Source organism: Manacus vitellinus, unplaced genomic scaffold, assembly GCF_001715985.3.
Source record: "Manacus vitellinus isolate BGI_N305 unplaced genomic scaffold, ASM171598v3 scaffold_10_pilon, whole genome shotgun sequence".
In the NCBI taxonomy this organism is placed as follows: Eukaryota; Metazoa; Chordata; class Aves; order Passeriformes; family Pipridae; genus Manacus; species Manacus vitellinus.
In genome coordinates, this window is record NW_021938838.1 from 3,770,329 (window position 1) to 3,914,507 (window position 144,179).

At 42.9% G+C, this 144,179-nt stretch overlaps 1 protein-coding gene across 1 annotated transcript; it reads right to left on the reverse strand.

Moving 5' to 3' along the window:
- Positions 1–27,715: 27,715 nt before the first annotated feature.
- Positions 27,716–90,049, reverse strand: MAF (MAF bZIP transcription factor). Its single transcript, XM_018083647.3, is given in 6 exon segments — positions 27,716–28,503; positions 77,521–77,592; positions 88,155–88,451; positions 88,453–88,574; positions 88,577–88,822; positions 88,824–90,049. Coding segments are annotated over 5 exon segments (1,107 nt in total). The 5' UTR covers positions 89,232–90,049; the 3' UTR covers positions 27,716–28,503; positions 77,521–77,558.
- Positions 90,050–144,179: the final 54,130 nt, after the last annotated feature.

Genomic DNA, 144,179 nt, shown 5'->3' on the forward strand with positions numbered 1-144,179 from the left:
AGGGCGAGCAATACATCCCTGCCGCAGCCCCGGCATCCGGCAGCTCCCTCGCAGAAGGAAATTCGGATTATTATATAATGAGTCAACGCAAATATCATTATCGCGGCTGCGATACCTGCTGGCAGAGGCAGGGCTGTGATACGGCTGCTGGCCCCGGCACAAGCGCCCGGGTATTTGATGGAGCGCCGCGCTCTCCGGGGCTGCCGCGCTCGGCTCTGCCGCCCCGCGGGGGTCCCGCACCGCCAGGCCCCTCGCAGGAGGCGTCCCCTCTGAAGAGAGACTCCCTTCCTGACGCAACGAGATTAAACAATTTGCTTTTAATTAGTACCGCAGTCGTTTCCAGGCTAAGCGGCGGAAAGAATAAGGGAGCAGACTGTCTCTTTAAAGTTTAAGTGGATTCGGTGCACACAGCGAATTTAGAGCCTGCTGTTGGAAAAGTTCAGCTTTCTGTCACCGGTACTGTGCTCTCTGCTAATTTTTACAAGAGTTCAAGTTGTACGCACCAGTTAGCAGAGACATTGCAGGGGGTACAATGAGAATGGAAAGCGTGACCCCTTGCTGACTCTGTTTATGGTGCCTAAATTATACCCAGACAATGCTCCGGGTTCCCTCCCCGGCTCTGCCAGAGCCCCCTGTGCAAAGCCCATGTGCTGTTCCCCTCTACTGCTGCCCAGGAAAAGGGGCCCTTGGCTTTTGTGAGTACCTGCCCCAGATCCCCTTCAAAGAGCCATGGAGAGTGGAGGGAAAGAAAGGTTTGGGGGAACTGGTGGGGAAGTGCAAATGCAGTGGGAGAATGTGGAGAGCGATAACACTGAAGGGAATTAGGAATCTCAAAATTGGACATCTCATTTTTAATGTCCTGTTCATCCAAGACCATCCCATGGATGGAAGAGCAGCTGGGGCACTCCTGGCTCCTGACCTCACATTGCAGACTCCTGGTGTGCACTGGGAGGAGGAAAGGAGGGAGGGAAGGAGATGCAGCTTCATCTGCAAAACAGCTAACACATATGAATAATTGAATACAAAATAAAAACCCCTTCCTAGCCAGGAGATGTACTTTTGACCACTGTTTTCCACTCCAAAGAACCTCCCTCATGATGAACAGCTATCCTTCAGTCTCTAAAGAGATGGCATGATTACCTCCTCCCTTGCCCCTGGCTGATCTCACTTGTGAGCTCTCTGCAACATTAGCATCGCTTCCTTCCAAACATGCCCGAGCAAGAACAGGCCAAACAGAGTGGAAGGAACCACTCCAAAAATAACAGTCCATTCAAGCTCCCTCTCCATCTGTCCCACCTCCAGCCTCTGTCCTTCCCCTGGGCAGCAAAGCATTTGTACATGCAGGAGCCACGGGGCTCTTCATGGGACTCACATCAACCTGTCAAAGCCATGGCTTGTGTGGCCCAAGCATCATGCAAAGCAAATGGGATTTTACTGCACATTTCTCAACGATGACGAGGACTGGTGCTGTCTGGATGATTAGTATCTGGCATTCCTCTACCTTCAGCCACAGCTGGTTTAGATTTGAGCTACTGGTTCATTTAGATTTATGCTGTTGGTTCAATAAACAAACACAGTACATAGTCCATCACGTTAACTGTATAATAAAGCTGCTTACCTACTTCCAAACAAGTAGCTTTTATTCATCTGTTCCTCTTTCACTCTCCTCTTTCCCTCTTTTCTCCCTCATATCCAACCCAAGAAGAGTATTTGCTTTCTTTCCAAAACCAGACCCTACCAAAGATCAGATAATGCCTGAAGTCTCTCCAACAGCTCTTCAAACTGCACTTTACAGCAGAACATTTCCAGAAGTTGTCTGAGGAAATTACTGCAAATACTTCATCTTCCCAAAGGAAGCCAGGTTATAGTCCTACCCCAGGGCTCCCTGTGAAAAAGCCCCAGATTCCTCCCTCAGCTGCCCAGCCTTTGTGAGGGGCCGTCCAAGCTGGAGTTCATGGGGGCTTTCAGGATCACTGGGGCACAACAAGAGGTCTGTTTCTTCCCACTTCCACTTGTTGGAAGGAACAACCACGAGTCTGAGAAACAGTTAACCTGAACACAAACCTTGACTTTGAGATGTGCCCGTTGTCTGCCAGCACCATCCACAAAGTCTCCGCTTTCATCCAGAACGAAAAACACCCTGGGATTTTTGCAAAATCCTTTTAAGTTGTTCTAATGGTAGCAGCTCTGGCTCTGGTGAACTGCTTTGTTATCAATGCCATGCAAAGTGTTCATCTATTTCTCTCCTACACTGCTTGCCTCCACTCACTCGCCTCTCTAATAAATTCGTTTGACCGCAAAGGGTGCTTTATGACTCTTGTTTAAAACAGCTTCCTAATGATGCTTGACAACATCTCCTGCCTTTGAAAGAGCCTGGCTATGCAAGGCTCTAATCCCACAAAAGGAGGGATTCTTGTTAACCTGTGCCTCAGTCCTTTCTGTTGAGTCACCATCTTTAATGAAGCACTGAAGGGGAACCAAAACGCAGCTGGGAAATTATGGCTTTACATGATCGTCTCTTGCTACAAGAGAATTATTGCCCAAGCCTTAATCCCGTGACTCAGCCCTCTCCTTGGACCCTCTTTAATTGTCAGAACCTGAGGAAATCCGGGCCGAGGTAAATAACACAGCAGCAGCAACAGAATAGATTCACTTTAGGCAATGAATTTTTAATGAGCTGAGACTGCAGAGGGAACAGGGCCGAGATCTGTGCTGCTTATCTGATGGGGAAGGTCAGGGTCTGAACGGAGGGAGGGCATGGATGAGAGAACAGATCTGACAGGGCTCTTCAGCTGAGATTTCAGCTTGTCACAGCCTGGCATACCTTAACATATTAGGACCTTCTCTTCAAAGGAGCAACTTACACATGCCCACGCTAACAGTATTTTCCCCTGCTAAAGGCAACCCAAGGGTTGCACTCTTGCTTCCTAAAAAAAAATGAAAAGCATACAGAGTAAAAATAAAAAGAAACCAAACCAAGAAAGATCCATGCAGGTGGGTCATGCTCTTCACGGAAAATCAGGTAACTCTACAGATAACCTGCAAACAGAAACATGTGTAAGACTCTGAGCAGTCCATTAGCATAGTATCATGTATTAATTAGGCCAGCAAGCCCTACTGAAGTCCTCACCAACATAACCATCAACACCAACTGGCTCAATAAATCTCAGCCATGGGGAATTTTATTTACTAAGTATTTGGACTTTATGCAACCCCCATCCAGCACAGGTCTACCTCAACCCACCAACAGGTCTCCTGTGACATTGTTCAAGAGCAACACCTACACCTGCTGTTGGGACTGACCGATCCCAGACACTTTTTCTGTCTCAGGAAACTTGAAAGAAGGACTAAAATTCATCTAACTCCAGGAGTGGGTTTAACACTGCTGTAACTCAGCCTGGTTTGGCAGAGGTGGTGGGTGGCCCACCCAGGCTCAGCCCACCCAGCATGGTCTCACTCCTGTCCCCTGCAATCCTCACACCCCTGGAAAGCACCACTGGGTGGTCACAGAGCCAAATACTTTACCTCTGCCAATGAGCTCCTGCCCAGCAGGGCATGGAGCAGGTAGGCACAGTAAAGTCAAGGTCCCAGGAGTTAATCTGCACCTCCAAGAAAACTCTCAGCTTAGGCATGGATGGTAACAACAAACCTTTGAACCAGAGATGTTACTCCTAAGCAATCTTGGGTCAGACCAGCACTTCTGAGATTTCTTCAAAGTAACAAATGTTGACAGAGAGTTGCTTCCTTGCACACCTAAAAATTTTCTAAGAGTTTGTCAGAAACAGAAAACCACCAGGATATTTCTACCCTCAGATCAAGTTATTTTCCTTTGCTAGGATTTTTGTTTCTTATGGAAAAAGAAAGTGGGAAAACTCTTTCCTGGGGAAAGACTTTTTTTGGGGGGAAGGGCGAGGGGGGTGGAGGGGAGGGGTGTAAAAAATAAACAAATAAAACTATTGAGCAGAAAGTACCAGAGCAGTCCAAGCCTGTATGGGAAATTACCAGAGGAAAACTGTGTGGGAGACTGATCCCACTGTCACACACAGGTGGAAGGCAAAACTGATTGGCAGTCATTCCGAAACATCCCCCCAGCTTGTCATCTCCCTGATGTTTTGATCTCTATAACGTGGGAAGGGGGCTGCTCTCACTCCAGGGCTGCATGCCCTCAGGTGTGTCCACCACATCATGGCCCTGTGACATGTGAACCGGGACAGTTAAAGGACGTACCAGCAGGAGACAGGATAATTTATGGGGAGCCAGGTCAATGCAAATTTATTGTGAGTAATGGACAATGGAAGGGGGGGAAAAAAAGCTCCCATAGGAACAAAGGCGAAAGGGTGCCGGCTCTCTGCTCCTCACAGACATCCAGCATGCTAATAAAAACCTTGGTGGACAATGAAAAGCAAATACCAGTTCTGGGGAGATTTACCGCAGTGGTGGAACAGGTCAGTGCAGAGGGAAGTGGTTTGATCAGAAAGTCGATGAAATTCAGATGATAATTATGCTCAGTAAGAGGCAAAATAATCTTTTCATTTGCTGGGAGGTTTCAGTCGTGCACTTTGACCTCCATCCTGGTGTTTCATTAATAGTTTATATTAACAATTAATGGTTACTTTCACTGGTGTTGTGTGCAACTCGCATTAGGGTTAATTTTCAAGTTGGATATAATAATACATAAGTCTCATGGGCTACTCCTATCATGTGACAGCACATTTATTTCAACCAGGAGCCAGGAGATGAAAATCAGGCCAAACACCAGTCTCGGGTGTTTATTACTTGTGTCCAGTCATCCCACAGAGAAGTGAGATGTTGCAGCAGCTTTCACAGTAAGGCCCTGATGGAAAGCTGCCCAGAACAACTGAAGTCCCTTGATCGTAAAGATAATTTGCCTTTGGGACGACTTTTGATGCAGGGTTGGTCTGGTTTACTGAAGAATCATAAAAGAGCCTCTCAGCTTCACTGTGGCAGTTACTTGCAGAGCCCCCAGAGCTATGCTAATTTTGGCTTTGACAACACTTGCTGGAATAGTCTGAAAGAAAGGTCCTACCTAAGAGTCACAGTGCAGGTTTAAGGTCACAGTCACAGTTCAGTCTGCTATGCCATGAAGCAATGCTACATCCAGGGAGCACTGGGGACCTCAGTGTAGGGCTCTTGCTGAGGCAGTCACATAGAGATGTATAGAGGGTTGTTTTTAACCTGACCTGACTTGCTGTGTGTAGCTTGGTTTGGTCTAGGAGGGGGGTGCTGGCTCTGAAGGAGATGTTTTGCTTGAGAAACCTGGTCTAGTGGAAGGTGTCCCTGCCCAAGGCAGGGGGTTAGAATGAAATGGTCTTTAAAGTCCCTTCCAACCCAAACCAGTCTATGATTCTGTCTAAGGTTGCTGCCTCCTGCAGCACTGCCCAACACACTGATCAACTGCTCTGCAAGAGGAACTGGAGGACAGACTGGGGTGAGGGCTACACTCAGCCCTGTAACAGCACTGGCTTCAAAGCAGGCTTTGAAGTTGGGGCTAATACTTCCAGATATCCCCTTGATATATTTACTTTTAAGTGGGGTACACATCCTGGTTTTGTTTTAAGGATAGATCTGATGTTGTTCTTCTCATTCCCCCATAAATTTATGCTATTGAAACATTGGGATTGTAATATTTTGAAACTTGACACAAAGAGAGAATTTGGTCTGTAATATTTGGCCCAAAAACTCAGCTAGCTTTTTGCTTTAGAAGTAGTGGTGGAAATGTAGTTGGAGGAAATGCATGGTATTTTGTCTAAAAATACAGTTTTTAAAACAAAACATTGGATCAAAACTCAATTATAATTTATTATACTTCATGCCACAGTTTGATCATACTATCATTACTGTGGCAGGACAATGTCAGGCAATTCAATGTGACAAAGTTCGTGAAGACACTATGTATCTATTCTTATTTAAGGAACTTTAGATTTGGTGGTAGTTAAACTGTGAGGAAATAGGTGTTTAGCTCCCTTGAGTCTTCCCCTCCCAAAAGCTCAATTAAGGGACTAATTGAAGTGTAGAGGTGTCCCCTGCAGGGTTGAAAAATACCTATCTGGCATGGTAGTGTCATCCCTGGGAGTTCCCTTCAGCAGGGACATAATTTTTGGAGAAGACCAGGACAAAAGCAGCAGTGCCCTGTGCCCTGGGGAAGGCAGCTGGCTCTGCAGCAGCATCCCTGGGCATTTCTGCTCCATGGCCAGGCTGCTCTCCCAGTCCTGCTGCTGGCCATGCTGAGCTGAGCTGAGCTGATCCACCTGGCAGTGCCCGTGAGAGGTAATTTTACAGAATAGTGATGAATCAAGTCATCAATCACTGTCACGTCCAGTAGTGGGAGCGTGTGCTCGGAGCCCGGAAAAGCCTGTGCATGCTCAGGATTAGGTTGCAAGTAAACTCAGCAGTGCTAAAATGCTTCCCTAAGTAACTACTGGCAAAGTCCCTGCTGAAACGTGTCAGAGTTTGTGCACAGACTCGGGCAGAGCTTAAATCAGGCCCTATGACTTGAAGCCTGCTGACACTTTAGTGCACAGTTACTGCGAGCAGAAATACTCCTGGCAGTGAAGTTATCCATGTGCATAAGTATTTGCCGGATCAGGGCATAGCTGCATCATCCTTTGTTCCTTTCATCACGCTTGCGATGCTGAATTAAGCCTTCAGCTTTGTCTTTGTCTTGTACACAAGCCCTGTTGTATAGTTACATCACTGTAATGAATGATGAAAGAGAGGACCTGTATAGCAGAGGGAATATGATGGAAATAATTATAAAGAAATAAATGTTAATAAAATGTTAATTAGTGCCTTTTCTTGAACAATCTTCTCTCTTATTGCAACATAATTCTGCTGAAGAACTGAAAAAAAAGTTTAAAAAAAAAAAGCAACGAGAAGAACAGTTTGTTAAATCTTAAGGCTGTATGGACTTGGGAGTTTTTCTTTTTGTGAAACAGCCTGAAAACCTGGCAACAAAGCTAAAAATTCTCTGTCAAAAATGTAAATAGCATGAAGAAGTTTTTGACCAGCCCTAATCACCACGAAGCAGGGGAAAGAGCATTAGGAGGAACAAAGGTGTGGTTTCGTTCTCACACTTGCAGCTCGTTCCTCCCTCCCTTCGTGCCAACTTTTTCTTTTAAATATATATTAAAAAACCTCACTTTGCTGCCCAAGCACCCCTGTAGATCCCACTGCTGAGCCCGCTGCTCAATGCTGGATGAAATGTTATGGTGAGGGAGAGGACCCCCTGCTCACTGCTATCCATGCTCGTGGTGTGCCCCTCTCCCTCAGCCTCCCTGCAGCCCTTGCCCAGCTTCAGGGATGCCAGGTGTGTGCAGGGTCAGGAGAGGACAGATGTCCCCGTGTCCTCCTCCTGTTTTAGCACTTCCCTTCTCCTCAATTCCTCAGCCTAAAGATTTAGAGGCTACAATAGAGACTAGAACCTGTACTGCTTAAAACATATATGTGTGTGTGCGCGCGCGTGTAACTATATATTTTTTTACACAACAGCTGAACAATCCTGCTTGAGAAAGACATTTCTGCAAATTCAGATTTCCCTGAGCATGTGAGCCCTTTGAATAACCCTTTGCCATGCCCCCATGCAGCTTTAGAAGCTCGTCTCTGCAGAGGGAGAGAAAACCCTGCTCCGACATTGGAGTCATGGCACACAGAGGATTTGAAACTGTGCATCTTCCTGTACCATTTGCATTTCATCACTTAGTGCTGGAACAAATAAAACCAAATGAGTAATGATCTGATTCTGTGGCCTCACTGTTGCTGCTTTGCCAGGAATTATCCTGGCTCAGTGGACACAGTCCTGGGTAGACGAGCAGAGTCTGGTTTTGTCTCTGCCACCTTACCTGCTGGATTGCCTTAGGCAAGTCATTTAACTCTCACTGCTTCCCTTCCTATGCTCAATCCACCACCACTGACTTTCTTTGTAAGGGTTTTGAGTTGTGTTAACTGCAAATGGGATTTTAGTGCTATTCTGAGAACAGAATGGCCAAGCTACTGTCCTACAGCATTTTAAGTCCCTCTAAGAAAATTATTACACCTTTCTCCTGGATCCACAGCAACCTATATGGTGACTCTCTGCTTTGGGGTGGCTTCCATTTGCAAAGGAAAAAAGGGTAAAATCACCAAGCTACTCAGAAGCAAACGGGAGCAATGAGTGCACATGAGAATTCTGCCATTTGCTCGTGAGCAAACAGCAGAAGAAAGAAATAAAAGTCAATATAAGAGGCACTGGTGCCTATTCACTGAGCCCTCGTAGGCATACAGAGCAACTCGGCTCAGGAAATGAATGTAGCACTTGGAAACAGCGATCTCTGTCAGGCAGGGAGGGGTGAGGGCTCCTCTGATGGAGCCTGATGACTGAGGAAGTCATAAAAGCTATCGGAGGGAGGAAAGAGGCAGGTGACATGGGTAAGAAGGCAAATATTAAGGGAATGAAAGGGATTATAAAGCAAAGCTGAAAAGATGTAAAAAGCTGATTAGGAAACCCAATATGACAGAGAGAGAAGAATTGCCCACGGGGTGAATAAAAACAATAAAAGATTTCTTTTAAACCGGTAAAGGAGACAAGATTAACAGGGAGGCCTCCAGACCACTGAGAGGTGGTCAAGAGAGCTTAATAACACAGGGGAAGGGACTGAAATGAGGGAAATTAAATTACTTCCCCTGACTCGTGCTGGTGAGGGAACCTGGAGGTAAGATGACATACATAGAAGCAAAGTTTCCTGTGACAGCCAAGCAGGGAAGAGCTGAGATTATGAATAATCAGCAAAGCAAACTCATACTATGGAGAGGGAGGCAGGGCTGAGTACTTTTACTTTACTGAGTGCACTTTTAGCCCATGCTGCTTAATGGAACAGCAGGAGACATTAAGTGCCCAATAACAGGGGGTTTGAGTAATTTCTTGGGGCTAAAAAGTGGTAAAGAGAAACTGATATAAAGCAAAGATTTTCGAGCATTTATGAGAAGAGATAGGTAGAAACTAAGACACATTTGCAATAGATATCAGCCAATACAGATGCTCATGAAATCTGATGCACACACACACAAACCCACTCCCACCATCTGAAAGTCTGACCCCAAACCTGCAGAATGTGTTGGTTTTTTTTTTTTTAATCAGAGGGAGGATTTTAGGGATGTTAACAGGGATGAGATCACCCAACATCTGGAGAAATATGAACTGATAAAAATGTATCTGCCCAGCTCCATAAAGGGTAAATCTTGTCTGACAAATCTGGCAGAATTTGTTTTAGGAGCTAACGTGGAAAACAGGCAGGATCGAAGCAGTGGAGCTAATCCACATAGATTTCAGAAAAGTCATTTAAACGCAGCCCAGGATGGTAGACTAATACCTAAGGTTAGCAAGTATGGCATAAAAACCATTGTCCTTGAAAGACTAAGGAAATGGTTTGGTGATTAAGGGCAGGTTGTAATGGTAAAACTTTATGGGTCAGAGAGGAGGACGGTGATGTGGTGAAGACAGCTATATTTGAGGTTATTACGATGACAGTTCAAGGCATCAGATGGAGACATACTTTTTACTCCGCAGAAAAACTATTCTGAGGAAAGTGCTACTCTGGGCAGCTCTAATCCAAAAATCACACTGAAACCAAGACCAGTTCATCTTCTGGGGGTGGCGCTTTCCTTTGTGGAACATCAAATCTTCCTGGGTCAGCAAAGCATACAGTGCACAGGAATGAAATCAGGCCCAATGAGCCCAATAAATGAGAAAAAAGCACCCCACCCTAGGCCAGGGTAAGGTCAGGTTGTCCTGAAGGATATATATTATGGAAGTAGGGTTTGCTGAACTAAAAGATCACAGAACAGGAAAAGGACTTAAGGCAGACCTTGAAGGAGACTGTCAGCACTCAGCATCCCCGGGTACTCCAGCATTACGTTCCTACCTTATCTCAACAGATGTGCAGTTTGGTCCAGATTCTCCAGGGTAATGGTTGGCAAGGTGCAAGACAGGAGGACTCCCAGTAGCAAGGGGAAAGTAGAGAAAAACAGGAAGGATAGAATGGAGATGATCCCGAATATGTTACCGAACAAGGGCCAGTGGTTAGAGAGGACTCAGACAGGCTTCAGCTCTGTTACCCAGAACCTCCATCACGCCACATTTACTAAAAAGCAGAGCATGAGCTACCACAGTGTTGGGAGAAACCCTGTGTGAGGTAGAGACTGCAGTAAAGTCCCTCAGCATGTCCTCTACAAACTCTGGACCTCTGAAAATGCTCATCATGCCCTGGAGGCTCCTGTACCTGCACTAGTTTAAACCCCTGCCCCTGGCAAGAGCAAAGCCCACAGTCCTGCCATGCTGCTCTGCCACTGGGAAATGCAAAGTCTTGTACCTGGCAATTTAACACAGTGACATGTCTTCCTGCTTTGCCTGTAATATCTGTGATCATATCCCTCCTTCTGCTCCCAGATAAGTGCTCCAGGCAATAGGAACACTCAGGGGTGCTCGATCCCTCATGCAATATGATCTAGCTCACCACTCTCCATGAAATCCAGCACCAGATCCAGAGCTTCAAAAAGTCATTGAGTCCCTGAGCACAGAGATGGGATTTTGTCTGCTTCCCACTCAGCAAAAGTCTGGCCTTTCTAAGCATTTCAAGAACTGAGGTCTATCTGAACTTCACATGACTTACCTGCATCCCTCAAACGAGCAAAACTGAACAGTGAATGTCACCAAAAGCCTGCCATAAAGTGTTCAACCACTCTTGGCAGCTGTTGCTGGCATAGAAAAATGAGGAATTGTCTGGAGCTTCAACTGCTGAGGGGGCCAGCACACCCCTGGCCCCCCAGTCCATTTCCACATCAGGGACCGAGGGGGCCCCCAGGGGCCACCACACCCCTCACCTAAGGGCGTCCTCCTGCCCCGCAGCCCCATGGCAAGGCACTGCCATCCCAACTCTGCAGGGGACAAGGACAGCAATGTGCTCATCCAAAGGGTTCACCTGTGCTGTTGTGCTCTCTGGACACTTTGGACTTCAAGTCACCAGTGGCACCAGATTTTGGTGGCTGCAGACCTTGACCTGGGGTCAGGAAGTGCCCCTGCAATGGGGAGCAGGGAGTCTTTGGGGGATGTCTGCTCCCAGTATCCCCTTGTAGCACAACCAGCTGTTTGCACTACAGATAGGAATCACAGATTGATTAATTGATTAATCACACCTGCTAATTACATCGAACAAATAGGCAAAATTAATATTTGATGTAGGTCTCTAAAGAGACTGTATGGATCAATTTTCCACAGATAAGACAGGAAAGTTCCTGCAGATAATACACAAAACCTCGGCAGGAGCTTCCTGACTACAGATGACTCTGTCACACTGAAGCCGATGGAGTGACGCCATCCCACGAAGAACTGATCCTTATTTCCACCCCATTATTCAGAGCCCTGACACTAGAACATCATACATGAGTCGTGTTTGCTAAGGCATGCACACACGCACATGTTCAAAGCTGGTTTCGGTGCCACTTGGCTGCTGTTCTTCTGAAAACTGAACATCAAAAACACATCAAGATAATAAAAATAACACATCGGCTGCATTTAATACATAAATCATTATTATAAGCACTGTTCTGCAACTTGAGCTGACTTCAAGTCAAGCTTCCATTAACATTTAGCAAGAATACTGGTGTTTTTCAAAGGACTGTGAAAATCCCCTCGCAAAACTATTCTGATTGTGCTCCCAGAGCCAGAGCAGCCTCACGCAGCAGGACAACCCCGGGCTGAAGCAGCACTTTCATCCTGTTTATGACCTTAAAAGGGGAAACTGTTATTTTTCTGTTGTTCAGCCCTTTGCAAAAAGAGGCAAAGTTCAGCCCTCATTCACGTGCGTGCTGACCACAGGCACAGCAGTCCAGCTGGAAGCTCAACTCACATTTCCTGTGATGTGGGGTCTCTTAGACGAAGGCAAGTTTATTTAAGTGACCTTGCCAGGGCTGCTCCCTGTGCCACTCACTGTGCCACTGACTCCCCCCACCCAGAGTCACCTCCCACACCGGTACTTTTGGAGGTTCTGGATTCCGTGGGGTGAAAATTACTACATAAATATACATTATTGTTATATACCTGTCATTGGGTTTCTGCAGTGATTTGATTGCTTTGAAAATGGATTTTAAAATGGATTTATTATTGTGACATTGAATTTCTTTTGTCTTGGTTTAATGTCTATTATCTAGTATAAATAACAGACTTTCTGCAAATCTAATTCCAGGTTTTTGTTTCATATACCTTTACTAATCTAGAAAATCTGGTTGTATTAAGAAACAGCATCAGAAAGGAGTTAAACCAGCATATCCTCATAAAGCTTGGAATAGACATGAAATGTAATGAGAAATCCTACAGCAAACAGACAGAGTTTTCAGTCTTGAGTCTTTATTTATTAAACCTACTTTAGGAAATTCAGGCAATCTACAAACATTTTGGAGCCTGATGGGTTTTAGGCTTATAAAGTAATCTTTGGAGAGTAAAGAACACCTTGTGTTTTTGCAGCAAATATTTCCTGATCTTAAGAGAAGGGGGTTTTGATGCATTAAAAAACATGAACTGCCATTATTTTCAGGAGGGATAACAGCACTGGGAAGGAGCCTGGCACCAGACCAGCCAGCAGATGCTTGAAGGAAGAGTGAAATCAGGTGGTGGTGAACCAGCTTTTGGCTTAGGTAGGGATTTCCCAGAACCCTTTGTAAACTGGACCTTACCTTCTGGAAGATGAAATCAGTGTATCTAAGGCTTTCACAGAGCCCTGTGACTGAAGTGCCTGATTTCACGCATGTTTGACTCCTCAGATGCCTCTGAGGCAGGCAGGTGCCACCAATGCTGGGTGCTAATGCAGCACTGAGGCAGTGGAAGTGCCCACTGTGGGAACAGGGTGGAATAAAGGTGCCCGAGTTCAAAATTGAAATCTGGAAAACTTCTGTTCAGCTGCCAGCAGCTCTGAATCATCTACTGTCCGCAGACACATTTCCCATTTCCTCTGAGTGTCCTGGGTGCCTCAGTCCAGCTGCATTACAGATCAGCAGCTCTGTGCCAGGGGCAAAGGGAACAACAAGGAGTGGGGCTGCTGACTCAGTCCTGTCTCCAAACTGGGACCAGTTTTACCTGACCAGACCCTGTTAAGAAGACGTAACTCCACTTTTATAGAACGTTTGTTTTGGTGCAGGGTTCTTGGATTGTACTGTGTTCTCTGACCTGCCCCTGGTGGGACAGGAGCCCCCAGATCTGCCCAGACCTCTGCTCAGTGGCCCTCCTTCTAACAAACATACAGGTCAGAGCCTGCAACACTAAAATATCTCAAGCTGCTTTTTTCCAGGGGAAGTTTACAGGTGGTCTCTCTTCTAATGAATCCATTCATAAACGGTGGTTATCACCTGAATTGCTGAACTACTACTGTGCCTGAGGACCAAATAACTTGGTCCCTTCTCAGACTAGATGTGGACAAACCTGCTGAAAGAAACCTTCACTGCTGGTTCTGCCCAGCGGGCACAAAGCCCACCTGCCTCCAGGCAGCTCAGCTCAAAGAGGAACGAGCCCGAAGAAAGGACATGTCTTAGGAAACAAGGTCATGCATAAATTCCCAGGTATCATGCCGAAAATCACCTTCAGATGGATGTGGCCTGACTCTCAGCCATGCTCAGCACTTGCAGATCAGGGTCAAACTAAGAAACTGTGCACCCACCCCTCTGGCTGCCCAGGCAGAGCAGAAAGGAGCAGGGCTGGTTTCTGCTGCAGCAGCAGGGCAGTTTGTGTGCAAGGGTACAAGCGCTTCGTCCCAGGAATGCAAGCTTCTTATGGATAGGAAATTCCTGGAATTCACGCTCTTACAATGCGAGGAGGAATGTGCCTTTAAAAATTCTCACAGTCACTTTATTTTCATAGCCTGGCGAGGAGTTTCATACACTAATCAGAAAGGAAAGCACAGCACACCTTTAAATGAATATGGATAATATTTTTCTATTACCCTGATGATTATCACCTAAATTGCCTTGTAAAATGTTTAACACTTTATCCTGGCAGTGTTTTGACACTGGAGAACTTTTTCCATCAGGGCCAAGTGAGGGATGACCTGTCAGCAAGGCAGTTGGTACTAGAGCACAGCAGAGCTGGTGGATCACACCAATCCCAGACCTCATCCGAATGCTTGTGTGCAAGCTGAAGAATTTGACAGCAGGCCATGAGCTTTAGCAGAAGCTGGCTCACAGCTGGTGCTTCTTCCTGGCCCTGTTGTATGACGTGTCCCCTCGTGGGACCCCATCAGCTGCCCGTAACAAAGGGTCCAAAGGCAGATGCCACATCTTCATACCAAGGCAAGTGAAAAGGACACCGCAGCTGCTCAGCTGCACAGAGTGATGGCACATGGGATAGGGGTATTTTATTTATCATCAGGGCATCCTTTGCCAGTCAGCTCCTATAAACCTTACAGTGACACAAGATTCTTACTGGCAGACAAAATAGTTAGGTGTATACGCAGTTCTCAGGGGAATAACACAATTTCTTGTTCTTTTTACCAGCATTGTTTAACTAGGTCTGACAAACGTGTTTCTGAGTGAATGGAGTTCATCTGGGTCTAGCAGAAGTGCTTGCCTGAGCATGCACCTGAATCATGCATTGGCTGGGTGTATGTCCCTGTCTGCAGATGCTGCTGCCTTCCAGGATTTCCTCTGAGATGTCTAAAAATCACCAATCAGGGTTAGGGTTAAATGACATTTGCTCATCTGAGATTTCTTTCTGTAACTGACAGAGAGAGCAAGAAAGAGAGAGAAAACCTGAATAATTGAAATGGGAGAATGGAGAAAGATTTTTTTTTTTTTTAAAGAAAAAAATCAGTTCTCAGTTGGCAAGTGGAGATAATACCGAGCTGCTATTACACAACTGCATCCCTCTGAGGAAAAAGTTATCTCTCAATGGATCTGCAAGGATGTTTTAAGTGAATCAGTAAATGAACTAGTCTGGGGACGTGAACAAAATATGTGTGTTTTCCAGTCTCTGAATATAAACAAACAAAGCATAAATATTCAGAAATTACTCCAGTTAGCTCCCTCAAAAAACTCTCTGAGCAATAAAATAAATAATATGGGTGTTTGCAGTTCAGACCAGATGATCTCCATGGGGGAAAAGGCAGGAGAGGAAGGAGCTGTACTCCTCCTGTCCCAATCTTTGGTGATTTACTCACCCATCACAGCAGCCCGGCTCAGAGCGGTGTCCACACCACATAAAGCTCAGTGCTAACATACGACACACATAATGGACCTGCTTGGAAGTCTTCACTTGAGGATTTATGAAGAACAATCTAATTATTCAACTCAGTGCCGCTCACTACCATTATTGCTCCTATTTAAAGCCTCCGTGGAACAGGCCGTTTGTCTCAGGGGACAGACCTTGTCATAGCGGCTTTCATTGATAGAAATACACTCCTTGGTTTTGATAGCAGCCCAGCTAATCTTGGAGGGACTTGGTAAACATATCTCACACTTGATAGGCCCAAGGAATTAGGCCTTGACAGCCTAGATTTTCCAGGAACAGAAAAATGGGGTTGCTTTACCAATAAACTCTAATTAAAGAGGAGCAGAGACCAACCCAAAGCCCCTGTTTGTTGCAACAATTCAGGCACTCGCTGGCTTTCTCCTGCCTGTAATTGCTTCAGCATCCTAAAGGAGGGAGGGGGCTCTCAGCATCCCCCCCTATCAAACAGAGGTTGCTCTGTTATTTATAACCCCGTGATATGTAACAGGCAAGAGGAGTCACCTTGGCTAAGCAAGTCACTCCTGTATCCTGATCTTGGGTGAGCAGCAGCAACAAGAAGAGTACGTGCTGCTGTGCCAGCATGGCAGGATGCAAAGGGAGGCACAGCCAGATTTCCATTCACATGCACTACATGGCAAGACCTCAGCAGATTCCCTCACCTTCACCAGAAACAAGATTTTTTTTTTTAATTTGCCTGAATATTTATTGGTTTTATTTGTATGCAAAAGAATGAGGTCAACATCCTTTGTTCCTCCTCTCCTACCGAGAGTTACTGAAGGTTTGCATTTTCCCTGTAAAGTATTTAAAGGTAGAGGGCATTATGAACATTACCTAAAATGCATTTGGGGACAGTCACCAAATTCCTCTCACTGGCTTCTGGTACACAGTCAAACACTACCTGTAACCAAAGAGAAGCTCCTGGGCAGCTTTACACTCAGCAACCTTAAAGGAAAAATTTTTCAGCCCTTCACATTACAAACCAAAGGCTGTCCTGAGTGCAACCCCCTGCCTTCCACAGCAATGTCAGGGCATCCTCCAGGATTTAAGGTTGTGATATTCATGGGGGGCCCCAGGGAACCACTCATCAGGTTTTTAAAGGTATTTAGATACCGAACTTGCATTGATTTTGAGACTGGCTACATGTGTGGAAATCTTGCTGTTGCTTTGCTGCTTTATCTTTCTTTGCTCAAGGCAGTGCTAAGAATGATAGATGAGCCATAATTAAAAATATACATGGAAAGTGCAACCCACATGTATCTACTCTTCTTTATTTCTCCTCCACCTAGGAAGTCCAGATCTCTTGCCCTAGTGTAGAAACTGGAGCATTTCTTTCCCTGGGAGAAATTAGCCATTTTGCTCCAACATTCACACCATTTTTTGAGATTCCTGATCTGAATCTATCCTCTAAGCTTTGGTCTTTTGAGAATTTCTCAAGGAGACTTGAAGACCACTCTACTGGGGCTTTCTCCACAGCTTCATTTTTGGTTTCATCTCTCCCAGTTTTTGAAGGCAAAATGAGTAAAACCTGCCCACAGCCCGAAACAAACCTCAGCAGGCAGCTCAGAGGTGCTTTGCTTTACACATAATGCAAATCCCAGTGTTTTTGGCTATTCATGACTAGAATTCAAGGCTAAATGTTGCTGTAATACTCCCACACACACGCTGTGGACTGAAACAGAGGAGGTAAATTGTGGTATAAAAGAAATACTCTGGATTCTAATTTGTTAACTGGGACACACCTGAATATTTTTACTGCAGAAGGTCTCCTCTCATGCTGAATATGGTAAAGGGGAAAGGATCTTTCTTCCTCTAAAGAAAGACTTAGTTTGAATAGAAAATTGTAGTTAAGGCTTGCTCAGCATCCCTGAGGGATGCTTTACAAGGGATGGAATGGGCCTGATTCTGCTCTGCTATGAGAGTGGCTCCAGCACATACCAGTAATTTTTTATTTGCATCATTCTTACAGGAGGCTTGGGCCTGTGTTTCTCTGCTTCTCTGGTTTTAATTACTTGTGGAAAATTGTGATGAGTTCCAGAACCAGCCACCTGTTGGACTGAGCCCATTTCCATGCCCCAGCTGATACCCAACAGCACTCACTGCCTGAGGCACAGTCAGGTGGGAGTCACTTTGCAGCAAAGGGTGCAGAAAAACTGTGACAGTTATAACACAGCACACTTGTGATAACGTTTTTTAACGATCTAAAGATTAAGGACCAATTCCAACTTCACTTGCATTCAAAAAAGGAGAGCAAGCTATCTTGAAAGCTCAGCCAAACAAGGAGGGATTCTGGATGACTGGCATGCAGGAGATGGCTGATTGCTGGACAGCTAAAGCTGAGGGAACAGGTCTCAAGCAGGGTGCCCAAGCTATGTTAGAAGCCACCCTGATCCTACTCATGCATAAATTATTGAAAGCTCATGCAGTTGTTGAAATAACGTGACTTGACTGTAAATATTGTAGGTAGAAATCAGTTATTTCTTTTTAAACACATGGCGTGGAAACAAGATGAATGCAAGCCAAAAACCCATGTGGCTCTGCTATAGATCATACTGTATCTCCACTAGCAAGAAGAGGCTCATTCCTGGCTTCAGCATGGATGCTTGCTGCTGAAGGTAGTAAAAGTCCAACTAAAGTTATTTTACTAGCTCGTAAGTAACAGCCCTCCCAGATCATAAATTACTTTCCTATAGGAATTTACTGTTCAGGGTAAGATGAACAACTCTAAAAAGTAGTCTGATGGTGCAGTCTAAATGAATTTCATTGCAGGATGAGGACTGTGGGACTTTGTTCTGTATTCCCTCCTTCCTTCCTGTTAAATCCCCAAAGTAGCCAACTGGCCAAGGCCTGCTCTGGCATGCTCTGGTGAGCACTATGGTGTGGTGAACAACAGTGGGAATGCTAGATCACAAACAGTCAAAATTTAAACATGGCAAAAGCTTGGGCTGCTCTCTGGGATGTCATTTTCTCAGGGTTTATTGTGCCTTTTGATTGTGAAACAGTTTATCTGGAATGGGCAAAGACATGAGCCAGCGGAGTTTAAACCTGGCTGCTGGGAGATGGGGTGACCAGCCCTGGCTGCTGCAAACACCTGCATTAAATCCCTTTTTTTTATGAGGAGGGCACAGCAAACCCTTAACAGCCAGGACTGCCCATTTTAACAATGTCTCACAGTGCTTCCCTGTGCTGGAGCAGGTGGTTTTTAGGGAAGGGAGGGAGAGAGGGAGGGAGGAAACAATGATCACTCATCAAGGTGGACCGACTCACAGCAGTTCTACTTATGAAAGCCAGCCTTGGAGAGCATGATACATCAGGGATTAAGTGTAAAAAGGTTGATCTACTACAAAAATCATTAATTTTGCAGCAGGTTACTTTCGTCAGTCTTTTCCAAGGAACAAATACCCCTTTTTCCTCTGCCTTCCCATGCACGTGCTTGCAACACACACAGAGGTATTGACACTCTTCTACCCACCAACCATCCCCATCCCAAACATGGGTGGGCACCCTGGGCAAGCTGCCCTCTCACCTGCAGTAGCAGGTGTCTGGTGAAGTTTACAACAGAGGAACAAACAAAACCTGATGCACACAATATATTTCAGTGGGAGAAACTCTGCACCATAGGGTATTTCAACAGTGAGACACAAATATGTGAAGCCTTCCCTCGCTCTCGCAACAAAAAACCAAAAGCAGACTCTTGCAGAGCAAACTGCCATTTCCCAAAAATTAGCTTCATTGTGTCCTGCAGCCTGCCTGCATCTTTTGGCACATTTCTGAATATTGCTGTTCTAATGAGGTAAGGAGCAACCGACATCCAAATAAATTCCAGAAAGGAGTCCCAGTTTATTTTAAAGTCATTGACTCTCTTATGAGGAGGTCAAGGCAAAGTTATTTGGTTGTGGTTTTTTTTTTTTCCCCTTCCTGTTTTAAGTTACCAAGTTCTTGTACTGTCAAAAAACTGCTGACTTCTACCCCTCAGGTGCCTGTGCTAAAGTGGAAAATGAGCTGTGCTTTCTTTTCCCCTTCCTCCTTTCTCTCTCTCTGTCTTCTTCCCTCTGTGCGTTACTTTGGGGTTGTCTGAGGGACAGGTACACAGCAAACAGTCCCCAGAGAGTCCTTAAGGGAAAGAACACCTAGATTTTACAGATTTTAAAACACAGCTGGGCAAGAAATTGGCCCTTTTAAGGCTCCCCTAAATACAGTGAGCATATAAGCACCCTGTGTAGGACAGAGCCAGCTATGCTACAGACGGGAGACCACAGAGGGACACTGGAGCCTGCAGACCTCAGTGAGGCTGGGATTTCTCACTGTCCAAGTTTTGATAGTGTTAAGATCTGACAAATTAGCTTGACCTATTGAGACTATGGCCATGGCTGTGACTCTGGTGAAATTTGGGTTCACTCTTTCACAAGTTTGAAAACATGGATTATTTTTTACCTTGAGTCGTGAGTGTTTAAAGGGCTATATAAGACCCCAAGGCCTCATGGAAAAGTCAGTGCAGAATAACTCCCCTGAATAAGCTGAAGCCTCTCCTGACCTCACTTCTAAAGTATCTGAGGCATAAGAGGGGGGGAAAAAGGGTTCTGTGGACATGCTACAGCATCTCTATCTTCACAGCCTGAAGAGGGTGGAGCACAATTAGCTCATCTGTGAGAAATTTAGGCAGGCAAGGAGCTTCAAGAAGTGATAATTTCAGCTCCAGACCAGGATCCTGTTGTCCTCTGGATGGCAGCTTAGAAAGCAGCAGATGAACTGGGGAACTCATTGCTGCAAGAGGCTGTGGTGGCCAGAGCAACAAGTGGGATCCTGAGGGGACTAGAGGACTCATGAAAGATAGACATCTTGTTGGAGAGCAGACTCAAATCCCCAGATGAAACCTCAACATTGATGACTTCCAGAACAAGGAGCACGTAGCAAATGGAAGTGTCATGCCTGCAATGCCCTGTTCTTCAAAATTTCTCCTATATTGAACATCAGAGGGAAAATATACAGAGCTACACAAAGCCAGATCTGTGCAACTCTGCGTCTCTAAGAGGTGACACTCTAGCTGCACAGCTCCCTTGCCCTCTGCTAGGGTGGGGCAAAGCTTTCAGCCTTGGTGCAGGTGCATGGCAAGCCCCACGATGTATTCTCACCCAAAATACCCATTTTGGGTTCTGAGCAATGGAAGCAGAAAGAGATATTCCCAGGCAGCTGAATGGGAGAGTATTTCAATATCCGCTCATCCAAGCTTTAATCTCTAAATTGCAAAAACATTAACATTATTGATTGATCAGACATCAATCCAACAGGAAATTTAATTAAATTAAAATGTGTCACTGAGCAGTCCTCACACTGTCACGTATAAATCTTTGGAAATAAGTGGACAAAGACAGCAGCTATTGATACCATGTTCCCAGTTCAATTTATCCCCCACCATTTCATTCTCCCACTGATAACAAGTGTGCTCACAGACTCACAGGAGGACAGACCCATCTGCAGGGTGTCCATCTGATACACACCAGCACCAAAGCCCCCCCCATGTCCACTGAACACGGGTTATTTACAGCTGAACAGGCTCAAACCACATGTCTCTGGGGCAACAATCTTCATTCAAGGCATTATTATGGGGCTGCCCCCAGCTCAGCCATGGCTGAGTAGATTTCTCCTCCTCATGGCAGATTTGTCCCTAAAGGAAGCAGAGCCCTAGAGAAAGGCTGAGAGGTCCCTTGCATTAAATCAGTTTATTCCCAGGGCGAGCACATACGGCCCCAAGTGAGACAGCAGCAGCTGATGGTGGCACTGCTGGATGCAGAGCCTCCACCAAAGCACAGACACATGTGGGTAATATAACAAGATGCACAGACAGATGATTAAGAAACAACTCTGCACCACAACTTCTTCAGAGTGCAATAAATCATTACAGCTGGCTGAATAATACAAAAAGAGATTAAGAAATATTTTCTCCAATTCATTTCTGAACAGCAGTGGGTTTGGTTTGCTGTCACTTATGACAGCATGATATTTACTGTAATTTATTATTACTGTTGCTGCTTGCTGCTATTCCAGTGGCCACTGGATATTCATGACAAAGTTTGAGAAGCCGGGAAGTTCATGTGGGTTTTTTTTTTCCTAAACTGGTTTTTTTTTTTTACCAGATGGGGTCTTGTTTGTTCCCCAACATCTGTTATTCTCGTTCCCAAGTGCCAGTGGCCCGAGGGGAAACCAAGGGGCTGCACGTGACCGCGCTCACACACTGCAGGGATGGGGAAGAGCTGAAGGGAAGGAGTCAGCAAATGATGCTGGGTGAGAAGTCTCTGCTTTCAATGGAGCGTGGGGAGGGAGGGAAGGAAGGAAAATCCAAATCAGTATTTATAGACATCAAAATCCAGCACTAAGCATTTTGCAGAGAGAAGGAAAACAAATATTAGGTTACCCAAATGAGTGTTGTTCACCACGCTCACCAAGGAGTGTGCAAACTCCTGTGGACCCTCTGCCTCTCTGCCTGTCCAGCACTAAGCTACATGTGAGTGCTGCCGACTTCAGAAACAAGTGGCATTATTTTAGGGCTTGCTTTCTCTAATCTCACTGAATCCAAACTCCAACTCCATTTCTTGAGAGCCATCCTCAAAACAAATACTGAGGCGATACCAATCAGCTTGTGACTAGATGTGAAAATAGAGCTGTCTCAGCACGGAGTCCCACAGACAGGGCACAGATTTTTGCTGTCTCCACCTCCCACTTGCAGCACAAGTACAGTTTTCATGCCTCTGTCAGAAGTGCCAACCTGGGGAGGTTGCAATGAGCAAGCAAGGAGAGGAGTGATGAATTTACTTGACAACACGCATTGCTGATGATAAATCTCTAAAGAATGTGATCCATAAAGGTTTAGTTCTCTGTGGTCCACGTTAGGGTGGCTGTTCTTGGGGTCTCCAGCAGCACGTGGTGTGTGTTTCGGCTCAGTTGCATTTATGCTTTGCAAAGGAAAATCCCCACTGCACAGAACAGACAAAATGAGCTCAGCTGCGTGTGGAAATGGATCTGGAACTGCATTCAGAGGCAGTGATTTATATATAAATTATAAAGTGTGTCAATTCCAGACACCCATTTATATGGAGTTTGTCAATCCAGCTCTGGAACGTGTATTGCCTGCAGAAACCATCCGGAAAACCTAAGAGGCTGCTTTAAACCCCAACGTGTGAAAGGCCCCAAACCAGGACTTAATGGATTAGTAAGGCTGAAAAGGACCATCACAGTCATCTGGTTTTGTTTCCTATATAACACAGCTGAAGAACTTCACCCACTCATTTCAGCATCAAAGCCATAACTTCTGCTGAAGCTCTTGCATAGTTTTAGAAAGACACTCACTCTTGATTTAGAGACTGAAAGTAATGCTCAATCCACCACATTCCTAAGCCAAATGTTCCAGCCATTAACTACTCTTGCTATTAAAAAGGCACACTTCCAGGGCAATTTTATCTAGCACCAGCTTCATAGTCAGATCCTGCTACATCCTTCCTTGCTGTCCTAAAGAGTAGGCTACAGTCAGGTTTAAGTTGTGTGGACTATCCTACGAATCACTTCATGCTTTCTTGGATAGTCTTGGAAATATGTCACCTGAGAAGATTTATGAATGGACAAGTTCATTAAAAATACCATTTGCAAGAAATTAAGCAGAATAACCCTCTCTCTTCTGATGAACTTCTCTGCATTTTTGTGTGTGTGTATCTGTGTTTTAATTTCCTTTTGATGACTCTGAGATGATATGGACAATGAGATACACGTAAATATGTATCACACAGAACTCTCCCCCAGCACATTAGTGGAGGCATAATTCTGTGCATCAAAGCAGTAGTCTGTGTCACATCCAGCACAGACACTGAACAATGTCCCTTTAGAAAGGGCAGAGGGTGAGAGTAGCTTTATGACACTATTGATTTATTCTGTGCCTGCAGTTAAAAACTATACCCAGACAGACAATAAAAATAACTACTCTAACCATATAACAGCTTCCTGCTACTAAAATGGATTTTACACTTAAAGTCATGGAGGGCTTTTCTTTTTTTCTCCAAGTCTCAATTATGACTTTTTTCTGAATAAATGAAAATGAGAAATTGTCAGAACTAATTTAGTCCTGACGTTGTATTTTTTTCTTCTCTCCTCAGTGTTTAAAAAGGCCAGGATTATTTTCCTGTTGCAAAGTTTTGTTGTAAGTGCACTAGTAAGCACAATAACCTGGTATTAATCAGACCAGATAATTTGGTGCACCACTTTCACATGAAGAAATAAGCAGTGGGGGTGGTAATCTGGAATGGATGTACCATACAAAACTAAACTGATTATGGTCTTTGTGGTCAACTAGATGAGATGGGGTTGAGGTCTTGACTTTAGATTTGAATGTTAAAATAATATCTAGAGCAACAGAGTCTTCTCCTGGAAAACCTTTTTTCGCTCAAAGGACCCCATAAATTTATAGGCTGAGATTTAGACAAACTGTAAGTGTTTTGCTGCACTGAAACTGGTGTCTCAAGCAAGTTTCTAGCAGGCTTCTGTGGTAATTAGCAAGTATTCCAGATAATAGGGAAGGAATCTTAAAAATGGAAGACCTGGACCGTGTGGGCATGAACGGATCAATGAAATGTTTTAAGACCATATAACTCTTCCTTGAGGTCTTTACCAAAACACCTGAAGCTGATGAAAAAAAATTGAAATGGTAAGAAGGCAATGGGCTCATGAGTTGGCACCAGTGGCAGCTGGAGAGGTCCTGTCCTTCTGTAGCTATAATAGCAGAGAATTTTGGACAGAAATGCAGTGATTTGGAGCAGGGAAATTATTGATCTGAAACTTGGGCTTGTCTTCAGATTTGTCAGCAGGGCCAGTTCTCTGCTCCAGTTCATCAGTTCACATAGCAGCACCTATAGGCACAAAACATGGATAAGAGCTGATACAAATGAAAGCTCAGAACAGAAGGGAAAATCCCAAACTATATGTGAGGCAGTGTGAGACAGGATGAGGCAGTGAGGTAGAGCAAAGAGAGATGTACTTCACAGCCTGTTGCTCTGCAGAATGGAGATGAGCAGCCTGCCTGCATGGGGTCAGACAGCATAAGGAAGAGTACATTGGGCTGGAAAAATAATGTTCAGAAAAAGGAAAGGGAGGAGGAATCTGCTATTCAAGTGTCATTCCATTTCCATAGGTTTTATGATTTGGGATATACTGCCTGAATGACACATAATGTGAGATATTGTAATGTGATCTCCTGTCCCTGGAGATGCTCTCAGAAATTAGATGATTCCATCAGCATGGCTTTTACAAAAGTGAGCAAACATTGTAATAAATGAACTCAAAGAGTGAGAAAATCAAGATTAGATGCTTCACATCTGGTTGGGGGATTTTTCCCACTTATTTATGCTCTGTGATAAAGCTTAGATACATTAATTAACTTGCCTTAAAATTGACTTAGCGAATATGTTTGCAAGATACCTTTATGTTTTAATCTGTAAAACATACAAATAGGAATGTTGACACAAAAAAAGACCCTGTGGAAATCATATACGTCCACCCCAGGGAAAGAAGACAGAAGACCTCTTTGTTTTGTTTTCATGTGTCCTTTTGGTGGTTCTGGCAAAGGGAAACCCTAGCTTCAGTTCTTGCAGTGAGTGTTATTGTCTGCTGAAATGCTCAGTTGGACATGACACTGGAAACAGGGATCTTCTCTGGTTTCTCTGAATTTCATGTCATGGTCAGCAGACAATATGTAAGACTGAAATTAAAATTTTCCTTTCAATTACAGGGCTAATTGTTGATCCTCAGTGTACCTCAACTCCTCTGGACAAACCAGGATCTGGCCCTCACACAGGATTTGCTACACGATTTCAAGAGCATGATTTCCCAATGAATCATTCCTCTCTGTTCCTTACACTTCACTTCCACATTTAGTACTTTTAGGGAGAATGATTATTTTACATCCTTTCAATCATCATTCTCATCCGAGGGCTCCAAATATCAAACCAATTTCAAACCAACATGGTTATACTGTTCAGCTCACAGATCACTGGGCTGTGGGACCCCTAAGCAAAGACATCGTGGATAGCTCCCAACTCCTGCTTTCCACCTCCCTCCTTGCCTGCGTGGCCCAAGAGCATCTCAGACAGAACCCAGCTCTAAATGGGGGTTCATGGCCTATTGCAGCAGGTTGCACCAGAGCTTTGCCAGCTTGGGGTGAAATCTTGACCTCTCTGGCTGGGAAGCTTAGCTGGGAGAAGAATTTCTCTCTGAAAGTCCTAACAGCTCTGCAATGTTGGAAAAAAATCCCTATGGGGGAGTGATCCCTTCTGGTGCTTTTCAGAGGCTGCTCTTCAGAGTAGCAGATATATTTATATTGGAGGTGGATTGCTAAGTACTGTAACTACTACACAGGAGCTAGGCACAACAAGCCAGCTCCCCAGGTTGATGCTGTGCTTGAGCACAGCTACATGGGTGTAGATGGCTGCACAGCTCCATAACTGTGACAAAACATAAATCCTGAGTAGAGAATTATTTAAGGTAGCTGTGGCACCCGGGGGTTTGTCCTGTGAAGATGCTCTGCAGGAGCTGGTCTTTCCCAGAAGTAATCGAGAGACCGAAGAGTTTTACCAGGAAAGGCAACATTCTTGAAGTCTGCTGGTACAGGTCAGAACACAGGGTATGTCTTTGGTGACACAGCAGATAATGGGACATGGAATGGCCTGACTCAAAGGGGAAAAGGCCTTGTCTTACCTGGTGTGGCCCCAAATTGTAGATTGACTACACTTATGCAATGTGAGCATTCCAGAAACTTGTGTCAGCATCAAATCCTTGACTTTGCATTGTTCTGGGACTTGATGCTACATCCAGGAGGTTGTTTCAGCATGGCTTCCTGGAGGATTAAGCAAATGTATTCTGCCTCATCCATTCCCCCTACAACATCAGTGAAAGAGGAGCAGAGGATCCGATGTGCTGCATCTTTCTGTACTTCTAGCTAAAAGTTTCATTTGGGAAAGAAACAGGCCAAACAGAACAAACAGGAGGTAAACCTGAGAGATCTGAGTGGCTGTGACTGTTTGCAACCTAGTGAGCTGGTCTTTGAGAAGTACTCTGTTCACTAGCTGGATGCCAATTGCCAAGTGATGCTATCAGTTGATTAAAACACAGCCTGCCAGCTTCCTGCTTGATAAAACTAAGTACAATCTGATTGGGAATTCTCAAATCCATTACAGAATGGCTGGTCCATCACTTAAATCACCATACACCGCTTGCCCATGAATCATCAGCATACTTTGGTGATATATTTGCAGCAGCTAAACCCTGACAAAAGACCTGACAGCTCGTCAAAAACGGTCCCTGAGTGCCGGATTCTGGGGGGTGGGAAATGGCAAGAGCTTTGGACCATGAGGGTTTCCTGTTGTTCCCTGCTCAGCTGGGTGAAGGTCATTTCCTCTCTTCTCTCACGCAGAAGAAGCTGAACCCTCAACCCTTGAGGGTATGTCCGTGAGCTCCTAGAAACAACAACCAGCCCCTACAAGGAGCCCTGTCCTGCATGGCCCCACTGACAAGGCAGGATCACTCCCCAAAGAGGAGTGCTGGTCACCACACTTGCCTCCCTTCAGGTAAATAAGGCAGTCCCAGGCTACAGAGGAAAAAAATACCATGAACTATTACAAATCAGTCTTACAATTTATTTCTTCTGCAAGCTGTAACACATACACACAAAAAAAAAAAAAACCAACAAAAAAACCCAAACCCAGGGCTGCAGAGCCAGGCCAGCATTCCTGCAGAGGAAGGAAGGGGGCATGCTGCCAACCCATTAAGAATAATACACTAGCGGGTTGGGTGTTTAAAAAAAGCCCTCTTTTGTTGGCTCTGTGGAGGGTTTTTTATCTGCTGACTTGGAGGTGGATGCCCAACTCAGTGTTTGCACATCAGCTGCAATGTATCCTTGATCATCCCAATGCGATAGATGGAAGTGTTATGTGAGGAATTGCTGAGGGACACTTGCTAGCTAAATAACAACACTGAAATACCAGAAGAATAAGTCAACCCCAGCAAAAGCACAAAGTCTTTGTGACTTAGCAGAAATAAGAACTTAGGAGGGGAACAAAATGATGTAAAATCTAAAGAAAGTGAGCAAATGCAATAAAATTTGGAGGTCATTTATTACTTATCAGCTAAGCAGCAGATTATAATGAAATAGTGAAGCGAGAAAGATAAGTCCTAATCATAGGAATGCTCAGATAATGCCTCGATAGCCAATGTTATCCTCCAACTCCCCCACTTCCCATCCATGTCCTTTCACCTCCTCTCTCTATGTCCCTTCTTTGATTCTCCTTCTCCTTCTTTTTTTTTTTTTTTTATAACTAAACATTGCAAGACCTACTCAAGAAACATATGGATAATACAACACATGTCAAATCTCAATACAAATCCTTATCTGGTGTAAAGTCAGTGTAACTCCATCTCTGGTCTCAACACATTTTATTTACAAGAAAATGCACAAGCAGGAGACAAATATCTATTGTTTGCACAGTTTCAAAAACATAAACCTTAACATAAGGGGTTGTTTGTGCTCCCCCTTAAACTGCTGAGAGTTGTGGAAGTCTCTCCAGAAGTGAGACTGACTTGGAATAGGTGTAGTAAAGCAGAGATTCACAGACACAGTTTCTTCATTTAAACTGACACAAAGTGAGAGGACAAAGAGGCTCCCAAAATTCTGTCCTTGCGGTTCAAATTTGAATACATGTTTTTAAAGCTGGCCAAGCAAATGAAATTAAACCTCGTGTAATTAAGTTCCAGTAATTTGAGCAGAAAGTAGTCCTGGGAAAGTTAGCAGGCTGAAAACGTTATGGCGAAGCAGATACATTGAATTTTTTTGTGCCATTCCTATCACATCAGAAGTCCACAAAGAGGACATTTAGGGTAAGTCAAGAGTTTCCAGTCTCTGGCATGCAGACCCCAGAGGTCCATGGACTAAACCACACAAGCAGTCAGCAGGATGGTGTGTTCCCACCTGAAGATCTCTTCAAGTTTTCTGTGCAGGACCGTGACACTGCTCCAAAGTCTCCATCCTCAGGGGTGCTGCTGCCTTCTTCTCGGATGCATGTGGCATTGCTCTCTGTTCCTTACACCCACCAGCAGTCCTGGCTTACCTCCTGCTGCTGCAGAAACTTTTGGCCTCCTCATGGTGCAGATTTATAAGCAGTGTAATCTCCTCTGCATCCAGGCATCACCACTCCGGGTCTTCTGGGAGACTAAGGTTGGAAATTGGAAAAGGGATCACAAAAAGTGATAAAAGTAGAAGAAAAAAGATCAGCAGCAAGGTGGAACAGCTAGAGAAGACCGTGCAGTTAATAAACAGAAAGGATAACGAACGAGGAGAAGCCTTGGTGGAAGAAAGAGGAGTAGAGGTCACAAGAGCTGCCAGTCACCAGCAAAAAGTGTGTCAATAAAGCAGTTGACCCTCTCTATAGCGTGAGCTCCACTCCAGGCTGGCATGGGAGCTCTGGGCAGTTTGACATCCTTCCTTTTCCAAAGCAGGGTTACATACACCCCGAAGGACTTTGTGGTGGTGTGGCTGCCCCTCAGATCAGGGCTGAGTGTCCCACCAAGCCCTGCCTGCTTTCGGAGAGAGGTCCCCACTGGCTCTCCTCTGGAAGAGGAGAATCTGTGTGCACTGAAGCTGTTCTGCAGCTGGACCAGTGCCCAACAAATGGAGGGGGAATACTGCAAACCCACCCCAAACGGAGACACAAGTGCAGACAGAGCTGAAGCATAACCCAAGAGAAACAAGGCTACTGTGAGTTGCCTTAAGTTCACTCAATATACCTGGGGGAAAACTGTAGGGTATTTAGAACATAAAAATATTGAAAACCATCAGAATTTGTTATAACACACTGCTGTTTTACTAGGTCATATTGTACCTTCAACATTTCCACACACTTCAGCTAATATCACTTGGATCTGCACATAATGAACAGTGAAACACAGAGTTTGCCCAATGATGACTGAATTACTCAGGAGGAACTACAATTGATAAGACAAGGATTTATGGACCTATTGTTTTCTAGGTTCTTGTAAATAATCCTAATTGGTGTTAATCATCCACCCTCTGCTTAGTGTTATCACCAGGCAAAGTACACTTCCTAAAGAAGCTATTTAGGGGCATAATCCTTCTGAAAGGCAAGACAGCTATTGACTTCCACAGGACCTGGATTTGAGGTGCTCAACCAGAGGAAAGAGACTCTGGAACACGAGCAAAACACATCACAGTGTCTTTCCTTGTTCACCTTGAAAAGTTCCTTTTCAATAAACTCACAGTAAATTCAGTGTGTTACAGTAATCCCTTCCACATGGGCTTCATGCAAGGACTCTCCAGCCGTTCTACCAGCTCGGAAAGGCACCACAGAGGATGTAAATTTGCTGATGATATTTACTGCCAGATTGCAGCTCTTGCCTGTGCCCCCTTGTGATGGGCTGGCTGTGTCATGTCTGAGAAAGGATGCTTCGGAAGAGCAGACACCTGCACCAGGAGTTGGTGTCTTTCTGTCTCTGATTTTATTGTTATCCCCTGAAAAAGTACTTTGATCTCTTGGTGCTTCACCGTTTGTCACACCGCGCGCTTGTCATGAGGGGACTGTGGAGCTCGAGACCTCCTTGCTTGCAGGCTTTAGGTGTAAGTTTTAGTGGGTTCAGTTTTAGCATACAGATGAGCTTGCTTTGACCTTAACAGGTCTGCACTTTAAATAACACTTAAATAGCATTCTAGAGGGTACAGTCACACGCTGCTTGCTTACGGAAACTACAAGGAAACCAGACAGCTTTTCAATTTGTGTATCAAAGGGAAGGAGATTTACACATAAAAGAATGAATTATTTTGATTTGTAGTTTTCGAGCCACTATACATTCTCTGACATAAATGCTCCCTTGTCTCTGGTTTCTGATAGTTCATATCAGGTTCGGTGGCCTAGATTTTCAAAAGTGGTAACTTCGGAGGACAATATTTCTCAGTGCCAACTCAAGGTGCCTTAAAGAGACCAGATATTGTTAAGATACTGCCTGTCTTTGGAAAATTTGGGCCATTTTAGCACCTCTCAAACTTGACACCCCAAAGTGACAGCACATAAAATCATCAGGGGTGGGTTTGCCAGAGGAATAAAGCCCTTTCCCCCACCACACTATCCCCTCCACTGCATTGTTCACACAGTTCAGACTTCCATCGCTGTTTAAGGTTCCTGCAGAGTCAACATCACCAGTCCTTTTTGACATTCTCAACCACCAAACATCCTCCATAACCTATAAAAAGAGCTCACTTCCTCAGCTATTTCATCTTTTAAGTAGCTATCAGAGGAATGTCTCCTCAGGCCTGGGTCTGGATAGCCAAAATCTAGCTATATGGTATTTGAGGGAGAGGAGGGGAGAAACCCTATCCCATTATCTGCATTATCCTGTTACCCTTGGATGTCTTCCATGTACTTGGAAGAACAATGCCCCATTCTTGAGGCTTCACATTGCAGCCACTGCCTTTTTGGCAGAAGAAGGGTGGAAGTGGCTCCCTTCAAAGTGAATCAATGTGACATCTTTAATCAATCTAGAAGGTCACCACTGCACTTCCATCTGAAAGGGCTGGGTACAATTCTCGCTGAGTCCTAATTGTTTGTGGGGGACTCAGGTTGCAGTGGGTGTTAGAAAAAGTCTTTTCTGGTCCTGACCTCAGCACATCTTCTATTCCTAGGCTCTTTGTAGGAATTTACAATCAAATAAGAATTATACCCAGGACTAAGATACAATGATGCAGAAGTATGTATAATGAAACACCAAAATACACAAAACTGACTCAGTTTTGTGTGAACACAATCCAGTTTTGCTGAAAGGTTCAGAAAGCTCAGGGAGCTTTTGTGTAAAGGCAGGTCACAGTTTGAGCAAGCTTACAATGATTTTGAGTTTCACATCACAATCATCTCTGAAATGTCATTGTTCATCTGGGATGTCTGTGAGTGGTCACAAAACAGAAATCTATTGCATTTCAAGGAACTGTGAATAGGAGGGAGGATGAGAGACAGGCATGGGTCAAAACCACTTAAACCTGAAGTCAGGACCCTTTACATAAACAAACCCATCAATACAAAAACACTGAATCTGTTAAGCCAGAAAATTATTCCCCCAAGTTGGAGTCATTTCATTACCACTCTGGCACAACTGGAGCGGGATCCAAAGCCCAGTAAAGTCAAGGGTAGAATTTCCATTGATTTCCAAGGAGTCTGGATCGGATCCTAGATCACATTGTCACACTGCAGCAAAACCCAGCCGTGTTGCAGTGTACCCACCTGCTCTCTAAGGTCTCAGCTCTTGCCGTTCAAATCCACTGCAGGTGCAATGTAGGTTATTCCAGCATTTACTTGGTGCATTTGCTAAATAAATACTGTTTTATCAAAATCAGCAATACTGGTTCTTGTTAGTAAATTAGGCCAACTAATGAACACTTTTTCTTAAGAGGATTTGTCTGCTTAAATCAAAACCAAATGTCAAAAATCCTTATTCTAGCAATCAGATCAGTGCCCTCCTGCACTGGCTGTAGACTAGGGCTGGCTAAAGACACACAGAAAAAGCGAATGAAGACCTTACAATATCTTTTAATGAGGTACTTAGGCTTCTTTTACAACAATTCAGCAAAATCTGGCTAGGTAAGGGATCAGCAGCTTTTGTGTACACAAGTAAGAACAGAAGAAAGAAAGCAAAAAGAAAGGCAGGCAAGAAGGGAGCAAAGAAGAAAGCAGGGAGGGAAGACCCCGTGTTTCATTTGCTAATACTTCATGTTGACAAGTCACAAAAACGCAAAAACCTTTTTAACCTCTTGCCTCCTTTTGACAAAATCATCCACCTACAAATTAAAACCACCTCCAGACATTGCTGAAATTATTTTCTTAGGCAGTACTCTAATGTAAAATGCTGTGCACACTAAGGAAATTATTTTAAAAATAAGACGTAGAGATTTATTTTTTTCTTTCTCTGCAAATCAAAACAGAAGTCTATATCTGAGAGGAATTTCTGGGAAGAACAAATAATCCACCGGAGCCTGTACTAGAGTAGGTGCCCTAAACAAACCTACAGAAGGAGCATAATGAGGCAATGATTTATTGCGTGCTATGCAACTCTCACTGCTGTGCAGTGCGTTGTAAGAACCAGCAAAAAGGAGAGGCAATAATCATACAGCCTCCTCCTCCTCCTCCTCCTCACGTGTTTCTGGATATTACCTGCTCTGGATATGAGTGTGACACTGAGACAGGGCTGCAGCCTCCCTGAGCTGCAGGACTGGCAAATGATCTTTGTGCTGCACCACTTTTCGTCTCGTATTTAAAGCACCATCTCCCACTACCTACAAGAAAATTAAAAATCTGTCTTTGGACATTCTGAAATGTTGCACAGTTATAAAATGTCATTTGTGTGGAATGTATTCTTGCTCTGTGTGTATAAAAAAAGGATTTTCAAGAATGTTTCCATCAGCAGGTGGAATCCTGGATCTTCCAGAATCAATGGTGGAACTTGCCTTGGCTGCAAAAGGGGCAGCATTTCATTTATGCACGAGGGACTAAATACAGAGAACAAATTCTGCCCTAAGAAGTATTTGTAAGAAAATCTTGGTCCTAAAGAATTGCAGTCAATCAAAGGAGGAGCAGAAACATGCAAAGTAACCAGCATTGCACCAATCAATACAAATCAACATGAGCCTGACCCTATCTGGGTGGTATTTGCAACTAGCTGAGCTTTTTTTTTTCCATTTAAAATTCATTTGGGTTCTTGTAATGACTGGTGGGTTTCTTGCACTGCTGCCCATATTCCTCCCAATTTCTCCCATTTAAGAATACAAAAAATTCTCCCCAACTAAGAATTAGTCTTCAAACGTGTTTGGTGAGATATTTGTAATAAATAAATATGGAAAAAATTACCTGCAGACTACTTGTGCTCAACTTCCCCCCTCCCCACCCCCGCCCCAAAAGGCTAAATCAGTGAAATAAATTAATTGCTATGAATTATTCAGCTCTACCTGTGGCAATGAAAAATAGCAAGAGCATTAGGATTCTTCTTTGTGTACTAAGCCTCTAATTTATAGAGAATGCATATTAATAAAACACAGGATATTCATCAATATTCAAGTCACTGGCTGCCTCACTATTTAATCTAAAATTACCAGCCAGCTCAAAACTCTTACTAGTTAATCATGCAATCTAAGCCATTCTGATATTGATGGTTAACATTAATTGCCCAACTGCCATTTATAAAAACCTCTCCTACATCTTCCCTTTGCCCAGAAGAGAACCCTTTGACATGTTTAACTTTCCAGGCAAGCTGGAGTGGGTCAGCTCATCCAAGCTGTTCTTCAGCCCAAAATGTTGCTTTGCTTGTTTCCTGTGAAAGGGATGTTGCCTCCTGTTGTGGTCTTGCATTTTGAACATGATCAGTAAAAACTCTTCTTCATTATAAAAACCTCTGGAACATTTCTCTCCTTCTGCTGATGTTCTGCAGGTGGCGAGAGGAACCAGCTGGTTTTTATTCCTCACTTGCCAGCCATGTACTCCATGAAATGCCACCATCAGCCACCAACCTCCCCAAAACCTGACTTCACACTCCCAAGGGAATGGCTGGCAAAGAGCACTGATACCTTCAGACATTGCCAATTTATGCTGCATGACCTGCTCTGCACATATCAAGGTGCAACAGAAAAATTTGGGGAATATTTTCATATAATAAAACTTAGCCAAAATTTAGGCTCAAGCTCCCAAAGTTTCTCATACCAGTAAGAGGTGCTGATGAAGGGGATGGCAGTGACAGCTTCCTAAAGCAATGCACCTGAGCTAGTCTTGATACTTTTCATCTATAATCTTTCTTCAGTCTTTTTATTAATTTAATCAGATTAAAGTTGAAAAAAAGACAGAAAAAACCCCCACAAACGAATGAAAACCTTTCAGTTATTTTAGTAAAACATTAGGATCTTGGAAGTTATCTGTAAATCAGCAAATCTGCAAAGAACTCACTGTCCTCACTGGGGCAGAAACTTCAAACTACAAACATATAGAGAGTCATGGAAATGCTACTGCATAATTTTAAAAAGAATTTTCACAAAAAACATTCTTAGCCACTTTCAAATTATTCTACCCTTGTGCCATTTAAGCTGAAATTTAAGTATCAAAGAAAAATTTTGCAAAAAATGGGGGAGTATTTTGAGTGAAGAATACCCTTTTCTCCGTGTACAGTAGCTCTGCAGACCGAGAGAAATTTTTTGAATTTTATAATTTCGCCCCTCTGAAATCCACGAACTACCAACAAATCAGTAATTGTATCTTCCCATTATCTGAGGGCTGCTAGAGAGTGATGACTGGCCAGACAGGGCACGTGGTGGTGTTCCTACTCCCCAACTGCTCCGGCACAAAATCACCCTCCTGGCCTTGAGGCTTATGTAAGGGACCCCATCCATCACAGCCATGTCAATAAGAACTTGAACCTGAGTGTTTGCAGAAAGCAAACACTCCTAGTGCAACAGCAGTCTATCCCAATTCATTTCAAAGTTCCAGTAAATATTTGGGAACGATGTTTTGTAGCGTTCGCGCGGGTCCCACCAGCGATTAAACACGCGCGGAGGCTCCCGGTGAATCCTGAGCTGCTGAGAGGCAACAACACACTGACAACAAGGAGAAAACAGTGACTGCAGAGTGAAACACAGCCTCAGAACAGGCAAAGACTAAATAAACTCTCAGCATACCCCGGTAATTCCTTGTGGCAGAAAAAGTGGCTCGGGCCTTGTCTGAACCGGGCTTTTACCTAAGTTGGAAAACCATGTTTAAATTAAATTTAAAAGACCATTCTTCTTAAAAGCACTTCTACAATGCTTTGGCTGGACAGTGTGTTTTTCTAACCAATGTTTACATAGTTTGACCCATTTTCACTTCTTTGCTTTAACTGAAACTATTAATTAAGCTATTTAAAAATTAAATTGAGTATATGCCTGCTTTGGACTGGATCTCAGGCTTCACTTAATTGTTGGTTCTTGTGCTGAGTTTGGCTGTGAGGGTGTGTGAATCTGTCTCCATTTGGAAATGAACTCAAAATTACAAATATATTTCATAGAGGCTATGAGATTGAGTAAAATGCTAAAGACATGCCCTGCTTTAATAGTTTTAATTGTTTGGAATATATCCCCACAATATTAAAAATTACAACTGCAACAAACATGGTGACATGAGTCTGGTGTAGCTCACTGTAGAAAACGGTGTGCAACTTTAGGTGGCTGAGCTGGTGTTAGAGGCATAAACCAAAGTTTGATTTTGTGAGCACAAAACCAGTCACACATTGCATTTCTTGTGATTTATATGCCGTAATCACGCTGGATTTTCAAGTGGAAAAGGTGCTTAGGAATTACTGAAAAAGGGTCATCTCTATTTTTCTATTTGCATCTATATAATTCAGGGCTTTCTCTTGTAGGGGGGCCCAATGTGCATACTGAAGTCTGATTTCAATTTTCCCATTGAATGGCTTTTCTGTACAGAAATCTCATGAAGGCACACTGATCCTTTAAACTTCAGTGTTGATGCTGAAATTATGCTGTGTGTCAGAATTACATCAAACAACTGCACTTATTTCCACCAGAAAATTTTGATTATTTCACTCTAATTTACATTACATTTTTTCCCCACTGTAATGCTGACTTGGAAATTCCCTTAGGTCTGGACACCTCCGAGTAGAATTTTTCAGTAGAAAGAAAGCTTTCATTATATTTCATAATTTTTTTCCCCTTGATTTGAATGTTATAATTGGATTGGAGAGATATTTGTTGCGAACTTCATGTTTTGCCAGGCTCCACGAGCAGCATCTTTTAATTTCTCTCTTTTCAGTGAACCTTTTGACTTGATAAAAGTGGCTCTAAGGTATTTTTACAAAAGAGGCCAACAGAGCCAGCTCATTTTAAACCCCTCTCTTTAAAGTATCTCATTTCCTTATTATTTCCTAATAGAGGCACTATCCTGCAATGTCATAAAGAATGCCGCAGTTGACTTCAGTGGGATCAGGATCACTCCCTACTGTAATTAGTTCTATATTTCAAAATATTAGAGGTCATTTTATTCTTTTTTTTTTTTTTTATCTGAGAAAAGAAAACATTTGGAAAAAAAAAGGCTTTCAAGTGTGACTGTGAGTAGAATACTAAAAATAAGTTGCAGGCATTCCAGTTGCTACAATTTATGTTTCTAATGAAATTTTCCCCTTCTCATTTACTGCAAATTTTTAATGTAAGCTTTTACAGCCATTGACTCAGTATCTTTAATCTTCCACCAATATTAGATAGAAATGGAACTAACTAGGGAACATCTATCTGGTTATAAAGCACAGTGTCTATAAAGTTGTTCAGTTCATCCAAAACTGCCTTCTTTTTTTTTTTTCCCAGAGGGTTGGATAGGATAAAATTATATTTTGAAATACTGTTAATACTATTCAGAGATTAATACACTTGTAATTAATAGTAAGTTTAAAATATTATGACGCCTCTGGAGAAATCAAAGGATCCAGTGCCAATCACCCTGACTACCAGCACTGGGCAAGATCCCACAGTGCCAGGTTCTGATGCTTTTAATTGAGTTCAGTAGCAAAACCTACTCCCTGAGACCAGTAGGCAAAATTCAGCCCCAGCCCAAACCAGGGAGGGAGCACATAATTTCCAGCTACTCATTTAGACGAGATCTGTCGGGGTTTGCATGAGCAAAGGCCTGGGAGCCAGTCTCACAGGGAGAACACAGCCGAGCACCCACACCCCGGGTCACAGCCTCTCCGTCCTTCCCTTTGCCGCGGGCTCGCCGCAGGCTCCGCCGGCACCGCAGTCGCTGTTTTGCAAAGAGGGCTGTGCTGGTTCACCAGGAGCTGTTGGGCTCCATCCCCTGCCCCAGGCTCCTCTCCCCAGCCCCAAAACCACCCCGGAGCAGACACCCTTTGTCCACACGGTCTATTTATAAAACCCCACTTCCAAAAACATGTTTCGGCTGGCGTAGGTCAACTCCACAGCACCAATTATGGCAGCCAAGCTGCACGGCAGGAAGGTGCAGCACCCCAAAGAAATGGTCCAGGGCCAGTAACAACTTGACCTCGAGCAGCTCTAGCAGAGCAGCACGTCTGACCGTGCCTTTTGAGCAGGGGAAAAACGTGCTTTTCCCTCATGACGATCGTGTCAATGCTAAAAATATAAAGCACTTCAACCCTGCGAAGAACTCAACTGTACCCCATGGACAGCCCCTTTAAAATCCATGGATCTATAAGTAAGAATGAAATCCCGCACCCGCTGAAGTGAATGGAAAAACTGCCCTGCCCTGCAGGGTGCCAGGAGTTGCTTCCCAGGGCAGGAAAGTTAAGGACATGTGCAAGACTCTGGCAGGACAAGAGACCTATTTTTGGACGCTGCCTATTCTAAGCATTTCTCCCAATCCCGTTAACACCATCCCAGAACACATGGGAATCATTCATGCATTTACTAATCATGAAATGAGAAATGAAGGTTGCCCAAACTCCCTGGTGAAGAACAGGAGCAAAGTGGGGTCTGTCTGTTTGGGGGCTGCTCCCGCACACAGAGCCTGGCTGAGACATGGGTACACCACCCAGCCCGGAGCAGCAGGGCATGGGGATGCAGACCCTGAGACACCTCCTCTGCCTGTTCCATGCCCATTTATTTACCCTTCCCACATGCTCTGCACAGCCAGTAACAGATGAGCCCCCAGCAAACAGTCGCCTGAGTCTCTGCAGCTGCCGTGCACGGACAGGCATTCCCACATCCTCGTGGGAAAGCAGTGTGCATCCCTGCAGCCCATTGCTGCTGAGACCTGACTTCTGTGCTTCCCACCCCGCTCACTTCTCATCATGCACAATTTCATGGCTGGGATGCAGAAGGTCCTGCCAGGAAAAGATTGATTAGTTCACACACTCACAGGGGTTTATCCAGCAGCATATGCCAGCCTCCGGACAAAAAGCTCTCTGCTGTTTCCTACAATGGATTAAAGTGTTCCCTCTGCACTGGCCAGTGTGGTCTAGAGCAGTGGGGAGGTGAGCAGCCTGCGTGCCCATGGACATGACTTGGCACACACAAAGCACCCCAGACATGCACAGCCATCCTCTTCACCTGGTCTGGGCACAGGGGCAATTTAGGAGCTATGTGCACGTGTATCTTTTCTCCTCCATCTCATCTCTATCTGGCACAGGGAAGGAGTGTGATCTCCTGACAGTGTGAGAAAAAGTCTCTATTTATTCTGTCTGGAAGGGCGTTGTGTGCACTGAAAGCGTCTCAGCTCACGTGTGTACTCAGAGGAGACATCACTTGGGGTGCTGACAGACGAGCCCTGGTGTGCCCCCCAACCACAGGGGGGTTACCCACAGAGCACAGCCAGCAGAAGGAGGCATGTCTTCAAATCCACTGTGCCCATGTCCAGCACCCTAATACTGCCCCTGAGCAGCTGGTGCCAAATTTTGGCGGGCTGGAAGTGTGGGCACAAGCTCCCTTCTGCTGACTCGGCTGAGCCCGTGGCCCCTCAGGGCCGGCAGCAGCGGGGGCACTTCTGTCAGCACTCTGAGGAAACAAGTTAATTGACATATGCTAACACACTGTTAAACATAACACAGTCGTGTTTAAAAATATACTAGCTAGTTGGATCAAATGCATTTTTAAACATGCATGCTTTTTCTTTTTTTTTTCTTTTTTTTTTTTTTCCCCAAAAAGGAAGAGGTTTTGGTTAACATGTGCTAGTAAAAACGTTTTTGAACATGGCTGAGATGCAGGAGATGTGAGAGCTAGAGCAAGTATCCTTTGGCCGAGTGTAGTCTGCAGGGAAAGTTGACTTAAAAAACAGGTTTTCCCTGATAATGTTAATTTGTTTACATCGTCCAGTTCACAGGATTTCAACAGGAACATGCAGCAAAATGTTTATGCACAGCATAATACCCATGTAATCCATCCGCAGCGTTTGCAAATTCGGCCCTGAGGCACCACCGCAATAAACACCATCATCGTGTAATACGATAATAACAACTCCCCAAAAGCATTACAACTCTTCCTGTCAATACAGGTATCTCTTTAATGACATGTTAAAACTGAAAGCAGAATTAAAACCAAGATGTAGTTTTGTGTCTTCAGCTATTGCTATAACATACATCCAGGCAGAGGACTACTCCCTTCCACTGAAAGGAGGACAGTTTCTGACTCTGTCCACTTTGGTTTTCTTTCTATAAATTTCTACTGCTGGAAAACATGCAAACCTCTCCTCTTTGCATGCTCTTCAGTTGCTGGCTGGTCCTCCAGCACTCTTCAGCCCAAGGATTCTACTAAGTAAAAGCTGCAATAGCTTTTAACTTGTAGTTTGAAACCAGGATCCTCAGCCATATGATCATTTCCGGTGAAGCTCTTCACACCATCACAGGCCAGCAAGTGTGATTTTGGCTGGTGGATGAAATAGCAAGTGCAAGAGAACACTAAAAAGACAAAAAGCTTTCTTTCCATGCAAATGTACTGTGGGACAGCAAATGGAAAATGGAATAGCAAAATCTAGGTCAGTGAAAAGCTTATGGTATGAAGAGACAATAAGCAGAATTGCCTCTAAATATAACAAATACTTACTCAGGTTTTTACCGAAAGCACTGAGGGTTCTTTAAACAATATTGCTGGGGCCTGATTTTTAAATCTGAATACTCAAATACCATGGTGCAAAATGAAGTCAAGATTCAAAAATTAAACCATACATCAAGCTCCTGGCAATGAAGGTACACGAGGGTACCCTGTGATCGTCCATCATCTGTGCCCGAGTCAGTGCAACTGCAGAGCTGCACAAGAGGGTTTCAGTCAGGCCTTGGGGATGAGGTACAGAGCTGAGACCCATCTCTGGGCTGGAATCACAAGGATTAAAGAGAATTTGCACCAGTACTGCTGAGGTTTCTATTAGAGTAAGTGACAGTGTTTTAGGGTTTACATTGCATTCTCTGTGCAGGGTTTAAAGCACAGGAGAAATTAGGACAAAGATAACTATGGAGATGAAAAGAACCTGAGGGGCACTTAAAAGCAAACCTGTGACTACAGAGATGCCTGGGCCAGGGGTACCCCAGCTCCAAGCACTGCCAGATGCAATGGCAACCTCTGAGCTCAGAAATGTCTGTCCTGGGGCTTGACTCCAGGTTGATGGGCATATCATCACAGAGCTGGGGCCAAGATGACCCTGGTCATCTGAGCTAGTTGGACTCAATGATCTTAGAGGACTTTTCCAACCTAAATGATTCAGTTATTCTGTGTGCTGCAACCCAGTGCCATGCCCTCGTACGCCCATGAGATGAGGAAGGCAAAAGAAGGCTGAGGCTGGAGCTTAGAGCAGGTCGAACATGTTCTCTCAGCAATAACTGTTATCAGAAAGAGAAAGGAGGAAAAAGAAAAGAAAGAGCCCAGGCTGAACACTTATTCCACGTTCCTGCCCTTCCACGCTGTGCATAAGAGGAGATCAGAGGGCTGCCCCAACCACCTCTGCCCTGGGGCAAATGCTCCTGGTGAGAGGATCTGGTGAAAATCTGTGAGGTCCTCCGGCCCTGCTATTCCCCAGAGGAGATGATATTATCAGATTTTTAAAAAGAGCAAGCAAGAGAAAAGCCTGCTAGCTTATGAACTTCCTTAATCTGAAGCTCCACAAATTCTTTCCATCGTTTTGGTACAGCACCTTATGTGCAGGGTGGAAGGGGAAGCCATTGAGTGTTGAATTACAGAGGGGAAAAACATCTCAAATTCCTTACTATTTATACTCACAACTTTCCCAAATCATTATACGCAAATCCCCTAGCCTCAGCTGAACTGCTCATGGGTTACAGGGCCAAGAAAGAGGTGGAGCCTTTATAGCTGACACTAAGCCTTTGAGAGACTTGAAGTTCCTAAAAAATGAAAGCAATGAAAATCACCGTGCCAGGCAGAGAAGATTCAACCTCTACAGCGTCCCACAAGAACAGAATTAACATACAAGACAGTAGGAGGTTGCTTTCATAACAGGGAGCATAGGTTGCTTATCTGTGAGAAGTTTTCTGGGACTACCTTCATTGTTAAGCTGAGGCTGACACTGGGTGCAGAGAGACAAAAATTTGACAAAAGCATTGAGCGATTGGGGGTATTTGAGAAAAAAATCTATTCTGGTAGTCCAGACACTAGGCTGGGACTTGTTAAGTTGTGAACTTGTTAAATTCCTGCTCCACCAACGGCTTCCTGCATAACAAGAAACCAGAGCCTATTTCTGCTGGTACAAATTCTCCTTGACTTTCAGAGACACGGCGGCCTTCGTGTGTCAGCTCCTCACACCTAAAGCTGTTTGATGACTGCTTCCCCTCCTGCACATGAGCTCCACCGAGCACCCTTGGGATTCATCAACACCTCTGGACAGAGAGGGGCTCTAAGCTCAGGGGACAGGTCTGGGTGCAAACCCTGAGAGATGCATCTTTGCACGGTGCTTCTGCACCTCCTCACACAAGCCTGCATTTGGGATGGCTTAAAACCTTACATAACTCTTTTTTTAAAGTCCTTTTACCTCTGTTACAAGTAGTGATGTGGATGGTTTTCAAATTTTGGTTTCCTTGTGATTATTTATGGTGTTTCCTTGTTTTGCCTATGTTTCATTCATTGTTTTTAGCCAAAACAGCAAGTTAAATTAGGAACACCCATTTTTACTTCTGTTTCTGGACTTTTTTCACTTCATGGCTTTCAAGTTTTAGCAAATTGCTCTTATTTTTGGATTTTCAACACTGAACAGGGCAATAGAGACATTAAAGTAAGAAATATGCTAATTGGACTATATAATAAATGTAAAAGTTATGAGAACTCTCTAATCACATGAGATTCAGAGGCTCCCATCTCTACCCTAATTAAAAATCTCAGTCCTATATGATTCAGCATGAGGCTCACCAATACTGCTCACAAGTACTACGTGCAAGAATGAAGCACCCCATGGGCTCCTCCAGAGAGACAAATGGCATCTTACATGAGCAAATTTAAGGTTTTTTAAGCAGCAGTCAGGAAACTCCACCAGAAGAAACAATTGTGTGGACCTCAGGACTGTATCTGGGTCCCAAGGAGGACACACAAGATCCTTGAGAGGATTGAATGGAAACACCCCATGGGGTGATCCAGAGGGGTGGTTTCTGTCCTCATATCTTTCTGGAGGAATTGCTGGATGGTGACGCCCAAACTCTTCACGGACTATCCACTACACCAAAAAGTCTCCAAACTAAAGGAGCATTGATGGCCAGAGAGATGGCTGCTCTCCCACTTTCTCCCTGCAGGATGAATGGATCCAAGCTCACAGCTTCACTGCCATGCACAAGGTGCTGGTGGAGCCAGTGGGGTTCAATGAAATGTGCAGCCACTCTACTCTGGTATGTTTATCCACACCCAAATGCTTTTTAAATACGGACTGTTGAGTTACCCAAAAAGCACCTTAGCCAACACACTCTCAGATTTCCAACCAACAGCCCTTAAAAATAGAGTTTCACCCCAGTTAAACCAGTAAATATAACATTACTAGAGGTTTGGAGCCTTTTGTGCTGCGCTTCGACCTACAGCAGTATTTCCCTGCTAGAAAAAAGCAGGCTGGAGTTGGTGACATAACACCAAATATACAGATGGGACCACACTATAATTAGCAAGGGAATGTCATTCCTGCCATCTTTGCTTCATTTGTAACTGTGCCTGTAAGCTCTGGGGAATGGTGTGCATTTCACACAGTCTGCACAAGAACGAGGATTGCCAACTGTCCCAGTTCTGGTGGGATACCCTTGGTCCTCTGACCCGAGGCTTGTGGAGGTGCCAACAGTGCTGCAGGAGAGCGACGCCCCTCGTGACACCCCTGCCAGGACCCCTGGCCCCAGGGCAGAGGGGAGGGATTTCTCTGCATGGCAACAACACCACAGCTCCCTCTAAAACACCACGTGCTCCCACCCAGAGGGCCACTGCCCATTACTTCTTGACAGGCTCCTTCACAGAGACCCAGAACCATCCTTTTGCCCATCACCAAGCCAAATGCACAATCTGGACCTGACAACAGAGGCTGGTAACTCTGTTCCCCTCCACACTCAGCCTGCTCCCAGGAGGGAGAGGATTTATCCAGTGCAAATATGGGGGTTTTCACTGGAGCTGTGCTTTTCAGCATCTAACCACTATTTTTAAACCTCTCTATGGCTTCAGATAGAACCCCAAATCAATGTTTAAGGTTTTACTGCTTATTTTAAACATTCTCAAAAACGTAAGTCTAGTTGTGTTTTAAACACTTTCTCATCCTTTGCAGGTACTTAGATGAAAAACTGACTGTTGGTTCTGCTCTGTCTATGGAGTCAAGTGGATTTTTTGGGGTTTTCACCAGGCTGCACAAACTGGTGAAACCAGCCAAGGGAGCAAACAAACCCATAATGTAATATATTCCTTGTCCTACGCACACAATTCAAACCAACTTCCTCGAGGAGGCGAATTCATCCTACTGAGTCCAAAGGGACCTTGCCTCTGAAAGTCTCAAAGCACATTAGGAACATTAAGTTGTACAGATTTTTAACCTTAGGGATTTTAAACAGAACAGACCCCTGTGATCATCTCATCAGTGCCTTCTTCATGACACATAAATAATTTCCCTGTGTATTTCTTGCACAAACCCTGAATTATGAGATAAAATAGAGCATATTTTTCCGGTAAAGACTTCAGACTTGATGAAAAACTTCAAACGATGCTGAAAGCACCACATAAGATTCTCTGATTTTTCATTTTATTTTGCCACTGAAAATCCACCACCTCCAGCCCCATATTAGCTATTGAGATGAGTAAACTGAGGCATGGAGGAGTGAGGATTTCCCCAAGCTTGCAGTGCATCTTCCCACTGCTATTTTCAGCTCAGCTAGGCTCAGGGTGCAGCTGAAAGGGCTGCTTGGTGTACACGGCCTGTTCCTGCTATCACCTTCCCACCTCCCCCAGCCCACGTCCCTGTTCCCCTGAGCAGCCCCACGAGAAGGGGAGACCCCCCCACTGCTCCCAGCACCCACCTGCACCCCCAGGGCTCTGCTCCCCAGCACCAACGAGCTCAGAGCCCCTGACACCTGACTGGGCTGCAGCAGTTCACTGCTGTGAGCCTGAGCCAGCGTCCAGGAGCCTGGAGACCTGGGCTCTGCTCGCAGCTTCGCCACTGAATTTTTGCAGATCTGCAGGGAAATCACTTATTTCCCCGGGATTTCCCCATAAATTTGACAGAGTGCCTTGAAATTCCCCAAGGAAAGGCACTGTTCAAGTACAAAGCTTAATTATGATTGTTATAATATAGTCATGCCACTAATTCCCACTAAGAACTGCAAATCGCTCCCATTCCACTCCTCCATCCCCCATGCTTGTCAGTGCTGGTGGACAATTAATTCCCCAGAAAGAATATATTAAACACATGTGAAATATTTTCTATTCGCAGGACAGCTCTGAGCAGATTGCAGTTCCTCTCAAACATATTTGTGATTTGAATGCGTCAAGTGATGTATTTCCATACTTTTTTTTTTTTAACAGCTTGACAGAATTTATTCAAAATTCAAATTGTGATTGGCCAAATAAATCTTGCAATATCCTTCCTATGCCTGTGATCAACCAAATTCTTCTGCCATGTACAAATTTAAAATCCATTCTCTATTAAGCTTGCATAGTTGTCTTTAGAAAACATATTGAATGAGCTACTGTTTGGTTTTTTTCCCAGTTAAATTTAGTCTTTTTGAAATCCACAGGAAGCAATCTCAGGAGGAGTGTAGAAGGCTGAGGTGAGTTCATTGAAAACCTCAAATGAATTAAAATACATTGAAAATACCTTGCATTTTTTGCCCTGCAATGAACACCAGGGCTGTCACAAGAAATGCATCAGCCTCTCTCAGCCAAGCTGAGCCGCAACAACTGTGACTTTCCATAAGCCAAGGGGTTAATGAAACCCCTGCCCTAAGGGTTAAAGGATAAATTCAGCTCTATGGCCACTGCTCAGGGAACATTTGAAGGTCAGTTCAATATCCCACCTACAAAAATCAACCCCTCTGCTGTCAGCCCTGCAACCAGAACAAGGAGCTCCGAGATCTATTTGTGTTATATTAGGCCTGAAAAAAACTACGAGTTGTGATGAAATTAAAGACGTCCAAATTTTTAGCCATTCTCTGCTGATAAAGGCTCTATTATTACCATTTACAAAGGGGAAACACAGCCAATTATAAGCTACTTCTGGCACATGCCAGGCCTCAAGTAGAAGATAAGCCAACACAGCAGAGCTTGCAGCTGGAAGCCCAGAAACCTGAAAATGAGCTGACTCATGGAAATATCCTCATATAAAATATTGGATGGTTATTTTTCTCTGCCTCCTTTCTGTGTGTCTTAGGAATGATATATGAATTGCCTTATTTACTTTGTCCCATAAAACTTACATTTTTTTATTAATGCGCTGCCAGCTCCAAGAGCAGTCGGTGTGGGAGTGGATGGAGGTAGGGAGGCAGGGGGGGAGAACTGATCTTTTGGGGGCACAGCAGGGGAAAAGTCCCCTGCAACACTGCAGGTCCAAAAGCACAGCAGCCAACTTTCAGCTGAGCTTTGTCCTGCTCCCAGAAAGCAATCCAGCTCCTCACTCTGCCCTGATTTCACCAAAACCAGGAGGCTGCCTGCACTGACAGTACACTGGGGAGAATTAGTGCAAAATGAGGCTCCCAGAATTAATGCTTCTACCAGGAAACAATTTGTGAGCAGAAGTGATTTCCTCTGGTTTTGCCCTGTGCTGCCCATCCCAAAGCTCAGCCCCAGCAGCAAACTCGATGCCCAGCTCCTTTGGTCCCCCTGAACTTACCTGCGTGGCACAGACACCAACAGGGAGCTTTTTCTTGCACTTGCCTCAATTTTCATGAGGAATTGTAAAGTTGGAGATGTCTTTCCCCTTTCAAGCCCACTTGCAAGGCATTCACACGTTGTTGGGAGAGGACTGGGTCCGGGTGGGTGGGTGGTGGGATGCTATATGCCTCATTTCCTTAGGAAATGAGGTTAAAAAACCCTGCTCTCCCCCTGTTATACTGCACTATTGAATTAAGGATGGTGGATGCTCATTATGAATATAATTAAAAGTAACAGCCTCATCTAACAATCTATTTTTATCCGTTCCTCACCTAGACAAGCAGCAGAAGGAATTAAAATCTGAAGGAAAGAGCCACAGTCAGTGGAGTTTTGCTCTCCACTGGATGGAACTATGTTGAAAAAAGATTTTAGTAAGACAACCTTCCTTAAAAACTGCTTTCCCCAAAGAGACATGTTTTGGATGCCTTTTTTTTTTTTCCTGGGAAACCCATGTCTAACAACTAGAAGGGCACAGACTGGGAGGATATTTCCATTTTATGAGGGAAGAAGGCATGAGCTTTGCAGTGTTTCTTGCACCAGCTGCCGGCCTCCATGGCGGCAAGGGTAGGTAATTAAAAAGGACATCGTGTAACAGATAAATGCAGGATAGTAAGTAGTCATTACTTGATATATAGTATATCATCTATTATTAGAGGCTAATAATTCTCTAACCTATTCATGTTAGTCTTTTGTCCGAGGAGCTATCTGCTTGGCACGCTCTAAATTTCTCAACATAAAATTTACTCGATGTTACAACTCATATCTAATCCCGAATTTCTGTGCATTTCACTGCAGTATATCATGTAGCGAGGTAAAAGCTCAGCACTAAATCCTTTGCAAAAGGGAGAACGAGCCAACAAAACTCCACGTTTTCACTTTCTTGCCAGAAAAAAAATGGTATAGTGAATATTTTTCTTAGCTGGAATTTTAACTTTTATTTCCACCTTCAGAATGTTGCAGTTCTAGAGATGCTCAGCTGTACTTCACACAGCATTCAATAATGCACTTTTTGCCTACTATCTTTATTCTTGTGGGAATAACCTGCATTTTAAATACATTTATACATACATTTAAATACTTTTTTTTAAAATGCACTCTAAAGGCAACCAAAGGAAGTGCTATTGTGTTTAAACACAAGGAGCAAAATCCTCAAGTCATGTAAATCATCATTTCACAATCTGCTCTGCAGTATCCTATTTTGGAAAGTGTATCACAGCAAACCAAGCTGAATTTATAAAGGATTCTTTACACATTCAAAACATTCATGTAACTCAAGAGCGTCAATCTCCATCAGACGTCCTAGATCACTCCAAGAAATAAAAGTAGAATTTTTTTTATTAGGAATTTCATTTCTTTTCCTCTAACTACTGATGCTTCCTTTTTTTTAATTTAATTTAATTCAATTTAATTTAATTTAATTTTATTTTATTTTATTTTACTTTAGTTTCTTATAGTTTCTTTTACTTTACTTTATTTTACTTTACTTTCCTTTATTTTACTTTATTTTACTTTATTTTACTTTTATTTTATTTCCAAAGCCAAGTCTAAAAACTAAACCTGTGCTATAAAAAAAGCCAAGCCATCCAAAGTACCCAATTACAGCGTCTCCAGAAGGTTTAGGAGCCAGAACAGCACTGATAAAAAAAGCCACATGGGACGAAGCAATAACGCCGCGTCCTCCCGCAGGATCTCTGCTGATGAGCAGCTCTGCAAGGACTCCACTGATAAGGGTTCACAGCTAGAAACTGTAGTAGCTGCACCAAAAATGAAACCAGATCTCTGCTCCTGTCTTCTGCAAATTGTTTTCCAGCGAGGCACTCTTCTGGGAGGCGGGAAACACTTGCCGCAGGTTATGGAAACCCCACACTCTCAGTTGACCCGGCTGTGCCGCCAGCCAAGAGCGGCTCGGAGATGCAGCAGGAGGACAAAGTCTGCAAACCGCCGGGAGAGGCTGGAGCAGACCTTGGGAAAGGAGCAAAGGGACCCTCCCAGCAGCTTCACATACAAATCATCCCAAAGAGCTGTGGATTTACAGCCGGACCCAACTCCGGATTGAAAGGAGAGTTGAGCAGTGGAGTTAGGAACTGAAACAGAAAAACAGGGGAAATCCTCTCCTAGGCATTACGAAGCATTTGGTACTCAAAACATGTGATATATTTTTTATGTTGTTTGTCTTGACTACGTAGCCTTCATATAAAAGCAATATTTTGTCCACCAAAGGCTACTAAAGCCTAAGTTCATTTTTGCAGTACCATGCTGTCTGTTTTTGTCCATCAGCAACTTTGCATCTGTGCTCATTTGAATCCCACTCCCCATAGTTTTCCCTGGAATTGGCACCAGCCGCCCTCTCCTATAGAGGCATTCTGTACACTGAGCTATAGCTGCTATACTCCACCCCAGAGATTGCTGCAGTTCGGTTCTGCAAGGTTTGCTTTCAGGTTTCCTATAAGATGAGGTCCTTTCCGTGTTTTAGAGAAGGAATAAACACCCTTTGTTATGACTTAGAGCAGAAATACAAAGGTTCCCATAACAAGAGGTCCTGAGGCTCTGGCTCTTGGAAAGATGCAGGTTGAGCACAGGAGAGTGACCAGCCTGACCAGACCAGTACTAGTGTGATTACAAAAGGCTGATTTCTGAAAAGGAAAAGTTTGTGCTGATATTACAGCAATAACAAAGGAGGAAAAAGCCCTCTCAAGTGTCTTAAAAACACTTGACCCATTTCAATGTAAACCGACAACCCCTCTCTTTTTCCCTGAGCTCAGCAGCCTCCACCCCACGTCATTTGTGGTCTCCGAGGACCTCTAGAAACTTTCTCCCTGTCATTATTTAGGAGATGGGAAATATTTTCCTACGGCTCAAATCTCTCTTAAACCAACCGAATTTAAAAAAAAAAAAAAAAAATTAAAAAAAAAAATTACTTCTAACAGATGCACAAGTGCACCTTGGGATGAATGTGTTACGGAGTCCAAGCTATTGCCACCTGCCTCCCAATTACATTTGCTGCATTGTCCCTTGTGGTGTGCACCTGTGACATGTTGGCACGGAGCGGGGACGACTGGAGTGTGCAGGCGTGGGCCGAGCCGCACGGTATTTTGCTTTGCAAAAGCCTCCCAGCAATTAGTGCTGTGCTTTCTTAAAGCATAAGGGACATTCTGCAGCAGCTGACTTTTTTCCCCTCCTTTCGATACGGTGAATTAACACGGGGAACTCGCGATCTTGTAAAAAGTGGCAAAGCCGTGAAACCGTAATTTAAAAAACTCTTCACCTTAGGATACCAAACGTCCAGCTGGCCGGGGACCAATCTAACAAGGGAAAAGGTCATTTATGGGCTCCCTGCTACCTCTCCTCACATATACACCTAGGCAGCCAATTAACTACCTCTAGAAATAATTCCCATCAAATTTCAATATGATTTTTACAGCTGAAATAATAGAGGAGTCCACAAAGCTGTGACTGTTTGCAGCAAGAATGATGTACAAAGGAAGACTTCCAAGGTTTTAGGCTCATTATATTCGTGCCAGTATAACATACTGGGGTTTTTTTTTTCTTCTTTCCCCTGGTAGTGTTACAGCTCTTTAAGTGGCTGAACAGCATCTGCACCAAGAGGACCACATGATGAGAAGCAGAAGCAAGGAGACATGGTATTATGCATATTGTAAGGGTACGCTGAGCAATGCACTTGCAGTGACGTATATACTGACAGGATTAATTTGACACTGGCAAGTGAAAACTTATTTTGTCATTAAACTATCATAATTATACCATACCCAGAGCCACCGGATGCCCTAGCTGAGAACCCTACATATGCTGTCTTTGCAGCAAGAGGCTGATACGGAATTTTAACATCCATCTATTTTTGATGGGATCGGTACAGGAGAACAGATTGGGACACTGATGGTTCCTAAGTGCCCCACGACTACCTACGGGTAGTCAAGGTGACAGCGGCACTGGAAAATGGCTGAGGGGCATTTGCAGTCTGTTAATGGGGGTCCTGCTTCCCACAGTCTAAAAAGGCACAAAGACTTAAACAGACTCTAAATCCTTTCGTATTGCAGCCTGGCTAAACATTGCTTCTGATTCATATGTTTTTAGCAAAGAGGATATTTCCTCATAAAACAAGGACAGAAGCTACATACACAAAAGAACCCCCTATCTTTAGAAGACAGATAAACCATGAAGGTCCTTTGCATGTGACTAATATTCAGAAAAATCAGTCTTTTGTCTCTGCCCCTGTCATTTATTTGGATGATTAGATATGCCTAAGAATGGAAAACCAGAAAGATTCCAGGACAGAAGAGCTGCAGCACGGTTAAGTATGTAGTATTACAATATTTATTGTTGCTGAGATAGGAAAAAACAATGGAGTATCCAAAAAAAAAAATCTTAATGTTTGCAGGATTTAAGTACAGCAGTTTTAGGTTACCTTAAGGTGACAATTTACAAACAGAATCAAAATTGTGTAATAAGTTAAGCAAAAAAATCAGTTTCATTCTCAGTTCATGAACTCCTCTGCCAATGACAAAACATGCTATTAGTGGCCTCAGTATGATTGTGAAAATATCCCTCAGTTACAACTGAACGTGCTGGGTGTTGGGGTTTTTTCCTTCATTGTTGTGTGTTGTTGAGCTAAAAATGACAAAGCCCTGGATTTCATCGTTCTCGCAATCTATTCTTTTCCCCTGACTTCCTGTTTTCATGAAATTTTAATCAGGCATTTAAAATAAATAGCTATGCAGAGTCTCTATGCCTCTTTGAATGCTTGGGATGGATGTTTTGGGTAAAGTGATAGTCCAGAGACCTTGAGAGCATTTAATCCCATTCTAACTTGGCAAGACAACAGAAAATTAAACCACTGATCTCTTCATTTCCAGCAACTCTTGAGAGATTTTGGGGGAGAGATGAAGGCAAGCCCAGTGTGTGGGACAGGACTATAAAATAACAGGTCCATCTCTGTTCCCCTTGCTGTGAATACTGACAGCAATCAGATGAATTTAGAAAGGTCAGCTCTCTAAAAAAGAAGAAAAGATCACTTCTTTAAAAAAAAAAAGACAAAGACAACAAGAAAAACAAACCAAAAGAGAGAGGGGTGATGCTGCCTTTGTGCCTTTTAAAGTTCCTTGTGCACCCCACACCCAGGGTGGGCAGGAGCCTGTGTGGTGTTCACCCTGGCCCGGCCTCACCCCATGGTGGTTGTACAGCACCCATGACACAACACAGTTTGGGGGACCAATATGGAAAAAACCAAGAACCAGATTAGAGCAGAAAACCTGAGAAGCAGGGAGGAGGACAGCACCAGCCAGCAGGAATCTCACTGCCTCTTAAGAGTTTGTAGTTGACAGGACAAAAACTCCAGATTTTGGAAATCATAGGAAAGCTACTTGAGTTTCAGAGTCAGTGGTTCAGTTATTAATGAAGGTGACATGATTTGATATGAGAGTCAATGACCTCAGATCACAGCTAAGCCTGATCCTTGAGCCCTACTCTAATTCAAACTTCTGTGGGATTTTTATTATCAGACATATTAAGAGATAAGTGCTCCATGGTACAGACAATAAAACAACAATGTACAAGTCGGCCAAAAAATTATTACTGAGTTAAACCTCTCATCAGGGACTAGTCATATTCTCCTGGTCATGGTTTCCTGGAGAACTGTGTTTAAATTGGAGAGATTTAAACACAGTCACTTCTACAGTTGCCTGTGTGTTTTGGAAACATTTCACTTCTGCTGGCATGGGGGTCAAGGTTTTCACTTGAACCAGGAGGAAGATCGAAGTGTTTACTCTGTAGTTGTACACACTGCCCAGTTCTAATGAGGAAGAAAGAGCTCACGATCAGCTGCCACCTCCGGAAAAAAGAAGTGAGAGCAGCTAAATCATGGAGCAAACTTACAAGAGCAGCTTATAAAAATGAGGGAGATGCAGCCGCTTTTGAGATGTGAATGAAAGTAAGAGGATTACGGAGTCCTCTTGAGGGGAGACACACTTGGCAGGGCTCACGAGATGGCACAAATAATATCTTCTGTTGAGAACAATACGAAAGAATAGCGACGAGAAGTTCCGGGATTTCACACCTAATGAGCACTTTCCAATTTTGGGGGTCCCTTTTCCTTGAGTTCTGCTTGATTCTTGTTTCACCCCTACCTGCTCCACTCACGGCCCCAGCAGCAGCAGTTTTTTTCCACCTCTTGCCGTGCAAACCTTTCGAACCTGCTGGTGGGTGCAGGGAGCATCGTTTGCTCTGCGCACTACCGCGAACCAGCGCGGAAACCTCCGCGATGGCCAGCTCGCCTTGGCACGGCCCCCGACTTTCACGTAGCAAAAAATAGCAAGATGGAAATGAAATATGAAATATTTTCATAGCAAAAAAAAAAATATTCCAAGCAAAGCAAAAAAAACCAGAGCGACTCTTGGCTCCTTGTCCTTTAACATACATATTCAATGTGCAGGAAGCTGGGAAGAGCTATTCATGGGGTTTGGCTTGTTTTTGTTGGTTTAGGTTTGGGGGGAGGGGGAGCATTTTCAATGCACACTGCATCCTCCACAAATTTTAATAAGTGCTTTAAACCACAGTGAATCCTTTCCTTTTTTTTTTTTTTTTTTTTTTTAAACAACGTTTTATTTCTGTAAGGACATTTCACTTTAAAAGGAAGAAAGGGCTGCACCATAAGGGCTGTGCAGTGCAAAGCTTTTTCTAGTCATTTCCAACAATATATTTTGGAACTGTTCCCAGCAAACGGGCCAGATTAGCTGCCTTTGGTTCACATTTTACATTGTTCGTGAGATAGGGGAGCTCTGAAAAGCAGACTCTGTCCATACTGTTTGGTTGCAATAAAGCTAATTCTATTCAGTCCTATAGCAGTATGATAGCACTTGTGTAGGATTTCCCTTCGCTTGCATATTTATAGGGTCTTGTAGAGCTCTGCTGTAGCTCAGTGCCAGCATGAAGAAATCAAGCTGTCAGTAGTTTCTATTTTTGTCCCTACCTATAGTTTCAGTAATGACAAGTGAGTGAGGCAACATATGCATTTCCCATCTACAGGAAAAAATTACTGTCTTCCTTCAGTGTCTTACATCTGTGCTACAACCTATTTTCCTAGGGCTTCAGATTATGTTAGCTGATAGTTAACATGTATAAGCACTGGTCAGGTGCAGTTGATTCCAGGCACTGCATTAGTTGAACCACAGGAGGAAAACTTCCAACGATTCAAAGTTCTTGGTGCTTTTCCCTTCTGCCCTTAAAACTAGGAGGAAAAAAAACCTCCCTGGGAAATAGCTGTTCTTGTATGGCATCCCAGCTCCTATCATGCTTTGATCAGCACACACGTTCAAGCAAATGAGGATTCTCCTCCTAAGATTAAGGGAGCTGCTGATTATATTTAATGTCCTCTTCTTGACCCCAGATGGTTAACTCATTGTTGCAGCTTCTGGGGGAGTTGTTTCAATGGGAGCAGATAATATCAGAGCCGAGCTATGGTCAGCAGTGCAATGCCATACTGCTTTGTCAGAGCAAAGGGAAGGGATCTGGGGACCAGGCTTCGATCCTAACAGAGAGACAATGTCTCCCAAAAGCTGCTTAATTATTGAGGCAATGCCTGCATCATTCACAACCTTCTCTCTTCATCTCATAAATACTAATTCTGCATTTACTAACTCTTCAACCCCACCAGGGAATGGTCACCCCATGAATGTCACCAAAACCAGGCCAAAATTTGGGAAATGCTGCTCATGAGCCCCAGCATCTGGAAGACCGACTGAAGGAGTGCCAGGGGTGGCAGACACCCACCCTTGCTCACAACTGCTTTGGCTTGACAGCATCAAGGTATTTACAGCCTCCAACACGACTGCATCAGATCTTCAATGACAGCTAATAAAACGGAACTACACCCCACTGCTTTGAAAAGCTGCAGCTCAAAACTCCTTCAGAGATTATACTTATTTAAATAAGAGGAAGACACTGGGCTTTAACAAAAGCTCATAAGGAAAATAGCTTGACAAGTTTGATAACAAGTAACGCACTCTTTTTCTTATTCTTTCCTCTCCTTCCCAGCTCCATCCTCTCCTTGCCTTCCCCACAGCCTAGAAAAGCAGATATTTATCCTGCACTTAGTGCTTGAAGGGGGATGTGCTCACCACAAAGTTCTACCTTTATCCTTGCTGCTCCTCCACCTGAAGTGACATTTTTTTGTAGCCTTCTGGGGCTCCAACACAGCACAAGGAACGGGCAGAATTAAGATAGGAGGGGAGGGAGACAGGGGACAAAGTAAGAACTGTTGGGCTAGGTTGTAAATAAAAAGCAGACAAAATATGTTAAAAAATACAAGGCAATGCTATAAATCCCTCTCTCAGGTGTGAGCAAGCTACTGTGTTACAGAGCTGGAGGGGCTGTGAGACTTCCCGTTACTTTATAGTCCATGACGATCACCCTCTTACAGTGCCACAGTATAACAAGCAAATGTCCCGACTCCCAGGAAGCCGCTCGTAAAAAGAGGCACTACAGCCTCTGACAGTCTTTCGAATAAGAGAAGCAAAAAGAATTCTTTTCCGTTTCTCCCCCCATGCACTTGTACTTATTTTGCTAATTTTATTTTAATTGTGTGCTGGAGCACAGGGTGTTGTAAGCTGGGGAGGAGAGGGAGGGGAGGAGAAGGAGGGAGCCTGAAGCCAGGGAGCCTCCTTGCTTGTTAATACACAGGCAAAATGATATGCACATATACAGCTCCGAAAGCCACCACGGGGAGGGAAGGAACACAAAGGAGCCATTTATTGCCTGAAAACTGTCTCTGAACAAACCCATTGTGTTAAAGTAATACAAATTCACAACACCTTCCTGCCTCTTTTTCCATCTGGATCTGGGCTAGTTTGGGTAAAGGACCCCGTCACCCGGCACAAGCCCTGGAGCCTCGGACCCCGGAGGAGCTGGGATTGCTCAGCGTCCTTGGAAGGTCCCCTCCCAGGGCCAAATGCCATGCTGATAATACAGAGGTGAGAGAGAGGGAGGAAGAGAAGGAGAGAGGGAATAATTTGGCCAGGAGACTCTTAAAAATCCATCAACTCATTTCTGGTCAGGCTGCAGGTTTATCGAGAGAGGCAATTTAAATCCAAGAACCAGAAGGAGGTATCTTTTGATGTAACATTTTGTTCTTTTTCTGAATACAAAGTTATTCCAGGCAATGCAGTTGGCCTGAAATAGTTATCAGTTACAAAACCAGGACTGCTCCTATCTCCCCTCCTTGTGCAATGCAAAGAAGATCCTCCCGCTGAGCTCCAAAGTAGGGGAAAAGCTATTAATTAAAAATAATTCTCCACGTTAAGTCTTGCTGCCTAAAGCTCAGCTAATATTAAGGAAATTCCAGCCGTTCACTCCCTGCTGCTGGAGGCTTTTCTTTCTCTATTTTGTTTTGCTAAGCTCTTTGAGAAGAAGGGAATATGGATATCGCCTCAACGTCTCCAGCTCCTTCCCTCTCCTCCCTGAAATTCAGGCTCGGCTCTTTCCCTCTTTGGGAAGGACCCAACCCATCAGACTGGATCATCCCAGAGAGGTTTATTTGCTTTCCAACTTCTTTTTGACCTGAGGTGAGGAGAGGGATGTCCCCTGACCTTCGTTCCACCCAAGTGATCAGCACCAGCCAGAAGAGTGAGCTTTCCTGGCTCAGAGCAGGGCTGCCCCCCACCCCCCTCCAGCCCCACACTCCTGTCGAGCATCACAGCTCTGCTTCTTGAAATACCTGCCCTAAATTCTCAAGCCTCATGCACACCCTCCTCAGCCAGTGTCTCTTCCCAAGGAACTACTCATGTTGTGCAAATCCACACCTGCTTCTCTGGCTGCTTCCAGAGTCCCACGGGTCCTCTGCCCCGACCTCTGGGACACAGGACCTGTGTGATAACAGCTAACATGGGAAAAGTATTTCTCAGTTCTGCTTTTTGATGACAATGTATTTCCTCCCAGAGATGTTAAACATCACGGAAAACTTCCAAAACCACCTAAAAAAACCCTTTCACATTTTATCAGGTATTGCCATAATGTTTGGGAATTGCAGAAAGAGTACAAAAATGGAAACCTGAAGAAAACAAGAAACTAATCAAAACTTCTCTTTTCTGAGCCAGAGAATGGCTGAAATTCCATGTTTCCCTATGCCTAAATACCACAGAACTGCAGCAAATAGGTTGATTTCAACAGTGACAATACTACTGCAAAATTCCTGCCATGATGGTATCTCAAAGAACATTTTGCACTCCTATTTTTTTACCAGTTCCATACAGTTAAAAACATTCACTCCATTTTCATGATCTTTTTCTGAATTCATGTTTCATGCAGGAATCTTTTAAAGAATGGACCCCCAAAAGCTTGTTTTATCAAATTCTAACTTTTACCATTTCAAACCCCATCATGCTGAAACTTCATATTCAAGCTGTCAGAACAAAAGCCTCATTTCTTCCGTGTACATATTTTGAAGCCATTACTTTCATTTTTCAAGCACAACAGCAAAAAAAGAAAAAAAAAAAAGGAATATCTTCAGTATTTTTTATGATTCAAAATTTCTTTTGAAGTTCTTTAAGCCTAAAAAAGGTTTAGTTAAAACAATTTCTGTGTTTTCAAGCAGTAAGATTTTAGTGCACATTTTTAAGTGTGCTTTTCTAAGTATTCTTTTCTACTGAGATAAAGGTTAAGACAAGAGAGTGACAAAGACAGTATGTGATGGGGAAAAGTATTTCGTACACCACTGCAAATTTACATATAGCTGTCAAATGTGTTATGCCAAAAAGGATTCCACCAGGACAGACAAATAACCTCTTCATTCTTGAGCTTAAGTCTTACAAAGATGTGAATTTAGATCTTGATTCATTAAAGTGATAAGTCTATACTTACATAAAGCTGAGTCTTACTCAAATCATAGAAGCTGGGGACCAAATTAATTTTTTAATTACATGGCAATTTTGGTCCAAAAAACCAGCAAAGCTAGCACTAGAAAGGACAAATAATCCATCATATCCATACTTTCTTTCAAAATCATGACTGCACCACAGTGCCAACACAGATCCAGTAAGCCCAGATTAATGTATTCCCATGGGAATTTAAGTAGGACTCCAAGCAAAGATTACCTGGAGTTGGTTATGAATCTCTATTCACCCCTGATGTAGGATTCATACCAAACAGGCACCTCAGAGAAGGAAAGTGGTGCTCTAAACTATGTCCTAACCAAAACCTGACTTGTTTCCACTGATATTCAGCAGTGGAGATGATGTAGCCTGAGGTGCTGATCCCTCATGCTGCCACTGCTACTGCCCCTTTCACACAGAAAATTAACCTCTGTATTATTGCTACTCTGTTAATGCATTATATATACTGCTTAAAATCATCAATAGCATTTGAACATATCTTTCAGCCAGTCATGTAAATTTTACTCTTGATTTTCTAAGTTCTCATCCTTCCCTTAAAACTGACTGTTTACCCAGCCTGAATTCACACACATTCACATTGAGTGTCTCAGTGAGTAATTCAGGTTGTTCCACGGGCTACATGAATTCATCAGCAGAACATTAACGTGAGCTATTTAGGGCCAAAAACCACAGGATGTTCTACTTGAACTGCACAAGCAGCATCTTTCCCAAAATCCCAGCTGAAAGATGCAGTGCTCTCTGTGAGCACAGGAGTAACTAGTCATACAGCTTCTTTCTCACTTGTCTTCCACAGGAATTTCATCCCAAATGCCCACAAGAGAAATTACTGAATACAATACTACTGCCTACATCACTTTATTTATACTGCAATAAATACAAATCAAACACCACTTTTGACGTAAAAGCTACCAATTGAGAATTTCACTTCCATGTGAGGCTGCTTCCATTTCCTACAGTGATATTAATTTCTAATTTTTCCTCCTGTCTCTGCAATTACTTTTTAAGCTTCTCTATTTCACATCATCAATCCCACTCATAAGACTGCAAGTCACCTAGATGCCATCTGCTGAAAAACAGAGTGATGGAAAGTCTGAATAATACACTGAGTCAGGGTTATAGATGCTACATTTTGACACACTCAGAGGCATAAAGTTGGGGGGAACAGATTAATAATTACTGTACCTGAAACTAAATCAGTTGTTCATTATAGACCTGACCACAGGCTGAAGCTGGTTCTAAAAATACCTTGGCTTGGTCTGAACTAATACAAACACCCTAGGTATGCAAATATTCCACACTCCAACGGCAAGATGCTTTTTCTGATAGTTCTTGCTTTAGCATGTCAATCTGAAACCTTGATTGCTTTTCTCACACTTCTTTGGATGAAAGGACATAAACAGCTATGAAAACCAGTTCTTTAATATGCTGCTCTTCAATTCAATTCAAACATACACTTATTGCAAAAAGAACAACATGAGCTGAGAAAAAAAAGAAAAAAAAACCAGAATGGAGAGCACCATAATGTAATAGCAAATGCAAAGCAATTTTCATTCCTGGATCCTGGAGGATGCATGTACAGAGCAATTTTTCTACTATACAGCAAGAAAGGGATGAGGGGGAGGAGCACATGGGGACAGCTTATGAAGGACTGCTTCTTAACTCAAATACTACATTTTTGCAAGCTTTTAAAAACCACTGCTAATAATTTATATTTGGTGTGATGGAGAGTGTACACATAATATTGCAGAGGACAAAAAAGTCCTAAATCTTTCTGGCTTGGATTCTTTGACCTCAACAAGTTTAGTCTGAAAACATTTGTTACATGATGAAAAGCTTTGTGAGAATGCTAATAACATTCTTAAAGGGTTAATGATGCCTAACTGATTGGCACTAAAAACTAGATTTCATTTGGTATAGTGACAGGGAAACTCTGCCACCAGGAGTATACGTTCATGCCCACATTATTATAGGACAATTTAGATCATCTTATTTTAAATTTCATGGCTCTGTAACATAGATGTAAATCAAAGTCAGTGAGGCAAATGATGATTTTTCCATAGTGAGATTTTTATAGTCTTGGTCTTGAAAATATGCTTTGGGCCCAAGCTGTCTATCAAAATCCTTTGAATTAGCCAAAGGAGTTTGTGTTGCTGCTAGTGTACAATTAGAATCAGAAAAGAGAAGCATAAAGCTTTCAGAACAAGGCATGTCCCATCATTTTTAAAATCTAGGCTATACTAACAATTACTGTTTTTAAAAGAGCTGGAAACATCAGCTTTTCAGGTCCAGTAATAAGAGGATATTGAAATGGAGACATTTCAAACTGAAATCCTGGGTACACCAAGGAGACTTCAGTAAATACCATATGCAGTTAGTGTGGCTCAAAGCACTGCAAGGAAATGCACGTGTTTATTTTGTGCATGTACATAGAGGCACGTGTGTGCACACCTGCACATATAATTTGCTGCTGAAGGATTTCAAGTATTTAATTGCATGATTGTAGCACACACATTCAGTCCCATACAAGCAATTCCCTACTTTATTAAACACATTGTGGACTTGACATATTGGTTGTTTGCTTTTTTAGACCTGATTTATCCATCACTTCCATTTCCAAATTTGACTTATTGGTCAATTCCTTTTCAACATTTGATGTATTGGTCATTTTCTTTTCAAAATTTGATTAAAGTACATTGCAAAAGTCCTTTCAGATCTCTTTCTAAATATCACACATATATCTGGTATGTGCATTTAAAATCTTAATTCCAAAACTTTCTTGATTAATAATTCATCTCTTCCTATCTTGGGATAGTCTTTCTTATATGCCAGTATAATCTGAATTAGATGAAACAAGCAATTACAGTGGACATAAAATACAGAAAGTGTAGCTTTACAATAAATTGCTCTCTATGAAGCTTTAAAGAGAGTCTGGAGATTTAATAAAAAGCATTAAGACAAAATAGGAAAAAATTGAGTTTTAGCTTCAACATTTTTATGCTCTAGAGTTACAAGCTGCAAAGGCAAACAAAAGGGAATTCATGCTGTGCAGCTCCGAGTGCCCTGGGGACACCAGTGAGGGAATCTCAACGTAGAAACTTTGTTTGTCACGGAAAAAAGACACAGGGGCAAATCTCTGGGGAAACAAGACAGGCACAGGGTTCCAGGAAGGGTTACCTGGTCGCAGTTCTGCACCCACTCAAGCCAGAACAAGTTGCAAGAGCAGCCTTTGAACAGGATGAGAACCTGATGGAGTGACAGACTCCGCAGTGAAAGCAAGGCAAGGAGGGAGATGAGCCTCGACTTACTGTCCAAGCTCCAGCACAGGTAATTAAATTCTGCCTAGCTAAATTCTCTCTGCACTCTCAACAAGATATAGGTTTGTTATCTACTTCCCAATCTGCCCCAAACTGCGGGCAGCATTGTTTTATACAGCCAGACTGCTGCTGGGTTCCACTGGTGCGTGAAAGGAGCCACATCCGTCCATCTCTTATCTGCCTCACAGGGGTGTTTTGAGGGCTTATTAATAAATATTTGGAAAGATGAAAGGTACCCAGGAAGTGCAAAGCATTATTATTTCACACTCACCTCTGAGCAGATCTCTAGATAAACTCTACAACCTGGGAATTCAAACAGTTACATGAATGGATTTTGGGATTAGCCCCCATGAATGGTCCCATCCTGCCCAAGGATGAGCACCTCCCAGCAGGAGCTGAGCACCAACACTCCCACTGAACCAGACAGAAATCAATAGTGCTCCTCATGCACCACTTACAAAACAAGGTTGCCTTTGTGGAAGATTTATTTGTACTTTAAGACACCTTTTCTATGTTTTTAGTAAGAGCTCAGGATGACCACCACCAAAGTGGTGGGTTTAGAGACGGTTTGATCTGATCCTGAAAGGAGAAATGGAAGGAGCAGTGTGAAGTGGGCACAGCTGGCTCTGAGGTCTTTACACAGTTTCACTCAATCTACAGAACCAAAAGTAAGGACTGTGCAGGAATATGAGCTGGAGATGCCAGGGTCAAAGTCAAGGATGTATGTCCCTACCTCTGGCCCTGTAAAATAAATATAATAGTAATAATAAAATTGACAGTAAGGAGTACAAAACTGGCAGCTGTTGCTACAACACCTTGCTGTTATGATGTAGGGAGATCTCCTTTCTGACAAGAGACTTCTCACAGGACATTTCATGGCAGAAACAATCGGGGCTCCTGGCCTTAGCTGGAAGACAGAGCTCCCAATTAAAGTCAATCTATGCTGCACTTGGCAGCTTGTCTCTATTAATCATCAACACAAGGAAGGAAGTTGGCTCTGGATGGCCTGATCCCTTTGGTTTCTCCCTGACATCTAAAAACCGCTGGGACAGTTATAAAATAAAACCACTTAAAAAATAAAATACAGGCCTTCAGTTTTAAATAAGCTTCCTTAAAAAGATCCTGCCTCAGTGCTGCCAGGGCCCTGGTGCAAGAAGCTGCCAGGATGGCCCCGTTGGGAGCAGTGTGGCTGTTCCTGTAGTGGTCCCTGACCCTTCCCACAGTGGGCTCCCTCTGCACTGGCTGCTGATCACTGGGGGTCAGTGCTCCCAGGAAACATTTTTCCTACGAAGATGCATCTGTGAATTGCCTTTGGATATACATCTCCCAGATACTATGACTCCAAGCCTGATGATCACAGATCTATCCAAAGCCCACTGAAAATACAGAAAAGAGGGATTTAGCAGGAACCCCTACATCCAGATACTATCACCTTATTTCTGCATAACAGCTCATGACCAACATACCCCAGAAAGCTGCATTTTGGCTGGTTGACTCATCTGCTTCCTCCACTGACTGAGTGCAGCACCACTTGATGTGGACAAGCAGAGAAAGCTATTTTGAATTATACCATCCCATTCAGTTATTAAGCTACAAATAGGCAGCAATTTCCAAAAAAATCTTGGGATGGCCTAAATGCTACTATTTCTTTTATCATAAAAAAACTCATAGGGTTTTGTATTTCAGTACTTTCTGGGGGTTTTTTTGGTTTCTTTAAATATGGTGATACAATTACATTGCTTCGCCTTTGGACAAAACAGAGATTTCAGAACTTCTCAATAAATCTATGTGCTTCTGTTTATTAAAATCTAGTTAACCATCACAGAAGCATGTAAAGAATTTCTCAGCCCTTTTCTAGAAAAATTATCAAAGGAGAAGTTACCTGCTCCCCACACCTTGAATTTGGTCAGACCTATTTATTCATTTCCCATAAAGTAGAGCAGCCTATTTCCTGGCCCTATGAAGGTCTGAGTGAGGTCAGACCACTCCTGACAAAGGTTTTCCACCTGAGGACTCAGAAGACACCGTGAGATAAAAGATGCACCTATACCTCAGAAGATGGGGTCCACAACCATGTGTGTGAGAGCAGGCAGATTTCAAAAGGTGAGATAGTTTGAGCAGTAAAGGCCTCTGGACTTTCACTGGCCCTTTTTTATATGTCTAAAATGATCTGAGCTCTCTGATTTTCCTATGCATCCAGTAATGACTTCCTGTCCTCCTCAACCACTCCAAAAGTCAATGCTACGCTGTCCAAGACAAACTGCCCTCTTAAGAGGAATTGGGAAAAGACTTGTGCCCCAAGTGAATAATATCCAGCCCCCTCTCACTTTCCCAGCAGAGCTTCCCCTCCCTTTTCCACTCTGCCAGCATTTCCCACACAGCGCAAATCCACATGCGAACACTTCACACAGCAGGGAGCCGGTTCTCACACCACCAAATGCCAAATCCCCCAGAACACTTTAAAACAAACACGGTGCAGTTCGCATCCTGCACTTGTTGAAATACAAAATGGGTCCAATACCTTGGTTTTCATCTGCTGGTTTCCCCCCCGAGACAATGTTTCAAGACAAACAGGTTGCGTGTGGGTACGACGTGGAAGTGGTTTCAGTGAGGTTTTACACAACCCAGTTCCCACCGCGGCTCAGAGAGCATCCGAGTACCCTCTGCTTCAGAGGTGTCTGCTTGGGGTGGGGGTGGCTTGGGCAAAAGACAGGGATCTCATTTTTTGCTGACTGGGCTTCTGAGAAGGGGCTCACCACTCACACGCTGCAACAGCCCACTGATGAAACGGCATCAGAGCCATCGACTGTCACCACTCACGTGTCAATGGAACTCTGAACGTGCTGCCACGGGAAACTACAGGATTACCCTTTCCAAAAATGGACAGGGCTCACAATGTTACTTGAAAAAAGCAAATAAACTAACAAACAAACAAACAAAACTCCCACAACATCAACAAAAAAAAAAAAAAGAAAAAACCAAAACCCCCAACATTACAGCTGTTGGCTCTCACTCTGTTCACCTATTGCTGCACACAGGGCATCTACATCTAGAGGAAAACAAGGAACAGATGTTGGGTGATTGAAAAACTTGAGCCTTCCATTGTTTTATTGACTTGTCACCACAGAGAAATTTGCTTTAATTTACTTTAAAAGTAAATGACTTGATCTTCATAAAACTGGTGGCAAGTCACAGTTCTTAATGAGGATGTTAAACAAGGATTCTGTTTAACAACCAGAGGCACCAATTCCAAATGCAATGCCTATTTGAACAGACACATCTATCTTCTCTTTTGAAACACGCTGGTTTATTTTCAAGATGTTCAACATACCCAGGGAAAAAAAGAAGCCTTTGAGCCCTTGAAAGCCTGTGCAAAAGCTTTAGGGTTTTTTTCTCCCCTTCATGATACTTGATTGTACCAGATTGTACCAAGTAACTTCCTTTTTTTTTTTCCTTCCTGAATGAAGTAATTCATATCTAAATAGAGACCTTTTGAACTCTACTGGCTTTGAGATAATCTACAACGTAACTTGAGGAAAAGTGAAAGAAGGAAAAAATGCCAGGAGTCCAGGGACTTAAAATCAGGCAGACACTCAACTTTTTTAATATAAACTACCAGCTTGTGCCAGCCCTGGTTGCAAGCCTGGGTGTTTTTGAGAGGCTAAATTCAGCTTCCCAGACCCGAACTCCAGCATTGTCAGTCCAAATCAAACAGCACTGATGACTGCAAATGGGCATGGTGTCTCCTGGGTACTGGGAAGGGAAAGGTCTTTCAACCACCTCACAACCAGCACAGGGGTTCACTTCCCACCACAGCCATGAATACACCAACAGAAGCAGATAGCCTGTGAGGTAGCAGGTCTTCACAGATGGGAAATGAAGACATCCCCTTCACAAAGAAATAATAGAGAGTTTTCAGAGGCTGGAGAAGAGACTGTCACCTTTATTACTTTCATATGTCCTTACTACAAAAGGAAAACTTACTCTGTAGCTCCTGATCCAAATATGTTGTTCACAGGATTTTGGCTACAACAGGCCTTAGCTGAAGGCTGTACTGGCTCATGATCTTTTCCCAGTCTGTCTTCATACTACAAAATTCATACAACTATGCAAGAAATTTCAGCTGCACCTACTTGGAAGCAATTTGCAGTTCACGACTTACAGCTGTTACTCAGCTTGGGTGACAGCTGAGTTTTCTGCCAGCTAAATTTGCCACACTCTCTGCCTTGGTCCCAAATTTTGTGCAAAGACCTGGAACAAGACAAAGCAATGATGGACCAAGGCATAGAAAGATGCACTGAGTGCTCTCTGCTTCTGTCAAAGCAGCTGGTGCTGCTCTGAAGAAGAGGCTGTGAGATGTGGTGGGCAGGAGCCTTAGGAGAGGGAAAGATAAGCAGAGCCAGGAGTAGAAAACCCAGGATGTGGGAGCTCCCCTGGCACTAAGACACCCTGATGTTGCCCTGCACTGGTATGTTATCACTGATGGGAGAAGCATGGGAAGTGGCCATTTGGCCAAGAGGTCCTTCCCAAACCCAGCACTTGCTCAGGCCCTGGTTCAGCATAGCCACAGCACTGACACTGGAGTACCAATTTCCCTGCAATTCAGAGAAAATGGTTTTAATTAGTCACAAGCTCTTCTTCCTGCAGCTCCCTGGAAGTCTCTCACCCAGGCATAGACAAGTCCTCAGCAAACTTCAGTAGGCTGAGAAAAGCTGAGCCCGAGGTGTTAATGGCTGTGACTATAATGCAGTTAATTTAATTGGGTTGTCCATCCTTGATACTTGAAAAGTCCCTTTTCAATGCTACAACTTTTTTTAAACAACTGAGTTATTATTTTCTCTTGAACTCCATTTCCATTTTAATGCTGATGTTCACTTTCTTTTGCAAATTGAGTGAAGTTAAAACTCTCCCTATAATATACCATCCTTTTGAACAACTTATTTCCTTTTGGTGCAGTTTCAAACAGATAGAGCTGTAATGGCCAAAATAAATTTTATCCCAGAAATACAGAAAGCTAGAAGTTAAGCTTAACTTATAAACCTTTTTTAAGAGAGATATAATCATGCCAGCCTTATCACCATGACAGTCACAGTTGTTTAGATTTATTATGCCGTAGTAATCAGGCTATACAATAAATTCGCTATTGCAATGCATTAATCACTTTGCAAAGAAAAATGTAGTACTGAAAGGAAGACAATACATTTTCCCCTCTCTTCCTTCCCATGGTAAGAACTGGTCCTCAACTCCATTCTTTAAAGAAGAAAGCACGTATTTTCACTTCTGCTGCTACATCTATGATTTGAGCCAATGGCTCAGAAAAGTCACTCTTGTTTTGCTTTTTACATAACGGAACTCTGTGAATATTTCTCAAAAATCTTCCTTTACAGCTAGGAAATACTTTGGGTAAAATATCTACTTGACTTGATTGCTGCTTTTTCCTGATTTTGCATATGCTTTCATTGTGTACAGCAAACTTACACCCTTAGTTGAAACAACTTTTTAAGCTGATGAGATGGACCACTAGGGGCATACAGATGTCCAAAATGGTTTTATAAGAAAGGGGATGAATACAATGCAAAGCAGAGGTGGAACCTCAGAAGAAGAAAAAGACAGGGATAAACTTCATTCATTATTAGTAAAATCTGTCACATCTGATCTCCAGAACTGGTGCCTGGTCTGTACGAGTGAAGTGGCAGCACGTGCCACTACATCTGTTGGCACCTTTCAAGGCAGGGTTTGGTTAAGACTCCAGTTAGGAAGCCAAAATCCTGCAAAACTTAAATCCACCTCCAGGAGATCCTCCCTGGTATTCTGCCCTGCAGACTAATCTCACTGTGGGGCAATTTGTACCAGCATATCTGAGAAGAAAAGTCCCTCGGGAATGTTTACTGGCAAGTAAATAATTTGGTTTGCTCCAGGACATCTCCCCACCTCCCAGGCAAGACACTGGAAAACAATGAGAAAAGCAGAATTAGCAGGCTCTGTTTCCCCTCAATTTTTTTCAAGGCACAAAGAGAATCTTCATTAAAAGAGCCCTTAAGTATTTTCCAACTTTTAAAAAAGCACCTTAGGGCCAAGAGCAAAGTCCAGGTCTATGCAGATGGCTGAAAAACCCTCTTTGGTTCACCTGCATCAGTAGCATTTTGTGGAAAATTTCCTTCTGTCACAAAGGAAAAGCTGGGTCTAACCAAACTAGAGATGAGCAGCAACACCAGCAGAGGGAAAGGTGGTGTGCAGACAGCTGTAGCTGCTCAGCTGCTGCTGAAATTCAGGAAACCTTTGGGACAAATTCTGCATGGAGCACCTTGAAGGCAAACCCCAAAGTGTTACCTGCATCCACAGAGGCTGCATCCTATCTCCTGTTCTCACTTTTATATATAAAATTATAAAATGGCAAAACATGCTTCCTAAAGCCTGTCACTACACTCTGGCTGTATGTTGCACTACAATATTACTGTTAACAGGGTAAATTCATGGGGATGCTGGAGTTAATGCTCCCAGGTAAAGAAATGCTGCCTACCCTCCATCCCTAAAAGGACAATATCAGAGTAAGAATTAAATTATCCCCCTTTCAGATGCTGTAAAGCCTCCAGGCAGCATCCTCACAGTCCTTTTCAACACAGGTAAATTGAATTCCAGCAAGTTTACTGTATGTGGACTCTTCAGACAAGATATTAAATAACAACATCACGACCATAACCCACGAAGAAAAGACTGAAAAACGTGGAGCTGTTTAGTCTAGAGAAAAGGAGGCTGCTGGAAGCCATAACAACAGCCTTCAAATATGCAAAGGGTCAGTGCAAAGAGGAAAGGAATGGGCTGTCCTTGGCATCTGAGGTGACTGGGACATGAGGGACTTGTGCTGCAGGTCAGACAAGGAGAAATGCTTTTAGGAAGGGACAGTGGACAAGGTCTGCCAGGGAGGCTCCACAGAGGTGTCACACTCTCCATGGGGGGCTTCAACGACAGGTTATGCAAATACCTGTCATGGATAATGTAAGACTGCCTGACCCTGCCTCATGGCACAGGGATGGATTACATCACCTCCTGAGGCATCTTGTAACCCTATTTCACTTATAATTTTATACAGCCGAGCCCTCAAGGGTAATTTTCCCCACTGTGCAAGCTTTTCCCTTATCTATTCAGGGTTGCTCCATCAGTTTTTCCCACCAGTTAATTACTTGATTTGGAACATAGTCCTGCAAATGAAAAGGCTGATGACTGCAGGGGTTACACTACTCTGATCCATCCCCTAATTCCTATGGAAATAAGCAAACCAATGGGAGGATGGTTGGTGTGAGAATCCAAGAATTTGGGCCAAAGTTTCTTTGAGATAAATTGTGCTAAAAATACACAAGTAATTCTAAAATTTCCCATGGATTTGCCTGGCATCTTCAAGGGTTTCTGCTGTTTGAGGGAAAGCCCAAACAGAGCTCCCCTGCACCAGCCAGGCTTCTGGGGGTGGAGATGGGGTGGGCGTAGGACAGGACAGCAGCATGACCAGCCTGTATCCAGATCCTTTAACTGCTCACCCCCTGAACTGTGCAGATGTGTAAGAGAGAGATGCTGGCTGCATCCCTGTGACTCTGGGGAGATGTGGAACTGCTCAACAGAAGCCACGGGGAGGGATCCTGTTGGAAGCAAAATAATCTGTCCCTGTGACACCAGCACCCACGAGCACTGCAAGAGGACCTGACCCCAGGCAGATCTAAACACCGGCACTGGTGAAGGAGAAGCCTTGCACAAACCAGCTCCCAAATCCATGCAGGGCTGCAAAGCCCTCCAAAATCAGGCACGTGGGACACTGAATGGGGATGTGCTGCCAAGGAGCAGTGAGTCTCCAGATGTGCAACAGTGACAACCACCCTCTGACAGGCAGAGTCTGCTATGGGGGAGGAAGCAGAGATTTTTGGGTTTGGCTCTTGCTTTCTTGAATTAAATTAAAATTTCAAAATGCATAAAGCTTAAAAAAAAAAAAAAAGTTTAAAAAAAGTGAAAAAAGTGAACCAGTGCCTCTTCCACTTCAGCCTTCCCAGTCTATTTTCTTGGAAACTTTTTTCTGCCATATATGCCATGACAACCCATAATCTAAACTTTTTGATGCTTTCTCTTGCCAAACTAGAGAATTTATTTCGCAAATTAGATTAGCTTTTTTGATTGCAAACTGGGAAACCTAAAAGTACATAATAAATTGTAAGAAATGCTTAAAGGGATAATATATCAATAAATAAACCTTGCACTCAATCTGAAAACCATTAGGTAGTTGGAGTGATGACTGATTTAACACTACCCATTTAGTTTACCTGTGATAATGTTTTATTTAAATCCAAGACTTCATATTAGGTACAATCCGGACTTAAACCTTCATTTGGAAATAATTGTAAGACATTAGGTATTTTTTCCTTCTCTTTTTTTTAAAAAAAAAGATTTAATTAAAAACACAAGATGAAATAAATATTTTAGGCAACCAGCAACAAAATGGGAAAATACCATGTGTTTGGAGTTTTAGTGCCCTCTGAGTGCTGGAATTTATTTGCAGCAAGCAGAAAATAGACAGCAAGCATAAAAATTCAGCAGATTCCCGCTAGTAAAATTATTTATCAAGCTAACAAGGGAGGAACCCTTCTAGTAGCAACAAGCCAGCAAGGAAAAGACGTGCCTTTATATTTTACCTTTGGGTTAGCACACCAGTAAAAATGCCAACTGACAAGCACTTCACATAAACATTTCTTTCTAAATGAGCTGCCTTGTTAGAAAAAAAATCTAAGCAAAGGAGCAGTACAGTCAACAGACAGAAAAACCCAGGATGAATACTACATTGCTCCACATTACAGGAAAATATAAATAAGGACATAAAAATAATGTTGATGCATAAATGACTTTAATGAATTAACACTTCATTTTGCATTTAAATAAACCAGTAGGGCTATAAATCCATCTTAGCTTCAATTTTTCCAAGAAAGAATACGTGCCGGTTATCTATTATTTCGATATTTTTTACCTCTGGAACTAAACATATGCACACAAAGTCAAAATAAAAAAAAAACCCAAGTGTGAAATACGTGTGTGTGTGTGTGTACATGCATTCACTGTGCTGTTGTTAGCTGTGCTGCTCAAGCCCCACTGCAATATTTATCGTATACTTATTTTACGACTGAAGCCCTGAAGTAGGTTTTACAGTTTAGTTTAACGATACCAAACTTTGATTATAAATTATAAGTGGCTTTATTGCAGCCTGAAGAGGCAAAAAAAAATTTGGAGACACTTGATTGCCTGATCCCAATTAAATTTTAAAGAAATAGTAAAGCGACACACATTGGCTGAATAGCTGAGCTCCAAGGAGCACTGCAAATTACTCCTGCCCAGCTGTGCAGCAGGGCTGTACCCTCCGAGGACTTCTTTGCTGGAATGAACATTTGACAATTGTCAGCAAGCTTTAAAATAAAACCAAACTAAACAAAAGAAAACAAAACAAAACAACAAAAAAAATAATCCCAAGGATGGTTCTCAAGCATTATTATTTTCATTGCAGAAAAAAAACAGCTCGTGGGAGGGTAGGGGGCAAGATCAGACTCAGCATTTCAGATGATTCTATAACTCAGGAAGTGGAACCTGCCACAGTTGTTGACAAAGAGGGGAAAAAAGGAAAGTTTTACACTAAGTGGAGCAGTCAGAGGGAAGCACAGGCTGGAGCAGTATTTCTGACCGATCTCAGATGATTTTCTGGACACATTTATAAGACAGACCCTGTACCACTCACTCAGAACTCCAAAGGCGGGGAAGAAAGATGGGGAAAGGTGGTGGTGGTGGGGAAACCCAAACAACTTAAATAAAAAAAAAAAGTCTATTTTGAGCTTTTGCTCCCCTCGAAGCCTGGCATTCGTCTCGCCTCTGCAGCAGCTCACAATGCAGGGAGGGAATGCAGTGTCTCCCACTCCCAGCGCCAGCGCCCCAGGCTGCTGCTCCAGCCAGCCCCGGGCACTGCTGGGGATGAGGGAGAAAGTCTCCAGCTCCGAAATTCCACCCCTGGGCCCGATCCTGCATTCTTCTCACACCCGAGTCCTGCAAACACAATGGGATTTTTGGATGTGCGGAAAATGCCGAAGTGAGCTGGCATTTGTTAGCTGCTGATGGATTACATTAATATGAATATTTGTCTGTAGGGGACAAACACGTCTGAGAAGCGAGTGCAACATTATGGGCAAAACATCAGCAATAATAACAAAAAAGGGTAGAGAGAAGCATCATTGATGTAAACCATGAAATAAATAATATATGTCAACTTTTATGTTTCTTGCCTTTGATCTGGGTACAGCTGACATTAAGTCCAGGAACTGATACCTTTTTAGCTGAGAAGACACAAGATGTCAAGTTATATTTTTTAGTGCAAGGCCAACACAGGAAAACAAAGCTAAAGGAGTCAAAGAAGTGAGCACAACAGAAAACACAGAGATTATCTCTTGTCTTGGGAAAGAAAATGATGTGACTTTCCATGGAAGCTGAGTGGTTAATATAATGTTGTCTCCACTTTGCCATTCCTTCCTTCTCAGAATATAATTTGGGTCCAAGCAATATGGAAAGAGATTGTTCCTGAGCAGAGCAAGGAAGTGCTGTGGGTAGAGCCACTGCAGAATGAGGACTACAAGATGTACTTATGTACGTATCCCTCATTCCCTGTCTGCCTCTCATTTTAAGTCTCTTGTAAAGCCGTTTGAAAGTGGAAGCTGTTTGGAAGCACACATAAAAGCATCCATTAAAAGGTATCACATTAAAACTCCATCAGATCCTGCCCAAGTGATACAGAGGCAAGCTGGAGCATCACCACAGATCCCAGGGAGGCTACTCCTGCCTTGGCTTTGGTGGAACCAGGCAAATCCTGCCTTTGTTTTACTTTCTTGCTTGCTTTTTACTAGCACCAGCCTTTTGGCATGGGTCTAAGTCCAGAACCTCTCTATTAGCTCCCCCATGCTCCTGAGCATTTACACAGTAATAGGAAGCAGACTTTGGCCCTAAGTATCTGTGCTGGAGCTGAAATGGGGTTAGTGGGTTGCTCCCATCAACACTTACAGCTGTTGCTGGCTAAAACCACAGCCAGAAAACCGCAGGCGGGCAGGGGAAGTCGGGCAGGCCACCTCTGATTTTCACCTCTTTAAAACACGAACCTCTCCCCAGGGAAACAGCTCTTCCTCCGGGAGACTCCGGGTGCGCTGCTGTGCACCCCGCTCCTTTATAACCTGGCCCCGTTAAGCACTCATACGCCTTCACACCCCCTTTCCCTAAATTAGCCTGTGCCTGAATCCGGGCTGGGCTGCCCGCAGAAGGGCCGGGGAGCCCGACCCTGCCGTCAATAACCCAGCACAATGCCCCTGCTCGACGCGGGGCCGCGGCTTAATTACCTATCACCGCTAACAAAAGCGCTCTTTATTTTGATTAACTTTGAGGGAACAAGGTTCCCCACCATCAGAGTATGTTTAAATAATTACGCGGTGCAGACTAATATGCCTGGAAACACAAAAAGAGGGGGGAGTAGGGAGAGGCGAGAGAAGAAAGGGAAGACATGAGCTCAGCCTTACTTCCCAATTTAAACTAGGAATGACCTCAGGGTCAATTTTTCAGAGTATCTCAGATCAATTCAATTCTCACCTCCGCTGCCTACCTGCTAGCAAATGAACTTACTGTGCCTTCCAATAGACAGAAATGACTAAAAGGAAATCGCATTTAGCTGCATCTGAATAACCATGGTTATTAGATGATGCGTGCAGAGGAAAAATTACCATTTCCCTTCTCCTTCTCCTCCTTGTGATTGTCATTCTCACCTCACTGGTGATTAAGATGTAGGATGCTCTCGCAGATTGTTAATTAGGTGTTAATATCTGCAAGGGGCCACAGCAAGCTCCTACACCTGAGGTCATTTCTCAGAAGTCAGGCTGTCTCCGGTGACAATACCTGTAATTCCCATAGCTAGTTTGATTCCCACTCAACAGCTGGAGCTAGTGTTTCTTTCATGTCTGGTTTCATTTCCTATCTGAAATTATACGAGTGCTAATATCTTTATTATCTTTGCCGTGGAAGTGCAGTGCTGGAGCGGGGCACAGCGTGTTGTTCATGGGCTTGCTTTCTTTCTTTCTTTTTTTTTTTTTTTCTCACGGCATTTTCAAAACATTTCAAGCAAAAATCTTTACGGTTAGCAAATTTACAGCTGAGGACTCCATTACAGATCGGGAGGGGTAGAAGGTAGGAGGGAAACAATAATAATTTGGGGATGGAAGAAAAGAAAAGCTGCACAACTGCTGAATGATAACGGCTGGAACCTTGGGAAATAAAGGTAATGGCAGGAAGGGGAGGAATTACAAGGACAGTGTGACCTCTACATGTCTTGCAGGTGCACAGGAGCTATTCCACATATGTGTGTGAATGTATAGGTATTAAAGATATATTGTCTTTAAGAGAGAAAGGGGGCACATAACTGAGCCGTGATTTTGCCTACACTGTGACACATTCAAAATCAGCGTAAAGTTAGGTTATGTGTAATTCAGAAAATTACCAGCTCCCAAAGCACCTGATCTTTGTCCTCCTGGCCTGGTTCACTCTGGAGACTAAATTCCCATCCCCATAGAAATGGTGCGTGGGACTTGGGCAACACGAATGATTTCTCATCCCAGGATACAAAGTAAGGTACATGACAAGCACTTCAATAAACAAGCTTTCATTAAAGGGCTTCAAGGAACATTACAGCTATTTTTTAACTCCCACAAAAGCCTAGAAGGTAAGAGCTAATTATCTATGTTTATAACTGTGTAAACTGAGATATAAAGAGATCAACGGTAACAGACCTTTAGAAGAAACCTCAGATAACAAGTTTAAAGTGCTTCAGTATTTTGCTGAATCTAGAATCAAATAACTGGGTCAAAGTCTCACAAGTGAGTCAGACCATGACTCCCAGCTCCTGCTTTCTTCACTCTCCAAACATTGGGACTATATGTGGAAGCCTGAGAAGTAATTTTATATGTGGGATGTTAAATCAGTACTTGTCCTGTCTCATCAATCTCCTGTATTTTGGTACAGTGTGAATCATTTGGTAAGTGGCACAAATTAGAAAACCCAGAAGAGATGTTAAAAATACTACTTTTTTTTTTTTTTTTAGCACTTAACTTAGAATCCTTTATCAGAACTAAACAACAGCAAGAGCTTCACCATTAGAAAATATTTTAGAGCTTACTCTAAACACAGGGAAAACTATTAAATTGACTTTGCTGGGAATTTTAGGGGAGCAAAAGCATATACTTTCTCTTTGCTCATAAAAACTCAAGAAGTTTTCTTACTTCAGATTCACAGAAATGAGCTAGAAAGGAGTTTTATCCATAGTAAAGTTGTGCTTTTTATAAACACTTTAGAAATTTTTTTTACCTATGTGAAATGACCTGTATATTGTACAAAATATGTTTGGGGAGAGGAAAGGGAGAGAGAGAGGTTACTATGAATTTTTTAATCAAGAATAACATATTGCATCCCATTTGATAAAAAAGATTCTCATTTAGGCTTAATACAGCACATCTGCTTGAAAAATACATACAAGGCTCCCATTGACTGCTGTGGGAAGTTTGCCAATAATATTTCATGGAAGTTATCTTGATATCAGCCTTGGAAAATACAGACATTTTACAGGGAGTGTAAATTCAACAACGGAAAGTTAAAAATAACTCACTCATGCATAAAGAAATTTGATTGGTTTTACAGTTCCTAGCTTTAATTTTCAATTTTATCAGATGTATGGTCTAAGAATAAAACTTAGGTGACAAGGTCTAGTTTACAGTGAAGTTGGGTGGTTTGACATTGCAGGCCATGGCCATGAAAGATGAAATGATGTGATGGACAACACATGGACTCCAGTGCACATCAAAAATACACATGAACAGCACGAGGATGAAAAAGGTCTTGCACAAAACAAAAATCTCTTTTAAAAATGCATATGAGAATGCAGGAATAGCAGTGTAAAGTAAGTAAATGTATACTTTCAGAGCGCCGTGATTTCCCCTGTGTGAAAGGTCTTAGAGGCAAACTGGAAAAGGAACAGAAAATACATTTCTGTTCTTTACTGCTCCTTATTCTCCCCTTAGTTTGGGTCTCATGCATATGGGGAAATGAGGTAGTAAACTATACCACAGTGCTATCCATTCCCTGGGTGGACACTCCTACTCTAGAATAAGAGCGGATTTTCCTGGTTAATTTATTTTATTTTGAAAGCAGCTTAGCTGTGTTGGTGAGGGGGGAAATCCACACTTACTCCCAAATAAGAACATCCATCCAGGGAATTCACAGCTCAGATACTGCAGTATGAGTTCAGATTTTGCTTTTCATTAGTATGAAAAGGCTGTAGACATTCCCATCGTGGTGGAAGTGTGGAACCCAGGAATTCAAGGGGGATTTTACCAAAGCCTGCAGTGAGGCCAGGAGCCCACCCAGGACCTCTCCTCTCACCTGGGATGTAGGTAGGATGCAGTTTAGATCCCAGGGTCCACCATTGCCACATCCTGCCCTTGGAGCTCTAAAAGAGTCCTTCAGAGCCTCTTTGAAAACTGAAACATTAAGTGTTACACACAGTGATAAAAAACAACAGATTTTTTTTCTTGCCCTTTTTAAGAGAAAGCCCGGCTACAGTTTTTTAAGTCAGAAGAAAATTCTACTTTCCAACATCACCATGCTGATCTGGAAATAGAGGGATGTTTTGTTCCTGTTGGTTTCATGATGTTGGAGGATGGAAAAGGTCTTCTGCACCAACAAAGTACACTGAAGCACAATAAAATACACACGGGGTTACATGTGTATTATGGGGTACAGATGCTGTTAGGGGTTGGAAAAGGCCTTTGGAAAATAACAGTTGCTTTGTAAAATACCATAATGTCCCCTTTGTGGTATTTTATGGGGTAGCAACGAATTTTGTTGCTGGTGTAACAGAGTATTTCATAAACACAATCTTTGTCCTGCAGTGCTTACTCTGAAAAGTCCCAGTGATCCCACCAGGCTGGAGAACATGACATGACACCACCACCTGACCTCCACCAACCCTGCTGCCACCTGACCTGCCAGAGACCTTACGGTGAGAACCTCTTAACCAGCAACCACCAAACATTCCAGTCACACTCACAAAACGAATTGCCTTGAAATGCTAAAAGTATGCCAGAAATAACACAACTCCTTCAAAGAAGCCAAGTTAGAAAGTTAGATCATGGAAACTGCTGGCCACTGCTACAAATGTACAGTCTTAAATTCCCCCCCAACCAAAATGCCTCCGTGAATATCAAGTGAGTGCACCTCCAGACAGCGTGGAGGATCGGAGTTTTCATATCTAAGCTTATTATTCCTAATATTGCAGAGACACTTCCCTGAATTGTCCTTCTCCTTCCCAAATTCCCCATCTGACCAGATGTCTTTCTCTCTCTTGCTTTCACCTGTCAATCATGTTCACAGCTGAAATTTGATTTCTCTCCCAACAGTAACCTTAGATGAAATATTACCATAGGGGTCAGAACTGTCTGAACCTTGCCATAAAAGTTTGTTAACTCTTCCGAGACTCAAGAGCTATTTGCTTAAAAGTAATGGATTTTGCTGCTGGTTGGCTTGGATTTTTTTTCTATAATATGTGAAAACATAACCACAAAATAATGGAGGAAGGTTCAAGGAATTTTCCTGGAGAACAGCAGGCTAAGCAAGTCCTGAGATCACAAGTGTTCACAAGCTTTTCTTCTTTATTATATTGATAAGAAGAATATGTATCACTGATTTATATAAATCTAATAGTCATATATATATAAATTGCAGGAAACACGAATGTTTTCCTACGGGATTATTGAAATTAGAAATGCTACACTAGGAGCAAGGTGACAGAATATGTGCTGCACCTTTGCAAGGAAAATACACGCTTCATGTATTTACTTGAGCTCAATCATGACTTGGTTCTGTCCTTGCAAAAAAGCATATTGCACTTTAAGTTTTCACAAAACCCCCCCCCCACAAATAGTCTGGTTTCCCTCTCATTTACAATTGTGAAATACAGAAAAAAACATGCAATTCAGACAAAACCCTACCCAGGGTGTTCCTTGAGGAAGTGAGAGGAGCATCAGGCTCAAAATGAAGCTCTTCTGGTGCTCCTTGAGAAACTTATTCCTGCAGCCCATACACCACGAAAAAATCCTCTCAGTGCTATTTATTTTAAAGTTTAGAGCACCAATTACATCTTCCCTGTCTGCATTTAAATTTTAAATAATAAATCTATTATTTAAATTTATTTTTAAGAATAGAAAATAAATCTATTATTTTATTATTTACATTTCTTTTAAAAATAAAAAAAATAAATCTATTACTTAGACAAAGCCTGATTCCATGAGTTAATAAAATTCAGCTGTTTTCTAATAGCACTTAACCATTGATCAAAGCTCGGCAGGCTGCACGGCAGCCTGTGTTCTTAACTAAAATAGGAGGTTTCATAAAAAAAATTCACACAGGAATCTGTCATTGCAACCTTGGTGCTCATTTAACCCACTTAGTATTTTTATAGTCAAGGTCAATAAAAATCAGATTCCATGCAAAAAAAAAAAAAAATAAAGTGCCTCTTTGAGTCCAGCAGGGGAAGGGATTGAAAGTTTTAATTCCCACATTTTCATTAGCAGCATATTTTTCAGTCAATGTTGACAGACTGAATGAACATGAATTTCCAGAGGAAAGCAGTGCTGTGAATTAAACTCTATTGTAATTTGTAAGTACTGAAGTTGTCTAACACAGACTCATGATTTTCATCGAGATCTGAGGGAGATCTTCAGAAGACCCATCCTTAATCCCCGTAGCTGATGTCTGAACGCTAGCATTTGAAGAAAAAGAAAGAAAACATTTGCAAAGGATTATATATGAGTTGTGGGACACGGGAGAGCTGCCTGGCTGACAAAAGTACAAAGCCCCATCATTGCAAACGGTTTCTCGTAGGCACCTGAAAGTCAGTCTCACCCAAAAGCCCAGGAAAACTGCACCACAGCCTGTCACCGGCTCCCTGGGGCTGGAGCAAAAAGCACCATCTCAGCAGCAGAAAACAAAGCAGCAAAATCACCACCCCTGCTGAAATATGTCAAATTGCTAATGAAAATGAAAACATACCTTTTTTTTTTTTTTTTGACCTCAGGTGACAGGGATTTTCACATCACCGTTGTAGATGATTCTCTCGGGTACCTAATTTAGTAAATATATTAAAATAAACCGTTATTAAAAGGAATATTTAACATTGCAAAGCCTGTCTTTTGTGCCACTATGGTACAGAATAGGACCTTTTATATGCAAATCTAAATTAAATTTAGAAAGTCTCTTGCACTGTTTATTAACTCTGAGTGCAGAAGAAATGAGCACAGTTTGAAGTGAGACATTTCTAGCTCACACATCTAGTATTTACTTCACAGTAATAACAGGAGATTCTTACTGACAAATTACCTTAAAAACATGTATTTCTGGCTCACCAGTGAATATCAGCTTCTAAGACACAAAAGCATGCAGCTTTCTGGATTTCTTTCTTAATGATCATTATTAGCTGCAATAATGTAATTGGCAAAATAATAATCAATTTTTGTACACACTCCATTATTTTCCAGACAGTAGTTTAATAACAAAAGCAGAGCTGTCATTTCTCCCTGCAGTTACTCACACTGTACAAATTCATCCTGTCAACACATATTTAAAATCTAATTTAAAAAAAAATTTCAGCATAGAGTGAATCTTTGTACAATAAGTGAGATAAGTCAGCGAGTCAATTCACATTTCTTAAATATGGATATTTGGTTGTGTCCCTTACAGTCAACTTTCTCTCCCTGAGTGTGCATACACAGGCATATACATATATTTTCTATAAACTGCCTGCAGGAATGCTTCAGCTTCGTCCATTTATTGTAACTGTGCAGCATAATCAGAGCAAGAATAGACCACAAGTCTGATTGACTTGAATAAAAAAAACAGGCAAGATGAACTATAGGTGCTTTTCCAGCATTTTGATTCCAGATCAGCTCTGAAAACAAGTCAGTGGCATGGGCTTTTTTGTTTGTTTTTCTTTCTTTCTTTCTTTCTTTTTTTCTTTCCTTCTTTTTCTTCTCTCTCTTTTTTTTTTTTTTTTTTTTGAGAAAGGGGACCGTGCTTCCATAAATGCAATACTTGGCACCTGGCCCGGGATCTCTAAAAGCAAATGACTCCCGTGGACCTTTGGTGTCATTTTCCTCAGGACGACCTCTCCTTTCATGCCAATCGGTTAATTCATCCTGTTATTAATGCACGGGGCCGAGAGGAACAGGTACTCCAGCCTCACACCTGAGGAGCATCCAGAAAGCGATGTGGTCAACCTGCTTTTAGTCTTTGCTGTGACCATCCTGGCCCTAAACCCACAGCCATTCAGACACAGCACAGCAGAGCTGGAAGAGGAAGCACCAACTCTCTTCCACTGGCAAGGTGCATTGATTCATTTAGCAGCTTTATTTAACTATCAATTTATTAATAAGGAAGCAGTCAAAGACAGTAAGAGAGTGTGAAGGCAGCCAGAGACACTAAGCAGATTTATTCATTTAAGAAGTCTGATCACTTTCCTTCATTTTATCTGACAGAGTTGGTGTAAGACAGTTATACTTCAATAAGTTTTCTACTCTAAACTGTGCTATTTTAAAAGGATTTCACAATAAAGGAAGCTGAAAGACTGTGCACAGTCTGGAGACTGTATCTGGTGTGACATGAATATAGTATTTTAAACAGATTTAATCTTACAGTATTCCCTCTTCTACAGTGACTTTGCAGGAGGAAACCCTACGGAAAGGAAAATCTGTTCATCCCACACCACAGAACACTGAATCGCACTGCAGGCTCCAGCAGCTCTTCCTACATATTAAAATGCTTCCATCAGGGAATTTGGAAGCAGTTAAGTCAGGAGGAGGATTGGGGTGGGGGGGGAGAGAAATAAATACTAGGTCTTGTTTGGTTCACTTTCGGGCTCGTTTTTATCATCACCGATGATGTACTGTCACAGCTTTATGTGCTTGAGAGAGCAGGGGCTGTCTGCAGTGGAGACACCTCAGCTTCAGAAGCTGATACCAACAAATACCCTGATCCCATCCCCAGCCCCTTTAACAGCGACAGTCCGCTGCCAAGGCCTTGGCAAGAACTTTCGTCTCAAAATTGGAGAAGCAGGGTTCAGCCTCTGGAAAGGGAATCTGCCTGCTTTCTTACAGAAAAGGGCTTTAAGTTAATCATACACACATTCCGAGGTACATCCACATAGACTTGTGAAACTCAGCCTCGGCAAACGCCGCTGACCGTACTTCAGATTCTTTAAAAGCCATGAAATGTAAATCCTGCCTGCTCCCATTCCTGCTCCCTGCAGAGATATCAGGGCCTGATCCAAAATGTCATTTAAAAAGCTCCCTTTGGTTGCAGTGGGGTTTAGATTAGTCTCTGTATGAGCACAGATGTAAAGGAAAAAGAAAGGAAGGAAAGGGAAAAATGTAAGAAAAGAAAGAAGAAGGAGAGAAAAAGAAAGGAAAAGAAAAAGGGAAAGGAAAAGAAAGGAAAAAGGAAAGAAAAAGGAAAAAAAAAAGGAAAGAAAAAGGAAAAGGGAAAGAAAAAGGAAAGGAAAAGAAAAAGGAAAAGAAAAAGGAAAAGAAAAAGGAAAAAGAAGAAAAGGGAAAGAAAAATGAAAATGAAAAAGAAAAAGAAAAAGAAAAGAAAAAAGAAAAATAAGGAAGAAGAAAGTGAAAGAAAGGGAAAGAAAGGAAAGGAAAGGAAAGGAAAGGAAAGGAAAGGAAAGGAAAGGAAAGGAAAGGAAAGGAAAGGAAAGGAAAGGAAAGGAAAGGAAAGAAAAGAAAAGAAAAGAAAAGAAAAGAAAAGAAAAGAAAAGAAAAGAAAAGAAAAGAAAAGAAAAGAAAAGAAAAGAAGAAAAGAAAAGAAGAAAAGAAAAGAAAAGAAAAGAAAAGAAAAGAAAAGAAAAGAAAAGAAAAGAAAAGAAAAGAAAAGAAAAGAAAAGAAAAGAAAAGAAAAGAAAAGAAAAGAAAAGAAAAGAGAAAAAGAAAATACTGTGACCAAACGCGAGGGCAGTGCTCTGTGGACATACCTAGGGCCGGGCAGCCCGCGGGAGCCGCCGGGTGACACACCGCTCGGGATGCGCGGACGGACGGATCCATAGTTCCGCCCAGACTCCCCTTTTGTTCCAGGGATGGGTTTTAGAGACAAACAAACAAGCAAGCAAACAAACAGACGATGCGGCCCTCACCTTCTCGCCCCTCCCGGCCCGCCCTGGCCGTGGTGGGACCCCGGGGCTGGGCAGCCTCAGACGCGGCCCGGGGAGGCGTCGGTGCCGGCGCCCCGACGTGGCGGCCCTGCACAGAGTCCGGGCAGCCCACACGCACCGCCCGGCGCGGGCCCCGGTAGGCCAGCTCCTCGAGGGAACCGCCAGGGGAGTCCCTGCAGTGTAACCGACGACAGAGGGTCATATATACGTGGGCTGCTGGAAGCAGGGACAATAGATAAGAGAAACGCACCCTCCAAACACATCTGCTGCGCCGCGGCGGCTGGTTGACGGCTGCGCGCGAGGCCGCACCAGGCTGTGTCGGGCACCTCACCAACCCACCCCACCCCTGTCCGCGCCACACCCTGCGGCCACTCCGGCCCGGACACCCCCCCCGCGTTCTCAACACCCGCCACCCCCCACAGGTCCTGAAGATCAGGGTCAGGGGCACGGCCTCCACCCTCCACACCCCTACCTGGCTCTGCTGTTATCAGGGACACCAAAAACACCCGCCACCCACCACACAATGAACGGAAACCCACGCCCCCACCCAACGTTGGCTACCCCAGGTTTGTTGCGATATCTAAGAATAACCAAAAACAAAACAATAGAAGAGCAGGCCGCAGGGCACTCCCATGCAACTCTACCCATTTGGAAACTTGACGGAGCTCGGCTCGATTTGCTATTCTATCGGGGCTCTTCTTTGCTGCGTGCGTGGACGAAAGACCACTTCTAACCAGTTATGCTCTGGCGTTTAGATTCCCTCCATCACGCAGATGATGCTAATAACGAAAGAGATATATAAAATAATATAGAATATATAAAAGAAGAATATAGATAAAATAGATATATAAGACAAGAAGAGATAAAGATAATAGTCAATAGAACTCCCCATAAAAAAAACCAACGCTACAAGGCCGCATTAATGATATAAGAAGAGATATATAGAGATAGATAGAGAGAAACATAAAAAGAGAGATAAAAAGATAGATAGAAAAAAGAAAATTATCATTTCAGAGAGCAGTGAAATACAGGCAGTGGGCACTGAGGGTACTTACACATTGCCACACTGTGCCGGGTCAACCTGATAACGGTGGTAGATAGCTGGGGATGGAGCTGCCTGTCTGCCAGCTACAGCCTCGCAGATCCCTGGCCTTTTGCTTTTCACTTGAAAAGTTAATTCACATCCTGGACTATTTTTGCATTGTGTTGTCTTAGAGCTCACAAATCTGAATGCACTCAGCCCTCAGAGTGACAAATGTTATTCTCGGTCCTCCCCCGCAATTTCAGGCAGTCAAGAATTAGATGCGGCAGAGTGTACACTATTTTAATCTATTGATTTGTACCTGCTGTGCCTGAAAAAATTCATTAGAGGAGCCTTAAAATTATGAAGTGGTTGAATGCTCAGCAACCTCCCAAAAAGACAAATTGTCTCAATAGCCGCTCACCTCTGCCACATTCTGGGTTGTGCTACATCGTGTTATTCACACTGAGACCTGCACTTAAAACAGATCTTTGAAGCATTTGGTTACAGGCAGTGTGCGTGTGTGCGTATAAGCAGGATTGGTTTTTGTCTGAGCTGAGCAAACAAAATCTATCCCACTCTCCATAGCTACCCCTGGAATGGCCAAGCGTCATGGCAGCCGCTCACAACACAGCGATTCGGAAAGAGGGAGGGAAACAAGTTTATTAAAAAATCTTAATTCCTAACATTGAAGTATGTAGGATTATTTTTTTTTTCCTGCGTGAAATTTTAAATTCAGCCATCTGAACAGGTGTCAGAAACAGTGGGTCCATTTAGCTCCTCTGATGATCGGAGTAATAAATATAGAGGATTTCCTTTCAATGCAGCACATGCTGAAATGACACCAATGTAGTTCTGGCATCTTAGCAGATAATTCTGATATATGCATCATTTCCTCCCTAAATCCAGGAAGCAGCTACACTCTCTATCTGATATTAGTATATTATGTCAAATAGAAATTGGTATTAAAATTATGAATGATTCTAGATCAAGAACTTCCTACACACTACGCAGAGGGAGGGGGAGGAAACAGCTGCACAAAAGCTTTCGGAAGGGAAAGGAAAAAAAGAGCTGGGAAAGTTCATTTTTTAAACTGAAAATTTGCTGCCATGTTTCGGAGGGGGAGTTTTCAAGTGACATTTTGATTCAGCACTGGCATTTTTGTTTTAAAAGGGTGAAGAAGGCTTTCTAATAAATAGAAGCTGTCCCTGCTCTGTTTGCAAACAGGCATTTCTCACCACAGTGCCTAGTGAGAAATTGTTCAAGAAATAAATATACACTGGTGTGACTGGGATATTTCCCTCCCTTCCACCCTCTTTCTTTTAGGATGCAGTCCAGGATGACATTTCTCGGGCAGAGAAAATGCTGCAGCAAAACCAAAACTATACTCTTGGACTCTGCTCAGCAGAAACCCAGAGGTTGGGCAGAGGTTTGTGTTTCATTTTAGGGGAGGAAATAAAAAATTCTTAAGGGCAAGGTGGGCTGGGGAGGGAAGAGGGGCTGCACCACAGTTGCACACCATCCCCAGCCAGCAAAGGGCTGCTCTCTGTGCACGTATCTCCCAGCACCGGTCACATGAAAGTTCTTTGTAATGTAGTTAATAAATGGGAAAGCACTATGGGACTCTGGGAAAAATAGGATGTTGTTAGTGATGGGGAGATTGAGACCATGCACACCTTTTGACACACAATTGCCTGGCTCGGGCAGCACTCCCCCTGCTTTAGCCAGAGAGGTACCTGTGGGAGAAGAGTGGGATCCTGCTCTCCTTTGAAATCCCCAGGGATTGTACCTTCGAGTTCAATGGGAGCAGGATTGAGGCCAGAGTCAAGCAAGGGGTGATTAATGAATGTAGGTTATTCAGAGCAGAGCGGTTCCAATTAGTCCTCAGCAAGCAGTCCTGCGGCAAAGGTGGGCGCTCCCCTGCAATGATTCATACACAGAACCCCAATACTCACTTCGCTTTAGTGAATATTAAAATGTGCACCTATTTTTTTTCCCCCTTCAGTTGGCCAGTTGGCATGTTTCAGGCAGAAATTCAAGTGCAGCCTAAGGAAGGTTGCATTTTTTATCTTTTTTTTTTAATTTGCAACACAAGATTGTTGTAACGACGCCAGACTGGGAGAAAGCCTTTTTTCCCTCTCAATTTGGGTGTGTGATGGGAATTTTCCCTTTTGTTCCCTATTCTTGGAAGTCTGTTTCTAGGAAGGGTTTCTCTTATTACTGTTCAAATAGGGTGCTTTTTCTTTTTTTTCCTCCAAGAAAGAAGATACTTCAGGGAGGCAGAAGTGCTCTCCTTGCTCTTCACTACTCAGTCAATTCACAATACTTCTAAAACCCTATTGCCTGCTCCTGAATTTGCCTGTAAGGAAGCCCAAAGTGACAGGGGAGTGGAGGGATGAGGCTGGACCAAAAGTGGGTCCTGCTCTGGACGGCTTTGGGCTCCGTGCTCCCTCAGGAGCTGCAGCGCCGCTTCAGCGGGGGCTTTGCTGAGGACAAGCCTTGTCCCTTCCCTTCCTTAGGACAGGGCTCCTTTGGGAGCTCTCAGCAAGGGCAGCAGTAAAGCTTCTAAGTGAGCCCCTGTGAAAAAACCTGGGCATTGGTAAAGGCTCAGTCAGGGAACGGGAGGTGGGAGACAAAATAACGAGCAGCCTTGTCTTTATGAGAGGAGATAATTCCCTGCCCGGCCAATAGCAACCAGTTTACCCACAGATTACACATTAACTAGAAAATGGAACTCAAATTAACCAGAATCTGGAGCTTGAACCATTACTCAAACCCTGGTGCAACAGCAGGTCAGATGCCAAAGGGCAGGTTGGTGCCCCGGCACTGGGGAGGGGTGACACACAGCATCGGCATCGGTGACCACAGCCACCAACACCCGCTGTTACCAACAGAGAGGCCGGTATCCCCTCCAAAGGGACCTCAGCAGGAAAAGACTGACCTCCAGCAGCACCCAGTGCCCACTGACACAGGCTCTTGTGGGTGCAGGTGCTGCAGGGGGGCTCAGAGCCTCACCTCAACCTTGGCACCTCGACCCTCAACAGCGGCTGGACCAGCTGGACAGAGGAACAGCAACAGGTTCTCTCCCTTCTGTGCCACCAGCACCCAGGAGGGATGACCTCTCAGCTGGGAAAGAGTTGCATCAACAGCAGGGGGTAAAAAATACAAAGGGGAAAAAAAAAAAGTTGGGTTTATGAGCCTGGGTCTGGAGATAAACACCCCGTCCTGGGGAGGCTGGAGCATCCTTTGGAGAGGCCTCTGCCTCTCACATAAACTGGGCAGATAATCCCATTCCAAGAGCAGGAGCGAACTCTGCGAATGGACACTGGAGGCTCTCAGGGAAAGGTGGCTTTAAACAAACTGGGTCAAGAGTTTGAGGAGCCTTTCAAGTCAAAATGCCCTTTGACATGGAGAACTGCAGTGAAGAGAGGATCACTCAGAGACCTGAATGTTTCTAGCACATTAACCTTTGGGATTGATTGTTTAGAACAAATAACTCTCAAAAGTTGGAGGAAGTCCTTTGGATTTTTTTTTTTCCTGCTCCTCAGCTCTCTCTGGGCTCTCCAAGGCCTGTAGCAAAAAAAAACAAACAAACAAAAAAAACCCCAAACAAACAAAAAAAACACCAAACCCCAAACAAAAAAAAAAAGAAAAAAGAAAAAAGAAAAACCCACAGGGCAAACAAAACAAAAAAGAGGGGTAAAAAAGCAAAGAAAAGAAAAAAAGGAGGCAGTATGGACCAAAATGTCAAGAAATCTTTTGATCTAGCATTAAGTGGTTCTGTGACAAGCCATGCCTGATGTGGTGTCATCCCTTACTAGAAACAGGTATGCTTAGCTGGGATCAGATGATAAGAGGATGTGAAGTCTTCCCTTTGACTTCACTCCATCATAAAACAATCAAAATACAGGGCCATATCATGTCATCAGGTATTTAAGCAGACCTCCCCTTTGAGATCTCCTAAAACTTGGTGGGATGATCTGAGTCACTGAAACTGAGCTCACTGCACTACTGAGAAGTCAGAAGCAGCACCTGAAAGCTCACGTTTTTCAACTGCCTGAAAGAACAACTTGATTTCTAGCAGGTGACAATTGTCCATTTTACAGGAAGCTATCCTTTTCCTTCTCCCCTCCTGGTTATTGAGCCCAGCTCTTGGATCAGCATCGCCCCTTCGGCAGGCAGCACGCTGAAGTGCTGCGCTCGGAGTTATTGAACTTTAAACTACAGACTAAGAAACTGAGTACGGAATCAAAAAAATGCAGTTTATTATTGTAGATTATTCTCTCTTTTGATATAACCATAGAGTTGAAAATGAAAGAAAAGCACATAGGAACATCACACGTGGTTAGTTAGTAACTCAAGATATAAAACAATTTTGCACAGCAAAATATGTAAAAGAAAAAGTAACTGACAAGATTTTTTTATATTTATTGTGGTAAGATTTACTTTCCATTTTTTTTTTTTTTAAAAGACAGGATATCAGTCCCTGAAAATAAAATTTACTGATTATTGCCTTTAAAACTGTGGAATTTTTGAAGTTACAGAAAATCCAGTTCTGCACCACAATACAACTGTAAAAAATCTGCATCATTTTAAAACTGTGCAGTAATGCCATCTTTATAACTGCATAAATTGTATTAGCGTTCTAAACAGGTTCGTAATTTTTTTTTGTTGTTTTTGTATTATATGCTTGCAGGTTATATCTTAGTGCAATTCAGTCCCAAATACTTCAATTTTGAAAAAAAAAAAAAAACAACCCATACATTTTTAATGTAAAATACCCCTATAGATATAAACAGGGGTGCCTCCCCCTTTTAATACTTTGGTTTTCAAATACAGTCAGTGGTATAGCAAGGACTACATATACCCAACTTATATTTAAGTTGCAAGCACATGCTGCATAAACTACTTTTTAAAACAGTCCCGTTGCAAATTCTACCCCCCTTTACATCACGACAGTAAACAATTTAGTGCATCAATCTTTTAAAAAAAAAATCTACATCTAAACAGACCTAACTCTTTCGAATTTATCTATAACATTCCTTTATCTGTAGCATACATTTTAACTGGGCTAACAGATGACAGAAACTAGAATTAAATTATATACTAGGAACCCAGAGCATTCCACATTTGACAATGACCAAATGCAAAAGGAAAAAAAAATGGGGCAGATCACTTAAAATTAATTTTAGACTGTTTTTAGGCAACAGCATGGTTTCAATGTCCCCCCCAAGTGGGATGTGACTTTTGTTTTTGAACACCTTTCCAAAGTTCTTTCTGTGTTTTTTTTTTTTAGTACTTTTTTTTGCCACATTAGGTTATCAAAATCCATTCTGGCAGGTTTTTTGAGAGGGAATGCTTCAGTGCATTTAAAAGGAAGTCTGAAGTTTTGAGTAACTCAAAGCAGTTTTAGAGCAGATGCAAACTTTAATGGGGAGGAAGAGGAGGAGGAAGATCAAAGGTTGCACTTTTTTGCTTTCAACCCAAAAAAGTGATGAGGCAATAAAACAAAAGGATGAATGCCATGCCATAATAGTCTCCAAAAGTCCATTTCCAAGCAAAAGAAAAAAAAAATAATTATACCGTACATGACCAGCATGCAGGGTTTTTTATTAATATAATGTCTCTTTTTCATAGTCTTTTGAAACAGTTATAGTTCATTGTTGCTAAGACAAAATAGCAAGCGTAATGCATGAGATGAGTATGGGATTCTAATGGCAGACTAAAGTCTCACGTTTGGCAGATTAAGGCCAAAACTCACATGAACACACCGAAGGTTGATGCAGGCTTGATTTTGGCAGGTTGATCTAGGCATATCTCTAGTTTTGCACAACAACGCTAAAAACTGATGGAACTCAGCAAGCTGGAGTCTAAAAATTTCACATTGTTTTTTGTATATTTTTTATTTTTTGTTTGTTTTTTTTATTTTTTTTATTTTATTTTTCTTTTTGCAAAGCTCAAATCTCATATGAAGAACTCAGGATGGCAAAAAAAAAATCTGACTTTTTGGACACAGCAAGCTCAAAAGAAAAAAAACCCTCATGAACTTAAAAATATACATATATAATGTGGATGGCAGGTTTCAAAGAAGAGCAAGCTTCATATGAAGAACTGAGTTGGTGGCGAGTTGAATCTTTCAAATTAAAAAAAAAAACACAACAGCAAGCCCCCACAAAAATAAAAAATAATAATAATAATAATAAACAGAAAGGAAACTCATGTAGAACTTTAGGTTGGCCAACACGGAGCCAGCCCACCTTAAAAAGAAAAAAAAAAAAAAAACAACAGAAATTAACCCAAAAAACAACTTTGTTTTAAAATTGTTTTGAGTTTGTTTTTTTTTTAAAAAAAAAAAAAGTTAATAGAAGGTGGCAAGCGGGGTTGTGGCTCTAGCAAAGCCCCCAACAACAACTCACACGGAGAACTTTTAGTTAAGGTGGCAAGGCTGTGGGAACTCACATGAAAAACTCTGGAGAGGAAGGGTTGTCGCTGCTGGATCCGTTTTCTCTGAAGCCATTGCTGACCAGCTTCTCGTACTTTTCCTTGTAGGCGTCCCTCTCCCGGACCAGCCTGGAGATCTCCTGCTTTAGGTGCTCCACTTGCTGCAGCAGCTGGTTCTTCTCCGACTCCAGGACGTGCCGCTGCTGGACCCTCTTGAAGCGGCAGGACTGGGCATAGCCCCTGTTTTTGAGGGTCCTCCTCTTCTGCTTCAGCCGGATCACCTCTTCCTTGCTGACGCCCCGCAGCTGCCGGTTCGCTCCGCACCGCCAGGTCACCCCGCTGCTCGTCGGAGAAGTGCGGTCGTGCGACGTGGAGGCCCGCCGCTGCCGCCGCCGCCGCCGCCGTGGTGCGGCGTGGTGCACCCCCGGCGCCGCCGCCGCGCCGCTGCCGGAGCCGGGCGGGGCCGAGGAGGCGGAGGAGGCGCGGCGCCGCTGCGGCGCCGCGGCGTGGGGGTGCCCGCCGCCGCCGCCGCCGCCGGCGCACGTCCGTGGTGCGGGTGGTGTGGTGTGGTGGTAGTGGGGCGGCCGCCTGGCCGCGCCAGGTGCGATCACCGCCGAACACCACAGGCGGCCGCCTAGGCCATCTCCTCGCGGCAACGGAGCCGCGGGGCTCGCGGCCAGTTGCTGGGGCCGCTCTAGCATAGCCATCGAAGGCGCCGGGCAGCGGGTGGTGGCTGCTGTTGATCAGCGCCTCCACCGCGTCCTCGGGGCTGAAGCCCAGCGCCTCCGGGTTGAGCTGCTGCGGGTACCCCGTCATCCAGTAGTAGTCTTCCAGGTGGGTCTTCTGGTCGGAGCCGGAGCCGGGGCTGGGCGCCGAGAAGCTGGGGGACGGGGGCACGGAGCTGCAGGGCGTGCTCATCGGGGTGGAGGAGAGCGATCCCCCGGCGATCAGGCGGCCGCACTGGCTGATAATGCGATCGGTCTCCACCGGCTCCTTTTTCACTTCAAACTTCATCAGATCGAAGTCATTAACATATTCCATGGCCAGGGGACTGGTGGGCAGGTCGGAGCTGCTCATCGCCAGCTCTGATGCCATCCTTTTGCTGCCGAGAGTCCTCCAGAAAGGGTGCGCTCCGGGAGCGAGGGGGCTGCTCTGAGTCGCCACCGGGTGAGCCAGCTTGATTTTTGGCGAGCTCCGCTCCGCTCTCCTGCTCTGCCTCCGCTCCGGTCCGCCCCGGCGGCTCCGCTCCCGCTCCGCGTTATCCCTCGCAGAGGCTCCGCTGATGCATCAGAGCGCGGGGCTCTCGCTATTCGCCTTTTGCATAGAGGGTTTTTTTTTTTCCTCCTCTCTCCCTCCCTTCTCTCTCTCCTCTCGCTCTCTTTCGCAGCTCGCGAACCGCAGCTGGAAGTGTTAGCTGGTGTTGTTGCGAGTAAATTTGTTGTTGTTGTTGTTGTTTTGTTTTGTTATTTTTAACACTTCATGGTGCCTTTCCTCTGGGCTCTCTCGTGCAAAGTGCAGAGCGAAGAGAGAGGTTCATCGGGGGAGGGAGGAGGGAGAGAGAGCAAAGGCGAAAAAAATTTTAAAAAAAATCAGAGTCTGTATCGCAACCAAAATAATAATAACAATAATTAGAAGAGTTAAAAACAAAAAAAAAAAAAGGAGAGAGAGAAAAAAAAAAAACACACAACAAGTCGGCCTCAAAGCTACAGCAAGAAGATGAAAAATATTTAAAGGTTTGATCCGGCAGGAGAGTTTAAAGCATTGCGGGGTTTTATAGCGCCCCTGACGTCACACGGGACACGGGCTCGGGGCTGGGCCAATGGGCGCCCGCCGCCCGGGCTCATTAGCATAGGAGTATAGCGACAGGGAAACTTTCCGGGCTGTCAGTCAGGGCTCAGCTGACTGTCAGCGCCCGCTTAACCCCCTCCTGGCCGCCGGGGCCTGCGCCTGGGCACGGCCGGCTCGGACACGGGATCGGGGCACCCGCGGGACGCTCCTGCCCGCGCCGCACCGGGGCGAGCGCCCTGCCCGGGCGGAGTGGCCCGGGAGCTGCCCCTGCCGCCCGCCGCCGGCACCAGGGCGGCGGGGGAGCTCGGCCGCCGGGAGGAGGGAGGCGGGGGGAGCGCGGGCGCGGCGGCAAGGGGAACCGGCCAGCGCGGGGGGGAGGGGCGGCGCGGGGGCAGCGCGGGGCTCGCGCCTGCCCGGCGCCGGTACCTGCGAGGGCCGGCGGCCCTTCCCCGTGCCGGCCCGCGGGCCATCTCCGCTCCCCCGCAGGCCGCCCGCGCACTATTGATTATTTCGTAGGGGGATTCGGGGCATCGATCCCTCGTTCCCCTCGCAGCCCGCCGGCAGGTGGCGAGAGCCCCGCAAGTTTTGCAAGGCCGCGCCGTACTCCCCCCACACCTCTCCCGGTCGCGCACTCGCCTTTGCCAGCAGGGCTAATATTTAATACATTAGAACTAATTGTATTATACTTTCGTCTCCTCGATCACCTCCCATCACCCCCTCTCCTTCCCCTTTCCTCCGGAGGGGGCTGGGGCCGGGCCGGGGGGCCGTTGGAGGGCGCAGCGCTTGGAGAGGAGGCGGAGGCGGCTTCGGTTCGAACCTCGACAGCGCATTCTCGTACCACAGGTCAGATGCGAGCGGCCGGGCCGCGCGGGGAGGGACGGGAGGGAGGGACGGGCCCCCCGTCGGGGGGCGCCAGCCTCCGCGGCCGCCGCCGGTCCCGCCCGGTCCCGGCTGCACGCGCGCCTCCCGCGCGGGGCGGGGAGACGCGGCGCGCACAGCCTCCCGGGCTGCCAGTCTCGGTTTTCCGACCGGGCTTTATGGGAATATCGATAGAATTAAAGTTACTTGTAATTCCGTGATAAATGAGATGTCTCTAGTAAGTAAGATTAAGTGCGGTGCTATAAAGTTGTTTATCTGAAAAGTAATTCTCAGAAACCTGACTTCTGACACTTGGTCATATATTAAACCTGCTTCTTGAACATTGTACTTCAAATCCTCCCTTCTCCCCATGCCCGGTCCCTTCCCCCTCGGAGTTCGCTATTTATAACCCCACTCAGGGTATCACTCTGTAGGTGCGGGCAAGGCTCTGGGTGATTTTTCACCAACTGTGAAAATCATCATTTGCAATAGCCAAAGAATCTCTACTTAGGAAATAGCACTTGGCGAGTGGATTTACGAATGGATAACATCTTCTGACTATGCCATTACCAGTGTGAGTGCCAGTACTAACATCTGAAAGTCATACAGCATGTACTGTTCCTGGCTGCTAAAAGGGTTAGGGCATACTGCAAATTTAGGAAGATAACCACATCTAGAAATGATCATAGTGGCAATTCTGTAAAGATAAAACAATGCTACCAACATCTCTAACAAAATTAAAATAACAATTCTGCACGGTCCCAAAACACAACCGCACACACAGAGCCGTGGACATCTGCTGGCTTTATCTTACAGACTGCGATTCATGACAAAGTTAATACAAGTTAACTACTTGGGCTGGCTTTCCTATTTCTTCGCTTTGTTGGAATCAACAGAACTTCCAGGCTCACGGCATAAATCCCCTCAGGACAGTCCAATTCCCTATATTTGTTTTTTACCAGAGCAAGATGAATGTGGCACTGTATATCACTTAACATGCTCACCTATGAGAGACATTTATGTGTGCTAATATTTTTAAATGAAAAGGTTATGGCGTTTCAGAATGTACAGTTGTAGTATTTCCCTTGCCCGTGTGGTAGAAGGCTGTGGAGATGAGGCTCCAGCCCCATAAAATAGTCTGTTTGGATGTGAGGATTCAAAGTGCTACATTTGCAAACAAGTAAATTTCCTGAGTAAACTCTGAACTCTAGACAAAGAGTATGAAATTGTGTGAGCTAATGGGGACCGTCTCTTAATTGATACCAATGTAAGCAAGTGCTGCAAATTAATTGAAGCTCTGACCTACCAGAACAGCGAGTAAAATTATTAGTTGTACAATATTCTTGTGTGATTGTTACACAGAACTGCTGCACCAAAATGTCTCTACTGTTCAGCGCAGCAGAGAAAAAAAGATTATTAGCAATTTTTGGATAACCTTCAGGAGCAACATTCTCCTCCCTACACCATATAATTCGCATTTTAGTAGTATTTTTCTTTATTATTTGGCTATTCACAATGGGTGTCTAAACATTTACAGTCCTCTATTAACAGTGTTTCTTCCATAACAATCACACACTTTCATTTCAATTAGAGCTATTCAGTCTTCAGTTTTTCCACAATTATCGCAGGCCAATTCCCTCAGACTGCTCCCTTTTCCCAGCACTGTTTGTAACAATCCTGCCCTGAGCCAGGCAGAGGGAAAACTCCACCATCCCTCTCCCAGCCTCTTGCTCTGGCTTGTTTTTAAGCATCTCTGTTCGACGACGTACCGTGGAGCCCTTCTTGCTCCCAGTGTGCCGCTGACCTGGTTCATAAGCCTCCAAACTAATGTATATTTATTGTGGGAGAGTTTTCTGACAGATCGTGCAGGGGGGACGTGAAACATTAACTCCAAATCCACTGGGGTCGGCCTGCTCTGAGCACGCCAGCAGCTGAGGCAGGAACTTCCACCGCTGGAGTGTGTGTGCGTGTGTGTCTATACCCAACACACGAGGCTGAGCAGAAACGAACGTGCAGGTTCTGTGTTATATGGACTCAGGGTGTAATTTGTTATAACTTAAACACATATCAAGGCCAACACATTAAGTACAGTTACTGCTCCTTTTGTTTATCTAGTGTCTTATTTTATGGTGCAGAACTAAACAGTGTCCGCTGAATTTAACTACGAAACCAGCCAAATTGATTTCAGAAAGACTTCTTCGGAGTAGCAGAGTGATAAGGCATAAACTGCTCCTAGGTGCAGTGCTAGATAAATCCTTTTAACAGTCTTCAGATCAGTTAACAGGGTAAGTAAATCACATATCACTGTTAGCAGATTTATGGGAGAGAATTAATAGAATCAGACGAGATAATCTGGTAGGGATAAAATTGCTGAGGAAACAGTCCTGCCTTATACTGGAGAGTATGAAACAACAGTCTGATTACTGGGAGTCGTTATGGATTGGTGAATTATGAGCTAAATCATCATAAGAGTAATTCAGTATTTATTAATTCTTTTCTCTTTAAACAACTCACAGACGCAAATAAAAGCCTCTCTCTCTTTGAAGACACATTCTTTATATATTTTTATTGGATGTAATTTACTATTTGCATTACCTGTATTTACTTCATAATTGAACATTTTGCATTCAAATTTATGTAATGCATAATGCTTGAGAATATATTTCTCCCTTATTAGCATAAATAGTCACTTACCTCATGAATTACTAACAAAGTTTATCTGAAAATATAAGTATATTTTTTATTAAGTGGAACACAAACATATGTACAATAAATTCTGATTTGCCAGTAGTTGTTGCAGAAACACAGAACAACCCCGTATCTGAGAAGAGGGAAAAGAAGCAGCAGCGAAGAAGCAGAATCAATTACTCTGTGTGTATATGTGACAATAATTTCTTCTGTCAATGTTTTGTTTATTTTTAATAAAGGGTGAGTGACTCAAAGGTTTGCTTTAGAAGGAGCAGATGAAAAAAGGCTCTCCACAGTGAATTTTGTCTTTCTTCCCCCTGGTATTTTCCGATGGACTTTTCTCACTGGTGCTGTGCCACTGCAGCCTTTGCTCTGGTGGAGCTCCTGCTGACCCGCTGCACGCCATGAATGGATGCTGCTCTACACTCACTTTCTCATACATTTCCCTTTTCCACCTAATCCTGTTTTTATGCTTGGTTTTACATCCAAATAATCAATATAATTTAGGCCCATTCTGCAGTACTAACACAGCCTTGCTTATTCAGAGAAAACCCCAACCCTATTGACTTCAAAAACGGTGGGATTGAATCCTTGATCCCATTGAAACCAATGACAAAACTTGTATTGATTTCAGTGGAAGCAGGATCAGGTCCTTGATGTTAGCAATTTGTTCATGTCAGAGGGCTGATCCTACAAGAAATGAAAGAAAGCATAGATCTGCTGGCAGGAAATCATGTCTGCTCCCCAAAATTCAGGGGCAAAATTCCCAGTAAACCTATGGTGGATCTCCTTTACGCTCGGGGTTTATCATCGTGGTATGGCGTGGTAGGACGCCTGTGTAATTTTGTCTGGACTCATAAAGCTGGTCCTCCTGGGAGCATTCAAATGAGCACATCTATAAATGTAGCACAGCAAAATGAGCTACTTTTGCCACTCTCGCTTTTCGCGAGCCCGGTACAATCCATTTCTGTGACGACAGTTTTCTGCCCCATACGCATCCAGTACTGCTCTTTTATTTTAAGGCTGAGAAAATCTTCCCTTTAAACTCACGCTGAGCATCAAATTGGACTCCACTTGCAGCTGAACATCTTGACTGTCTCTTCCTTTCCTCCATCAGCTCCAGTGTATTTTATGTAGAATTCTCTCTGTTAATGAAACTTGCTTCCCCTCTCTCTTCACTTTCCAGTTTTGTATTAGTGTTACCAGATCCACCAGACTTGCTGCATTTCAAAACTGTGTAAAAGGGGAGAAAAAAAATTGTTTTATTTTCCTATGCAGTCTCCTATTTGGCCATTCTGCACAGACCCTGAATATGCAACCTATTTTCATTTGTCTGTACAGTTTCTACTGCTATATTAGAAAAAAAGTAGCTTGAAAAGTCAGGCTTAAACACACATCTTGGTTGCTTTTGTGTTGAATCCAAGAGGGCTTGTGTTTTAGCTCTAGAAATTGTGAGGTTTTAGCAGCTGCTTCGATTTTATTCCCCTGGAAGTACCTGACAGTCACTATGTGGAAGACGCAGCATCGATGCTACACCTGGGTGCGTGAGTTTGCTCTGTCTGCCCTGAGTCCTAATGAAGTGACGGCTTTTTAGCAGTCAGAATATTTTCATTGCTCTCTTATAACGTTCATAAATTGCTAGAAATACTCCAAATAACTTTGTATGATCCAGAAGCAGTTTCTCTACCTCGAGGGAAGACAGCACAGAGGTGCGACTGAGAAGCTGCAAGTGACTCTTAAGACGTGGCTGAAGGTTGGTGTCACCAGATTTGCACTGTGCTTGTTTCATGATGCATGTCCTAGTTTACTAATTGTCATGGACAGCTTTTGCCCAAATGTAAAAATCAATGAAGACATTTTTGATGCTATAAACCCTATTTATTTAAAAGAAATAAAAACTGAAATGGCAATAAAGATTTTTATCAAGCTTTATGGTGGGATTTATCATTTATAACTTGGGTGATCATGTTCAGCTATACAATGTGGTGTTTGCTCTGAATTTAGCTGAAGTGGGTAAATGGAGAACCTGGTAAAAACTCCTGCACAAATTAATCTGAAAACTCTACAGAAGCAGAAAAGTAGCATTAGTTAAGGAAGAGAATAAAGCGATTACATTAATGTTATGTATCTGAGCCCTCCTGATAATGTCCTGTAATATGCACGCTGCATTTGTATCTATTTGAACTCAGAAAAAATTACTGCTGCTTTTCTCCCTTTCTGCTCTGCATTAAGTTGTTTCAACAGTAAGAATGGTTGCAGTGGCAGCAGGAAAAAATAAGTGAATTTTATATGCTATCTCTTTCTTAAAATCATCCTTCAGTAAGTGGTGAGGAGGGCACGATTCTGACATGATGTTTTGACGTGTAACTGTGAAGGTTGAGATGGTCTTTATTAAAACCTGTGAACTTCAGTAAATTTTAAGCAAATCTGTGATTTAATGTCTTGAAGTGCGAGATGGCACAAACTCATTAATTTTTGGTGATAAACTGCGCTGCATGCGATGGGCTGAGCGCCACGCTCTGGACTTATTCCCTGTAAACAGTAAAATACGATAACTGCTTAAAGTAACTGATGGGGTCTTTAGCAGCACAAGGTTCTTGGCTTACATGACCTAAAAAGGTTCATTATAGCACAGGAGGGCTGGCGTCGAGCCCCGCGGCTCTGGCAGCTCTGTGCGGGGAGGGTCACTGGGCGCAGGGAGGGAGGTGTAAAAGCGAAGCCAATTCCAAGCGGCAGCTTTTCCCCCGCTGTGCACCCGGGTGGCGCTGATAGAAACGGCTCCGGGGCGTGCAGGGGGAGAGGGATCGGGCCATAAAAACTTTGCACGGCGGCACTAAGAAGGGACACTTGGAGATGGATGGAGGGCTGGTGACTGCGGCACAGACAAGGAGGGAGCTCCGAGCCCTGCACCCCCGGGCAGGACCTCTGTTGGTCCCTGTCCATCTCGGGGCAGACAGAGTGCTTGCCCACACGGCAAAGATACCTCAGACATGAGGAGAGCTGTCGGATGAAAGGTGGTTATGAGCACAACGAGTTATAAACCAAAACCCCGGATGAGCTGTACGTATAAGAGCACACAAGGATCTTACGTTACCTCCAACCTTTAATTATCTGACTGAATCTGGCCTAACCTGCTTATCTTCTGAGCATTACTCATTAGGCTCTGGCAGGAGGAGGTGTCAGTGGAATACAGGACAGGTTTGGAACCAACACCTTTGCCAGTTGAACTGGCAGGAGTTGAAGCTTAATCATGGGCAGAAATGGGGAGGGGAGGGGGGTGAGTGGGGAGGTGTTTCCCCCTTCCCAGTCTGTCCCTCCATAATGGATCCAGATGACTCCAACTCTTGCCCTCTCCAGCCAAGGTAAGCCAGCTCCCATCCCAGCATTTCCCTCCCATTCCCCAAATTCAATAGCCCAACTCCACCTATGATTAAGGATGCCAGGTTTGAGTTCTGTGGCAGGAGCTTGGCTGCTGGATCTGTCTTCTTGAGTATGGTGATATAGCAGCATCTGTCAGAAAATCTATGTGAAAACAGTACCCGTGCCAGCAAATGGAAACTGTAGCTTTCTAATCAGCTACATTTGATTTGGTTTGATATATTTAACTTCTTTTTTCTCCCACGATTGGCAAATGTGTTATTCTTCTACAGAAATAAAAACAACCTGCAATTTACTGGATTGCTTTACACAGTCTTGGTGCAAAGAAATGTATGTCATTATGACATCTGATATCTTTCAGTGTCATTGTCTTCACCATGTGAGGGATAGAAAGTCTATTTATTTCCTCCTACTCCATCAGAATTGGTTCACTGTTATGGGGGTGCTGGGCAGACTCAGTTCAAATTTGTCTCCATCCGGAGTCTGGGTCATTTGGAAACTCTAATCCTTAACTAAAAGGAAATTATAAAAATACCCATGAAATTAATTTTCACACCTGCAGTTGGAATTAATAATGGCAACCAGAGTGGCATCCTATTTCAGCTCCCTTGAGGTGACTAACAGTCCTGGTCATTAATATAATCCCAACCACCAGAGGAATTCACTGTCTGAGGGATCTACCATGAAAAACAAATGATCCCCAGAGCTATGCCTGAACAATGGAAAATGGCTTTAGTCATGTATTAGTCATTTTATCACAAGATTGTATTTTTGCACTGGGAAGTATGTGCTCTGATATTAAAAGAGAACAGAACAGAACAACAGCATTTGACTTGGTAATTTGCACACAGGGTTTGATTATGTTTGAGCTTCTTTGCTTTAGAAGGATGTGTGTAAATGACTAAGAGCAATAAATGAAGTCTTCTAAGTGTGAGGCTTTCTCATGCAAAGTTCGCCTGCATTTATTACTGTCTGTGCTTAGCACCAGTCCTGCATATATCTGTTGGTGATGCTTGTAGTTCATCTTGATAAGGGAGTGGCCTATTGCTAAAATGCTGCCTGACTTTTTTCCGTTTCTGCTTTTCTGCCTTAATTGCAAGGGATGAAATGTGTCAAGTGTCTGCTTCACTCGGCTGGGAATCACGGTACTGCCTCTGCAATTTCCCAGCCTTCAAAGATGACATGCAGCTCGCAAACTATAAAGCTAAGCGACTGCTCGGTGGCTCTGAGCTGCCTTCAAAAGGCATTTGCTTCTAGCAGTGGAGCAGCATTAGGACTTCAAGCAGGGCACAGAATAGGTGTGCACTCGAATCCCTTAGCGGAACCATCTTTCAGAAGGAGTTTCTCTAATTATGTTTATTTAATCCTGCCCTAATGGCCCCACGTGATATGCTCTGAGTGTCTGAAATGTTTCAGCTTTATTCTCCTGTGCTCTAAAGACCAGGTTGGATTGTGGCAAGCAAAAAAACTGCTCCCTCTGCCCCAGGAGCCATCTGCTCAGGGTGTGAGCACATAATCATGTATAAAGAAGTCTCTTGCCTCTTCTTAAACATCTCATCTTCTAAGAGGTTTTTTTAAGACAATACACACCTATCACACTCTTACTTCATGTACTGTTCTGGGACACAGTAGTAGCCTCATGGTGCTGCTGAAGAGGCCTTCCTGTACATGAAGTTGTTTAGTTCCATATTTACTATGTCATACAAAGGGCCTTAAAGTTCTATAGCAGTGGTGCAGCACACGAATTAGACTTAGAGAGAGAGAGAGAGAGAGAGAGAGAGCGAGCGTTGAAGATACTGGCTTGTCTCCCTGTAATTTGTACAGAGATTTCAGCCACAGCTTTTTCCTCTCCATTTAGAGCAGTTACTAGGATCAGTTACTGTGAATGTAGCTTGTGTTATTCCCTGTGGAGTAGGAGACAGGTAGGGCAGTTTCTCTCTTTATTCTTTCTGTCCTCTCTACAGATTTACACCTTTTATAGCTGTTAAGGTAACTACCAAACTACTTAGAGACTGGCCTCGTGCAGTGGCAGGCTAGCACTTTCTGGTGTTAGTTTAGCCCCAGCAGGTTTAGATTTTGTCCCCTGCAGTCTCTTCTAACAGGGATTCATTTTTTATCTTCCTGAAATTCAAGGTTCAGCCTAAAGTTGATTCCAGCAGCACTTGGCTAAGTCCTTTTATAAGAGATGGTCCAAAATCAAGCGTTAAGAGCACTAATAAGAGGGGTGATATACCATAAGGTTCCTGTAATTTTCCAGATGACTCAAATAGCCTGCTATTCGTAAATCTAGCCTTGCAAATTTAAAGGAAAGATATCCATCATGCCACATTATTCTGCAAGTACAGCTGGGAGTGAAAGGCCGACTGTAGCTGGATGGGCACAGTCTCAGTGAAGAATGGGGATACCCACACCTTCATATCACCAAAATTAAACAGGTCAGTACAAAAAGGTGCACTTAACTCCACAAAGGTCATGTAGTGCCTTTAGTTTCATGGGTCAAGCTACCACATGTGAACCCTGATGCCTGGTCACTGCACTGCTACATAACATTCCTGGTATTGGAAAGAATTTGCACCACCATGTCAGCTCACTCCAGCAGTTGCCAGCTGCACAGATTAATTTTTAACCTCCTTTTCATTTTCCAGGGCTAAGGCAGATGAGTAAACACTTCACACCAAGCCTCAGCTGGGCAAACTGTTGTTGGATCAGCAGAGGTGACGGTTCCTGAGGGTCCATCCTTTTGTTTCCCAGACCCCCCTTCTTGATTTTTCTGTCTTCATAGAAGTTTCATTTTGCCTGCTGGCCAGACAACCAGCATGAATCCCTCTGATGCCTGTTTGCAGCAAAGGTGCTGCAAAGCTGCAGTTACCGTAGCAGAGGAGGGCTGCTACAGGATTTCCTCAAGGAAAAACAGAAGTTCAGTTTTAGGCTTCTGGTGGGTTCTCTGAAAGATAACTAAACTTTGCATACATCACTATCTGGAACTTGATCTTGGGGTCAGGAGTACAAGCGTGCAAAGAGTCTGCATAAGCGAGAATGACACGTAACCCCCTTCGTTATCTTCACTATCACCTGCTTTAACAATACCCAGGTTTGGAGAGGGTCATCCTACTTTTTTAGACTCAGATGGCAGCTGGCAGGGATAGAAGCAGGGCTTCCAATCAGGAGCATTATCTTCTTCACCATTTGAAACATAAAACCGGGGTTAGATGTCCTGAAAGTTAGCCCTGCAAACCCAGGCTGGGCATCTGAAAGCCAAAGGTCCAACATTGCCACCCAGACTGAAAGTCTAAGGACTAGAATGCAGTAGAAAACTATCTTTCACTAGTTAGCAGATAACTAATGATGCTTCATAAGAATTTTGCCTTATCTGAGGTTGGATAAAAGCAGAGGAATTTTTTCAGCATTTGTCCCTTCATTTGGGAATTTCAACTAATAACTCTCTGTCCTTCCTCTGTTTCACAAGTCCCCTGATTAATATACTGGGATGTGTGAAAATATTGTTTTGACTTATAGCCAGCGCTGCAAAGTACAAATCCAAACTTCTTTAGAGGCTTGGAGTGGCTGGGGCAAGGGCAAAATTACAGAAATGAAGATGAGATGTGGGAGACTTGCTCTGAGGAGGGAACACGTGTAGCACATTAATGCTCTTCAGCATCACCAGCCAGCTAGTGGTGAACAGATATAAGAAAAGTGCTTAGTACATCAGACTTTCTGGTTAGGAGCAATTTTCATCTCCATGCTTCCAAATTAGTAAGATATGAAAAAAATATACAATATCCTGGATAAATGTAGCTATTGGTCTCCCCAGAAAACCAAGCAGAAAACTCAGGGATGGGACATCAGTTAGGCAAGCAGGCTGCAGGACAAAACTAAGAGGAAAAGAGTGGTACCCAGTACTTAATTTTACCTCATTTTAGATGTTCTTTCTTCACAGTTCATACTGACAGTTAACTATGTATTTCTGGAAAATATAAGAGCTGATTAGGAGGATGGAGCTACCATCTGATTCCCTTTGGCTATCAAGCCTACATAAAGCATGTGCTTTAGAGGTTTAATGAAACTTTTCATTAGGGCAGGATACAGACTGTCCCACTGTACAGCACTCACGAGTGTCCAGTCATGTGCAATTCAGGGGCTTTGTGGTAAACACAACATCTGTAACACAGAACAATTAAAGTCATTCTCGCCACAGCTGAGCTTGACTCGTGCAGTGAATGTTGTGTCAAGACTGTGATGATCTGACGGCTTTAGGAATAAACTTTTCAAAGAAGAGAAGACACTGATAAAAAATTGAGGTGCCACAGAAAAGGCCAGATGTTCAACTTTTAGGTCTTTAAAGGGCATGCAAATTTTTTGTCATGACTGAATGTGTATATTACCCATTGATGTGATCACTTATGCATCCAGCTCATCATCTGAATAGGCAAATATCCTATCTTCTGCAGCAACCATACTCAGAATTTAATGCAAAATTCATTCTTTTTGAAAATCAGTCCCCTAGAACACAATGGTAAATCATGCACGATGAAGTGATATGAAGAGAAATGCTGCACCCCTCTTCTGAGGTCTTTATTTCTTTTCTCTAGAAAAATGTCTCCACCTTGACGCTGAAAGCCACAATTATTATTTCTTCATAGTCACACTGTGTCACTGCTCAGTGGCTCACATCATTGATTGGGCTCCATTATGCTAAATTCTAGAATGCCCATAGAGCTAAATATAAAGCAGGGGACAACAGATACAAAAATAGACGTGGACCACAAGGTAACCATGAGCCACAGTAACACCCTGCAGTAGATTTGTCTTCCAAAGGTGCAGTGAAGCAGAGCTGGGGTGAGTCAGTATGTGACAGAAGATCACAAAGGACAAAGGTTTAGTGGTGGTTCTCACATCACTGAATTACCACCATTGAAATAATTATCCTGCACCATGCTAGATGACACAACAGCTTTCATGTAACCCATGGATGAATGACGTGCAAAAATGAGGGTTCTGATGCCTCATGATAAGCTTACTTGTTCTTTTTTAATAAAGGTAAGATTAGTCTCCCAGGAACAGTCAGTTCTCAGCTCTGCCATGGCATTTTGACTTGCCTGTCATTTCCTGGCAGATCCAACTGTTATGGGGTTCCTTGCTCATTTCCTTCCCAACCACGCAATGTTTATAGTTATCAGGTTTGAACAAACAGAACAAATTGAATTGCAGATGATATGTAATATAATATAATATAATAATACACATGAAATGCACTTTACATTTGTATATCAGCTTGTTAGCAGCAATACTGACCTTAACAAGGATCACTTAGAATCCCATCTCCAGGCACCAGCAACCTCAAGTCTCTTTGGTATGGAAAGATGCTTTCCATTCATATTATGACCCACTGTATTTAGCTTTTCTCTCATACACAACGACAGATGTATGTAAAAAAAGATATGTAGGAAAGCAAACCTGCCATGATTATCTGTCTCTAAAATGAATGCTTACTCAGGAAGACAAAATACTCTTCCCTTCGCCAGGAAAACCTAAGCTATATTATGTACACAAATAACATGCCTGTAGTTTTGGTGCCATAAAACATAAATCATAATTTAGCCCTCTGCAAATAGCCTCTCTGCACTGAACTGTCGTGCCACATTCCCCCAGGTCCACCTTCTTGGGAATCTCTTCCCAAGCAGAACTGGAGGAGGTGGTGAGGGGAACCGCGGTGCTCCTGGGGCTGATCTTTGCCCCTGCCACCCCACATCATTTCTGCATGCATGAAACTGGGAACAAATTGGGATGAAGTCTGAATTTGTTTTTTTTTTTTCAGGTGGTGTCAATGCAATGCTTGCTTTCCTCTTTTTTAAAGGGTCATAGGAATTCTGGATCCGTGTCAGGACTGTGATCCCCTGTGCAGAATGGAAAAGGATTTTTAATGAAAACAAGCTTCAGTTGTGAATAGTTTAACACAGTGCCCAAGTGGTAACAGGATGATAAAGTTTTGATAGGCCTGGTATTGGCTTTTATTTTTTTAAGGGGGAACTCCTCTCTCACTAACAGAAAAAGCGTTTTTAATGCCAACATCAATATAAAGTGCTGCTGGGACTTTTATATCTTTTCAATATCAGGCCTGTGTTCAAGGAGCAAAAATAAATGCAGTGTTCACAACCATTTGATATTATAGCTGAACAGCTTTCAAAAAGCTCTTACCATGTTTTTATGCACAAAGTATGATTTGGAGATTGGGGATGGAAAATGAGGGAACTGGAGACGAGGGGAAGCTTTTAGTTAATTTATAGATGCTAGCTGAAATGTTTAAGAGCAATCTTACCAGGGTCACAAAATGGTGTGTAGATTGGGTTATTTTGCAAATAGCAGAATTCCTTCTTCTTTCTGTCTTTTCTTCTTTTTTTTTTTTTTCTGACAGCATCAATAAATTTGTTTGATGCACTTTAAATGTTTAATTAAAACATTATGTTAGCACATTTACTGTAAGTGATAAAAACACTTTGGAGGTGGTCTTAAAGCAATTGGTGGCTCTGAAATTGCTAGACATGCACTAGTAAATCAGATACAAAGTCCATAAATTGGAACGATTCTCTTTCAGGCCTGTGCCATTTCACAGATATTAAAGCTGCTTAATTTAATTCCTCAGTAATGTGGAATGTGTACAGCGGCTGATGTCACTTCTTCAGACTGATTGTTTAAGGTCATATAAACTCAGGCCTACAGAGCACAGGATAGAAATTCCCTCTTATATTAATACTGTTTATAATTCAGTTCTCCTTCAATCCCTTAATCAGAAAAGAAATGTTTATTGTGTGATATTGCTATAAAATAAGTAGGAATTGTAACGAGTATTTGAAAAAGCAGAAAAAATATACACTAAGTCACAGCTACTGGCACCAACTGTCTCCTCTTTTTAAGCAGCCTTGTTCAACTTAAAAGAAAAAATTGCTTTTAATGCAAAGCAGTCATTTTTATATATGAACTTCAACTTGATTTTGTAAAGTACAAAGTACAGAAGTGAAATTAAAGCCACTGTATACTGTTCCTTGCGAATGACTTTGTTCCCTAGCAAGTGACACCGCCCCATATTTACTAGATGAGATCTATAACCAACTGAAGTCAATGGGTGTTTTGCTGCTTCCTCCCATTAGAAGGGCTCATGCCTTTAGGAATTGCATAGGTAGCATCTTTAGCAATATGCAAGGGACAGCATCTGCTGCTCCACCGCTGGTTTAATACCTGCATTCAAAACACAATTGTAATAAAAGCTTCAGAACAAATTATTACGATTGGCTTCTTTGCCTACGTTGGAAATCTTTACCGAATCAAATTAATACAGAATATAAATATCACAATTAGATTTCACCAAGATGAGCAAAGAATGAATCTTTCTTTTGCAGCTAAGAAAGTAGATTTTCTTGAGAAATCTCTGAGTCAGCATTTCTTGCAAGATGAACCTTTTTCCCCTTCCCCCAACAATGTCAATAGCTGAGAAGTCAATGATTTCCAAGGATGTCACGGATAACTTGCAATAGGAAAGGTAAAAGTTCACTCATTTTGATGTGTACATAACCTATTTCAGTCATCTTTAACAATATGTAACGTGAAATTCTTAGCATGGAAAACTTGACTAGATGTCATGTCCCCTACTCATAAAAAAAAGCTGTGTGACAAGTTTATCCCAGGATGCAGGAGAAGAAATTAGCTCTGTTAGAGGCTTGACACTGGAGCAGCAGGAGCTCTTCATGAACTACTTTGCTGCAGGAGCCACTGGGTAGATGGTTTCTTGACATGAAGGTTTCCATGGCTATGAACACTATTTTTTTTTTATTCTTTGCAGTGTCTGGTGCCACAGAGTCCTCACTCAAGGCTGAGATCAATGCCATGCAAGGGATAAAGCAGCAGTGCACAACATATGCTGATGTTGGTGATGTCAGAGGAGTGTGTTGGTGAAAATGATACTGTCATCTTCAGTGTGTTTTTAATTCATATCTGTTCTCTTTCCTGATGAAACCACGTTTTTACCACCAGCATGAGGTAGAATGGATTTTTATCTCTCATGCATCAACTGAGTTATCAGCACGTTCTAATTACACTGTGTTGTGAGAAGCAGCAAGAGCACAGCTGGATTTTCCAATTCCAGATCTGAGGTGTCTGCAAGGCAGACATTTAAGAAAATAACTAGATACTGAGGCTCATTAGACCATGTAATATTTAAAGTAGAGTTGAATTTGCCTCATGAACTCTGTCCTGTGTGGTCAAATTCCAACTGTATGTCTGCCTGCCCTACTATTAATCACTTTTTGGATTAAGAGACAAAATCACCTCTCCAACATTCTTAAGCAAATGTGTGTTTTTTCCATAAACAAACAAAGAAATCAAAACTATTTATCTTAGCTTGTTGATTTGTCCAAGTTATCTCATCCCAGATCTAATGACTATCCCAAATATTAACAGGAAAATTTCTCTGTAACAGCTGCACCTATTTTAAAGATGTTATTTTCTTCAATCTTATGTTGTACTGGTTGCAGTCTTTAATGGTTAAAGGGTAGCAAAGGAGTACAGCCTGAGCAATCTCACCCATCTTCACCTGACCTACTTTAGATTCTCATAACTGTCACTGTCAGAAACCAACTGTTGCCATACATAGTGAGGCCTTCATTAATAAACTCTGACAAAACCCCGTCAAGCTTTAAAGTCATTTTCAGCAGAAATTAATACTGTGTAGTAGAGTCATTTTCAGAAGAAATTAACTGAGTGCTGGAGTAATTTATGCCACCATTTCCAAAAGGAAGAATACTTGAATCTCTATTTGTAATAAAGAATATTCATAACTGAAAAATTAACCTCAGATGGTGACAGTTCAAGTTTGGTCATTATGCTTCATATAAAAAACCCCCACAAAACATTTAGTAACAAATACCAGCCCAACCAGAGTTTAAAGTGCCTGTGTTGGACAAATATCATGAGGTGTGTTCACAAGTCACGATCTGTACTGTGAATCTTGATAATGTATAGCCATCATATACATCCATATATATTATATAACATTTATATTTGTCATAGAGTAAAATGCTCTGCTTAAGCATCAATATTTGTATATAACTGAACACATCAGTCCTCAAGGCCCTCAGGATTTTTTTCCTTGATTCTTGTGGAAAACTACGTTTTTAAACAGTTTTGATATTTCATAATATAGTTTGTGACAGGGCTATTTCACCATTCACGAACGTGGGCTGCGGTGTCATCACATAGTCCCTAACACTGTGTCAGTGTGAGTCTATGGAGAAGACATCAAGATGTCAACAAACCCCGAAAGGGGAAAGAGTGTCAGTGCAAGTTTACTGAGACACGGTGGCATGTGAAGAGGAAGAAAAATGAAATGGTATCTGTGGTTGTACAACACTGCCAGACAAAGACATGCTCATCCCCGCAGCCTTTTAAGAAGCATGTGCAGTATTCAGGAGGCAGCAACCAGGTAATTGGGATATTTTCGAGTACTAAGGAAAGTTGAGCTTTAAAGAAATTTTCTGTGTTAAAATACATGATTTAAAACCAGAAGTCTCACAGTAGTAAGAGCAGGTGATTGGAAAATGATGCAGTAACGTGTGTTAAAGAAGAGGGTAGATGAATGGTCTATTGGGATGTGCACTACTGTCCTCCTAACCACCCTCCTCATGCTGAGGAATGTCTTGAGAGGTTTCCTTCCTGCCTTTTCCTGGTCAGTGGAGTGTGCAGCACCCTCCTGAAGAATCTGCACAACACATGGGCAGCTCAGAACAGCAGCCAGCAACAGCAGGCAAGAGCCTCCTCCTAGAACCAAAGGACCACATGCACCACAACATCAACACACAAATAGTGCTCGTGGTGCATGGTGGCACCCACTGATTTCACAGAGTTGGTCTGAGATCAGTAAAGGCAGATTGAAAGGTTCATTTGTGTTTAAGCAGCTGGCCAAAGCCCTCAGGGATGCACAGCTCCACCAGTCTCTGCAGGGTGTTTGTCTTTCCTCACCCCAACCACATTCCATAAAATATTCAGCCCTGCAACTCCCCTTCCCACGTGCTGCCTCTTCTCCCAGCTGTGCTGAGTGGTGTCCAGTGCTGTGAACAGGATGGCTTTCTATAGCCCTGTTCCTTGGAAAGGACACCCCACCATTTCAGGAGTGCACCTCTGCAGTGTTGAGTTACATTTTTTTTAGCCCGGACATCTGGAATGTATCATAGAGAGGCCAGATTTGAGGAGTATCTTCATTTTATGCTGCCTGCAGGAAGGAGGAAGGCAGAGGATTCACATTACTGCAGCACAGATGAGCTCTAGTTACTTTTTGTGTAATTAGTGGACGATGCAAAGGTGCATGTTATCGTATGGTCCACCAAAGCCCTTTTTGACCCTCAGTAAGGAAGTTCCTCCATCAACATTTGTTGCATCAGAGCAAAGCTGAGGTGAAGGAATACAGATGCATGCTTGCTGTGACCTGAGTGGGACCAGGTTTCCATAGGTACTTCCAAATTTTAGGAAAAGAAGTTTCTTTTCTTGAAGAGTCTTAAAGGCCAATTGTCTAAAGTGATTGAGGCAACTAAAATGCTAAGGTTCAGAAAGCTTTAGGCCAGGGCAGGATTCCAAAGCACCCAGGTGCCACACTCTTACTTGTTGTGCCAACATGAATCTAAATAAGGTGCTCTCTGCCCTCTCCCCAGCCGACAAATAGGACTCTGGATGTCCAACCACACTACTGGGTGTTGTGAAAATAAGAATAGAACCCATACAATAATTCTTACTGCATTCATTTATCAGTGCAAAATGGAAAACAACCCAGAGTTCAGTGCAGCCAAACAGATGAAAGATGCAATTGTCCTGACCTTGGGTGGTGGTTTTTTTCCCACCCTTTTGCTCTGTAGTGTGCTCTGCTTTCGAATGGAGGGATTTTCGTCATTGCCACAGGCAAGGTCTCCTGGGCACGGAGCTGCGGCTGCTGCCGAGAGCAGCAAAGCCAAACCCACCACTGGTGCAACTCCACCAAAGCTCCCAGCCTCACAGAAGGGACTAATTTGGCCTTGTGTATTTTGAATAAATTGTTAACTCTTCTCGGCATGAAGAAGTGATTATTGAAAAGTTTGCCTCCACATACAAATGCAAATGACAGTCGAAGAACACGTGAATGTTAATCTTCCAAACCAAGTACGTAGACAAATGCTAGTCATTAGAAACATTTCCGTGCATTTATATTAGGCTGTCCTCTAAAAGACTTTTCAGACAAATATGTCATCAAGATATTCAAAACCATGTAATCTTATCCAAAGTTTCATCTATCAACAGTACAGTTTTTATCTCTCGCAGCTGTGTGTCAGAATGTTCAAGCAGATTAGCCAGCTGATAGCAAGGGGGGGAAGGGAAAGAGGGGCTCTGTCATCATCAAGAAATACTGCTGGGGAGAAGAGACTCTTGCTGTTGATTTTTTAAAAATCTCCCCAGGAACCCTTTCTGTGCAGGGATGCAGGGGATATTTGCAAAGACTTTCATTTTTTGATGAGAGTTGGTGCTTGCCCCTGCTCGCAGCCCTCCCCCCCGCTTCCCCTTCCCTGCAGAGAGTAAGTTCTCATAACAAAAAACATCCTGAGCACAATTGTGTATCTGGTATCTGTGGCAAAGCGTCCCCCTCCACGGCAGATTAATTCACCAGATTTCTTGTGCCTTCACAGGCCCGGAGAGAACAAGATAAAGCCCAAATCCAGATGGTTTTGAGTTCCAGCTGCACCCTTCACCTTCCTCAAAGGGCAAATCCCTACACAGGTTCCTTCTCCTCCCAGAGCCAGAGAGATCACTTGTGGGGGGGGGGAGGGAAACAAAAAGTTTACCTTAACACTTTTCAGCAAATTCTGTAATTCTGTTGTTTCAAGGAGAGAGATGAATGGTGACATATATGGGCTTCTGATAAAGATGAAAAGAGATAGGACTAAAACATACAGTAAAGCTCTGTGAAATGATTCCCCGATACGATATTCAATATGATGCCACTGTTGTCTATGAGACAATGTCTTTGAATCCATGCATATGAATTTGTGCATAATCTTTGAGTGTATTCATTTTTAAATACATTCTTTCAAGTGGATTTTAGCATTACTGAGGAGCTCTAGCTTGACAGCACTTGAAGAAAATGTTTTCAAAATTGGGGAGAGTGGGGAAGTTTTTCAAAACCACAGGAGAGGAGCGGGGACTTAGCATCACTTAAAATAGGCTTGTGATTTTTCTGGGTATCTTTGAAACTGCTTTTAGAAATGAAGCCCTAAATATCAGTGTTTGGTGACACAAATCGAGTACCTTGGTTTTCAGAGTCTCAAGTCCAATTTGTGTCTGACTGTATAGAATATTCAACATCTCTGAACATCACCTGTCCCAGCAAAACCAACTTCAGGTTTTGGGATTACATTTTTCTTTTGTGCTTTTGACATGAATGTTCCTCCCGCAGGGACAGACAGAAACAAGGACAGTGCTTAGCCATTTGCCAGGGGCTCTGATTTCAGCTTAAAGGGGTATTTCTGCAGAAAGGAGTCTACTTTGGTGGAGAATCCTGTGACATTGGCACCTCCCAGCACCAAGGACTGACACTGGTGTAGTCTGACTGATGTCAGTGGAGTCACCAAACCATCTGTGGGGATTGGGGCACAAGTCACCAAAGCCATACCTGAGGGAGTCGACCACTAAGGGAGGAAGAGCTCTGTATCTTGCTCCAATTCCTCTGAGCTTTTCTGGTTCCTTAACTTCAATACTAAATCAATCTTTTTAATGGGAGCATAATGGTTACCCTATTTCTGTAACTTTCCCCTCAGCCTTTGAAATGTGCTCTGGAGCCACTTGACTGAAAAATAGTTATAGCACAGAGAAAGAGCCTTTCCAAGCCAATATAGAAGTGTCCTAGAAAGGGGGAAAGAGAGGCTGGTTGTCCACTGAAACAAAACCCTTAAATGCAAAAGCAAAATTTAACATCACTGGAAATGGAATTCCTTAAGGCTTCGTTTGACAAACCCTAATTTTAAACTCAAAAGCATTCTTAAAATACTTGTGTCGTTAGCTCCTTGCTTTGGAAAATTACCTTTGTTTCCTCTGAAGAGAAGTGGAAAACAAGTGAGAAGCAGGGTGGGAAGGGGAAGACACGTCATTTGATGCAACAAGACATTGCTCCCAGCCTAGGGCTCGCTGTCCTCCCAGCAGAGCCCAGCCTGCCGGCTCTCTGCCCGGGCACACACGCCTCTGCCTGCCAGCCAAGGTCCACCGGGTCAAAAATCGGCTTTAGAGAGACTGCCCTGAGCTAGTGTTTACCTAGAGGAGCCATTGCAGCCTCTCAGGAAATAATCCACATTGCCAAATGAGCCTGCGTGCCCAAATATTTATTTGCTAGTTAGATGGTAATGGCTCTAGAGTGGTTGTTACAGTCTTTTGGGGGCAGTGTGCAGCTTGTACAGCTACTCAGGGTTTGTGTACCAGGTGAGGTATTAATCTGGTCAGCTGAAGTACTGTGGTCTGTCCACAGATCATTAATGTTGGCTCCAGTGCTGAACGCTGTTAACACATGTACTTCAGGGCTGGTCAGTCAGTCCAGTCCCACAGAACAGATGTTTAGCCCAGAAAGTTCTACAGACCTTTCCCAATCCCAATTTTTTTTGCTGGTCATGCTGCCAGACCAGCAGAAACCAGTGCAAGGCATGGGACCATGGGTGGAGGCTCTGGAGTTATGGCTTCAGCAGGCAAAGGAGGAGGAGAGCAAGTGATCTGCCAAAACAAGCATGGGTGGTGAGGCTTTCAGAAGACAGGGGCATCGAGCAGCAGGGAGCAGAGCTTGCTGGAGTGGTTTTTAAAGATGGTTTAGGAAACTGGCTTTGATTTTAACAGCCGGTTCTACCAACAGAGACCAAACTGCCCTCGGCACAGCTCTGTCCTTTTTCTTCGCCTACACACCACCACAAGCCACAAAGCACTCACCAAGACTGTATAACAAACTGAACTTCAAAAGACCAAAAGCCACAAAAAACATAATGTCCCACAAGAAGGGAGCAGGAGCATAAAGGGAGATAGTAGTAGTGATTTACTCGGATTCCTTTCTATGAAAAGAGAGAGGTGGGCAGCCAGGAGGTTATGATACATTTCCACATCTTTTCTCAGTTCCCAGAGCCTCTCCAGCTCCCCATAAGGGTACCCAGCTTCAGCCAGGGGATACAGAAATACAATATGGGCTCAAAGTAACCATGCAGAAGATTTTTGCTTCCAGTGAGTGCTGGGAACCTCTTTCTATCCTTACCAGAGCTGTCTCACAGGGGCGAGCAAACAACTAATAGCAGCAGTGCTGCACTCCCCCCGGCCATGGGCATCTCCTCTCTGTTCAGCTCTGAAGGACATCAACAGAATCTATGAGGACCCATTCTAAGGATGGGATTCCCTCTCTCAGTCTTGTCATCAGGCTTTTTTCTCATGAGGGCTGAAGGATGTGACTTTGACTTTGCCTTTGCCTGCACTAACAGCAGCATGGAGATTCCATTAAGGAATCTGCTCTTGGAGGCTTTTTGGAAAAAGCTGCTTGGAGAACAAGATGAGATTGCTGGGTGCACACCCCTGTCCCGTACCCTGCCACTGCCTTCAGCAGTGTTCACAGTCCCCCTCTCACAGGAGAAGAGAACACAAAGGCTGTTTTTTAGGGAAGGACATTTTTCCCCACGGGCAGTTTCACTGCACTAGCAGTGTCACTGGCAACGAGCACAGTGTCATCTGCAGTTTGCACATCACAGGCATAATCCAAACAGCTTTCCCCCTAACTCATAACAGACTTATAAATCCCTGAGATGGATTTGCCATTGGCTGGTTCCACTGCACAGCCCAGATTAAAACCAAAACAGGAAAAAACCAGCGCTGTGTGTAATCAGGGATGTGAACACCAACCCAGAAGTTGCACATCCCACACCAGACAAGCCAAGTCGTACAGAGATAACAAAAGTTCAATAACTCCTTCAGCAGATTGAGCTCTTGATTACTGTGAACAATCTGCTTCAAAGAGCTGCAGCTTTGCTGGTGGGGGTTCATTCACCCTTCCTCGAGCCAGGAGGCCACTTCTGATCCTGCACCGTGTGCTGGGAAGCCTCCAAACACCTCCAGGAACTTGTGAAGGTGCCTTCATCCTGGAAAGGATGTCTTTTCAGACGTGGTGAACTCAACCTGCTTTCAGAAGGCTTTTCAGGCCAACAGAGGCACCTGAAGACTTAGAGAAAGATGACACTGCCAGATGGCACAGCCCAGGGAGAGGATGCAATGAAGGCTGTGGGGGATGCATACACTGATTTCTCCAAAGACTTATAACCACGATGAAGAAAGAAATAGCTCTGCCACAAGAGAGTCTGATGAGAAAAGTCATTTGCTACTGAAATGTAATTTAAAAAATGTATTTAATACCACTTAGCAACACAAGCCTGTAATACCCTCTTATCTAAACTGCTTGTGGATTACTTGCTTTTCACTTACTAACCTACCCACTAATTTCTACAAAAAATAAAAATACAGGTCAGGCTTTTGCTACCAGATTTAGTTATTTTACTAGCAGACAAAGATGAGCCAGAATGGTTATCAAGAAAAATAAGGGGGGAAAAGAGAATTGGGAAATCTTAGACATTGTATTAAAACAACAGTTTTTAGGGTGTTTGATTTACTATTCAACTGTGCACAGCTGCTGCTGTGAGAAATAGGAAGCATGCCAAGGGAAAGAGATGGGGGAAAAAAATTAACGGGTGGGGGAGGTTTGCAGAATCAACCGGTTAATGAGATATGAAATTTTTTATGAGTAAGCCCCTGCTGAAAAGCACTTGTTTGTTTGAACCAGCTTACTGCTTACCCACTGACATGGCAATTCGGGTTCTCTCTCCCAAGGACTTAATCACCAAATGCAAAATTTAGATAGCATTTGGGTTTTTCATGCACTAGTTTAGATTCTCTGTGCTCTCCCCTCCTTATCTTGGTGCAAGCTATAACCTGCTGGGGTCCTGGCACATGTTTTCTCCTCTCTGCAGGCTGCAGCACTCTGAATGAAGGGAGCACTTTCCACAGGGAGGGCAATAAATGACTCGAGTCCTACCATGGCTTAGGGAGGAATCTCAGCAGGGTGAGGTGAGAGATGTGGGTTTGAATGCCTTCAGGAGAGGACAGGAGGAAAGCAGTGCTCTCAGCATCCTGCCTCTCCCTGGTTCCATCTTCCCTTCAGCCCCTTTACAGGGCAGAGAAGAGCTTTCCTTTCTCCAATTCTAGGGGAAGGATCAAGTTTCAAATATCCATGGAAGATGCACAACCAGGATTTTTTTTTGCACAACCAGGATTTTTTTAAAGAGGAAAGCTCTCTGCTTGGTCCTGAGGAAGACCCCTGACTCTTTTAAAAATCCATACCTTCACTTGGCATTTCCTATAAGACCACTTAGGCAGTCCTCTGCTGACTGTCCTCATCTGTATGAATCCCATTCCTGGGGACTGAGCACTTTGCAGACACTTCACCTGGAAACCTAAGCACTAAAGTCAAGATTATTCAGCAACCTGAATTTAGGAACTGCTTTGTTGCCTCTTAATCTCTTTTCACATAACCTAACTCTTGTTTTGTATTTCAAGTGAAAAAATACTTCAGTCTCCTCAGAACAAGCTTGACTTGTTTGCAATAATTTCTTACATTATATTTTTCCCAATTTCTCCTATGAGAATTTCTCCTGCCATACCTACAAATACCTTTGCCGTTGCTTGGTGGGTTTTTTTTGTAAGTATCAAAGTTTCAACAATTTTTGAGAAAAATAAATGTCCCAAATTCTCTAAAAACAAAACACAAACTCTGAGGTGTAGAACTTAAGTTTGTACCAAAGTCTGGTCTGTGACATTCCCCATGAGGAGTAGGGAACTGGCACCACAAGAAGTCCTAGATTTCATTTTGGTTTACTCATTGGTGAAAATCTGATGCTGAAGAAACTTTTCAACCTGAAATGTTCGTTTGCAGTTGATTGATAAACCACCCAAAACAATGTTTTATTGTCATGTAAATTCAACCATATCTGCAGCTATGAGGCAGCTAATAGGCTTGGCCCTGGTCTACTCCTAATGATATTTAATGAAGGGTTCTTTTCTAGAACCTGCTCAAATAAAAACCATTTAAACTAAGGGATTAAAGCAGTAGGCAGTGGTCCTTTACAGCAGCACCCTGTGAATGCCCCTGTTTGCATGTGCTGCATGGTCAGGAGAATACCCATTGTGTCGGCACTCCAGAAGGCCTCACTGTAGAATATGAGACTTGAGAAGTCATTTATGGGGGTCTTATCTTGCATACCTAATTCAGATGTTAGGCCACTGCACTTAAACTGTAACTTGCAGACTAATTAAAGGCAACAACTTAGTGCTTACCTAGGGATTCAGGGAGACTGCATGATGACCCGCCTGTGTTGTAAAGAAAGATTAAACAGATTGAACTAAATAATGTCTGTATTTTTCTGGTGATGCCTGATTTGGGGGAGTAATCCCACTTTATCCCCAAACATAAATCTTTTTGTTATTTAGAAGTGTATAACCTTATGAACCTTTTCACCTGGCTTTGATGTCCTAACAGTTACTAGCCTTAAGCTTTCTGTTTTCCTGTTTTATCTTTCCCTGAATTGTTTCCAAGCTGCTATCTGGATAGTGGGATAGCCTCACTTTTCTGCAGAGAAAATGGCAAATCAAACAAAATAAAGTTTTATATGTGGTTTGTTTCCTTTTACTTGCATGTGTGTGTAGTCTTCTAATTCCAAACTCTGATCCTTGTGTTGAATAACAGTACATGGAATAATCTGAAACCCAGCAGATCTGAAATGGCAAGTTAAAAGCTTAGGGGACAAGAGGAAGCAGGAGGCAGCTTTCCTGTCTTCGTGAGGATGATGATGAGGCCTTGATTTCACGTGGTGAGGAAGGAGGGAGGCAGACACTAAAAATAAAAAGCAGAGGTTTATTTGACAGTGTTATGGGGAGGGTAACTGGAGGCAAACATTTGACACTGACGCACTGGAATGCTGTAAAAATTTAATTAGATGGGTACATTAGTCATAGTTGTATTAGGGGGTTCATACACTACATGCAAAAATGCATGCTCCAGTACAAAAGAAATATTTAAGTCCTTCCTGTAAATACCATTTCCCTCATTATTGGGAAATGTGGTCTCGGTGGGACCATTGACCATGTCATTGTATTTACAAAAGTATGGTTAGAATGAGATTAACAGCATTTATGGGGAGGGTTTTCCTACGCAGGGAATGATACCTATTATATAGGCAAGGCTGTGTAGCCGAGTTGCAATGAAGGAGGCATATGTGGCTGCTATCTGGTTTAATGTAGGATTTACTTCTATGCTATTAAACTCTCTTTAATAGCCTCATGTTCCCTTATACAAGGGCTGTTGGTGAGCTCAGATGCGTTGAAGCACGTCAAGAAGTCCTACTGCAATTCTGCCTGCCCCTGGAAGCCACTGGGGTATGTTTTATGGCTTCACAGCTGTCCCAAGGAGAGCTCGGCAGACTTGTTCACTCAGTCTGGGTAGTTTAAAAAAAAATTCACAATTTGGTCCTTAAAAGGTGATCCTTTGGGATTAGGTTTATTTGGGAAGTTCATCTGAATCCAGTGCAGATCACTCTAGTTGGGGTATCTTATAGTTCTAAGTATGTATCTGCATGACTTTGATTAAAAATTTTGATAACTTGCAAGATTTATGGGTGTTTTCCTAGTTTTTAAGTTTCAGATAGATCCAAAATCTTGCAGGGATTTACCTAGATTTCAATTACCCTCTTCTACTTTGCAGTGAATCAGTAAACTAGTTTAGTCCAAATATTTCCCATATGATCCATATAAACAACTGGATTATTGTGGGGCTGCTCCAAAGACTGCAGAATCCAAATCTTTGCAGAAAAGCTTTGGATGTTGAGTTGGTAAGCTAGTTCCAAAACAAAGAATAAGTAAACCAGTCAGAAATCACAATTGAAAGGATATGCTCAGCTATATTGCTGCATACTCACAATGCTCCCTGCCTCATAGAATGTACTTGTGTCTCTTGTTGGGAAAAAAAAAATGAATATTTCAAGTAATTTGAAAAGATTTCTTTTCACAAAGCCCTGCAGAAAAGGAGTTTGGACCATTTCCCTTAGTTTTCTTTCCCTTCAGCTTTACTACATCTGGAAAATAAGATAACATTTTAATTTGACAATGTTCATTTAGTAGTAAATAAGCAAATAATTGGTCGTGTTTTATTTTAAACAGTGTTTCAGTTGTAGCACCACGTGTGACATTCACAAGTAATTATGAGATTGAGATACCAGATAGGAAAAGGATAAAAACAAAGGGTGACTCAACCAATATCATCTAATAGTTTGTCTTAATCAGTGTTTGGATTGTTCTGATGAATTTGATATCAATGTTACAGAAAAGGAGAAGGCTATGCTAGTGATCAGTTCATTTCCCAGAATTCAGTGAATTTGCAGAGGATGCCATTGTCTGCAATTACCTGTAAGCACATAAAGAAGGAACATGTATAACTTCTGAGCAAGTCAATTATAACCCTAGAAAATCCCACATGTAAATACCAGGAATTTATGTTGGGGAAGGGTGTGTGTATGTCTGTATGTGTGTGTGTCCAGCATTATATACATAAAATACTGAACAGCAACCTGAGATTTTGATTGAAACACCAAAATGTGGATCAAAATTCACCTTAAGTCTGGCGTCCTATTTACAAAAATTGGAAAAAAAAGAAAGTGTCAGGCTGGAAAGGGAAGGCAAATGAACTCCAAAACCACACTTTATATTAAGAAGACACTTTCTTTTCTAAATACCAAATAGACAATCATGACCTCACAAAGAGACTTGCCCTTTACTGTCATGTTGGCTGTTAAAAATCAGTAGATCAGTCAGACCAACTGAATTGCTCTATCGGAAAGGATAACCAGCCAAATGACCACACATTGATTGCAAGGCAGATGCACATACACATAGTATTTTTAAACAGGCAAAAAAAAAAAAAAGCTACCCTGTTCTAAAACAAGAGCATTTTGTAGGGCCAGCAGCATGATGGTAAAACAAAGCTGTGGGTTCTGAATGATGTCCGTAGCAAAATTTTAACATAGTAACATTATCATAAACAAGAAATTAAGTTTAAATAGTATGCAGCAAGTTATACAAAGAAACAGACATACAAAGAGTAAGAAAGAATAAAATGAGACTACAGTAGAGTGGTTTGGATGGAAGTAAGATGTATAATAGGTGATTTTTTTTGGACTGTGTGCCCACAAACACCATCTTGACACCCACCACCACCACCTCAGCAGACAGCTGGATGAAATCAAGGTCCTAACATACAGTTTCTCAGTTTACCTGTCTGTTAATCACATTGATTTACTTTTAAGTTCCATTAAAACCAAAGCTCCCACTAACACACAAGCTGCAGTTCTTTAGTGACTTAAGAATTTAAGTCCCATTTGCAGAAGTCTGACAGACGCTTTTGAAAATTGGATTCATAATTAGTAAACCAGACAACTGGCCTCTTAAGATCATTAGAAAGATATTAGGTAGAAACTTCAAAGTCAATGGGATTTGTACACCTTAGTCACATAAGCTCCTCTGAAAATTTTTCCTTCATGCCAATCTGCATTCGAATAATTCTTCTTGCACTTGGCTATAGTGTGTTTGTCGTGGCCACTGAGCACAAAAAATCAAATCTCAAAAATCCAGTAGGGATAGGAATTAAATAAATGTCTCCTTAAAAAATTTATTTTCTGAAAGGTACAAGAAATTGTGACTATACCACAGAGAGGAAAAAAAAAGTATCTTGTTAAATCAGACTGAAGTAGTTCCAGCTCATCCAAAGCCTGTTCCCAAGTGAGTGCTGGAAGATCAGAAGGCTGTGACCAGCAGAGCCTAGGGAGAAGCAGATGTTGTGTCCAGAGCCCTCGTTGTGGAATTCAATAGCTGGTTTGGTGAATCATTAGAACTGGTCACTTGGGAAGGCAGTGCCAACTCAGTTTATGCTAAATTTGAACAGTCCGATGTTTGAACAGCAATATTCACCTCTTACTGGAACAAAGAGGCTGTGTTTGTAAATAAGATGACAATTTGTACCATATTAGGGTCTTTTGCAACAAACAAAGCATTCCCATTTTCCATAGAAAAGGAACCATTTGCCTGGGAAGAAATATCATCTGGCAGTATTTCTGGAGCCATGTTTCAAAGAGAAATTTGAGGCCAGTCTTGTACGATGCACAGGCATTAATCACCAAAAGCGAGATTCTCATAAACAAAGTAATCCAAACCAGTAACACAAACCCAGTCCCTCTCCCTGGCTGAGCACTGGTCAGTGTGGAGCACAGGAAAAACCAGGGCAAACCCCCTTCGCTGACAGAAAGGCACCTTGCCCTGCTGCCCAGGGATCAGCCTGTGCCCTTGTATCTCAGAGCAAGAGCAGAGTGTCGTTGAAACCTTCCGGCAGTGCAAAACATGAGCAAAGCCAAGGAGACTGGAACAACAGAAATAGCATCAAAGGAAGCAGAGGAAAATGTTAGCTGCCTGGTGGTGGGGCAGCAGGATGAACGGCTGTATTGTGGGAGTGTCTCCTGAGCGAGCCGATCAATGCTATTAAGACCGAGTCAATCAGTGTCTGTACAAGTATAGCAGTGCTAGAATGATGACAAATCTCTGGGTCCAAAGGGAGACATCCTTCACCTTGTTGGAAAGCAAGGAAGTGGCTGCTGTGATCAGTTGTGGCAAGCCTTTCTGGTCCCTACCTGGGCCGTTCTCATCAGATGTCTGGTGCTGATGCTTTATGACCTCCAGTGTGCTGGGGCTGCTGCTGTGCCCAGAGCCTGAGCTGCTGTGGACAGCAGTGTTGACTGCTGCTGTTTCACTAAAATGAATAATTATATATCTCCCTCTCAAGCTGATTGTTTGAATGATGCGAGAGGGAGCACACAAGAGAGATGCTACCAATAAGGGAGCTTTTAACACAGCTAACGTTGCCTCTGAGGAAAACCAGACTGGAGGAATGAAGGGTGAACTCTGGTCCTGCCATCAGTTCATGGCATTAGTGATGCTTAAGTGGCAGGAGGGGACCTTTTTCCAAGCCCATTTAACAGTCCAGTCTGAAAGTAATCTTCTCCTCTCTCGCTGCTGTTCTTCCCATGTCTCTCCTTCTTGGCATGGTGCCTTTTCTCCCCCGAGCAGCAGCTGTGCACACTTGAATAGTAAATCAAACACCCTAAAAACTGTTGTTCCAAAATCTTTTCAGATCCTTCTCTCCTCTATTTCTGTTCTCCTTTTTTCTTGCTAATGATCAAGGCGATTGGCTTTTTTTTTTTTTTTTAAATTTTAAATCTGGTATGAACTAATTTTGTGTTGCAAACAACTTGATGTATCACAATGTCTATCAGTGAAAGGACCCAGAGGTACACCGAGTTCATCTCCCATCAGTGTGTGAGTTGTTGGCGGGCCCATGGTGGGGGCTTCACATTTCCTCTGAGAGTAGATCCCAGATGATCTTGTGAAAGGCCAAAGAAGATGGTTACAGTCTGGATTTCCAGGAGATATAAATACACTCCAGTCAGGGCTGATTTACACTAACCAGGGAGTTGAGCCCAGCATCCTAAATGGCATTTGTTTTTATAGTTTCAAGACTATTTCCACAACAGAAGTGCGTAGAGGATTAATACTGTAGAGAGAGGGATGAGGACAGAACAGTAAAATACCAGATAATTAGCACCATGCAGTATATCATATGTTTTTTGTTGAGCTCAACATCCATCACAGAGCAGCAGTGAGTTACTCCCTGAAAAAATGGGTACATTTTTTTCCCCCTAGAAGTTAGATTTACAGAAGGTAACTCAGTTGACAGAAATGCTCAAAATACCCAGCAGCTTAACTGTTCCTGTATTTTGAAACTATTGCAAGAAACTGATGTTGCACCTTAAAAAAGATCCAATTTGGAAACAAAACAAAAAAGAAAGTGCATAATTCTGGTAATGCCTATTTTATTTGTTTGAGACACTTAAGCCCACAGATAGCTTATCCCTTTAACACGTACATCTGTGAAAGGGATGTGATGGTAGAGCTTTGGCTGTGAAAATACAATGTATGCTTTATTACAAAGAAAACCACAGTTTGAAAACCAGGGAAAACTCTGATTCACCAGCATGACTCACACATGCACTATAGAGCCTGCAATCCCTTTAGCAAAGATTCAAGTCCAGCAGCATGTAAGTACTTGCAGAGAGAACGTATTTTCCCTAAATGAATGATCTTTTCAAGTGCCTTATCTCACTCTTTTTGAAGACAGTGGAAAATCTCTCACTGGGCTTTGGTAGAGGCCCTTTAGTGCAGGAGGAAAGTCAGTAGACGCCGTGTAAATATCCACAAAAATGACTCAAAGCCACCATCAAGATAATACTATCACAGGAGATGGGAAGTGAGATTTCTGAGAAGGCTGTTACAAGCCCAGGGAGGACCTGTTATGTTGGCTAGTGACTGATTGTGATTAGTAAAGCTGAACTTTTCAGGAAATGAATACTTCAGGGTTCCCACCTCGTGAGAGAATTTTGACATGTTCTCAATTCCAATAAATTGAAATTGAGAGGGGGCTGGAATTAGATGATCTCTGTGGTCCCTTCCAACCCAAACCATTCTAAAAATGTGCCTGAAAGCAAAAAAAAAAATATTCGGAGGATTTTTGGATGTCTTCAGAAAATGGAAACAACTAGACTGGAAAATACACCTGTTTGGAGGCAACAACTCAGTTGGCTGCAGCATGAGGGAGTTCAAAGGATTTTCATACCCAGTGATGAAATGTTTTTGTTACATTACTCCAACTCCTGAGACCACTGGTCCAAAGGATTATAACAAAGTGTAGTACTGGAGCAACACAGTGAGGAGTCAGGCTGTTAGGGCTTGCTGCCTAACAGAGCATCCACGAGAGGAAAGAAACCTCTTTGAGGTGTAATTGCAATTCATTTTGTCTGCTGAGGCTACAAAAAGTAGTGTAACAACGTGCATGGGCCTTAGAGGGAGGAACTCAAGGTACAGATGCAGGTAAACTTGTTTGTTCAACCCTCTCAGATGTGTGGCTCCACTTTCAGAACTGAAAAGCCCCACGTTGCTCTCACTGAACCAGACTGGCAGGGAAAGGAGCTGGGTTAGTGCTCCTGGTTTTCCAGTCACAGCCATACCCAATGTAAACATTTTTCCAGTGAAAATAAATACTGAAAGGTTTATTTTTAATACATTTAACATATTGGTATGTTAAAGAACACAGTTCTTAATTTGGTTTCTGATATTTTTTCCTTTGCTTTAGAATAGAAAACTTTCAGTATATTTTGAAAATTCTCACAACAGAAGGAAACTGTCCCAGTTTAGCACATAAGGAACTTACACTCACCATTTCTGTCCATGTTTCTGTGGCTGTGTTGAAGCCACCTCTCTGATCTGGGTCTCTGAAGCCATTAATTCTTTGATATGTTTTCCCATCTACATACCTTCTACCTGGGCACATCTGCTCAGCTCTACTGTCTGTGAACTGCAGGTCTTTAGTTATATGGGCTCACTTTCCCCTGGTTTTTGGACTCTAAATAGCATATTAATAGCATATTAACATGCCTCTCATCCACCCCTGAGAGTCCCAAATTGGCTGAAACCTTGAGTTTTTTGCTTGAGCCGTGGGAGCATCAGGCCAGAGCTTATGCTATGCACAGTAGCTTGGTGTTCCTCAGCAGGGAAGTCAGATGGAAGATAAAGTCAACCCAGAGCCTGCACACTCATCTCTTAACCACGCTGTACTCATATGAAAGGTCATCTCAGTCTCATAAACTCTCATTCTTGTATTTCCCAAGCTAAAAAACTTCTCATTTGGTTTTCAGAGCTGCCTGGAGTCTTTCCATGCTGGAATTGCTTAACTCTGAGGCCAGTGGTGATCATTAATGAAATGTATTGCCTACCATTTCCATGCCATCAGCTGACTTGGCTTTGGACTTCAGTACATTATACATTACTTCTGAGTAAGAATAGAGACAGTCCTCTCCATTTCATAATATTAGGTTGGACCTGCAATCTTCTGAAAGGCTGGAATTGGAAAGTATTATTTCTCTTGCTTAGAAAGAACAGAAAATAGATTAGTATGAAGTGTGTATTAAAGTTAATTAATACCCGTGTGAAACCTCTACATAGGGAATTAACATGAGACATTGAAAAATTGTTCTTTTGTATTGTCTGAGAAGAGAGAGCTGCATTTCCCTCTTTGTGAGTGATAGACATCTGTACTCAGCGTTCCTGGTGCTATAGGTATTAGACCTATGGCTGACCAGAGAATGCCATAAAGCAGAACGGATTTATTTCATATTTAATGTTACTTCTGGGGGAAGAGGGCAGGTGGGAAGTTGGATTAGTGGGAGATGTTATCTGAGGAATGCTGCACTCGATTTCAGTGGATTTGCCTGATGCTGCTCCCCTTCCTGGCACCCAGCTCGTGGATTCCCTGGAGCACTGACAACACAAATTGAGAAGCCATGAGTGCAGACACCTGAACGTGAAGCTGTTCAGGACCATCTGTCTGCACGATCCGACACAGGGATGTCCAATGAGCTGGCACATTTATTTCTACAGGCCATGAAAAAAAAAAACCTATGGGATTAGAAACTGTGCTCTTCTCCAGCTACGCAAACAAAACCCCATTTCTGCCTCCCAAATGCTTGTCTCTGGATCCTCAGCAAGATACTTCAACTATCTGAATACCATTCTCCCATTTCACTGTCACCAGTGGCAAAAATGCAGGAGTGTAACAAACAGGGATATTTTACCCCCATTTCTTTGCTGCTTCTGTGGTGACACTGTGAGCACTGTCCTTGAACACTGAGGAAACACATATAGCACGTGCTGAGTGGGATAACCCCCACAGTCCTTTGCTGGCATCCAGAGCATTTTGAACAAGGGCTTTCCCCTGGTGGGAAGAGAAGTGTTTTCCAGTGTTTCCATTCAGAGATTCCTCTCCTACATTGCTGCATAATGAACTTGTTGTGAGAGGGATCTTATTCAGATAGGCATCTGCGTTTATGCTACAGGAATATTTGTTATTTATAGACAAGACTGTGTGTTCTCCCTCACTGAGCTAGATCTTATCTCAAGGACACACCCCAAGAGAGAAGAGGGAGGAAGATATTCCATTCTGGGGCATCACAGGAACAATTCCTCCCTATTTCTGTTTTGTTCCAATACCAACACCAGATACTCCCATGCCCCCATTCCTCTGTGGACTAGGTTGTGCTGTGGTGGTGCAATAGATGGTCTTTGTCTTTCTCCACCCACTGCTTTTTGTGTCTCAACCAAGTCTCACAGCAATCACAGAAGTGTCTGGCTGTCCCTCCTGCCTCTACAGGAGCTCACAATCCACAATCCAGCTCAGGTACTTGTGTTTCTGCATATGGTTTCAGGGGATTTATGAACATGAACCTGAACAGCAAGATGAGAGAAGAACACACAAAGAGAGAGTATTTAAAAAACCTCCAACAACAATGAACATTTAGAATAAATTGCAAATAGAGGTGCATAATTTGTGGTTAGAGAGAATGAGTGCAAGTCATTATTCAGTACCACTCATTTCTTTCCTCCAAATATACGTATGAAAGTCAGGAACAAATAATATTTTTATACACAGGGAGGAGGTTTTCTTTTTAAAATTAGATTATGTTAAAAAATAATCTAAAATGACTGGAGTGAGATTGTACCTAAAAGGAAAAATTACTATACAGCCAAGTGAATCATTTATCCAAATATAATGTATAACTTCACAGCAAACAAAAGCCAGACATATAAAGAGTGAATTGTTTACAATAGAGAGTTACATATTAAAATGTATGTATAATTGTAACCTTCTGTTAACACCCTCTTGAAGAGAAGAAACACTAGTTGCATGCTTTAAAATGCTGTCTTAACTATGCTCAATGAAGAGCTCTATATGCAATGAGAGCAGCATACAGAGGAGGGATTCTTGCAGATAAAAAAAAATTAAATAAAATAAAAAAAAAAAAGAAGAAGGAAAAACAGCTCCTATGAAAGTTTTTAGCAGAAGTTGCTCCATCTTCATTTGTCTGTATCAAAGGAATTCATTGTCATCTCCAGAGACAAACTTGGGGGAAAGAAAACGTGCTTTATTGAAAGCAAGACTCATGATTTAATCTGATCTCACTAGAATTTCATTCTAAATCTAAAAAGGTTTCCCTGGTGACATCACACTATGCGTGATGTTCTCAGCCCACAGGCATCCATTGTAAGCTCTAGAAGAAACTTGGCCTTAGTTGGGAATGGGAAAACACACACGTTTTGGAGGTCTGATTAGAGATCTTCCATCTCTGAGACTAAAAGAAGCCCAGAAAGCTGGCCTGGATTTACTCTGATTGCCTCTACCTCCTCTAGAAAAATATCAGAGACATGGAAACACAGGCCCTCATTTGCACCAAGCTCCTTTCCCAAACCTTTGGAGAGAACATGGCAAAAGAGAGTAACTGTGAGGTCTTCTACTGTTTAACCAATGCAACCACCACAAAAAACTTCTCAAAGCAATATACAAAGCAAAGAAATCAGATTTCTACCTCTCTTCCCATTAAGAAATGGATTAGAAGAGTCTTCTCATCACTGATAAAACCTGAGGGGAATGAGAACAGAGGAAGAACAAAGAATCCCTTGAACAATAGATGCCCATTTCACTACAGGCCAGTTATGCCCCCTTCAATCCCACAGTAGTAAGTGGCCTTATTCTGTTCCACCAAGAATCCCCTAAATAGCTTTCTCTGCATATTTGCTGCCCTTTGTATGCTCATATAAATTTGGCAATACAGCCAAACCCCAACAATTTTCCTGTCAAGTTCCCTGTTTCCCTCACAGAGAACCCGCTTCTCCCAAAAAACAACTTCCCTGAACCCAGCCCTTTTCTCCCCTGAGCTGGAGCCCTCACTCCCCAATACCCTATGCACAAGAGCTGTATGCTCTCTAAGCTCTGGGAGATTAACAACACAATTTACTGCACTTTTTGGATATTACAGAAGCAGAAGCCAGGGAATACAGTATTTCAGAAGATAAAGAGGCATGGAGAGATCTTACTCAGAGATAAAACTCTTCCCTAAACCCCATTATATCTGCAAGACCTGTCAGGAAAATAACAGGAGCCACAGTCAATACAATATTTGTGTGTATCACAAGTATTCACTTTTCAGTGTAAGCTCCATGCAATCACATTTCAATATTTTCCATCTCACTGAATAAATGGATGTGACTTAAAATCCCTGAGACGATGTGGAGTAATAGTTTCCCAACAGGGAAGAAGATCCCAGTCCCTCTTACCCCCTTTCCTAGAGCCAACTGCAGGAAAACTCCTCTGCCAAGTCCTCTGGGCAGGTGATAGACTCACCTGAAGGAAGACAATGAGAAAGTGAAGATTGACTTGCTCATTATCACAAGGTTCCCAGCTGCCTCATGCACACATTGGGAGGATAATTTCAGAGGAGCTTTGTTGCAAGTGCCCCTCTTTTCCAATCAGTGGGCATCATCCCAGCCAGATAAGAAGCTAACACAGATACCAGCATTCGAGTCATTACAGCGACACGCAGTACTACAATTTTCTGGGCTATTGATTGCTGCTGTTCTGGTATTGCAACCCAAAACACTGGAGGAAGTCAAGTGGAGAATGAGGAGAGGTGAATTTAGCATGCTGGAGAGCTGTTAAAATACCTTTGCTGAAAAGAGCTGCTTTGTCAAAATCACAACTTTTGGCCAAAAGGTATGAATTTTGAGACAAAGGTTATGCAGGTAGTTTGGGGATCCTTGTCTGGGTCTCTGACCTGCCAAATTAGTTCCCTAGTCATGCAGCTATCAATAATGTTCTCCCAGGTTATACTTCATTTTAGCACAGTTTCATTCTGAGCTGCACAACCAAACAACCAAATTTTTTGAAACATCTCAAAAAAGAGTGTATTTTTCTGTCCCCAACCCCTCCTTAGCGTTCAGATGGAGGTAAATAACTCTGTCATAAACTCTATGGGGAGTTTATTGATAACATAAAATGACACATTTTGCTTTCAAGACATTTCTTATTACAGTCAGGAGAGAGAGGATGTGAGTCAAAAGCTTTCTTCTCGGTTTCAGTTGGTTCATTTGTTCACTCAGTTTATTGAAACTTAAGTAGCTGTTAGAGCTAGAAGTCCCAAGGCACATGTGTTCTTTTACACATAACTTAATTTACAAAACAAATAATTACAACTCCTTTTCTGAGTGTCACCCTTCCCGGGAGCATCTGATGCATATGCTAAAATGTAAACACCTGAAAGCTGAAGCTCTGCTGCAGTTAACTGCTCTCTGTTTCAGGGAGATTTACCCTCCAACCCACCATTTCTTCCACTCAGAAAGTCATTTCTACATCTGGGTTGCTTTTAGATGGTTTGCTCCAAGCAAGCAGAGGATGGCAGATCACAGCTCTGCCTTCTACAGATCCCTCCAGAAAAACCTGACACGCTGAACAGATCTCCCTTAACGTCAGATGGATGTGATGCTCAGTTACCCCACAGAGAGAGCTTTCTGATTTAAAGGTCCAGCATTTTGCATCGTTCAGGACTGGCTCCTCCTCCCTTTAGCTATAACACTGACCTAATTATACAGAGCCCCAGCGCTACAGCGTGTGGTAGTTTCAAGTTCGCTTGTTATGTGATGCCTGCAACAATATTTGTTCACCAGCTACTCCAAACACAACATGTTGTTTTACCGCGTTAACATCAAAGCCAAGCTTGTAGATGGTATTGGTTTTATTTCTGTGATATGCATACCTCGACATATATGTGTTTATATATGTGTACACAAACAGGTACACACACACACTCTCGCCCAAGAGAAAAAGCAGTGCTTATAATAACAGCAAACAACTGATGCTTGTGATTTTGAATCTTGCAGCAGGCACCTTTCATATTGAAATCCATATGGGGAGCAAAGGCAGGCAGCTGCCTGCACAGTGCCTTGCAGCCTGCAGAGATGCCATCCTCTCTGCCCCAGGGGGATCCCTTTTCCTCCTACCCAGGTTAGCAGCAGTTTAAGGCAGAAGTCCCTCTCTTCCAACACCTCTGTAGGTCAGTAGAGATTTTCATCGTACCTTCTTGCACAGGTAATGGCTGGAGGTGGTGGATGGCTGTGTGCTGATCATGAATACATTCCAAAAGAGCAGTGCTGTGTTACATAACTCAAAATGCTTGCCAGAAGCTTTTTGGTGAGTTCTTATCTGCAAGACATCATTTCTGGTGGGCTAAGAGCAAGCTGTGTAGGTTTTCTCCACACCCGGTGTACAGCTTGGGGTACTGTGTGCAGTACACCCTGCTTTCCCAAAACCAACCAAACCAGTCCACTTGTACACCTGGAAAGCCTATCTGTTCATAAAGACACATAACTTTTCCTTGCATCTGATAGTGGTTGGATTTAAAGAAAATGATGAATGTATACTAATGAATGATTTCAATCATCTCAGCCTTCGCTGGGCCAGTCTATCACAAAGTAAAGCAGTAAAAGTGTCTGTTACCCTCTTTCTCATTTTCCTGTTCTCTGCCTCAAAAATTTTCTTCTTTTAAAAGTTGAAACTCAACTTGGGCAGAGCAAAGTAGATGAAAATCAATATCCATAGTGAGCTGTAACATAGAACTCTGGGCCAAGACACATTGAAGAATATTGATTTGTCTAAAATATATGCTCATGCAACCAAGTTCTTGCATTTTGAGGTGTTCTTACTTTTGGACTCCAAAATCTTTTCATTCTCCAAAGTCCCCATACTACTCCTTTCTCCCTCTGTTTTTCTTTTTCAATTTTTTTTTAATATTTTTTTTGTCTATGAAGGTCTCTGAACGTCCCTACAACTCTCCAAAGAAGAGCTACGGTCCAGAAATAATCCTTAGTTCCTTTCTTCCATTAAGTTGTGGGAGTATAAACTGTTTGGTGACAAACAGCCACTGGGGAAGATGAGGCTCAAATTCTCCCACTCCTCGCTCATCAGCGTGGGAAAGGAAAGCATTAGCTAAAATTGAAGAAGATCTTCTCCTCCCTGTCTTGGTTTGTGCAGTTCCAAACAGATATGTCCATGGTGCCAGGGGGGCACAGCTCAGCATGAGCCAGCAGAGGTGATGTGAGAAGGTGGAGCCAAAGACTTCAACTAGAATAATATTATAAACACTGTTATATATGTAAATACACGTGTACATGGGAAAAACTGCGATCCTTCAGACATTTCCCCACAGATGCACCATTTCTCTTTGCCAAATCTGAACTCTTCTAGCACAACATAAAGCTTTCCCAGCAGAGGTGGCCTGGGCAGCATCTTATTTTTCCATTGCCAGCAAGTACTTCTCAGAAAGGCTAGAATATAGCGTGCCAGAGTCTGGAATTAGATACAAATTAATTGCATGTAATTACTCAAGAGCATCAAGTATCTTTGGGGGATTTTATACTTATTGTTATTACGATGATATTCAATTTGCAAATACAATTATTGTAAATTACTCTATTGATAACTTCAGCTTTCCTATTGTGTGTGATCACCTCACTGGTTTTCTTGTGGTCTTTTGAAAAAAGTTTTTTTAGCCATGATGAAGACACAAGTAGGGTTGAAAATTCATTGCTGCTCTCACAATGGCTTTCTGTTACTCAGAAGTGGAGAATTGGTCAATTATTAGCTTATGATTAAATTAAAATGTCACTGCAACATCCAAGAGGTCAAAGTCATAAACTATTTTTGTCTTTCACCAGAAATCTAATAGTAACAAACTGAAATGTGTTTTCTTAGCAGTGTTTCCTCTTTGATTTGATTTTATTTCTTGTTTTTTTCCTTTTATGTCCACTTGGGTTGCTTTCATCATTTCATGTAAAGTAAGACTGCCAATGCTTCAGGGAGGTGTTGGGAAGGCTAATAAAATGATGCTTAAAAGCCTTCAAAAGCTAGTTTTTATGCAAAATAAGTAAGATTGTTTAAAAATGTTCCTGCTTGAGCTTCCTCACCATGTGTAAGTAATAATATGCACAAGCAGAGAAAGAGGTCTGAAATTTTTTTGTGCTGGAGTATGTACTCATCATGCAGCCACTGATCCTGGTTTTGCCTCAGAAATTCCCTGACCATGCTGCATCCTGGCAATTTAATACATTGTTTGGTCAATAAAACCTATAGAAGAAAAAGCCCATAACTAAAGGGAAAAAACCTCTATAGTACAGTTGGAAGGGGGAATGCTAAGCAGCATGGAGAGGTGCAAAATAAATAAAGTGTAAGGAACATAAAAGGGGAAAGGGAAAACCATTGAAAGAAAAATTCTTACTCTTAGAGACTCTGTTCCTTAACCCCCTGAAAATATTTTCTTACAGCCTTGTGCAGGGAACCACATGTCCTTCTCTGCATGGCCTTTCCTCTTGACTTCACTTCCTTTTAAGTAAATTTTCCAATTAAACATATTTCTTTTCTTCATCCAATCCCCCTTTTCCACATAAATCCCTTTTTTCCTCCACCATTTTTTCCTTCCTTGGGTTTTTTTTTCTGTACAGCTTAAACTGGAGGAAGGAAAATTCAGGTCAAATATTAGGAAAATCCCGTTTGATGGTTTGGACATTAGAAGCACTGAAACAGTTTGCCCCAGGAGGTGGTGGAGGTTCCAGCACAGGGTGGTTTTAAGGAATGAATTCAACAAAGATGTGCTGGGGATTTCCTAAGTCTGACTGGTCCTGCCTTGGGCAAGAGGATGGACCAGTTGACCCCTTCAGATCTCTTCCAGCCTGATGTTTCTGTGATTCCTTTCACCTCTACAGGGTCTGAAGGTATTTAAATGGCTCAGGACATGTCAGTGCCTAATTAAAATTTTATATCACGGGGTAAGTGTGTAAACCTGTACAGCCTATTTTTTCCAGGGTCACTGTGCTTACATCCAGAAAGGTGCTGACACAGGCACACACAAACACACACGGTGTTGTAAGAGGTGTGCTCATCAGTTATTTATGAAGTTTATAATCTGACACTTTAAAGGAAAAAAAAATCCTAACAGGCTCCAGCATTCCACAGTTGTTGAAATGTCACCTCTCAGATACAGATATTGATTTACAGTTTGAGCCCAAGCACATTGTATTCTGTGCTAACAAGCCAGTACAACTCTACTTGACATTTCTCAGCAAAGGAGAGGGCTAAGTCATACCTGGTGGCATTTGTTGGGAAGTACTGAGTTTGTGAGTGTATTTTAACATTAGGCTATGAACTAGGGAGCCTCTAGACCTGGCTCTGTTCTGCCAGGGAAACAGGGTGAAGGTTAAATGAGAGTGTCAAGTTTTTATTTAGAACCCACAGGGCTGCAAACAGGGTGTCTGAAGGAGCTTGGTACAGGGAGACCCAAGGAAAACAAGGTCAAAATGAAACCTGGTCACTTGGATGCTTCTCTGACATGTAATGAAACAATTTTTGTCTCCCCCCTTTCACAGCTTTATTGAGATCTCTGGGCATCTGATACAGCCACCAGCTGAGAGTTACTCCAAAAAATATTGCACACTAGTATATACTGACCTTTTTTGAATAATCACCTAAAGGGAAATAACCCAGCTGGAATCCACGTTGTCTGAAATGCTAAAAATAGGAGTCACAGGACCTGGAGGACATATAAACTGGCACACAGGGAATAAACCCAAGATGGTGGTGGTGGACAGCTGACCCCTAGAGAGGCAGTGAGAACAATATGATAGCTGTATGAAATACAAGATCCCAAAATAATGATTTTGCTTCATTTGCATGGCACTGATTTACAGATCAGAAGGCAAACAACTCAGTTCCAGCACAGGCAATGAAAAAGTTCCTGCTGACACTGCTGGGACAGCAAAAAAGTTTTCAAGACTTAACTTGAGTGTAAACACCCAAAAATTAAATCTATAATGAAGGAATCTGTATATTTTTCATCACATTTCCACTGGCACTGAGAGAGATACAAGACATGATTGCATTTGCTGCTGCTTTTTAAGTAAATTTGTAACTTCAGAATCTGTCTCAGGCATTGATCATTGAGCACATCATGCTGGGCACACGATGAATACACCACCCTTAATGTCCCTCATCCTTTAAGCACAGTGTAAAGTCAAGGGTGGGCTCCCCTTAGTGAGAGTCATGGCCGTGATCTGTTGGTTACTGCAATTTTAACTGCTGTTTTCTAGAACATGCATGCCTGGGAGTCTCACTTCCAAAGAGCTGTACACTGAATCTGATAATGCCCATATCTTCAGCATGATAAAATTACTTTTGCTCTCTGTGAATTTGTTGATAGAAAGGCAGACCAAGTTGAGAAGAACAGGTGAATTTCTGGTAACCAGAAGGTGTTAGCAGATGGTCTTAAAATTTTGGTTTTCTTTCTAAGCTTCTAACTTGGCTGCATGCTTTATTTAAAAATAATAGATTTCCTTTAGGTGCCTTGGTCCAAGATTTCTTCTGCTTATTTAAAGAAGTGGTTGCCTGCTGCCCAGATTTTATTTTGCCAAAGTATAAGCTGGAAGATCTACTGAAACCTTTTTATCTTATTTCTAACCCAGAGCATTCCAGTGATGTTAACCTTGCTAATATTATACTGAAGTACTTTCATTCAGCCTTTATTTTGCAAAAGAGATTTTAATGTTTTGCTTTCTGGTGCCACCCTTTATTTATTTATTTATTTATTTATTTATTTGTTCTTTACAGTGGTGCTTTGTGGTGGTGGTGGGTGCTCGATTGCACCAGTGGAAGGATGTGCAATCAAACTTGCAATGAGACAGTAGTCTCTGATTGTCATCAGCTGCAGCTCATTATTCTCTCAAGGATTCCTTGTGCCAATCGATGATAAACAATGTGTAATCACTTGCAATTGATTGCAAATCAGATTGCATAGACTGGCATGTGGAGTCCTTGACGGAATAACGAGCGGTGCCTTTTGCCCACTCCCGGGTCTGTAAGGCCCACATGCCATCAGCTGGTAGCTCCTCTCCTCGACTCACATGCTAAGCAGACCATGCAGGATGAAACAGGTCAAGGTTGGGCTTATATTTGGTATAAAACATTTGGGTTACTCATTTCATACTGGCTTTTTCTCTCCCTGTGTGTCTCTAGGGCTGTATTTTTGGGGGATGTTGCTCTCTGCAGAGTTGCAGAGATGAAATCTGGAGGGTTTAGGGGGTCTTTATGATTCAGTCCATCAACAGGGCACTAAACCTATTTTCCTTCCTGAAGGTTTCTAAATCTCTCTACTTTCCCCTTCGAAGCCAGGCTGATGGCTCAATTTGGAAGCAGTTGTTAGAAAAATGGGCTGGGCCGGTCACAAGTAACAGAGGAATAAGTCCCTGCTGACTTGTTCTGAAGCCAAGCTAGATATGTGGTGAGTTCAGCTGGGTTTTGTTGTTTAAACTTTTACCTTCTAAAGCAGTATTAATCAGATCTGGTCTATTGACCATTGGTAGCCCGAAAAATGCCACAAAAAGTGATCAGTGAAATTAAAGCAAAAGTAAGAAAATATGGCAAATTTCTTCAGAAACTCTTTTCTGATTGATGTTCATGACTACACCAGACATAGCTGGCACTAATTTAAAATGCTGGTAACTAAACACTAATATTTTGACTTAAGAAGTATTTTGTTTACCTAATTTTTAAATACATTGTTATTTACCAATCTCACTCCCAGCTGCTGTAGGGTAGTAGATTTCTGGACCAGAAATCTTTTGTTTATAAAAAGTGGGGAGTTTTTGTTTTGGTTTTTTTGGTTGTGGTGTGTTTTTTGTTGGTTTTTTTTTTTTTTTTTCACTAAAGGAGTTCGAGAAAGATCATTTAAAATCAGGTCTCTTTCTGGATGTTTTAGTTTTTAAGGCCTAGGTGTATGTGAAGACTGTAATGTTCTCATTCTAAATACTGATCTTACAAAAGGACATGAAATCCCATCTGAATTCCACATGGAAAAATAACTTAAAAAAATCTATTAAAAATATTCATGAAGTAGGTTGTTCAACTGATAGTGGGGTTTTTTGACTTCAAGCAAGCAGGGTCTTGGCTTGATCTTTGTATTTAAATGAGAAAAGAATAACATTAGCATTCACTGAATATTTTGTTTGAGATAATAATCTCTATTGATAACATACTTCCTTTTAAACATCTGTAGGGCAATCAATTGGAAACTGATGCACTGGTCTAATCTTACTTAGAATCTGATTCTTACTAAGGACTTGAAAACCATAAAGGACCAAAAAGTAGACTTTAATGGAGATGAAGCCCTTCTGGTAAGTATGCTTTAAAAACATATTTTAATGTTGGGGTTTTTTTTCTGAAGAAACTTTTCCTTTATGCAAACCAGTGGAGCCCCACAGATTTCAACAGAATTAACTGATTTACTCAAATATCAGTGAGGTCAGAGAGAAAAGTACTGAATGAAAAAAAAAAAAGCACAGCTAATAATTAAAGAGATAGCCTGGTTTTGTAAATCTTTTTCCAAGTGTTTCATTAATAGTAATTGGTGTGTTAAAGTACAACTTTTTGAATCTGCAGTGTAGCTTGCAATTGTTTGTCTATGAGCATCACAACAGCCATCATTAAAAAGATAAAGCACATATATTATCTGCAGCAGGCTTCTAGAAAAATATATATATTCCCAAGGTAATTCCCCCTTCAGAAACAAAAAGGGTCATGAATTTATTTCAAGTCCATTTTCCTTCACTGACCAAGGCTGGTATGTCAACAAAGGAAGCAATTAGACAAGTTTTATTTTTTTGCCTCATAATCTCAGTTTACAAACAGAAATAGAGGGACATATTTTCTCAGCTTTTTTGGTGTGTTTGTTTTTTGTGGTTTTTTTTTTTTTTTTTAAGTATGGTCTTATCAGAGATCCGAAATATGTCAAAATTCTCTAGTGTTTCAAAAGGTCACATATTTGAATTGTTGGTTTAAATTACCTATATTAGAAACAAATTCCCAGCAGTTCACCTCCCAAAGCTAAGAACACACTCTAAAACTATGTGAAGCTTTTGAAACATGACATACAAAGTGTGAGCCAAAGGTTTTTGGAAAGGAGGGGGCCATTTCTCACTGGTGTGAGCCATCCCTGCATGGCAGTGGCCGGCAGCAAGTCACACTTCTGACTTTAGTGGCTTTTGAATCAGGCCCTTACACCCTTTCCCAGATGAATTTTGGTTGCTGAATTGAACATCTTCAATTCTTCATCTCTGAGCAGCACCAGCCCAGGAGAAGGCACTGCCACACGAGAGCTGTGCGTTTATGTGGGATGGTGTTCCCTGCACAGATCCATGGCTACGAACAGGGCTCCTCCCTGGCAGTCAGCCCCAGAGCCAGCAGGGCCTCAGCAGCTGGTTGTCATTGCTCCTTGAGCTACAGATGGCACCTCCCTCCCAAGCCAGGGCCCTCCTCTCTCCATCTGCTCTCCAAAGAGGTGATTTTCTGAAGGTGGGGCTGTGGGAATTCACCATTTCCCCCAAGCAGAGCACACGGGGCTGGCTGAGCTACTGAGCTGTAAACCTGCCAGGGCTGGCAGGAGAGCCCTTGTGAGATGAGCTCTGCCTGCCCTACTGAAGAGGAGGGTGGTTTATACATGGTTTTGTGTCTGATCAGTGTTTGAGCTGCACAGACAACTTCACCTTGGCTTTGTTGCCTGTCTCTACAAAGAGGAGAGCTCTAACCAGCCCTGTGATAAACGGATGATGAAGATGCTGGTGGTACACTGATGTCTTTGCTGTGCCTACAGATGTCTTGTGTAAGAGGAGTTGTGATGTGGTGTAAACTGTGGGAGACATCCCACGTAGCCTTATTTACACCAAAGCTTTTGTATGACAAGATATCCAGCATTTTCCATGTGTCTCCTACGTGAGCCACAACGTTGGCCAGTTTAATCAGAGTGGGCACGGATGTTCTGCAAACTAGTTGGTAAATAATCACACCCAAGTTTGTATTAACTGCCTTTGCTTTCTGCAGCATGCTGATGGAAGTAGGCATTTGGTGAGCATTTCTGATAAGTGCTGGGCTTTTTTCTGGTTTCGTCTTACTGTAAGAAAAAGCAATTTAATTACAGGCTCTGAAATAGATAAAACATAATTTGTTTCTGCTTTGACATTTGTTAAGGATTTTTAAGCATTAAAGAGTAGAACAAGAGCTATGGAGTTCTGACTATAGATAAATAATTGCAGCAACTCTGTAAAATTATGAAAGCATTAAGGGAGGACTTAAATCTTCAGTGTGATAGTAAAGAATATACAAACTCCTCTACACTGAAAATTCTTTCCCTGAACCTATATTGTTTGCTGGGTTGAGCAACATTTTTAAACCAGAGCTGAACAACTGAGTGCACATCTCAGAATCAGACAAGATTCTCCATGCAAAGGAGCCAGACTGCTTTTAACCAATGTCAAAAATAAATACAGCATAAAATACGGAGTGGTGAGAAAGATGTTCATGCCTGGAGGTGGAGTCAGTTTAGGACTAGTCCGGGTTTTGATTTGAGAGACTTAATTAAGACAGAGGTTGTGTTCAGCTGCAGAGAAATCTTATGGAATTTTAATTCTCTTGGCCAAAAGCTTCTAAGAATCACAGTTTTCATGAGATTATATGTATAGCACATAAAAATGGTCCTCTGGGCTTGGAAGTGACTTAGAATCAAAAAAAAAAAAGGAGTTTGGATTTCAGAATCTAAGTTAGGTCATTCTTGCCTAATGGTAACAAATTCAAGGAAGAAAAATACATTAAAATATCATGAAAGTGTGAGAAAATATTTAAATTTGAACCACGGAAAGATGATGTCTTTGTGTCACCAGCCTATGCCTATTTAACTTGCTACTAGCATACATGGTCTTCTGTCAGGCAGTCTTAAACTGTTGAGCAATGTGATATATTGTTGGAAAGTACTTGGAAAATGTTCATGGCTGAAGTGTGATTTACAGGTCTAGTATTACAAACAGCAGCACACAGTGCACGAGAGAACCTTTTACAGGATTTTTGAGCAGAGGCCTTGCCATACTGTGCTTTGCAGGTAGCTTGGCACATCTTCCATCCAACCCATGCTAAGTTTTATTTTCTCCTCTGCAAATCTTTAAAAACTTTTCCTTGAAGATGAGGCCTCTATTAAATGGTGTGTGTTACAGAAATTAATAAAGCTAATGAAATCAGGCACTGTTGGTTCATGTGTGATTCATCAGTCACACATCTCTGTTTAATTTGCACAGGTTTGGAGCCTGCTTCTCACTTACACAAAAGTCTCACTGTTAGTTTAAGAAATCCTCATATAAATAGAATCCATTTTCTGATGCACCATAAAATATCTAAGAGCAATGACTGATTACAGTCACAAGAGCTATTTTGGCTGGACTCATGGTAGCTCCCCAGACCCAGGATTAACACCACTTTCTCTGCATCTTGAGAACAGAGGAATTGCCAGTATCCTGCAACCAGCAATGACTAAAACCAGATGTTTCAGTGGAAGAAACCTCTCATTATGCTTGTAGGGAATGAGCTTTGAAAAACTGGTTTGCTTGTTTGTTTGTTTTTTGTTTGTTTTAACAAAGGGGAGTGCAAATGCACCTGAGTGTAAATGCAAATTGGGCTTTTTGAGTTTTCATGTTGATACAGCAAATCCTAAAGGAAATGACAAAAATACCCAGCCAACAAACAACCCTATTTATTTTGTGGTTTCAGAGCTAAACTCCAGGCTTTGAGGATCACTGAAGGCAAGCTCAGGTTAGAAATCCTGCCCTTTGTAAATTCTGCTTTTGGTAGTAAAAGCCCCAGATTGGTAAGGCAAGTTTCATTGTGAAGAGCTCATGCAGGGCTACCTTTGTTGCCAGGTATTTAGCTTGTTTAAAACAATGTTATTTTGGTTATAAAGAAACAAGAGATGATAAGCTGGAGCTCTAAATGCAGCATTGACACGTGTCTTCAAGTTGGACAGGTTTTTAAACAGTAGCAGTAAGGCAGGATAATAAGAAGCTCAGATCCAGCAATGCCTCCAGTAAAAACACCACCCAAGGAAGAAGGATGGAGGGTGGTGTGTGCTCTGGCTGTGGATAAAAGAGTCTACTTCAGAAAGCAGGCATGAAGTGAGGCATCCTGGCTGCAGCAGCTTGCTTTGAAAGTTAACTCCTCTCTCCAGGCAGTCCTGTTGTGTCCCAGCTGCAATCGGGGCATATTTGCCTGACAACTGCATTGAAATTAGGGTTTGCACCAGGCAGGCAAATGCTGAGGTAAAGATCCAGACCTTTGCAGTCACGGATACCTACTTCAGCACTTCTTTTCCCCTTGTCTGACATCTACCTGGCCATCCATGTAACAATACAATAGGGGGTTATGGGCAATGAATAGAGGTTGAACGTCCAACTCCAGCCCAGCCTGTGGTTTAGGAGTCAGTACAACCTGTGAGTCCCTGTCCCAGAATGGTGATGCCAGGACATGCTGCCTAAAGGACAGGTGTGGATAAACACAGGACCATTGCCCTGGCTTGCTCAGCTCCTGGCTCTGGAACTGATGGGACAGGGGGAAGGGATGAGAAGTACAAGCATGCATGTGGCCTCCTTGCCAATAACAATATCTGTCAGGTAAAGTGACTTCATCTGACTCACGTTACCTCTGCAGACTGGGCACTGTAGCTCCCTCTCAGAGGGGCTTAGGGGAGCAGAAGTCCTTTAGTGATCCTGAGGGCTCTGAACAGTGCAGACCCCCACTGCAGTATGTGCAGAGGGGTGGTCCCCACCTCCTTCCTACTTGCAGGTTGGAAATCACTGACCCACAGTGCTGAGGCTACAGGGAGAAACATTCAAACCAGAGGAAGGGATCCCCAGGGGATTACTCATTTTCTACAAGAGCAATCCTGTGTGCCCCCGTTGTGGGTCTTTGCCTGACATTGTGTTCCAGGTTTGCAGCTCTAGAGAGGTGTGCTCAGACATGGCACAATAAAATAGCTCGGAAAGTGCACTGTGCAGCAGTGGAACAGTGAATTTTGGATTGGGGTTCTTTTCCCATTTAAAAACAAAATTTCAGTGAAATAACAAGTCCTTAAAACATGTATTATTTATTTTCAACAGAGTAAAAGAGCCCCTACAGTATTTTGAAAGAATGTCTGCTTTATAGGTCTGCAGTGATAACATGTTGGAAGTAACTAACAATTATGTTATTTTTGTCCTTACTAATAATGCTCAGGGAGCAATTGATGTTTCTTTTAGAGTTAATAAGAAACATTTGCAGCAAAAGCAGGAACTGTGGAGATAAAGCAATTGGCAAGAAATAGTATGTTTAAATACCATAAAACAGCCAGTATCCAAACAGGTGTGAGATAAAGGGGTATAAATAAACCTCTCTGTATGCAGCCCATCACACAGCAGAGCTGGGTAAAAAATTGCACGGAATAACTTCACTCCTATTCAGAGGAAAATATAACAAAATCGGCCCTTGTGTCTCCTAATTAGCTTTAGCAGCTGAGAAAACATTTCTCATGTGGAAATTTCTGAAAGTTAAAAGTTGTTCTGTAAAAAATGGAAAAAACACAAAAGAAGCAGTAAAGTTTGTAAACCTCTTCACCAGTTAAAGCCAGTATCCTGAAGAGACAGTGGAACCTCTTTCAACCTTGCAAAGTTATGTCTGGCTCTTTTAGTTACTCTGCATTGCCTGGTGGCATTACGGTCCTAGATGGTGTCTGTGTTATTTTTATTGGTGCTGCTTTCACAAACACACAGATATTTGCCCTTTCTTCATCCAAACATTTGGTTGCATTAAGGGTTGTTTGGTTTAGATTAAAGATTTTCTTTTTTTAAGACCAGTCAAAGGCAAAGTAAATCAGTACTAGCTAGGATGACGTGAAAATAATTGCCCATGCTCACATGACTGATAAGCAGAACTATGGAAAATGTCTCACAACAAAATCCACCTGGCTTCTGTGGCTCCTACAAATGTGAAGCCACAATAGGTTCATTGAAATGTTTGTCAGGATCCATCAACCCTTTTGGATAAATGGAATGGCTTTTTTTTTGTCTGTTTAATCAGCATGTCAATTTGTTCAACATGTGAATTTTAGGTGACATAATTTTTGTGAGTCCTACCCACTGTCTTTGGGTTCTTTCAAACTCACATAATGGAAGAAAAGAACTTGCATATGTCTGTGTGCATGGAGATAGGAGGTGAAATTGCCAAATTTCAGATGGTTTTAGAAATCAAAGCTTTCCAGTGTTCCTCACTTGTTCCTCTCTTGTATGTGAATTAGGTCCCTGAACTCAGCTCTATGCAGTCTAAGTTGTGCAAAAAGCCAAAAGAGGAACCCCAGCATCTCTTTGAAGACTCATTCTGTGGCCTGCAATACAATATGGCTTGGAAAAGGACCTTCTTCGCTGATACTGTCTGCTGACAAAACACATAATTTGTGTTCTGTATAGCCTGGAGAAGTCCCTAAACACAGTGACATGTTCCCACCCAGTGCATGGACTAATGGAAACAGACTTCATACAACACAATATTTGCTTCTCCTCTGCCATTCTGTGCTGGAAAGACTCAGAAGGGCTGATCCAGAGTACATAACCTGTGCTGTTGGTGTCTCACTCTCAGCCTGCATAACTGGGGTTACTCCAGCCTTCTATAATCAGGAATAGATAGACAACATATCCAGGTGGGCATCTCAATTATTCTGGAATCCTCTGAATCAAACATGAGCAGGGCTCCCCTGGCCAAGTCACACCTGAGTAAATACAGTGTTACAGACCCTGTGGCTCTTCGGGAGCTCATGTTTTCAGCTTCTAAGCTCCATTGTCTCAGTGAGCAGGGGTGATGGTGGTTGCATGAGGATGCTCCCATGAGATGCCCACATGGTGCAGCTGGAGCAGCACCCTGCTGATCAGCCTTGAGGTGCACGGGGGGGGTTGGCTCTGGTGCAGCACCAAACAGATGTGAACTTGGTTTGATTGTCCAAGCTGGTGCCCCTTTATGACACGCAGATGTTAAAAAGCTGCCAGGAGAGCTCCGAGCTGCAATGTGTGACAGTGATGGTGTGTACCTGCTCTGGGGGAGCAGAGATGTTCAGAGAGCAGCTGATGCCATACTGAGAGAACAGAAACGGGAACACCTCTTCTTCTTGTTGGCTCTTTTCAGTTAACCACTGATAGATGTGATAAAATCCCAGTGCTGCTGCTAATAAGCAAAGGAAAGGAAGCCAATGTTCTTTTGTACTCTGACACGTGGCACATTTTGGTTTCACTCAGAGTAGCAAACCTTTCTTTCTCGTACCGAGCATTATAAATAGGCCCAGTTCTTATCAGATCCTCCTCTTAATGTTTTTCATCAGAAAACCACAGTTAATTTTAGATAATTGTTAGAGATAATCTCAAATTTGTGTGTAATGTATGCCCCAGTTCTAAGAAAAACATGACATTGGGGAAGGTACTGCCTGCCTAACAGCTTTTCATTTACAAGAGTGGTATGAGATCTCTTGTTCTTGCCAATTGAATTCTTGTGTCTTAGACATTCAGACCCCTATCTCTCAAAGCAGATAAAATTTTAACTTGCTTAGTATTTATTGTCTTCTGTATTTTGTAACAGCTTCTGAGCAGCATGTTCAGGGATTGAGCACATGTCCTGCCAAACAAGAAGAAAAAGGTTTCCTCTATGCCAGAATTTGCTATGGCATATCTGACTCTTTAAGCTTTCCTGTGGGAGTCAATTTTACTTTATTTGACAGCAGTGGCATTTTCTGCCAGAAGAATAAAGACAACAGTTGTTTAAAAAAAGCACATGTGTCACCCTGCACTATCAAACAACCTGCTTCACACCGTGAGAGTTTTAAGACAAAATGAACAGATGAATTCCCAGGACCAAGGAGAAAACGTGTTCCTAACACCAAAGGAGGAAGGATGTTCATTCACCTATGAGAAAGGATTAAAAGTGGACTTCAAGTCCATCAAGCTTTCTGGAAAGGACAAGGAGCAAAACCAAAATATGATGAAATTTTAGAAGAAAAAGCATTATGCATTGCCCTTCCAGTCCAGTTTTTGTTCAGTGTAATTGCTGGATATCTCTTGAATAGAAATGAAAATAAATACAAAAATATAGTGGCATTTGGGCCTGTAATATGCAAGACATCATAAAGACAAGAAGAAAAAAAAGCAGCCTCTGGCAATGGGCAATGGGGAAAGAGTGGTGCAGTGATTTCCTTGGAATGGTCAGAGAGAAAAGTGAGGGGCTTAGATACCCTGGTCTTCCTAATCCCAGCAAAGACATCTATTTTCCTGAGCAATGTTTGCTTTAACAACCAGGGCTGGATGTTGCAAATATTTGTAGCTGAATTATCTCAACATTTTGAAAACTATGTACCTTGAATGTTGTATTTTTTTCTGGGAAACTGAATGGAAAGAGTTCTTCTTGGCATGCAGAAATGCTAGGAAATTCTAACATCATGCATGAAATTTCAAATCTGCCTTTAGGAAAAGCCAACTTCCTTCATAAGTTGGCTCCTTCTCACTGGCAAAGGTGAGTAGGGTCAGACAAAAAAGCAAACACAATCCTACTTTTAGCTTTGGGAGGGAATTTTAAACCCCATAAATTTCAATGCATTTTGCTTTTTATTGTGAAGTCCTGGCATATTTCTAATAGCAAGTTTCTTAAACAAAGTTCAGCCCTGCTATTCTATACTCTCTGTTTATGATATGTGTGAATGGATGTGTATCCAAGTTTAGAGCTCACAGATCCATCAGAATAGCAGACAGCTTGGAAGTCTGCAGATTTTTGGGGTCAGCGCCACTTCTCACTCCCTGCAGTCCATGGAAATTCATATTTTATAGTTATTAGGATAATAGGGGACCAAGGTGTTTTCAACTAGAGTTAATTGTATTTCAAACCAGCAGACACATACTTTTCCTCTGATGCATACCCAGAAAAACTATCTCACTTTCATGCTCAGTGGTGAGGGAATATAAACTGAAGGTTGATCACTCTATTCATACACAATAACTCTGCTAATAAGCCTCATTTCTTATCTTGTCATTCCTGTCTGGCACCTCAAATGAACAGAAACTGCTAGTAAGATCAGAAGATATAGTGTTTTTAGAAAAGTGGTATATTAAACTAATTTTCACCTGTGATCAGAAGCCTTTCCATGTAGACTTAAAGACATTAAAAGTTAATGTATGTATGACACAGATTAGCTAACTTGAGGTATTGTAGAACACAACATTCTGCTTTTGAGTGCAGGTTATTGTTGTGGCTGCATTAGCAATGTAACAAATGAAGGGAAAATAAAATAAAAAAAACCCCAAACCATGAAAAACACATTTCATGCTCTCTGAAAGATACCCATTAAATCATAATGTATTTACAGCAAAAACAAGTTTTCAGACCTCAGAAGTCAAAACTAGTAGGTTTTCACTAATTTTGATTGGGTCTTGCTGTCACTATAGTGTTTTTTAGATCAGGAAAACTCTGCAGGACAGCTCATGTCATGAGTGTGCCCCTTATCACAAGTTGTAAACCACAAAAAAAAATCTCTATTTCCTGTTTTAAAACTACAGGTATTTGTTTGACAGCAAGATAAGTTTGGCCAAAAAGACCATACCAAAAATCCCCAGGGTGAAATTTAACCCTATATAGTTGATTAACCCTTTAATAAACACGCTGGCAAAAAGGCCAAGCCATTCCCTGCTCCCTTCTGGCCAAGGACAAGGATAACATTAACTTTTAAGAGCCACATTTTGTTTGCTGAAGTACGCAGCATGCTGCCAAATGAGATCCTCTTCTCAGAGCAGCTATCACAGGAAGGTTTATAACTCCTATCTCTTGCCTGCACAAAAATCTGGTAACAAAATTTCACACTTACGCAGTGTTACTTCTTTCAAACATCTACTAAGTGACATCTATGCAGAAATACAGGTGTGGATTTCTCCCCCCTCCCCTCTCGTTCCCCCTTGGCTCTCTGTTGAATTGAACTGCGTGGTAAGTTAGAACATCTATGGGAGAACCCACTCCATTGGGGCAGTCAGAGGACAAAATCTATCGTACCAGCCCCAGAAGGAACTTTGTCCTTTCCCTTCCATACAGCTGTGAGAGGATGTTAACACTGGCACCCTCACAAATGGTTACAAGCTGCTTTCTTCAGTGCACGGGGCTACAGAGCAAAGGACCAGGGAATTCTGCATCCAGCTGATACTTCTGAGCCACCCACAGCTGCGGGGACACGCATGGGACAAGCCTGCAATTCATCGCCCACCTCCACTGCAATCACAGCGCTGTGATGAGGATGACCAAAAAATGCATCCCATTTTCCAAGCGCAGCACAGCGAAGAGTGGTTTTGGCTCCGTTGCTCTAAACAAGGCACTGATTAGCCGGTAATCAGCAAGCGATTAGCAAAGACAGCCGGGTCAGCGGGAGTTCAGCCCGTGCATTGTTTGCTGGGAGGCACCGATTCGTGCTCGGCGTTGAGCACACGTGGTGGTACCACTGTCCACCACAAACATCCACTCGACGGACTCGGTCCGGGCAATCAGCTCGCCTCCCATAAAACTTCCATCATAAATATTGCAAAACGAGACTCGTGATACTGACTGGCTTTATAAAGCGTTATAGGGTCGTTAATGGTTCTGATTAAATAATTCCAGTTCGCAACACGTAATCAGGGACACTGGGATATGATGAAGAACCATCTTTTTTTTTTTCCCCCAAGTGTTATAATAAACAAGCTGTACCACGTTGTTCCACAGCTTAGGCACCATCATTCAGTGTCAGATCAGAAGGTACCAAAACTGTTGGTAGAAGGTTTGCATAAAGGATAACTATGGAGCAGTTCTTCCTGAGTACAGGCACACAGGAGTCACGTGGAGAACCACAGCTGACCTCAGTCAGAAGGTCTTCATTAGGGGCAGCTGACACCCCAGGTATTTGTAGACCTCCTGTTCCTCCAAACCAAAGCTTGGATTGACGTTGGTGAGCCAGAGCTACTTCCTGTGAAACCTGTGAGTCCTAGTTCAGCACTTTTATTCTTTGTGCCACCTTCTAGATAGCAGGGGAAATAAGAAAGAAAGTAATTTTCAACCTCTCCAACAATAGGGATAAATTTGCACCTGAGACAATTTCATTATTTCCCCATTACCTGTGGCATTCAGGTTCTCTTAGACTAAAGTACCCACTGTATCTTAGTAGCTCATCACTAGGTATGTTTGAAATCTTCTTTGTGTTTGTGTGAGTTGGAATGGATGTGGTCTTACCTCAGGAGAGCAAGGATAGGCAGTCCCCAAGGATGGCTTTTTGGCTATCTGGAAGAAAG